The sequence below is a fragment of the Ambystoma mexicanum genome, chromosome 1q, assembly GCF_040938575.1.
Source record: "Ambystoma mexicanum isolate Mex_15411 chromosome 1q, UKY_AmexF1_1, whole genome shotgun sequence".
NCBI lineage: Eukaryota > Metazoa > Chordata > Amphibia > Caudata > Ambystomatidae > Ambystoma > Ambystoma mexicanum.
In genome coordinates, this window is record NC_090922.1 from 408,609,766 (window position 1) to 408,753,944 (window position 144,179).

Genomic DNA, 144,179 nt, shown 5'->3' on the forward strand with positions numbered 1-144,179 from the left:
TTATCATCATCCATTTTAAATAACTCCATGAACAGTAATTTATTGTATTGAAACCTGCTAAGTACGATTGTACCACTATTGTCTCTTTTGTCATTGAAATTCCATACTCAGAAGTAAAAAAAAAAGAATCCTTATAGCCGTGGCTATAATAAAGGGGAGTGATTGATGTGATTTCATTGTATGTGTCTATGTATATGTATTGGACGTCATTTCATTGTATTTGTATATTCATATGTTATAAGTAGTCTTTAAATGGACTGTTTTGGAGTGCCCAGAGTGTAGTATTTCACCACATTTGACGTGCTCTCTTTATTATCATGTATCTTACATAAGCATTTTTAACTACCATTGTATCACTACTGTTTCTTTTGTCATTTATATTCCATATATATATATATATGTATATATATATATTTATCTATCCGTGGGTACGCAGCACTCACCCCTAGTGTGGCGTTGCTACCCACGATACCCTGTGCAGCCACGGCTATATCCAGGCAAATGGCACGTCGAATGTTCATGGAAGTGTCTTAGCCGGAGGCAATAACAGCCGAACGGGTGAGGTTTCTCTATAACCGTGGCTTTTTAACAAGCAAGTGCGTGGGCGCATCAATGCTTTTTCGCCTGTTCGTTGGTTGTTCTGATAGACGTGGCTGCTGTTACAGCTGCGTCTATTAGACCATACATTTTTTGTGCAATAATCATATTTTTATGTAGATAATACAGGTCAGAATATTTTCTATGTGTGCTATTTTGTGTGCTTAGGTGTTCCCTTGTCTTATTTGAAGTTTTGAAGGTTGGCTTAGTTTGCTTTTCAGTTTGTAGAGAATGTACGTGTAGCCGCGACTACAAGAAAGATTTGCAGCTGGGTTGAATAGCCGCAGCTACTAGAGAAGCTTGGGAGGGTTTTGTATGTGTTTCAGGGTTTCTAGTTGGCAGGTGGGCATGTTGTAAATGTGTACATTCTTGTGATAGGTTGCAGTGTATATGTGTCAGCCATTTTATTAGTTTTCTTACAATATAGTCTTTTTTCTGCTTTTGATTTTAGAAACTATGAATCCCACCATTTTGTCTACTTTTCTCATTTTGACTGCAGAATTAAAACTGTGCAGTTCATGTTACCTGTGGAAAAATATGATTATCATTAATCAGTCTTTTGTCATTGGTTTCTTGAAAGTTTTATTTAATATGTTGATAAAAGGGCTTTGCAATATTTTTTACATCTTACTGTATTTGTTAACAATGCACTGGTCCTGCTGTATATGTAGAAAATGGATGGGAAGAATTGTTGGAAGTTGTTTATTAGGAAAGGAAATGTATTTCAGTGAGGTTCATGATATAAGTATAGTTCCTGCACAAAAAATAAAAGGATGATCACAGGCTGTAGAAATCTGATTTTATTTACAATGTTTTTATAATCAGTTATTGTGTGCATTAAAGTGCTTTTTGGGGTGATCTGAAAATGTATGTGCTTTAAAAAGACGCATTTTGCTGGAGTGGGGTGATCTGAAAATGTGTGTGTTTAAAAAACGATTTGTTTTGCTAGAGTGTGTTACTGTGTGGTTATCTATAAGAGAAAATGCATTGTCTTCATGTGTTTGTTGTTTTGTGAAACATAGTGTTTAATTTCATGAAAAATATGATACCTGTGCGCACATTATAGGCCATGGGTGTGTACATTTCTGATGGAACATAGCCTTCCCATAGGGTTTCTCCACATTTTTGTAATGGAAACGGATGAGGTGTTTAATCAAATTAGAGTTTGTAAAAGTTTGGGATGGTTCATTGGAAGTTTTCATCTGCAACAGTTTAAAATAAGAAAGGCACTGAATTTCTTTAATTTTATTGTTAGTCTACTGCTACTTGATACAGAAATACTGGCAGCTGTCAATGACAGTTTTCTGGGCACACTGGTTCTTCCATGAAGTTAATGCGAATATTTAGCATACCCATGCACAACTTCATAACTTTTTCACACTGCAGTCGTTCAAATTGAGTATAGGCAGGATAGGAGGAGGTTGGATGGAGGTGGCTGGAGTAAGCGATAGAAGTGGACAAGAGGTATGCAGACATGCTTTTCTATAACAGATACTTGTGTGCAGATTATAGGTCATGGTTTTGTACATTTTGATGTAAATTATACTTTGGATAGGGTACCTCTATCATGTCCTAATGGGACTGGATGAGTTGCTTTACTAAATTAGAGGCACAAAGGTTTGGGATGGTTTATTGGAAGCTTCCATCTGCAATAGTTTACAATAGGAAACACACTGAACTTTTTCAATGTCCTTCTTACTCAGGTGCTACTTCACACAGAAATTCTGCCAGCTGTCAGTGACAGTTTTCTGGGCACACTGATTCTTCCATGTAGTTAGGGCGAATATTTAGCATGTCATGCACATCTTCATAACTTTTTTTCAGTGCGTTTTTCTCTGTGTGGTGTAAGGTTTGAGCAAGTGATTTGCAAATTCCCCAGGAAAGTGACAATGTGCAATGCAACTTAGACCTATACCATTTTTCTTTTATTTATATGTTGAAATATGTCAGCATGATATGTAGTTGAAGATTTTTAAGATAGTGACTTATATAAAAATCTAACAAAACATAACAAGTAACAAATGTTTATTTTTCACCAAACTGGTGATTCTTAAATAGGGGATGGATAAAGTTTGAAAGAATGAATAAAAATGTACATTTTTTTGTTAGGTTTTTCTTTCGTTTTTTATTTTATTGTTCATATATAACACGCTTAATACCAGCCAGTGGTTTCTAAGCAAGGGATCGGTATTCACACCTGTGTTGCGACGCATTGGATTGCTTCCAAGACAAATGTGTTGCCCCTGAGCTACCCTAACTATGAACGATGAACAATTTGCCAAATAATGTGTCCTTGGCTGCTGCTTCCTTCAATGTTGGTAGCTGGCTCAAAATAGGATCAATTTATACTATGAATGCCCTTTTCCTTTTTGTTGCAATTGTACTTTTGGTATTATGCAGGAAGCATATGACTTATGGGGCCCATTTTGTGAGAACCGTAGGGTCTGTGCTCCTCCCTTTTCTCTTTTATTTTATCAGCCAGGTGGAGTATCATCTTTAAAATTGGTCCCAACATCTCTAGTAATTTTTCTTGGTATGATTTCGAAGATGCATCAAGCTGTTTTTTGATGTGTTTAGTATACTTGTCCATGCAAGTGGGCATTATTTTGTTTATTCTGTTTTTTGTAGGTATTTTAGCCATTCATTTTGGCAGATGTGGTCTGCGACACTCATTCAGTAGTTTGTTTCTGGCTTTTTTGGCCAGTGGTGTTCTCAACCTTATCAGGTACGCCACTATTTTTGTTGGTGGTTTCCATTCTGATGTCCAGGGATGAGAGTGTCTGTGTCAAAGTTGTCTCCATTCTCCTGCTTATTTTACTTGGTTTTTCTATTCTTTAGAGCTGTTTTGTCTTTAGCTTAACGGGAAGATGACAGTGTTTCCAGCTTCTCTTCACAGGACAGCTCCTGGCAGCTGTCGTTTTCCTCAAATGAGCTGGGTGTGGATATTTTCTACTGTATGCTTTCTTTAGCCCCGGTCTCAGTGCTTCTCTTTTGCCACTTCTCCCTTTCTATGTTGTACTCGGAGGTGTGTGGCCATCATGTGCACTCTGGGATTTCTTTCTTCCCCCTTTTTCTCTTCCATGGTCGCGTGTACTTCTGATCTTGTCCATGCCTTGGGAGAAATGTATCTGCATGAGGTATAGATGCTGTGAACTATGTCTCAATCTAGCACCTAACACCTTCTGGATGGTCTGGCCCATACTAGCTGCAGCCTTTTTTGGCTTACATGTGGTCTTACCTGGTCATTGTAGCTGTGAACAGTGGTAGCGCAGAATCAACCTCCACCCATTAAAGGTGCTGCCAGCAACAGCCAGAGTCTTGTAACACCTGTAGCACTGGAGCACTACATTTGAAGAGTCATTAGAAATGCTAAAAAGGTTCAGAGAGGAGGGTTCTTTTTAGAGTTGTTATTTTTGTTATTTTACATATATCTTACTGGTTGGACATTTTAACTCTAATCATGAGATCAGTGGCAGGAGCAATGATGATACCATCTGGATACCCAATCCATCACCACCGAGGAAAAAAAAAGGCACAGGAATAAACACCCCTGTAGACAGTTGGAGATATTTCAAGGTGAAAGAACAGTGCTCTTAAAGGGAGGTTCAGTGCACATTGTTCAAGACAACACTAAGACGTGGCCCTTCTAATGTTCCGTCACAAAGCCTGGGAACATTGATCATGATAAATCATCTGGTTCAAGTCTACTCACATGGGTTGAAGATAGAGCAGGCTTCAGAAACAAGGGCACAAGAAAAGCTGGAGAAAACCAACTATGTGGACAAATCTTTGATGTACCAGGAATGAAGGATGGGAAAGTAGTGATAATGGACCACTACTGGGCTTGTGGATCCAGAGCGTACATGAAGCTGCCCAGGGACTGGGGAGGACTGTGTTCGATAGTGATTATTCATGTTTCAGCACTAGGGATTTCGAAAAGTGACTTGAACATTGTGGAGTTTCCAAAGGCTGACACTCATCTGAGGAAAGGAAGATCACTTAAAATTCTTGATCAAACAAAGAGGGAGAACTATTTCTAAGCTAAATCAATAGAATCTTTTGATGCCATTCCATATGAGCATTGATTGTTCAGTCAGGCTTTAGCAATATTCACAACAATCTTCATGCCAAGGATCCTGGTGATGACGAATGCCAAACGGTTGCAGATAACCAGATGGGAGCTTCTGCACACAATCAACACTACCATAAAGGGATTTAATGCTATCAAAAAAGAGCTGAGAGCCATAAGACTGATGACACTCCAGAATAGATATTTCCTGGACATGATTACAGCCATGGATGGAGGTGTTTGTGCCAGAATCGGAGAATCATGTTGCACATTCATACATGGCCACAACAAAGAGAATGGGACCTTGACAGAGGCCATAACATTGTTGACAACCTTGCATACCAAGATGGGAGATGACGTAGAAGACATTGCAGATGACATCTGATTTGCATCAATCTTCTATTGGGTACCACAATGGATGGCAAATATATTCAAGATCCTTGGAGCATTACTTCTGATGATAATGTTTGGATTCTCTGTGATCAAGATAATAATCACACAATGAAAGAAATAAGCAAAGAAAGCAGTAGGAATGAAGATTATAATTGGTGTTGAATCTGGATTTAAACCCAAGGAGCTGACCTATGAAGAGATCAGATAAAATATAAAGGCCAGCATCCATGCACCAGAGGGAACCAAGTTCCTGTATCCAAGAGACCACAGATGTGGGAAGATGGATCTACTGCAGCCTGAGTGGATAGTGCAGACACATGAACTGGAGTGCTGACGAACATGTAAAATTAGCAGGATCTTTGAAAGGAGTGATGAAGATATGGACTCCAAAGAAGACCTTCTTCAAGATAGGATGTCTAGATATGGAGTCTAGTGAGAGAGTGGTCGATGAATCAACCCGAGGAGGGAGTGTAGAAGAGGAGCCAAAAGCCTCCACCAGAAGTCTCCCCCTAACTTGCCTATCTGTTGGGAACCAGAAATAGTGACAAAGGCGACACCTGTAATGATGCCTATAACAAAAGCAGCCTTTGAAGCAAAGTACCCATTAAGGAAACCATTCTTTATATATCCACGAAAAGCTGACAGTCTCTTGGGAAGGACCCCTGAATAGCACATGAAGGTGGATGAAAGAAGATTATGGCGACATCACATGAAGAAAGTGGCACACCTCAGAAGAGATGACAAGGGAGAAGGTGGATAGACCATATAAAATCTGATGACGAAGTTAAGAATAGAGTAAACTTTCATATGCCGAATGAATATTGCATGTATAAAGCACAGAAGAAAATAAAAACCATTTTATAATTGTACAGATGCAGTAACGCAAGTAGATGAAGTAACCATAAGGATGGCTATGTGCAGTGAATAGTACAGGCGGTGCCACCAAGGTACATATATGCATAGGAAATCTAGAAGTTCCACATCATACTTTAGCAAACTGAAAACCTTGCGAATAGAAGGATTTGAAGTGTGGCTAAGCAGAATAAGCATGGCTGGAGATGGAAGGTGAATTGAGAAGGTCTGCCTGGCCCAGTGGCAGGGATTGAGGCAGCCAAGAAACTGGTTATCTATCATGGAAAGATACAATGAACGAGAAGGCGAGAGCTGAGCACCTTTTATGGACAATCAGTGCCAGGTTTTATTGGAATATTCCAGAAGGGTACAAGCATGCCAACCAATTATAAAGGGCCACGTACCAAAGAGCCCTATAGTTTAGAGATCCAATAAGATGTTATGTATTTGATGACACTCACAATGACTTTCACTAGAGGTGGGTAGAGTTGTCTACCTGACAGTAGAGACCCTGCCACAGCACCAACCCCCATAGAAAGTATACCTAGATGTTCCCCGTTACCCAATCACAGACCCACATATGTTTTCTTAGCTTGCCACGTAGTGTAATGTCAATGATGAGGGGTTTGTAGTATATAAGTGTGTTTTTTCTGAAATATTCGGAGATCTTACTGCATGACATCCGATGATCTCCGTTGCACTCCCTGTTTTAGATAATTGTTATTAAAACAAAGTATTTGCCAACTTCCTGAGTCTGTTTTATTGCAGCTGTTTGAGTAATTTCTCCATCCCCATCCACCCTGTAGAGAGTTACCTCATCTTAAAGGCCCTACGGGTTCATGTTACTCAACCTTTCCAATGCACAAATCATTTTGTATCTCTATTGTTCAGTGGTGACATTCAAATTGGGAAATACAGTTCTTTATTTCTATACCCTTTGTCATCTCTTTCACCATAGGGCGATCCTTTCACAAGTTCCTAGAAAACATTAACTTCCATTCTAAAATAAAAAAATTAATATTACTGCCTAGTATTTCACTGAGTCTTTTATGGAATTAAACTAAAGGAGGAATTTAATCCACTTGGGTGTGTTGTATATATTTGAATGAAGTTCAATGCTTCAAAAAATGGCAGTACTTATTTAGCATGATATTAGTCTGATTGACTCTATATGTATAACTAATGCAACACCCACATAATGCAATAGAGAAACAATTAGCAGAAGATAGAGCTGTGTATTGTCATGATTAGGCTCTGGAGGAGTAAATGGGCTTTTTCTGGCGATCTACATTCGGAAGCTAGCAGTATTCGCTGTGCTGATGCCCATAATGCCAGTGTGAAAGAATCTGTGTTAGGCTCAGCTACCCGGACAGGGCATGGAAGCGCAACCCCACCTCACAACTGGGAAGAAGAAGAGGACCCGTCCTGCCCTCCAAGGCATTGTGTTTTCGGGACTCCATCTCAGAATGTCCTCTTTAGTCTCACAAGGTTTGGGTGGGTGGGCATGCCGCTTGCCTCACTATCTTGTGGGGACACAGTGCAAGGCAAGTACCGTGTGAGGATAAAATGCATTTGCCTCGGCATACTTTTACAGCAGGAGTCTGCAACCTTTGGCTCTCTTGTCGCTTTGGATTTATATAGTGCTTTAATCTACATATTTACATGCATTACTATTATTACCCAAATGCAATTGGTACTTATTAATTGATCTCGGAAGCATGAAAGGCTGAGTTGGCCTTGCCCGTATTTGAACCTACAGATCAAACACGGATCACAGCAATGAGTGTTTAACCCGCTGAGCATAGTATATCGCTGAGTGTAGTATATCCGATCATCCCTAGTCAGTATAGTTAATAGTGATGGATCATGGGATTTGTACTTCAAAACATCTGAATAGCCGTCAGTTTCAGGCCGCCATTTTAGAGTATTCTGTGCATGCCCTTTACCTCCCAGTTTTCCTTCCGCTGTGCTCCTTCAAAATTTGCTCTTTTCCTCTGCACTCATTTCTCATGTGCATCTAACACAAAAGGCATTTCACTATGCAACATCAAAACTATTTGTTTCGTCACTGCTAGTCTTGGGAAGCTTCTTGCCATTCTGTTGTGCCATATAGAGCCTTCTCCTGCGCACACAACCATGCATATTGTCAAACAACTCTTTTACAATCACCCAATGAGCAGTGATCAATGCAGCCTTTTAGTTGGAGTAGTGCAGAGGAAGCTAGTAACTCTACTAGCCTACTGAGTAGTGTACAGGAAGCTAGTAACTCTACTAGTCTACTGATCAGTGCACACTGTTATATGTTCAAACAGTGACTTGTGATGCTATTTGTCTTATTGCAAGTGAGGCCTTACACATTAACTCCCGCCTGATAGAAAAATAAGAGACAAGGGTCATGCATTTATCAAAGTCCCCAAGGTCTCGGGAGGATATCTCAGCGGCAACATGCTCGCCTTGGAAGAAGGACGGCACGCAGCAGGTTCGATCCTCTGGTCCGCGCTTAGAAACCTCTGGGTATTAAGCGTGTTATAAATAACCTATCATATCATATCATGTAGTATAGGCCATGGTTAGCAGCTTACATGATCATTTGGTGGAGTGGCAACATCTGTGAAACGTGTACTCATGAAACACTAAGAGAGAGAATGGAGTTGATTGTCTCTTCCTCCACAATCCGCAGGCCTCTCTCCTCACACTGTACAATTGCATTTCAATCAGTGCTAAGGCGACATGAAAGGCACCAGGGATGCACATAAAATGAGAGAATTACTCATGTTGAATATTCGATTTGTGCAATTTGACTGTTTTACTTGCATTGACAATATTCATCTTTGTTTTTAGTCACTGTACATTTGAGCTTGCCAGAAAAAAAATATGACCACACTAATTATAAACTCTGAAATCAAATGTACAGTCAGCCTGAATTGGTAGATGCAAACCCTGAGAAATGCCCTCATATTTTCTGGAACAGTCAACGATGTGCGATTTTTCGATTGCTCTTGAAATGAACATTACATTTAAATCTGCAGTTCTTGTTTATGTCCAAAAGCATCCATCTGATAATGTACCAATATGTACAATACACGTCAGGACAACTGTCTGAACACACACTGACTAGTTCCTTAGAGCCCAATTTCAGTGACCTGTCCAGAAAAAAAAAACTTAGCTTGATCCCAATTAGAGGAAGTGACTGGGTCAGCCTGTCACATCACATGCCCTTTGTGTGTGACTCCAGTATCCATGCGCTTATTAAAACCTCAGGCTTTTTACATAAACTGTGCCTTGAAACCAGTGGCCAGAGGCGTCCCCGCGCGGTGCCTGAGTACAGGTTTCTTGCTTTCAGATCTCACGTCATATAAATCTTTCTCATTCAGCCTGTCAGCTGAGCTGGTTTGAAAGGAGATGACTGCGCGTGGAAAGATGAAGGGCGCATACAAACAAACACTCTCAATGACGGTGTTCTTCATGCGTTTACCTTATATCTAGTGCGCAACTGGGTTTACAATCTCTTCGAGACAATCTTTTTTTTTTCTTCAAGCAGTCACAATCACACACAGTGTTTTTAAATGAGATTTTTCCTCGTATTAGTTTGGAACTGAGGTTTGCAGTGAAAACGTTTGTCTTCTGATCTGTTGTCATGTGATGTGCCGATTAAAACCATACAAAATACCAGGAGATATAATCAGGGCCGGATTCATGGAAAGAAAGCGATTCCTCAAAGCCCGAGCGCCGAGAACAACTCAGTGCGAGCCTGCACGCAGAGGTTATTCTGCGGGCTCTGCGTTTTCATGGAATTGTTTGCAAAAAGTAACTGTATACGCAAGTCTTGGCCGGAATGCCCCTGACATGCCTTCATGCAAAGCAAAAATAGCCAGAAACAGCTACCTTTGCGTGCTCCAAGGTTTGTAAACATGTACCCTTGAAAAAGTTTGTTGTGTACCCCACAAGCAGGCCTGCATTTCGGGGACCTTGTGTCGGGTCCCTCGTAACTATTACCGGCACCCCGACAACATGCGTACGATTCATTGTAACATGGGTAAAACTTGAACAGTCTGCGTGCAAACCCCTGTAAACCTTTCCTGCACACCACTACACTGCATAGGCACACCACTAAGTACTTTGGAACTCCAGCTGCATACATGCACCCCTAAATCTGACACCCGATCTTACCTCTGCGCGTTGATTCCTATGAGCGAGTGTCTGTACACCTGTCTTTGGGTGGCAGATCAAATGAGGGCTTTGCGTGGCCATGTCCCTGGCAAGAGGTAGCGCAATCAGATCCATGAATACGTATCATTCTGTACAGTAGTGGGCGTGCGATGGACTGCCTGTGGGCCGCCCCATGTAACGCCCACATTTTCCCATGTTCTTCCTCATTTTACGAGTTCAATCCCCTTCCCTGACCCCTGCACAAGAGACGCTCCAAGCCTGCACAAAGTCCCTGCAAAGTACGAAAAAGTGCTGCGCACTCGATTCCACAAATCGACAAACGTGATTTTGCATGCAGTTTGGCACGCAAAGTCCCCATTTACCATGCAAATAATTCCATGAATCGGGCCCTCTGTGTTTAATATTGTGAGATGCACTAACCAAGAAAAGGACATATCTTCAGTTATCACACTACTTTCTTTTTGTACTATATGAGGGCAAACTGTGCTGACAGAACGCCAACATAATACTTCTGCGGCTCTGTAGTCCTTTTCCAGGGCAGAACACTTCTGGGGCCAGATTAAGTACATTTTGCACTGGTGCACGTTCAAATGTGCATGGAGAAAGCACTAGGGCAACGTTTCTGAAGGCTATAGATAGGAGGCATAAAGGGGCCATTGGATGGGCGTGATTTACAAAATCATTTATTGTACCCTGGGATTAGGCGGAGACAAGAGGCATAGAAAGTACTATATGGCCCTCATTCCGGGGTTGGTGATAGTCATGGCGCTATCAGCGCCATGACTACCACCAATACCAGTACCGCCTCCGACTTGGTGATATGGGGACGTACCGGTCTATTCAGACCTTTGCGGGACCAGTAAATCCCCATTTGAAAAGCCATTCCCCATTCGCATTTGAGCCCCAATAGGGCTCAATGGGAAGGGGAAAGACATCAATAACGGTACCGCAAATTGTGGTACTGTTATTGACCCCAGTATCCCTTTGCAGGTCCCATACATAACGTCTGGTAAAACCAGGCGTTAAGGGAGGGACCCGCAAAGAGACCTCGGACTAGAGCGCAAAGGGATTACCGGCACCGGTGTCATTACCGGTGCCCGGTATCCCTTTGCGCCCGGGTGGTAATGACCCCCTATGTTATTTTTCTGGCATGATTGTCACTGAGTAAAGACTCGTGACCCTCGTTACCGAGTTGTATACCTATGTGACGGAAGACAGACCAACAGATGGGAATATGCAAACAATGATACTTTAGAAACATCTGTCTCTGTACGTTGAAAAAATTAGAATTGTTAATGCTTTCCTGCAAATCTCGACATTGTAAATAATGATGGACTTTAATAATGTTTCTTTGCACATATATTTACCTCTAAGAACTTTACTATAATGAGTTGTATTATATAATTTAAAGGGATGTTGAATACGGATATGGTGTGGATGATTTTTACATTTAAGTCTTTCTGATCAATTTAACAAACCACATGTTGATTTAGATGTTTTTGTCCTAAACTTCTATGAGGTTTGTTGGTGGGCCTATTGTGTTTATTGTTTAATGATTATAGATGCCTGTTCAGTATGCGTGTACTCTGGGATTGTACCGTTAATATGTATACAAATTCAACAGTGCATTGATGCTCAGGTAGACTGCTTGGTCCATTTCTCTTTTATTTGTACTCTCCCTAGCTGCCCATCATCCCAGGTGATTCAATGTTGTCCTGCCACAACCTTTAATTCTGAAAACTATCACTCTTCAAGTTCCTCATTTTAAATTATCTCTTCTGGGTGCACTGCCAACTCCTTGTATACACCGGACCATGCCCTCTGCAACTCTCTTTCCCTCTTACCTGTTTGTGCTAATCCCAAATTTACTCAACACTGTCATGCCTTCAATACTTGGCTTTTCTCACTCTTTATTCGGTTTTCCTGCTGATCCCTACTCTCAAGGAGCAAGACATCCAGGTGTGCGTTCACCTATAAATAGCTTCAACGTAAAATAACAAAGCACCTGGAGGTCACTTGGCTCTGAACACTAAGATGAGAAGGGGCTATTGAGGAAACATGATAGAAAAGAGTCATATTCTTCCAATTGGCCAGTTCCTTCCCCTCATCAAGAGTGAGGGACAATGAGTTCCACAGTTTAGGGGTTGAGACTTTAAACACACATGAACCCTCGTCTTATCCTTTAACAGTCCAATCATTAAGCAGATTGAAAACACTTGACTGGAGAGTTCTTAAAGGAGGGTGCTTTGCCCCTAATTATGTACTAAGCTTGCTTCTAGATGTTGGAAGACCTAATGCATAGCATACAGATGTACATTTCAACCTTTGGAGAGTTGAGGGCCTGCCAAGCTCACTAAGAACCAGGGTGATATAATTCGCTTTGTATGTCAGCATTTGGGCCACCACATTTTGCAAATAATTGATCAATCTAAATATATAAGGTGCATTGCACAGATAAAGGGAATTACGATAAGCTATCCTAGTGGCCATCAAAGCATCCTGGCATGATAAAACAAAGGCCGTATCTTACAGAAATGTTTCACCGCGATAAAATAACTTTTGAAAACAGTGACATAGCAAGAGGGCCAAAGACAGAAAATTATGCTTTTTCCATTGAAGGAATGTGATGATATATTGGGAGACCCCGCTCAACATAGGGAGTTCCTGCCCACCAATGAAGAGAGAGCCCACGATAAACCATGAATTTCTTTGCATTCAATAAGCGCTATCTATGACTCATATAGAGCCACGTAGATACCTCCTCCAGTGCTAATAATGAGTCAAGAATGAGGCAGGGGTAAAGATTGGATATAAATGTAATTAATGTTCATGTTCCATGAGTCTTTAATGGGGGAAAACCACACCTTCTCTGTGGCATAAAACAAAGTTTCAACTCAAAATTAACTTTTCTTTTCATAATAAACAGGCCAAATATGACTTGACAACATTAAGGGCCAGATTCACAGAAGTGTTTTATAATGGTGCAATCCCATTGGAAAAAGGTCTGTGAATCATACCCTTAGACTGCAAACAAAGCACAGTTTTGATTTCAAAACAAGTTACACCTTAGTGTGCAATGCTTGATACATGGGGTTTCTCCGTACACTTGAAAATGCTTGCAGGTTTGAAACACAGATTTGTAAGAATACATGTGGCAAATAGCACCCTGTTTTCACACAAACTCAATGTAAAATCGTTCTGCTATCAGGGTCACTCCCTCACTCTCAGGTGCGAGTGTACATTATTCAATGGAAATTATACTTGTTTCACTTTTCAAAGCACCAAAAACACAGGCGTCAGTGATATGCTTCACCCCTCTGTTTAAAAGTCAGGCCTGGGGAGTGGGGACAGTTGGAAATGTTGTTTGGGTCCAACGGCACCCTTTGTTGAAATACTATGGTTAAGGAGTGGTGACAATTGGGAATGTTGTTTGGAGGCAACAACGCCTTTCTGTTTTAAAGGAAAAGGTTTGGGAATGTTGACAATGAACAATTTTGTTTTTTGTGGCCAGGGCACTGCAATTAATATATGTGACTATAATTGTACTTCTTCTAGGAAAGAGGTTAGGGGCTTCAAACTCCTCCAAACTCCCCACTGTGACAATCTATTTGAGAGTTAATTGAATTAATATTCAGTCAAATATTCTCATGGTCTACACAATTTCCACCCCACCCACTATGATGGGAAGATATTAAGGCAGGCAGATTCCCCACAAACTTGTATTGGAAACACCCCTCAAAAATTGATTCTGTGCCACACAAAGGGCAGTATACTTAAGATAAATGCTTTTTTAATGTTCACAAAACAGGAACATAGGTATTAATCATGTTTTAGCCCATAGGTGACACGTGTTTCGGCAAGTACCTCATTGCCTCTTTCGAACCAGGGCTTACTCTATCACGTATTAGCAGCAAATTAGTACTGTGTCAAGTGGCCAAAGTATTCTGGCATAATGGAGGTTGAACGTAATACCCAGGCTCAATCCCGCTATGGATACATGTCTGGACAGCTCGTCAGCTGCGGACCATCTCGGCCGATAATATGTGATAGAGTAAGCCCTGGTTTGAAAAAGGCAATGATGTACTTGCCGAAACACGTGTTACCTATGGGCTAACACATGATTAATACCTATGTTCCTGTTTTGTGAACATTAAAAAGCATTTATCTTAAGTATACTTCCCTTTGTGTGGCGCAGAATCAATTTTTGAGGGGCGTTTCCAATACCTATTGAGAGAGGTGGGGTTCTGACCTCTGTCCCTCCTGAATCTGTGACTCTCTGATTTTGTCACCGCCAATAATTATTTTTGGGCGCAGAGTGATATTAAGTTGGTACTATTTTTCCCCACTTTTCTACTGTCCCCACAAACTTTGTTTCAAATGGATACATTCTAATTACATGGGACTTCTGTTTTGAGGTGCTCGTGTAAGACAGCCAGGCTTTTCAGTGGAATCAGCTCAGGTCTGGTCACAGGCTACTGTTAAAGGTAGGCCCAGCATCCATCCCTCATTTGGCTCTTCTTAAAAATCAGGGCCCAGTCAGCTGTGGACTTCCCCAGTTCTTTCCACCCAGGCATCGGTCTTTAATGTCTGTCCTTTCTGCATAGAAAAGTATTACAGCCTCAAAGTTATTCAATAACATGACATCTGTAATGCAAGTCAACGCCCACATAGTTTTACATATATTTGCAGTTTTGATTGCAATTCTTGGTCTCATTTCCATGAAAACATCTTTTTCAGAGCATCTGCAATCTCTGGGCTGATGCTGGTTTAGCCTGCAATAAAAGATATCCATCACTCTGTTGGATCCATAAAGCTGAGCTAATAGACCCTCCAGAGATGGTATCTCTGTCATCAGATGGTCTCTGACATCATGAGGCTGTGCTGGCATTTGACATCTTGTCTTTGTAATCTTGAGTTGACCACAATTCCAATCTAATAGTGTATTAAAAAAAGAAAAACATTTTCACCAACCCAGGCCGCCCATGTGTGAAGCTGGCCCATCATAAATACCTAGCATGCAAGAGCCTCTACGAGATCTCTCTTCCGGATTAGAAGCCCATCAGATCTGCCATGGGGGAAGACACTTGTGAATTCTGTCCAGTAACTAGAAGCATTTTTCTGTCTTGGGGCTCATAAGAGATTTACATGTGCATTTGCAAGAAAATAGCCTTTTCTCTTGGTTACATGTATTTTTCAGTGAAGCAGTAACTTTTATCTCGACATCATTGTTCACTTTATCATCCTGATCTGTCCATTCTTAACAACATTTTTCCTCTTTGCGAAATGCACATTTCTCTAGGCATTACGGTTTCAGTGTTAAATAACCCTGCAACATCAATTTCTTTATTTTTTTCTATGCATTCTAAGTACATGCAAGGCCCTTTTGAAGATTTTGTACACAGTAGTGTATTAATGGGCAACAGAAATTAAACCATGCCGTTCCTTTTGCCATTTACCATGTGCATTTTCATTTCTGTGTTGGAAAGGTGGCCTTGTGCTCTTTATTTCTCATCATGCACAGAATTTTGAGGTGTGGCAGTTTCAATGTAAAATACTGTTTTTGTCTCTCAGCCAATACTGTGATGTGCCTCTCCATTCTGCAATCTGATTTTACTTTTCAGCAGACTCTGTGTTTCAACTGCAAAAATACCAGTATTTGGATTTTCTATGCACATTTTAGCAGTGCTGAGGTTTTAAGGCAGGCTTTTCATACACCGGGGTGCCTTGCCATACAAACAATGTATTTCAACTTAGGGCCTAACCTGGCCTTTCCTTTCGTGGGCTGGGGCTATCAGTACACCCCACATGAACCCATTTTCCATTTGACCAAAGAACAGAGACCCATATAACAAAAGCATCTCCAACAATCATTATCTCTCTCTAATCACTTGTAAATGTAGGTATGTCTTACATCATCCATTGATCTGCTGGCCCTAAAGATGCCCTCAACTATGAATCAGCCAGCCAGAGTCCTATTTCTATCCACACAGAGCAAGAGCAACGAATGAGGGAAGGATGATTGACAATCTTGATTGTTAGAAAGATGTGGTGCATGCACTGCTGATCTCCTTGTTGGTTTGCAACACTCTCACACATGTACGCATGGAGCTCAGGAAATATTGTGGATTTTTGGAGATATATTTTTGGCTTGGTGTTTGATGTAAGGAACGAAGAGACTGGACACAGTAGCTAAATCCTTCTCCTTCTACAAAAAACATGGAGGAAGGTCCAGTGCAAGAATTCGGGCTAAACCTCCTTTGTACCACATTGTTTTATGACATACATACATGTTCTCCTTACTAAATAGCTCCTTGTTTACTTCCTTAGTGATACCACAACTGATATACAAGTAGGGGGTGACAACCTTATTGCACCTTCAGTTAACAGAAGAAGTTGAGTGGTCAGATGTGGAGACAGCTCATACAAAAAGACAAGGATATTGTCTGCATCATCATAATCCTCCTTTCCTACCCGACTTCATGCACTTATTGAAGAATCTGCAGCCTGCACCATTTCCTAATCAGCCTTCTGTTCATGCCATTTTTCTCCATGGGTATCCAGCATGTTATTCCTTTGCTCCCCCTATCATTTGCTCATTTGCTCCCCCCTGTCATTTGCCAAATCTCGACCTAGCTTGCAACACTTTACATGTGCAAAGATTGTAAAGCTAGGCCCTTTCTGTTATTGGTCAAAGAAAGCCAAAACAGGGTTGTAGCCTTCAAAACAGTCACAAACACTGTTCCTGGGCATGGTGCATCATTTCTGGCACCTCCATGATGAGATGCAGTGCCTATTGGACTTTCGGTGGGACAGCTGCTGCAGTTGGCTTAGGAAAGTGATGGTGACTGTCTCATACTTTTATCAAAGAAAGGAATCTTGAGATCAGCACTGCTACTCTGCTACTAATGCTTTCTCCCTAACGGTTTCACAATCTTCATCTCCAGACACAGTGGGCCTCATTCCGAGTAGGGCGTTAAACCCTTAGCGCCCTACTACGAGTTCCCTTTGTGGGGCCTTCCTTAACGCCTGCTTTTAGCAGGCGTTAAGGTCGGGACCCGCAAAGGGACTCCGGGGTCAATAACGGTACCGTAATTTACGGTACCGTTATTGCTGCCTTCCCCCTTCCCTTTGAGCCCTATGGGGGCTCAAATGGGAATGGAGAATGGCCATGGTGAATGGGGAATTACCGGTCCCTCCAACCTCGGAATGGAACGGTAATTATTCCATTCACCAGGCCGGAGTTTGGGCGAGTTCGGAGGCAGCCATGCCGCAAATAGCGGCGTGATTACCTCTAAACTCGGAATGAGGCCCAGTGACCGTAAGTGTAGCCAGTACCTCTTCCTAACTTTCACGTTCATATAAATTACCTGTTTCTGTGGCATGTCAGGACCCACTTCTTGTGCCCTTTTCTCCTGGCCTGAAGAGTTCAAGACATATTTAAACACAGGGAAAGGGTGAAAATGAATAGCTTCTGCTGATATTTTCCACAAGTGAAACTCGCCATAAAAGTGAGCCACTTCCTAAACAATGTTTAGTGAAATGTGGAAATTTGTATTACGTTTCATATACAAAGAGGGTGAAAGCTGCTGGGATCAGGTGAAGGCTCACATGTCAAACTCAATGCACCCCACCCCAATTTATGTTGACCAAGGTGTGTTCATATATCTATGCATTTACAGTGTATTCTCAATTATAATCTCTAGTCGTGGATTGCCACCTCATGCAATGTTAAGCACTTCCTTCCAGTCAATAACTGAAAATCTGGTAATGTTCATGACCTGATGAAAAATGTTACTAATATTAATCTGCATTCTTTATGCAATTTATGTGTGCTATCATTCATATTTTACTTTTAACTTTTCTTGATGTTTTCAAAATTACTAAAGTGAATGGCCCTCATTAGGACCGTGGCGTTAAGGGGTTAACGGCGCCGTAAAAGGTGTCGGCGCCGTTAAACCCTTAACGCCTTACTACGAGGTCCCTTCGCGGGAACCGACCTTAACGGCTGGTCTAGACCAGCTGTTAAAGTAGGGGCCCGCAAAGGGACTCTCGAGGTAAGTACGGTACTGCAATTTGCGGTACCGTACTTACCGTCTTCCCCATTCCCATTATGCCCTATGGGGCAAAAATGGGAATGGGGAAGGGCCATGGTGGCATGGGGAATTACCGCCCCGCCAACCTTGGAATGGGGTGGTAATTCCCCATTCCGCCATTGCGGACTCCGGCATCGACCACGGTGCTAAGAGCACCATGGTTTTCTGCCGGAGTCCTAATGAGGGCCAATGTGTACTATTTCTAACCGAGCTGAATAGTCCTGATCAGGCTGAGAGTCTACACAACACAATTCAGATTAAATCACTGTTAGCACACAAAAGTCTGCAAAATCTCAAGTACACTTGGTACAGAACGATCATGTCATGGCTAGCTATGTTAATGTTTGTGATTTGCACCAAAAACAAGTAGCAAGCTCTTGAAGAGTGATACAAATCTAAGGAGCGTTCATCTGCCATCCAGACTGGCTAATAGATTTCAACAATTACTAATTGCTGTCCCCTTAAAACTCCTCAACTAGATCCAGCACTTTAAAAAAAAAAGAAAAGAAGGGACAAAGCATCTGCTCTGAAATTGCAACACAGTAGTTCTGTGGTGTTCATATAAAACACATATGTGCCCGGGATTGCTGTTACATATGCACAACTGAAGATATTGTAGAGCGACCGCTGGCAGTGTAATGGAAGCCAGACATGGGTGTCAGCTGTCTATTCCTAGTAAACAAGAACTGAAATAAAATATACTCCAGCATTTTAATAACACTCGGTTATTTGTATCATTGAAATGCATTTGATTTTCTTTCTTCCTTTCAAAGAGAATTGGATCCTCGGTCAAACATCTGGTCCTGCCAATGACGACTGATGGAATGTTAATGTCCCGTCTTCCTTTACAGATGTGCTACACTTTTATTTTTACAATCTGGAATAATCATTGCCTTGGCATGGAAAGAAACAACTTCTCCAATCATGCTCCTCACCCAAACTTACCCTAGCATCTGAGACAAGCACGTGGAACATTAAATATAGGCACAGCGGCAGGATTATAAAACCCATACTTAGAAGAATGTTTTAAATTACAATTTATAACAGGCAGAATTTGCTCTGATCTTGCTTTTCTTTAATAAGTTTTCAATTCTTAAGTGCAGCGGGGAGCCTAATAAATAGGCAACAGAAAATGGGCTTGTTTTGCTTAAGGTAACTCAAAGATCAAGTTCAGGTCGACCCTCATTTTAATCCTAAACAGAAAGCTTGGCGTGGCTGTATTAACATGTGAAAGCTATGCCTTCATGTCGCGTGACATCTGCAGGGCGTTTACTCTTAGCACCGATTCTTATCTTGAGTACCTCTGAGTGAAGAAGTAGGCTCTGCCTCTTAAAACTACAAAGTCTTAATGTGACGTATTTATGGTTAAATTACGCAATGCATTGTGTGATGCTGTTTCGATTATTCAAAAAGTCATCAACTATCTTTGGTCCTGACTGATAGCTCAGCAAGTGAGATGCTCGGAGATCTATGTACAGCAAGCTGAGCCGCCTGTGAAGCTATTCAGGGGAGGCTCAGACTGTGTTCAATAAGTTGTCATAATAACAACTCTGACTATAATGCTTAGAAGTTCTATGGAAAATAGGATGGCATTATTATTATTTCAGTTGACTTTCACTACCAAGCCGCAATATTTGTCTCTGCCAATGAGATATGCTCTGCCGAGGACTCAAGTTGATGAAAAACCATGACGCATTCCATGAAATCATTATGGGGCTGATTTACAAAGCGTTTTTCAATGGGATTTCGCCATTGTAAAACTCTTTTGTAAATCAGGCCGTATATCTTTTTCGGACCCCAAAGTAAAGCACCATTTAACATGGCGCTTTCCTTTGCAGGATAGCAGAAGTCATGCATGTTAGCATCTTTCTTAACATGAGGAAGAGCTTACATTACATGCAACTCTGTTCACAATTTGTATTTCTCAAATACAGAACACCAACACACACCGTAACATTATAATCCCAAATAACATGAATATCAAAGATTTATACATGGGGTAGTAAATTGAATTCTCAATTATGATATTCAGCCATACCCCGGATATTTAGTATTTTCCAATTAACAAAATGTCAAAGACAATGTGGCTTATGAACACAGCCTGGGCGCACAGACACACTATTGGACACATTGAGCTATGTTTTTCTTTACAGTTAGGAATAAAACATCCCATGCCATCTGTCTGCTGCACATGAGAATTAAAATATGCTTTTTCTTTCTCTGTGTGCTTAGGTGATAAACTGTTAGCAAGTATTATGCAAAGCGATCAATGTTATGTTATGCCATGTCATGTTATGTAATCTTGTGTTATGTTAATACGGTTGTGTACACTAATCAACTACCAACAAATACACTAAATAAATAAATAAAATACATAAATCACTCCCAAATTGGTCTTAAACTGCTGGAGCTTGTCCGTAAAGTGGCATATTATGGCCCCCAGGGTAGTCAGAGCATGGTCTGTGGACTCAAATGTAACGGCACAAGCTGAGTGGATGGGAAAAGCAGGAGCAGTACAGAAAGACAACGACTGACAGTTGGACCGATACGTTAGGATTCGTGGAGAGGGTATGCGATTGGGGTAGTGGGAGAGCATCTGCATCAGATGGGGTGCTGAGCATAAAAGAGAGGGAACATGGAGCATCTTGTTATTTCACAGATTCTCTTTCTTGGAGGGTGGTGCTAGAACTATCCAGAGCATGGTTATGTGATGGGCCTGAGACGTGCTCAGGCATGCAATAGAAGTGGGGTGGCTTGACAGCAAGGTCATGTGTTTAAACCCCTCCTGCCAATCCTCGGGGTACTAACCTGAGGCTCGAAAGCCAACTATCAGATTTGGCATAACAAAGCATTAGCAGTGTGAAGGTGAAAGCAGGAAGCACAAAGGCAAATTACAAAGAGACAAGGGGAGGGGAACAAGACCCTTTAAGAGCCATACATACAAGTGCACCAAAGGATGGTCAAGTACATTCATGATTACTGTGGGTAAAGTGAATGGAAGTACATGAAGGGAGAGGTATGATATTGATGTCTGAAGCACCCATCTATCTAATTAAAGAAGTATTTGTTTTTTAAAATTGTATTTTATTGTTTAAAGCACAGCCTTAACTCGAGGGCATCAGAGTACTGCAAAGGGACTGAGTGACCAGCATTTGGGGCTGGCATCTTTTAACAGTAGCAGAGCACTATGAGTTGCAGTCTGTGGACGAATGGGATTACTCCTTGGTCAATGGTGTTGAAAAATCCAAGAGAACTCGGAGCATTGGGGGAGCATTCCGAGCCAATAATGGCCTTGATTTCCAGAGGGTGGGGGCATGAAAAGTGACGACCTGTTTGTGGGTCCTCTCATTGCGGATGAGTTGTGATTTAAGTGAGTTGGTCGATTTGCTGCATGAGGAGCATGTGCCATAGAGTATGGGGAGCTTAGCCTCGAGGTATGCCAGCGTGCTACTCATGGCTGCATTGTAGATGATACATCCAGTATTTAACAGTATCCTGGCCTGCAGAGGTAGCCTAGGATAGGGTGATTCGGTCAAATCTCTACATATCCATGATAAGATGTGCTGCAGCGAGGTGGGCTGCTTTTAGGGAAGCCAAGTGAGCAGCGGGGAGTTATTTCCCCCATATATGTACAAGACAATAAGGGCCTGCCCTAGGGTCCGGAAGACCTGCGGTGGAATGAAGGGTTTGATTTTGTGAAGAGTGCATTTTTAGAGCCATGTTGGTTTGACCTTCTTGGCTATGTGTTTCTGGAAGGACATGCTGCTGTCAATGGTGAAGTCTAAGTATTTTGCTGAATCCTTACAAGCTCATATCATTGAGCCATTGTTGAATGAGTTGTTGTTTAGTAGCAGGACTGATAAGGATACATTTGGTCTAGGATGGGTTAACACAGAGGTAGCCATCAATTTCCAGGAATGGATGATGGTTAGGTAATCACAGAGATGACCGATGTCCTCTGGGAATTTAACTCTCATGTACAACAGGGTATCGTACACATATTGGTGGATGGCTATATCAGGAAATTTGAGGAGGGTTGCCCAGAGGCTCCATGAAAAAGGTTAAAAAGGGTTGGTGAGAAGATGGACCTTGGGCGAGTCAGTCATATTGCAAAACCGTGTAATATGACTGGGTCCAGTGGTGTAGGAGAGTCTTGAACCATCAAATTCACAGTGTAGCGTGCATATGCTATGTAATAGGCCCGGGATGCATTCAACACACAGAGATCATTATCTAAACCTTTCATGTGTAGAACGATAACACAGGGGCCACGTCTAACCAGAAAAGACATTTGAGGTATGGATCTTCTTGCAGGATGCATAAAATGAACCCTGGAACAGCTAGGGAGCAATCATGCAAGCTAGTTAGTCAAAAAGAGAAAGCCCTACAGAAAAAAAGAAAAACATTTGTCATCAAAATCCATGGCCACACAAGCATGCAATCAGTGCTTATGATCTACCCAAAAACTACCCAAAAAGAAATCAGTCTAGGAAAAGCAGTGGGCAGAACGCAAAGTGGGTTGCAATAATGCAAGACATTTGAAAGAAGCCACACAATTAGCAATAAGCACATGATGCGGAAGTATTAGCGCATGAAAGGGAAAGAAAATGTAGCTTGGGTGAGCGCTATGATCCTAGTAATGAAAACATAGTGATGCATATTGGCTTCCTCTCCAGCACCAGTAGAGTAAATCATACACTAAAGCTCATACACATCAGGTCACATCATAGGAGGACCACCCACGGTGCCAATGTTGCACACACAAGAACAACAGGAATGCTTTAAAAAAAAAAAAACATACAGGAAGACTGTTTAAATACAGATGTGTGGAAATAGAAGTCTTAACTGCGACCTTCATGGGAAACTATCTGGGTTCAAAGTCAAAAAGGGGGCTAGAAATTTAGTAGCGAAGGCAGCAAGGAATCAAGTCAAAGTGGGGTCCAAAGTACGAGAACTTGGTGCCATTGTTTCCCCATTCGTGGGTTACAATAAGGTGCAATTTTATGTGAATGTTTGAATTTCATTTGTTAAAATAATACACTGTTATGTAGTATTGACAAATCGCATAATAATACACCATGACAATATTTCTTATGGTGTATTGAGTCACAGAAACATATTTCACAAACGCAGAATTATTCTCACTTTATTTTCCCCATTATAAAACAAGTGTACAAGTACCAGTATACGTATTGATGTGAGCCTAAAAAATCTCATGTGCGTTTTACTTCTGTATTTTCAAGCTTTGAAAACAATGAACATCAAGACGTGTGGGTTGGTATTCATGATGTGCAGAAGAACTTTTGAAAGGAAAGCAAACAGTTTTTTGTGCCAAATAAGCAGACTTCTAAATAAGCTACCCAGAGCCTGTTATCATTTGGTTGGCTCTCTACAACCCTGATCCCATCCCCACTCACATGACCTAAACGAAAATAAGGAGCAGGCAATGGGCTAAAAAATGCCATCAAAATTCGAGAATGGAAGCCTTTTTATTGAAGATAGCAGAGTGCTAGACAGTGAGATGAGATGATTTGTCCAAGATCACTGTATCATCCAATGGCAAAGCAGGGATATGAGTCTCACTACTTTAGTGAAGATCAAGGAGGGAGGGTGGGGAGGGTGGGCCCTGCTGTTCCCTGCTGTTATTTAATTAATGTTGATCTCTGTAGAAATGTGTAATTAAATCTGCTTCAAAAAGATCTTTGATGGGAGCACACCCTGTAGCCTTGGCACAAGGTTGTCACAAATATCTGAGAAATAGGAACCGATCACCGTCTGCTCCTGAGTGTGCTCACTCGTTACTCTCCCTCCAGAGTTGCTTATAGTTCAAATCTTATGCATTATATTACATCAATATATGTCCCCTTCATTCAAATTATGGAAAGGTTAAGCCGTTGTTTTGTTTGAAATAGCATTTGATATTTTTTTTTTACATGAATTTTTATTGACCAAAAACAGAAACAAACAGAGGACCCCGAACCCAACTCCCCCCCTATCCCCCCGCACCTCCCTTCAACCCAAACCACACCCAGAGGAACTAAAGAGAGAAAAATATCACCCTATAACGGGACCAAAACTACAGTCAAAACTGGCACAGAGGGCTCAAATCATACAAACAAAGGACGGTCCAAGTCAGCTTATGCGGGAACACAAATATTCAAGGCGTGTGAAAAGTCTCATAGGTCAAAGTCTCATTGATTCACAATCTTCATGAAGCAACACCACCATCCAGTCTTGCAAAAAGGAGTTCATGTTGTCGTGAGTGATCGCCGACAGTTTTTCATACGTGAAGATAACCCAGAGTTTTGCTAACCAATCTTCCTTAGATGGCATCCCAGCACGTTTCCACCCCTGAGCTACGGCAAGCCTCCCCGCCCTCAACATGGCTTGGACCACATGCGACAGGGGCCTATCCTCCTCTCCCTCGACCCACACACCAAGGAGAAATACAAGAGGCTGAAGGGTAGGTCCTCTCCCGTAATCTCCTTGATCCAACTCAGGAGTTCAGACCAGAAAAACTGGGCCGAAGGGCAGTCCCACCAGAGGTGAAACCAGGACCCTCGTTGACCACACCCCCTCGGGCAAAACGGGGATGACCCCACATACATTTTGGAAAGCCTCTCAGGAGAAAGGTGCCACAAGTGCAACATTTTGAAGTTATGCTCCGTAGCCACTGTATACAGGGAACCCGAAAAAAGGGCCTTAAAAATGACCGACCATGTAGCTTCCCCTATTTCTCCACCACCCAACCCTCCCAAAGTTTCCTGAAAGGCTGCCTGAGCTCAACATCTGCCGTAATCAGTGCTTTATACATTTTAGACAGGGAGCCTTTCCTACTATTGGAGTCGATAAACACTCTCTCCAACGGAGTGGGGGGGGCGAGTCAGATCTGCCACCCAGCGAGGGTCGGTCATAATGCCCTTCACCCTGACATAGTCAAAGATGGAGATCTGAGGCACGCCTAGAGAATCCACCAGACTATCATACTTTATAAATACCCCCTGCCTAAACAGCTGGGCTGCACGCTCCAGACCCCCATCCGACCACTGTTGAGTTCCCCGAAAAACTCTGTTACCGAAATCAAAAGGGGGAGCCCACACCGAGGACAGGGGGGAAGGCTAAGAGGACAGGGACACATTCCCCTTGTCATTCTTCCACAGCAACCACAACACGGACAGGGTGGTGTGTACTTTTACAGCTCTGGGAAGGTGGGTTCCCACAGCCCACAAGAGGTCTCTCCCTTTTCTGGGGTGGGCATGAACATCATCAATATATGACCAATACGATCTCATCTCATCCCTTAAGTGCTCCAATAACACCCTCAACTGATCCGCCTTATTGTATCGCCGGAAATCAAGCTGCCCAAATCCCCCGAAAGAACGCAGAAGAGTCAAAGTATCATACCTAACCCTTGGTTTCCTCCCCCTCCAAATTAAGCGACTCACCGCCGACTGGAGAACCCTAAAGAAAGTCTCCGGGATGGAGACCGGGAGGGAGGTAAACAAGTAGAGCAGACGGGGGAGCACGTTCATCTTGATCATCACCATACGACCAAACCATGATAACGTCAAAGGGGACCACCGCCGGAGATCGGTAAGAATCTTCACCAAAGCCGGAGGGAAATTAACCTCATACAGATTCGTTATATCCGTCAGGATCAATACCCCCAAATAGCACGTCGCCTCCCGCTCGACTCTGATTCCTTCCCAAGTGGCCCCCTCCCCAACCTCCAAGCCAGAATTAGCCATAGGCATCAAACACGATTTCGTACGGTTAATTTTCAACCCGTAGAAGGAGCCAAAGGTGCTAATTATATTAAAGAGGCTAGGCAACGACTGCCCTAGATTAGTCACATACATCAGAAGGTCATCCGCAAATAAAGATAGTTTAAACTCCAGCTCGCCACACCTCACCCCTGCTATGCCCCGATGTTCTCTAACAGCTATCGCCAGGGGTTCAATCGCCAGGGCATAAAGCAGAGGCGAAATCGGACAACCCTGGCGGGTCCCCCGTGAGTCAAAAGAGGGAGACAAGGTCACACCGTTGACTGCCACTCTGGCCGAGGGGCCGTTATACAGAGCAGCTATCCATTTACAGAATCTGTCCCCCAGACCCATTTTCATTAAGACCTTGCTCAGATAGGCCCACTCGACCCGGTCAAAGGCCTTTTCTGAGTCTAAGGATAACAGATAAGCCTCCACCCCCAAAAGAGCCACTTCATGCATCAACCCAAGTGACTTCCTAATATTGTGGCTACCCTGCCTCCCCGGGACGAAGCCCACTTGGTCGCCATGCACTAGGGTAGGGAGGTGAGTCGCCAACCTATTGGCAAAAGCTTAGCAAAAATCTTCACATCGGTGTTTAGTAATGAGATTGGGCGATATGACTGACAATTCCTCTGGTCCTTCCCTTCCTTAGGGATTACTACAATACGGGCTGAAAGCATTGAAGTGGGAAGATGCCCCGAGTCCAGAACACTGTTAAACAACTTAGCTAGGGAGTCAGGGTACCCTGAAATGTTTTATAGAAATACACAGTAAACCCATCATCCCCCGGGGCCTTACCCGATTTCATAGCACCTATAGTATCTATCACCTCCTGGGGTGAAATAGGGCTCTCCAAGAAGGTGGCGCTCTCGGAGGATAGAGATGGAATTGAAAAAGCCTCCAGAAAATTATCTATGTCCGCCCCATCTCCCTCGTATTCGGATTTGTACAGATTCTCATAAAATTTCCGGAATTCGTCCGCAATCGCGGAGTCCTCCCTACAGAGCTTCCCATCTGGCAGGGCAAGAGCCTCCACACGCCCTCTCTCTCTTCCTCACCGCCCCCAATCCAATAAGGACACCCCTAATCGTGGCCTTAAAGGCCTCCCAGATCCCCTCTATGCCCACCTGCACATTGTCATTAAACTCATAAAATTCTTCAATGGAGGTCAGGACAGAACGAGCCATCACCTTATCTTTCAACAGGAGGTCATTACATGTCCACTGCCTCGGCCCTGGAATCACAGCGGGAATCCCTAATTGTACCCTCACCATGTTGTGGTCTGACCACGGAGTTACCTCCACGCATACTTCAGAGATTCTGTTATAAAGCCCCCTATCAACCAGAACATAGTCAATTCTAGAGAATGACGAGTGGGTCTTCGAGAAGAAGGTGAAAAGGGCATCAGAACGCGCCAAGTGTGAGTCCCAAAGCCCTAATTGATCGTTGGTGCACTGGAAGGAAGACGCGCAACTCCGTTGCGACTGCGAGTCCACCACCAGGCGACTGGGAATCCTATCCACCGTGCAATCGAGAACCATGTTAAAATCGCCCCCACGACTGGCGCGCCTTCCGTAAAGGTTACAATTTTGAGCTTCAATTCTGACCAATAACTCTCAGGAGCCTCGTTTGGCGCGTAAATGGAGACCAACGTGACCCTGGGTCCCCTACAGTCACCCTTGACCATTACATAACAGCCCTCTGGATCACAAACCTGGGCACAAAGAGAGAATTGGGCCTTCTGGGAAATCACCATTGCCACCCCCCTCTTTTTGACCTTGGAGGAAGCATGTAAGACTTTGTGAATGGACCTTGCCTTCAAAACGGGTTCACCTCCCTTCACCCAGTGAGTCTCTTGAAGAAATAAAACATTGAGTTTCAACCTATTGAACTCCTTGACCACCAAAGACCTTTTATATGGGGAATTATGACCCCGCACGTTTAACGAGCCCAGCACCAGAGGAAAATCATATTCACCCATTTGAATGAGAGAACGTAGGCATTGGTCCCTGAACGATCAAACTCACAAGAAAAAACCCTGTCGGGTGACTCTCCAAAAATTCCCCCAAGCAAAAACCACAACGGTAATCAAACCATCCCCAAACCATTTGAAACCCCCCCAACCCCCACCCCAAAACCCCCCACCGCCCACATTACCGAGCGCCGGGCCCGACAGCACCATCCAACCGCTGTCACAACAGGCCACCACTGGTCACCTCCACCCGGGCTGCCCATGACTCAAAAATGTTGCACAATTCTGAACCCCCCCACATGCCGCACACATACCCCCCACAAGACGCACACAAACACACTCCCCCCCAAACTCCATGCACCTTCTAATTAGCCACAATTGCCCCTCTTATTTCTTTATGCCAGCCTCCTCAGGACATGATGAGCACCAGAGAGCCCCAGGGACCCCCCCGGACTCCCCACCAACAAAACAAAACAGTGAACACCAGAGACACCCCTGTACACCGCATGATAACCATCCTTCTTTAACAAGTTAAGAGGCAGGCTGACTCGGGGAGGGTGGTGTCACGCTTCTAAACTTCCTATGACCTCGAACTCTGTGCCTCTCCACAAACCGGGGGGGCTTCCTCTGTTCAGACTTTTTCCCAGAGCCATCTGATGCGCCTACTCCTTCGTATGAATCTCCCAAGAGTTCACAGTCACCCTCTGTATGTCAGCTTCCGTAACAAGGGAGTACTTGTAGCCTTCAACTTCAAATGGGAGAGAGAAGGGATGACCCCACCTGTATCGCACTCCCTTAGACTGCAACCATTTAGTCAAGGGGCCACAGAGTTTCCTGCGCGCTAGTGTAAACGCAGACAAGTCCTGATAAATCGTTATTTTGGAACTCTCCCAGGCTATGTGCCCCTTCTTCCTGGCCAAGCCCAAGATCTTCTCTTTATCAGAAAAATAGTGAAACTTTACCAAGACTGATCTCGGGGTGCCCGCACGTCCCCCCGCTCTATGAGCTCTGTCAATTGTCGGCTCATTAGTGTTCCCGCCATCAAAAAGTGTACTTATTATTGCCCTGACTGCTCTCAGAATGTCAGATTGTGTCTCCCCCTCCTGCTCCGGAATACAGAAGAATCGCAGATTGGATCATTGAGTGCTCCTCCTTAGATACCGAGTGGGAGGCAGGACCAGAACCACCCTTGTCCATGCTGAAATCGGGGGAGCGGCAACACCTCTGCAGTGATCGAGACCAGTCCATTAGCTGTGGGGGAACAGAACTGAAAGGCTGCAGCTCCTAGAGGCGGGTGGTAGGCAAGGCACCAGAGGCCTCACTGCAAGGCAAATCCCCAAGCAAGGCACCAGAGGCCTCACTGCAAGGCAAATCCCCAAGCAAGCACTACAGTTTGCCCCTCACCCGGACCTCAGGCCAGCGCTCCTGGGACCACCTCTCCAGCACCCGGGCCAGAACCCAACTCAGCTGCGGAAGGGGGACAATGGAACCAGCAAAGCCCTCTGGATGAGATCCCTGCCTCATCACCATAAGCATAGGAGACCAGGAATCTCAGGGAAACTCTCCCCCCTCCACGAGGGAGAGCCATCCTCAAGCTCCCGCAGGAGACCCAGCCCGGGCAACGGAGCCCACCAGCAGAGCACACCTTTTCGTCGGGGCCCCTCCAGAGCTATGCCAATGGGTGCCACCTCCCCGGACAGCACTTCACGCACCGGGCCCGCTCCCTCAAGGTCCCGAAGCGACAGCCTGCCCACAAGGTCCTCACCTCCGTGGAAGCTGGCATTGCTTCTACGTGCCCAAAAGAAACTCAACAGTCCAGCAAGCGAGCCCCACCCCGGGGGCAGGACCTCCCTCCAGGAGCTCACACCAGACCTCCTCCGTCGCTGTAGGGGACTCCCAGGCGCCCGTCCCCTATGCCCTACACCTCCATGCAGCACTGCCACGGGTCGGGGCCTCAGCTCACCCCGACACCCTTCTCGTCACCACCTCAGTGGAAGCCGACAGCGGCCAGCAGGAGGGGCAGGAGACCCCCCCGGCTCCCAATTCACCAGCAAGCAGGACACCCGGACACTTCCACTCCCGCCCCAACTAGGCAGACTGCACTGGACCTCAATGGTGGAGCGCCAAAATCCCCTGCACTAACACACCTGCCGGCAGCTCCTTGATGAAGGCAGGCTCTGCCAGTCCCTTCTGCCGTCCTCCTTTCTCCGTTCCGGGACAGCTCTATATATGGGCCTGGGCGCCCCCGCAGCAGCGTCTGCACGCCGACCGCCCCTCCCCCTCTGACCTCTGGGGAGCGTGACGCGGAGCTCCTCGGCGGGGACAGCAACGTCCCAGGCTCCGCTCTCCAACTCTGCAGGCCCGTTCTCAGCGACGGCGGCAGCTCCGAGTGCTGGAAAAACACTCAACTGGTGCTCACTTGCAATGTCAGATCCCGGGGGGGTCAGGAGATCAGTTGCGGCATGTTAGTGGGGCCCAGATCCCCAATTTAGGTGCCCGAAGTCAAAGACTGGCTGTGGAGCGTCAACACATCCCGGCGCCCCCTGGTGGCTCCAGCATTTGATATTTTATTGATTGCCTGATCAGTGCCCAATTTTATTTTTGCCAATGCATTTCGGACTTACGTCCATCGTCAGGGCTCTCAAGCACTGTGTGACAAACATCTATCAACAACATTCAATTCCTCACAGGTATGATATAAACCATTTCCATAACATTGATAAAACATTATTATAGTAGTAGCCCAAGCAAATGTTTCCACCTAAAAGTGTTCCATCAATAGACCTATTCCACAGACAAGTCCCTAATGATCTCAAAAAGGTTTAATTCACACACCCCAAATACCGTAATTTGAAACCTAATGAATTTGGCTTACTTAAAGGATTATTCGGAGATGAGAGTATTACCATACAACCATACTGATACGCTGGTGGAGCAGGTGAATGTAGTTTTCAGTGCAGACCTGCACCGTCCAGCACAGCTACAGAAGAAAAGAATATGGGAGGAGACTGCCAGAAAGGTGAGTGCGGTTGGAACCACCGCACGCACAGTAAAGGACTGCAGGAAGTGGTGGGGCGACCTGCGCCTGCAAGTCTGTAACGTCCTATTGGCCAACCGCAGCCAGGGGCTGGAAACAGGCAGCGGTCCAAACTCCCCCATAAAGCTGTCGAGGTGGGAAGAGACCTGTAGTTCCACCATCGACATGGAGGCCATTGAAGGAGTTGGTGGAGCAGAGTATGGAGGCCCATCATCGGCTGATGAAGGTGAGTGACCCTTTGCGCACCACATAAGTCCCCACAAACACCTAACATCTAAAGTAATACGTAGGCCAAAAAATGTGATCCTGATGAGAGAAAATACATGGCCTATCATACACCATTACACACATCCCTGTCGAGAAGCTGGACCCACCACTGTCACATCAAAATGCATGCTGCATGCGGCTCCTATACCCAATACACACCCAATACACAAACAAAAATCACATTTCACACAGCACGCAATCCACAACACACCTGTTGGCCTCACAGCAGACACCATGGAAAACATGACTACACCTGAGGGATGCCAATACTATCCCCCCCCATCTTACAAGCACCCTGTCCACCACACCAAAAAGCATGCAACAAACCACAAGGCCCAAACAGCACAAACACCAATGCAATGCAAGTACTCCCATCACTGATGCCCTGCCTCTCTGTCCCCCACAGGCACTGATGCAGACAGTGATGAGGATCATGCAGCACCACAGCCCAGGACACCTGCCAAGAGGTCCAGGGGTCAGGACGATGGCACAAGGCCATCCATGTCCATGGTCACAAGGATGAACCAAGGGGCTCACAAGGCACACACCAGCACCCAACCACCTGCACAGCCCCCAACACCGGTCCAACAAACACCTGCCCCTGCCCCCCTGGAGACACACATTTCACAGGATGAACCCAAATCTGTGGCAAGCGACCATGATGGCACGCAGTCGGTAGCCACAAGTTCAGTTGGGGAGGTTGCTGCATCCGCACAACATAGTGCCAATGAGGGCGAGGGGCATGAGGAGGTCACCTATGAAGGAGGCAGCATGTTGGGGGATGGTGGACAAATGCCCAGCCCACAGGACACACCACAGGGCACCCCTCAGCATGAGCCTGAAGACCAGGGCAGCAATCAGGAGTGGTGTCCACCAGAGGACAGCTGCATCCTGCGCACGTCCACACCAGCCATGGAAATATTCACTTCCCCGTGAATACGGGACATCGAGGGACGTTTGTCTAGGATGGAGGGCCGTCAAGAGTCCATGCATTCTCTTGTAAAGCAATATGTTGCTGATGGGGAGGCAACATGCTGGGCAATGAGAGAGAACACTGAGACCATCATCAAGGCTGTAAATGAAAATTCTGAGCGGGTCCATGAGGGCTTTGCAACTGTGGCCAAGATACTGGAGAGAATGGCCCACACCATGTAGCAGCGACATCCTGTTGCAACCGCGCCACATCCATCCACTTCCTCCACTACCAAGCCTGCCATCTCAACTCAGACAAGCCCTGTTTGCAGGTCCCTGCATAGCATGCGGCGCACAGACATGCAACCCCCTCCATCGGGATGTGGGCAGCAGTAGCAGGGGTACCCTGCACGTGTTGACTGTCAGTGCATCGGGACACATGTTGTGCTCTTGTAGTGTGCGGGTGTTGAGGGGTTGGGGTAGGGGGGAGGGGTTGTGTGGGTGTGTTCGGGGCTGGGCAGAGGAGGTTTGTGGGGGGTTGGGGTGGGGAAGGTGAGAGGGGATGTGTTGGGGTGTTGGGGGGTGGGGGGAGGTGGGAGGGGCTGTGTAGGGGTGTTGGATGGTGGGGGAGGTGGGAGGTGCTGTGTGGGGGTGTGTGGGGGGGGTGGAGGGTTCATTCATGTTGAAAATAACATCTGTTCAATACACCCGTTGTGAAAAAAATTCACATGACTGGACATTGCTTCTTCAGCGTCTGTCAATTTATTGCATGACAGTGTACAGTGTTAAATCTTCCCCAAACCCAGTGCCCATATTCCCCCTATCACAGTTCCCAGGGTCCCACATCCATAGCACCCTCTGCATCCCAGTGCATCAGAAACTATGGTCTATCACTGATTGGCGCACAGCACATCCCTCATGTGCATCGCGGCTTGGCCGATGTGCAACATCTTCTCCTTCCTGTCACATCTCTGCGGCATTGGTCGCTTTGGCAGCGCCGCCGATTGTGCAGAGCCCTTTGCGTCCGCCTGTCCAAGATGGCCGTGGACGGCTTTCCCGTAGCGGCTCACAACGGTATAGACTTTGCACGCTCTTCTACGACGCAGGCGAGCGGTCACATGATCCCATATAGGAAAGGAAACACGGATACCTGCCGCGTCGCTACTCCTGAATGGGACGCTTCGTAAGTTTCGCCACTAGATAGACGTTCACTACTACGTGATTCCTTGTCACTCTTCTTCCCTGCAATTCACTCTCCTTCCCTTCCTTCCTCCTTGTTACTTTTCCTCTCCAGGCTTAACAGAACCTTGTTTTCCCTCGGAAACTCTCGTGCTTCCGGCACCCTCTCTGACTGGCCGCTCCCTCAACCTTCCCCTTCAGAGTAAGTTAGCATTCTTTCTTTTCCCTGGTCCTCTATCCTTTCATAATAGTTCTCTTACAGAAAGCATATCTTTTCTCTTCAAGGGAAACTGATATAACGTTTCCGGCTTTAGGGACCAGAAATCGTGATTTCCGATAACTTCGAATCTCTCGGCTGAGAGTTCAACATTCTTCCAGTAAGTGTAGATCTCTGCCTTTTCTGCACATCTCCTGAAGTTCCGTGCTAAATATTCGTACCTGTTATTTTACCTGTATTGTATACTCCCAGATGACATCATCGAGATGACCTTGGCTTACCTCAAGACACGCCCGGAGCACCTGTGAACACCATCGTCCAGGGTTTTCTTCCCCTGAGGGTTTCCCTGGGAGGACTTGCTCACACCCACTCTGGTGTATTTTACCCCCGGAGAGGGTGGAGCAAGATCGATCAGGGGGATTCTTATTTCTACATTTGCTGCATACCAGGGACTTGCTGTCAGATCAGGTTAGTGCCATTTTAGCTTTTGAAGGGTTTTTTCTAAGCTCCTCGGCCATTTTTGCTTACCATTCCGAATCGAATTCACATTTCTCCCAGGAAGTCAAAATCTTCGAGCAGACGCCCTTTCCCAAAAGGACTTACCTTCTCACCATTTTCGTTCAGAAACACTGTTCCCAAATGCCAAATTTGTTGCAGTGCTGACCGCATTCCTACAAAGGCTCCACCAAGACACTACTCAGCATTTGCAAGTATGTGAATATCTTGTATCATCGCACCATCTCACAAAAGATCGAGGTTATTACTTCCATGGGAAACAAGTTCTTATCCCCACTCCCTCCTTGCAAGTGGAGGTTCTGAAGATGTGTCACGATTCCCGGGCTGCGGGACATCGGGGTTATCAAACCACTCTTGATTTGATTAAGCGACATTTCTGGTGGCCCAGCTTGTACTCTGACGTACGAGATTATATAGCAGCATGCACTGTATGTATACAATCTAAGTCTTTGCGATCCCCACCATTTGGTTTATTGGCTCGCATGCCCATCCCGGATAAACCTTGGCAAGTGATTTCCACAGACTTTATCGTGGATCTTCCTCCTTCCTTCTAGAACACTAGCGTTATGGTCACTATCGACTATTTTACCAAGATGGCACATTTTATCCCATTGATAAGGATCCCTGGAGCATTCCACATGGCCAAGCTATTTATCAAAGAGATATTTTCCCGACATGGATTACCAGACACCATAATATCTGATAGCGGGCCTCAATACACTTCTCGCTTCTGGAAAGAAGTTTGTCATACATTGGGAATCAAGAGAGCTCTGAGTTCCGGATACCACCCCCAGACCAATGGACAAACCGAACGCCTCAATCAAACCTTAGAATGTTATCTACAGTGTTTTATTTCTGCAGCACAGGACAACTGGGTCGATCTACTTCCCTTAGCAGAATTCGCTTACAACAATTCCACCCACTCTTCATTAAAGACCAGTCCCTTCCACTGTTCCTATGGTTTTCACCCTTCTTTTGTGCCTACAGTATCATCACCCTCCACCAGTTGCCCAGGGATCGAAGATTTGATAGCAAACATACGGAGTGGACAACAAATGGCCCGACTGTCTCGCCAAACAGCACAAGATCGGACCAAACGGTTTGCTGATCGTCATCGCCGTGAATTGCCGGAAGTAAAGGTGGGGGATTTGGTTTGGTTGTCCTCAAGATTTCTTCTGAGACATCTGGTTCCATCTAAACTATCTCCTAAATTCTTTGGCCCTTTTAAAATAATGGAACTAGTAGGGACTGTCGCTGTTCGCCTGGCCTTACCCCAATCGTGGTGCCGCATACATCCAGTATTCCATGTTTCTCAGATCAAGATACCAGTAAAGTACCGTTTCCAAAGTCTTACCAATGCACAACCCCCTCCGGTTATGACAAACACCGGTCCAGAATATGAGGTGGCCGGTATTTGTGATTCCCGGTATTATAGTGGCCGACTGCAGTTCCTGGTGGATTGGAAAGGCTACTCTCCTGCTGAAAGAACCTGGGAACCTGCCACAGGAGTACATGCCCCTAGACTCATATGGCAGTTCTTTAGTTTCCACCCCGGTAAGCCAGGTTCGCCCCCCCTAAGGAGGGGGCATACTGTCACATCTCTGCGGCATTGGTCGCTTTGGCAGCGCCGCCGATTGTGTAGAGCCCTTTGCGTCCGCCTGTCCAAGATGGCTGTGGACGGCTTTCCCGTAGCGGCTCACAACGGTATAGACTTTGCACGCTCTTCTACGACGCAGGCGAGCGGTCACATGATCCCATATAGGAAAGGAAACACGGATACCTGCCGCGTCGCTACTCCTGAATGGGACGCTTCGTAAGTTTCGCCACTAGATAGACGTTCACTACTACGTGATTCCTTGGCACTATTCTTCCCTGCAATTCACTCTCCTTCCCTTCCTTCCTCCTTGTTACTTTTCCTCTCCAGGCTTAACAGAACCTTGTTTTCCCTCTGCAACTCTCATGCTTCCGGCACCCTCTCTGACTGGCGCTCCCTCAACCTTCCCCTTCAGAGTAAGTTAGCATTCTTTCTTTTCCCTGGTCCTCTATCCTTTCATAATAGTTCTCTTACAGAAAGCATATCTTTTCTCTTCAAGGGAAACTGATATAACGTTTCCGGCTTTAGGGACCAGAAATCGTGATTTCCGATAACTTCAAATCTCTCGGCTGAGAGTTCAACATTCTTCCAGTAAGTGTAGATCTCTGCCTTTTCTGCACATCTCCTGAAGTTCCGTGCTAAATATTCTTACCTGTTATCTTACCTGTATTGTATACTCCCAGATGACATCATCGAGATGACCTTGGCTTACCTCAAGACACGCCCGGAGCACCTGTGAACACCATCGTCCAGGGTTTTCTTCCCCTGAGGGTTTCCCTGGGAGGACTTAATCACACCCGCTCTGGTGTATTTTACCCCCGGAGAGGGTGGAGCAAGATCGATCAGGGGGATTCTTATTTCTACATTTGCTGCATACCAGGGACTTGCTGTCAGATCAGGTTAGTGCCATTTTAGCCTTTGAAGGGTTTTTTCTAAGCTCCTTGGATTCTACCGATAGTGATTTGACAGTTAAGTGATTGACACTTCCTCATCTTCTTCTTCATCTGGTGATGGCTGGTCCATTTCAGGTGGCAGAGGAACGTTCCACCGGATGCACTGGATGCACTGCCTCGCCAGTGACTTTTCCCCAAGCGAGATTATAACTTTCAACCCGCCCCCCCGCCACCAGTGCAGGCCTGTAATTTAACGGCCCGGCAGCCCGAGGTTTGGTAGGACCGAGCAAAGTGTTGGCCCTAGCTTAGGCTGTGGGCGATTAAACACCATGGCTGCCCCCGCAACAGGGTGTGAAAGTTATTTACACCCGGCGATTTACCGGGGTCTGAATAATTGTTCTTTTTTTTTGTCTGCTTGAGCCTTTCTCCCACCGGAGATAAAAATGACAAAAAAATGCCTGCCGCCATTAAAATGGACGAAGGACTAGGTCCCTTTTCGCATGACAGCAGCCATTGAAAACATATTAAAAAATGGGCGTCGGGATCCATAAAGGAACCGAGTTCCTTATTTTGTTTTTTTTTCACTGTCACGGGCTGGTGAAGGCAGAATCGAGCCTGGGAAAGGTGGATTCTGATTGGTCAGACCGCATTTCCCGGGTCTGAATATCACACAGACCTGACTTGAATATAGCTGTTAGCAACAAAAGTCAGCAAACACAGATGCTCAGCTGCAGACTATCCAAAATCAAGACATATTGCTTATGTTTTGCAAAAGAAAATGTGTAGTAACTTCTTTGTATCAGACACCAGGTTGGAGACCTCTCCCAGTGTGGGGTTCCCAGGGAACATGCCCCTTTTTCCCTCTATTAAGGGACCAGAAAGTGAGCTGGCCATTTTTCGCAGCCCCAAACTTCCTTTAGGAGTTTCATGGCTCTATTAAACCTGACATTCAAACTTATATTCAAACCGAAATTTGATTCCACCTTGGAACAACCATCTTCAAAAATCCTGGAATACACTGACCAACCATTTTGATACCCCAGAAAAAGATTTGAGGGTCCCATGAATACCATTTTAGGAAGCCCATCCTGATTTAGCAATCAGTGCAAATATTTTCATCACATTTATCTGGAAAATAACTGATGTTGAAGAAGGTTTTCCACCAGTGAGGGCACTATTTCGAAGGCAGATGTGTTTTCTCAGTCACTATTGTATTCTAAGAGGCTGGTAATTTGAGATGCTTGTCAATCTAAGCACTTTGAGCAATTTGCATGATAGGCACTGTATCGACAGGGGCACATATTAATAGGTACAGATCTTAGTTGGAAGAAGTTATTGACTGCTGGTGAATTTGTTTGGATGAAACAATGGCAACTGGACAGAACGTGACTGGTGTTCTAGGTTCTGCTCTTAACTTCAACATGACTTGTTTTCCAGAGGACAAATCGGTTTTGTGTGCATTGGTAAATCCCAAACTCTTGGCTCTTTTGTGAAAGTGCCTCTAAAAATAACCAGCATTCCCCCAGGAAATCAAATGCTAGGCCTTGTTATGAAACAACGTAATCTAGGATCTCCTCCAGTCTCTTCCTTAGCAACAACTGGATGATGACTAGACAAAACAAACTTTGATAGCTAGCATTAGACAAGCATATGCGAATGATATGAACAGTCTGTTGGCTGCTCATCCGTGCTTCCTACTTTGAGCAAAGTCCGTTGGCAGCCACTTCCCCCTCCTGTGTCACTCCCACCCGCACAAGGATTAGTTTCAGCTCCTCTGCACCGCTCCTCTCTGCTTCTGGACATGGCTGCTATGGAATTAGCATCCCTCCCCTTGGAGCATGCAGCCACCATTTACATGGAGACCATATACGCTATCATGTTTCACATTATTTTTGGAGACAAAACAATCACAGGGTCGGCATGGCTTATCTTTCTATCCTCAAAATAGCACCGCATGGCCCCTTGTTTATTGTGCTGGATTGCTCCAGGCTATACTTCGGTGTTTGGCAGGCTGGTCCAGTAGGTAACTGCCTTCAACCCATGTTAATGGCCCTGCTACAATCTGACTTATTTATTTAGGTGACATTCAACTCAGCGGGTTAATTGCTCTGCCAGAAATGGTGTCGCCACAGTTAAGGGGCTAAGTAATGTAGGGGTCCCTTAAGGCTGGCAGAGGTGGCATTGCCTGCAGGGTTGGCCTGCAACCAATTTGAATATGGCCATTACCAATTGCAAACACACCTGGGTGCTAAGGGATATTTTGAATAAATAACAAAAACAAATCTTGCGCAGTGATGCCTTAAGCCATGCTGCACGCCCAAAGACCACATTTCTTGTTAATGACCATGATATCATCACGAAGGAAAAGGGGCTTTAGATGAATTACACGTTTGAGGGATTACTGTGCAAGAGTCCTTTGTACCCGCTGTTCATCTTTGTGGGTGCTAAGGTGATTAGTGGCAGCAGGCAAGGAGAAGAGGAGGGGCAGGAGTGTCAATCCAAGCTGCAGTCAGACTACTCGGAACTCGGGGTTGTATCTGTGAATTCAGCCCACATTACGATACTTCTGATTGGCTGGTGGATCCTTTACACACCATGCTTCAAAGAAGTGTAAATGTCTCCTTATGGGATCCATTTGTAACAGATTTCCGGTGCTAAAACAAACTGGCCCAATTCATGGGGATATGTCACATGCACATTTTCTGCATGTCATTCAGAGGGTCAGGCAGTGTGGGGGTTGAGGTTGTTTGTCAGTGTGTGTGTGTTGTGTGTTTGAATTGCATGCAGTGTGCCGGTGTTGCTGCATGTGTGCTGGGACACATGTTGATGGTTGTCTTGTGAGTTGTTGTTTACATGTGTTGTATGTCACTGAGGGGGGCACGTGGGTCTGTGCTTTTTGGGTGCATGGATGTATTGGCTGCACTCAGTTTGTATTTTTTCATTGTCTGCAGATCCATCCGTCAGGGAATGATGGATATTTCATGGGATTAATTTTGTCTGTCAACTGCATGCCCAGGGGACAGGAAAGATGTGCATTTATCTTGATCCTTATGGAATGGCTACATTACTTACTGCATGTTTGGATGTGGCCATTCTGGTGTGTCGCCCACTTTGTCACAACTGTCAATTACCTCTTGTTGAGTGGTTCATTTGGAATGGGGTTTATTGTGGTCATGTTGCCAGAATCTGTCACTTGTGGATCCTTACTGCACTGCTTTTCAACATCCCACAATACACAAAGTTTTCACACATCATGCACATTCTCGGACATATGTCCAGCAATATGCCATTGCGTTTCTTGTATCTTGTGGACATGTTACTTTTGGAGGGCATGTATGGCTTGCAGCTCAGACATGATGCTTGATGAGTTTCAGGATTTATTGCTGCTTACACATTTGATGGGTATGTTAGTCATATGGGAGATTTTTTGTGCCTAACGGGTGATTTCATTCAATGGTTGCCATGGTGGCAGTGGTGTACTCTGTAGTAATGACGTATCGTAGTCAGGTAAGATTATAACGTAGGTCTTTATTGTCTCTTAGGTATCATGGAAGAAACACTGGCAGCACACCACTCGGCAGGCATCTACTCCAACCGACAACTCTCGAGCACCACACATGTCATCCCTCACACCAACATTCCGATCCTAGGAACGCGGGTGCACTCCCACCAGATAAACAACACACTAGTTACAACACTTCTGCCCCGATAATTTCTTTGAGATACCCTCGTCCACGATGACACCCTGCTGAGCATTCTTCTGTCCACTCATGTCTCTTTGATGCCCCATGTCGCTGCGTCTGGGGCACTCATCCAACAACAACGCAGGAGACGAATGTTCCATGCCGCACTGGGAAATCTCGGAAGGGGTCGGAGCACCGATGTCACCATGCTCCCTCAATGAACACGCACCGTCCTCCAATTCCATAGTCGGCTTCGCTGTGAAGACAGACCCTGGGACCTTTAACACAAAGCACCCGGAAACTAAGTTCTCCACTACGAATCAGGAAGCGCACAGCAACATCCGATGGAAATGCCCAGCAACATCCGCTGGAAATGCCCAACTCCTCCTAATGGTCGCGCACCACAGCGACAGCGCCACCCACTGGACTCTCAAGGCGACCATCTCTGTGGCAAAAGGCTCCACTGCCAGCCGCCTCCGCTGATGGCACAGGGCACAACCTGGTACACCAGTCCCGTTTGCTTGCTTTACAAACTCCTGCAAGCCCCGCAGCGGGCCTCTGCAACCCAACAGGAGGCCGCTTCTATCCCCTGTCACCGAACACTACATAGGAGTTGGGACTCACCAGGCTGCCGCTGCACCAGAACCCCGTCGCCACCTAGGCCTCTGGGCTCACCGCCTGCATCCACCAACCCTTGACTCTCCTGCTCCGGGCCCACGGGCATTGGATACAGTCCCCCGCTGCGGACCACCGAAGTTCTCCATTTGGCTTCTTTGACGCACACTGTTCACTCCAGTCCTGCAGTTCGACGCCGGGACTAACAGTGGGAACAGCCCACGGACTGGGCTTATGCCGGAGCCAAAAACGTCATCCCTGGAGACAACACAGACCAACAGAGTCCCTCTCAATGGCCCAGCGCCCCGCTGGGTGGGATGTCAACATCGGAGGGCAGTGTCACCTTCTTCTCCGCTGCTCCCTCTGCATCAGCCCGAAACCTCATTGCCAGTGTAGTAATGACGTATCGTAGTCTGGTAAGTTTATAGCATAGGTTTTTATTGTCTCTTAAGTATCATTTTAGGTATCCTGGAAGAGACACTGGCAGCACCCCACCCGGCAGGCATCTACTCCAACTGACAACTCTCGAGCACCACCGCGTCATCCCTCACACCAACATTCCGATCCTAGGAACGCGTGTGCACTCCCACCAGTTAAACACCACACTAGTTACAACATACTCCCTCTTCAATGTGTTTCTTTTGGAAACACAAAATGTAATGTCTGTTTAATTCTAATGGATGCACACAAATTTGCACTTCCAAGGGCACTTTCTCAGGGTGGTTTTGTGGGCACAGTGGATTGGCCCATTATCATCATTGAATGGCACCTGGGATTTGGCAGGATCGTGTGCACTCCACAGGGGATGCATTTTAGGTGAAAAAAGATTGCACAAGCTGGGTACATGCAGCCTCTCTGTGTGCCCTTTGCCCAGCCATACGTAAGCGGTGTGCCTGTGGTTGTGGATGGTGTGCCAACCATGCTCACCGGGACACCACGCTGTGGTGCAAAATTGTGCGGGACACATGCTGCCACAATAATCCTGCAGACTACTGGTAGTGCAGATAGGAACACACCACCAGAGTGGTCAAGGGAGTGGAAACGTGACTTGAGCACTCTGAATGTGCGCTCCACTGTGCCCTGAGTCGCAATACGGGCAGTGTTGTACCTTACATCGGCAGGTGTGTCTGGGTTGCGTATGAACGTCATCATGTATGTGCTCAGAGAGTAGGCACTGTCCCCTGCAGATGTGAGAATGGTTGTCATTGATATTTGTTGACAGTGTCTATTGGTCTGTGTGCAACATGCATGCATGTGCATGGCCATTCCTCCTTACCAATGAGTCATGTGCTGCCATGCTTCCCAGCTTCCAGGGCCTGGTGTAGCGAGGACATCCTGAAGATGTAATTATCATGTGTGCTACCAGGATAGTTGGCATACACTTTAGTATTGATGCACTTTGCATCACACACAACCTGAAAATTGAAGAAGTGCCAATGTTTCCGGTTGTGGTAGATGTACTCTGTTGCTCTAGGTGGACATAGAGCAACATGGGTGCAATCAATGGCATCTAGCATTTTTGGAAAGTGTGCTACCACATAACAATCCTGGACCACTTCTTTCCTTTGTGCCGGTGTTCTGGGCATATAGATATGCCGGCAGACAGAAGATTGTGCAGTTATGATTGTCAACACCTGGTGTAGGCATCAAGACTGCGTGGTCTGGGTAATGCCATCTACTATGGCAGTGGTCTGCTGGAATGACCCAGTGGCCAAAGAATGCAGAGCAGTGAGCACATTCTGCAAGGGACTCAGTGCTTGGGAGTACAGAGTGGGTGATGTGAGATCATCTTCCGACTCCCTGACCAGGTCTAGGATGATATGTGGGTAAGCCTATACCTGCTATAGACCTGGTGATCAGGCATTCCAAAAAGGCTGCTCCATGGGTGGAAGATCCGGGCCCTGGCCATCCTCCTCCTCCTGCGGTGTCCCTGGATGATTGCTGCAACAAATGGTGCATTCATCGTGGTTGTATCCATGCGTTTGTTGTGCTTGCATGCTTTATATGCATTTGTTAAGGTGCGTGTTGACGTTTACGCCTGCTATCGCGTGGGGTGGGTGTTCCGGGATTTGCGCATGTTTTTTTGCGACCTGGCATTCCCTGTTCAATTCTATTAATGCGTTTATTTTGCACGCATTTGGGCAATGCGCTTGTTTGATAGTGGAACGTCCCTCGTAACGCCCACATTTTTGCTTGTTCGTCCTCATTGCACGTGTTCCGCCCCTTTTTAGGTGGCTGTGCAGGCCTGGCCCACCCTCTTCTTGGAGCCTTGCGAAAGCCGTTCGTCGAGTCACAGTGACATGGCAGACCACCGTGGATTCATTGCAAGTCCCAGGTAAACCCTGCACATTTCTTTCCATTAATCGATGAACTGGGATTTGCGCACGATTTTCCACGCAGAATATTGCATGAATCGGGCCCACTGATACCATAGTACCCCATTGGTCGCACAACATTACGAAAATGTCATGTTGCCGTAAAATCAAGTGTTTTTGCTGGTGGATTAATAAGGCACAAATGAAACGATCATCCCATTCCATGTTTCTAGACCACCTGCAACAACAAAAACGGCAGCATACAAAGCAGTAAAGACAAGTGACACACATTTACCGCTATCTCTAGCAGCATTCTTTAACACACAGGGGGCCTCGAAAATGAGCTTCATGATGTTTCGGGCATTATCCCCAAAACAGTCACTTTTTACATGGGTTGCTAGCTGAACTTTAATTTGGTTGTCTGCAATATGCACTACAGGGTCAGTAACTGTAAACACAAAGCATTTGAAGAACTTACCAAAATAACCTAAACCACCATAAACCAACCTACGATTTAAAACGTGATACTGCAGTAGCGTGGAAGGCTGCAGTCAATTGAATGCAGTGCTCGCGAGATATATTGATGGCCTGACATATTTGACGAGGTGTACTGCAATAATGGAGTTTGATGATTCCCCAGATGTAGGATTTCATATGTTTGGCAAGGTTTCATTGCCATCATTATCCTTTCATTGATCAGTCTTACTGTTGTACGAAAGATGTATGCATGGAACATTTCTCTAAAACGCTGGTACAAATGCTACTTAACAATGAAAAGTGTCCCTACTTTAAAGTATTTAACATTCATGGAGAGAAATTGTGAACCAGGCGAGAGACCGGCTTTAAAACAAGTACTGTTGATTTTTTTTAAACAATTGCAGTCTGGTTCTTGAAGTTTCACTGATATCACCCCTCGACCCCTGACTGCAAAGATGTCAGTAAAGGCACGTGTTCTGGTGCAAGGTTCCATGACATATATTTTACCATCTGAAATGTTAGCTGGTCCTCCATTTCAAATTTGAATTATGTAATCATTGTTTTGAATAGAAAAAAAACATCCATGAAAAATATCTGTAAGGAAGATATCAGGGTATGCAAAAGATTGGTGGTCATTTTCTATTAAGTGCTTATTGTCATTTTCTTGTAAGTACGCTTTCATGCTGTTGGGTCCGTTGCATGCTATAAAACCGTGCACATTCCCATTTACTCTACAGTTTCCATCTCCCTACTGAGAAAAAATAAATACCACCTGCAAATTACTCTTTGCAGGTGACATGTACTAATGGAATAATATGGAAGCTCCTTGCTCTTCAGTAGGTGCTAAATCGAGGGCTGCAACTAAAGACACACATTTGCTTTATGCCTGCATGCAAACTTCCTGCATGCGGAAAATGAAGTGCACCGAAAAAAGAGAACGGGTCATCATGCCCGTGCTCGTATCTCCATTCTGTAACCCAGCTCTGCCTTGTCACTACTGGAAAATGGGGCAGAACAGGACTTGGAGGCGTTAAAACATCACATCTCGCTTGTACGCTTCCATGTCCTACTCCCCCTCCCCCCTATTTAAATCGAGGACTACTGTAAATGTGATCAATGCTGAAAAGAAATCATGGACAGATTACGGACACGTTGCACCAGTGCAAGTGCACATTTGCATGGCATTAGCACTAGGGCAAAGTTTGACTTGGGGAAAAAAAAATTGGGGACAAAATAGAAAAATGTTGCACAATGACAAGCACAATGTTGCATGACGTAAACACTAAGGTAAACATTGCACTTATGCCAAACAAATACACTTTCAATATAATTTTGCACCAGGGTCAAGTTTGCCCTAGTGCTAATACAGAATGGTATTATCACTAGGGCAAACGTTACCCCTGTGCACAAATGCAATCCAAGCAAGCAAAAACAAATTACTCTAATTCATTGTGTTTTTAAAAATGAAAGCATGACAAACAGAATGGGCCTGATTTACAAACCGCTTTTGTAAATCAGGCCAATGCTTTTGTACAAGTTTCAAGTATCTCTCTGCAATCAGTAAATCGCTCCATATTAATTGCCAGAATATTTTAAACATTGTGCCATTACTGTAATCTCTCTAGAGCAGCCCTACAGATAAGGGGTGTTTCGGACACTTTTACTCCCTAAAAATTGGCAAATACTCCCAAAAGATAAAAATATGGAATCAAATACTACCAACAATAAATAGAAAAAAGACACAGAGAATCTTTTGCCCCTGTTTTCACTCTCGCAGATTCATAGATATGTATTGACCAGAAGAACATGAAGTACCACAGGAAGAAACTACTATTTTAACTGGCTAATTGTAAGACGAAAACATACATCTTTTAATGTGCATGAAGAACTAGATGCAAAGAAATACATATTACAAAAAGATTTGTGTTTTTCAGTTAAAACATATTTTACTTGCTTATTAAATACTCTCATTGAGAGGTACACTACATGTGTACTCCCATACATATTACTGTACTCCCAATGAAAATAGGGAGTAAACAACTTCCACTTCCAAATCTTTTCCGGAGCACTGCTCTTAATTAATAATACCAATGCTGTGGGCTGTATCAGTGCTGCGTCACCATTACCATCCAGTAAATCCTGCAGGATTCTGTATTATTGCAATTAATACTTGCCTATTTATAATTCTCCCAAAAAATTACGTGATTGCGAGTGTGAGTCCATAAATTAAAAGTAAAAACTAATTCAAGATGGCCAGCCAGGGAAATAGAAATGGAGCTCCAAAGAAATATCCCCTTTTCTATTTTAATGGCGGGCATAACGTGGAATGGTGAAAAGGTTACTTTTAAAACATGTTTCTTTGTCTTTGCCGCAGTAAAGTAGTAACTTTTTGTACGATTTTTTTTTTAAGTTGGTGAAACATATGTCTCATTAAGGGAGGATTTTAAGTGTAGAGCAGCAGTGTTCACAGCACTCCACACAGTCAGCAAGATGAAGACTGAATGGCAGCCTCCACCTCAAATGTATGTTCAGTTTTGGTGGGCTGGTTCTTCAGGCAGTCCAAACAATGGGGAACAGACATCAGAAAATGTATGGTAATCCCCCCTTGCAAGCAGTGTATGGTAGAGTGGAGAACAGGAACACAAACACAGTCAGCACCATCACTGCATTCATCAAGAGGCATGCTTGCAATCAACACACAGAATGATTTAAGGCCCGATGGATGGAATGGGGTGCAGAAATGGTGCAAGGTCTGCATGCCAAGGAGGACCCTGCACGAGACGTGGTGCATAAAAAAAATTGTGCGCCTTGTGTATTGATGGATTTAAAGATGCATTACTAGCCATCGCGCAAGTAAAAACAAGCTGCGTGAGGAACGCCGCACAACATGCCCCAAGCACATCAAAAAGCAAGCAAAAGGGCAAACACGGCGCAAGCCTCCATGCCATCCCTAGCCCACCATCCAGTACCCCTGTGAGAAGGCTCGACTCACCTCGCAAGCCCAGGCTGCACACCTCCTAAATCGCGTGCCTCACCTCGCAAGCCCAGCCTGCACCCCAGCAAAATGACACTACCCACCATCCCCCCTCACCTGTGACACCCCCCAGGCAACCTCCTCCACACTGGACACAACCCACCAGCCCCCCTCACCTGTCACACCCCCTGCAGGCATCCCCCTGCAGGCTGGATACCACCCACCAGCCCTCCCTCACCTGTGACACCCTTAGGCAGCCCTTTCCAGACTGAACAACACCCACCTGCTCCCTCACCTATGACACCCACCCAGGCATCCCTCTCCAGACTGGACATCCTCCAGGCAGCCCACTCCAGACTGGACACCCCCCAGGCAGCCCACTCCAGACTGGACACCACACACCAGCCCCCACCACCCACCAGCCCACTTCACCTGTGCACCCACAGACAGCCCCCTACAGACTGGACAACACCCACCAACCCCCCTGACCTGTGACACACCCCCAGGTGGCCCCCTCCAGACTGGACAACACCCACCAGCCCCCCCTCACCTGTGACACCCCCCGGCATCACCCTGTAGACAGGACCCCCCCAAGCAGCCCACTCCAGACTGGACCCCCCAGGCATCCCCATTCAGACTGGACATCAACCACCATCACCCTCACCTGTGACACTCCCGCAGGCAGCCCCCTCCAGACTGGACAACACCCATCAGCCACCTGTGACACCACCCAGGCATCCCCCTCCAGACTGGACATAACCCACCAGCCCCACATCAACTGTGACACCCCCACAGACAGCCCCCTGACAGTCTCCAAAAATACCAGTGCAATGCATGTCTGCAGCTCACCTAAACGTTGTGGTCTGACAGCACCATGAAGTGTAACACCAACATGTACACCGCAAATGTGACCAACTGGAAGCACCGGAGGTCCATCCATGAGTAGAGCATCTGCTCACACACCCTTCTAAGCCTTAATGAGCCCCCCCTTACACATGTGACAAGTGAATGCAAATCCATGTGCATGTTGTCCATGGCACATTGCCAAGGCATCAAAGCACAGTAACAAATGTGTGCCCACGACCGAAGCAAACCTACCAAAATATGTTGCAAGATCCACAAAAAATGGCCAGGTGTGTCACAGCCTGAGCATCAGTGACCTGGGTGGAATGTGTGGCAAAATACCTGTCAGGGAACAATCAGATGACAGGGTCATGCATGTGTGATGGTAGAGAAGTCAGAGAGAGCATGAGTCGCAGAGACTGGAGAATTGTGCTGCCACTGTGGAAGAGCAAACATGGCCCACTACTGCATTCCAGTAGTAGAGGTTGAGAGAAGGCAGTGTGTGACTGCATGTACTGGTGGGCGTGTCTACACAACATGGGTTTTACACAGCAATGACAAACAAATTAGCTATTCATTTGACCATGAAACTCCTCCAGAGTGAGCCCATTTCCCTCCACCCCAACCACACTGATGCCAAACAAACAGTGATGCTGCACAGGTAAATGCAAATGAAAACATACAGTGCAGACCCCATAGTCTGATGAACCCACCCCCAGATGTCAGGCACATGTGCATCCTTCCATCCACAACCATCCCAGCAACAACAACTCACAAACATGCATGCCACAAGACACATGACTTGCAATGGAGAGATGAACTGGCTGAAAATAGAACTATCAAAGAGGCTGACACACAAGTGAACTGCATGAAGCATGGAATGTAACAAACAGAGCTATGTATTGGATATAAATATGGACACAAATAAATGGGGAATGAAGGTCAAAGCAGTCCAGGGGAAAGTCTGCAAAGTCTGGAGAAAATAATGAATAACAAAAAGGAAACACCTAAATAACTATGTACAAAGGCAGCGGGCTAGTCCTCCACTCCAATCTCACTGAGCCTTTCCACCAGGGCTGAGTCCACACCACTTCCTCTCCCCTAAGGCGGGCCTCTGTTGTTGCCTGGAGGGCTTGCAGGTTCTCCAGCATCTGTGTCTGTATAACTCGAGTGTCCCTACAAGTGGCTTCAAGTATGGCAGCCCGCCTCCTTGCCTGATGCAGAACAATCTCAGTCTTGGCCATCACTACCCTTGCTTCCCGAGGCCGCTGATTCTCTGCCCCGATATCCTCTTCTTATCCTCAGAACACAGAAGTCGTCCTATTCCTCAGATCCACGTGTGCCTCCTGCCTCACACTTTACACCTGCCTCTTTCCAGTTGTCTGCCCTGCAACAAAGAGCTTCCTCCTCATTTCCACCTGCTGCCACAGTGCCTGCTATGTGGGTACGCCCTCTGAGCTGATGATGATACCCATGGGCATACGGCACCTGCACTGCTCATGGGAGCCTGCTGTCCCTCCATTGCTGGTGACCCTGTCTGGCCTGGGTAGGCACAGTGACCACCTCAGCTTCTTTGCCTGGGACTCCCAACTTTGGGCAGGGATGTGATCTCCACCAGACAGGCATTGTGGGTGGGACAGGTGCACAAGGGGCCCTTCTGGTATCTCGGCTGGAAGGCACCCTGGAGGATGACCGGCGCACAGAGGAGGAAGACGATGAGGTGGTCACAGCAGTGAACATCCCATTGAGGACACCATGGAACAGGCATGCTGCAAGCCAGCCGATGAGGCGGTATAGTTGGCTGAGATGATGGGCAAGCATACTACGAGTAGCCTGCCCATCAAAACGAATGATACCTGTCCGCCTCGTCAACCCAGCCAACAGGGGTAGAACATGATCCCGGATGGCCACACCAGATCGTAAGGGGATGTCGGTCTGGGTGGACACATCACCCGACACCAGAGGCATCCTGGCAGGCGCACACTGCTGCATCCGGTGGCCCAGTGAATAGATTTTTTACAGGCACCTCCACGGTGGCCTGCACAGCCTCATGCCCCTGGGTCAGGACTACAGTAGGCACGCTCACCTCAACACTCCCACCTGACCCCATAGGCCGGTCTGCAATGGACACCTTCTCCAGCCACCGCCCATCACCCTGAATGACTATGGGGCATCCTGCGCCATGGATGGGCCCCGTGTGGCGTCACCTGTCCCCACCACTACTGAGATGTCCCCTCCCACCTTCACCTTTTTGGACAAACCCCTAGCAGCCATGCCCAATGTCACTGGCGCTGTTACAGCCACATCGCTCTCTGTAGATGAGCTGTCACAGAGGCATGGCTAGGGCCTGCACCTCTGCCTGGTGGAGGCATCCCTTGTTGCACAGCACTGCTTTCGCCCTCTTCATCAGATCCAACTGTGGAAAAGGAGACAGAACAGAAACATGAGTGAACGTCACCAAATCCGGCATGGCATCACCAACATTCACATGAACATGACTTGTCAAGGGAACAACCATCAGCCTCCACACCCACACACATGGACATGCAATCCACATCCATGCAGACACCTGCCTGGCCATCACTCCACACAATCACATAAACTTACTTGCCACTGTCACAACCAATCAATTGAGTATGCTATACACACATGCATCATTTGCACATGCGAGCATGCCATAGCAACAAGCACATACACATGTCATGCACACACATCAACTGAGAGGCCCCAAGCAGTGCGATAACCAGTCACATCAGAGTCCCCTCAACTGCAATGCCTCTACGTGACTAAACCAGACATCCAAATGCACGTGTAGCATCCAGGCGTGAGTGAAACCCAGTCACATATTCCCATTTTTGACACATACACATGAGCATCATACATGCACATGATGTGGGCAACGCTACCTCAACTGGCACACTTGTCACGCTGGCCCGTCCCAGACACAAGTAACATTGCATGTGCATGGTCTGCAAGCCAGCACTACAACACACAATGCAAGTGATAGCACATTTAAAATACATATAGGTCTGAATGCACACATGGAGAGCAATGTCTGGGGCATGCATGCAGACATCCGTCTCAGAAACATACTTGCTGCAAGTCTAAGGGGGTCACTGCCAACATGCTGGTACATGCACCATATAGCATTGCACCACATGGCTACTCACCAGTCGACTCCAAATGTTGATGTAACTCGCAGACCTGGGAGTGTAGTGCCGGGTCGAACTTCTCCAGGACCCACATATTCTTATCCGGCACCTGCGCGCACAATGTACCTCCGCAGTGGCATCGCATCAACGTAGTGCACGGCAATGCTGTGGGTTCTGGATTTCATGTCCTCCCAGAGCTTGTGCATGGTCTTGAAGTTGCTCCGCATTGATGGCATCCGTGATCCCACCCAGATTTGCTGACGTACAACCTTGCCTCGTTGCATGACAGTGAGGAAGAGGGTCACATAATGCTATTGCATATGCCACTCTGATTAGAGGATTGAAGTGCTGACACAGCAACCTCCGAGGCAGGTGTGGCTGGGCAAGGTGGTCCTGGAGCTGGGCTGCGGAGCGGTGGTGGTGGATTGGCACAGTGGGAGTTCATTGAAGCAGCTGAGGTGGTCACAGGGCCAAAGACAGGAGCATAGACAATGGCTGGACAGCAGGCACTCCAAATGCAGTAGCAGATGGCAAAGTTGGAAGCAGCACAGGGCAGTAGGAGGCAGGTAAAATGGCACAGGGGGAGGAGCGTGGTTCTTCCGTGGCTCGCAATGAAGGCAGCCGGAAACAGAGGGAAGGGACTTTGCGAGTAAAAAATGAGAAAAGCGTGGAAATGTGAAATCCGAGGAAAGGCCCTCAGAGCGTAACTTACATGTCACACACTGCACGCAGGCTTTCAGCATGCCATATTCGGGGATACTTTAGTGCGTGTAGAAGCAACTCCGAACATGCGTGCGAAGGGGAGGAGATGGAGGAGTGGAGTACTGCCCATTTTGGGGTGCCACACAATCCGTTTACTTCAGGGACATACAAACCTCTTATTTTGGTGAGGGATTTGCATCTGTGCAGTCATGCATCTAATTTAGATTTTTGCTAGGCTAACGGTGAGTCGTGTATACATTTCTTTCAACTCTGGATGCCCCTGTGTATCGCCTACCACTATTCTTACCTTTCTTGTAGCTTTCTGGGGTTCGCGTATGCATTTATTTTGTAGCTGGGTGTCACTGCGTATCGCGTACCACTTTTTTATTTTTTTCGAAGCTATCCTGATATCGCGTCTGCATTTATTATTATTTCGGGGTTGCTGTGCATTACGAATACCATATTTTTCACACTGGGGTACAATTGAGCCTTGCTGGACCACAGAACTGCATCTTCCATCACGTAGACTGCGCCCTCACTCAAATTGCCCAGGACAATTTCTTGGTGTGCATTCCATATTTCTGTTGCACCTGGAACATGAATGGAAAGTCCCCAAAAGGGAAAGGGGGCAGATGGGCCGGGGTCAAGGACATGCTGTGGAAGCAGCTGTCCCAGCCCCAGGGGTTCTGGGACATGCTGTAGAAGCAGCTGTCCCAGCCACAGGGGTTCCGGGACGTGCTGTGGAAGCAGCTGTCCCAGTCCCAGGGGTTCCAGGACGTGCTGTGGGAGCAGCTATCCGAGCCCGAAAAGTTAGTGTTGTGCTGTGGAAGCAGCTGTCCCAGCCTGAAAGGCTAAGGGACAAGCTGTGGAAGCAACTGTCCCAGCCCAGGTCGTAATGCCATTCCTCAGCCCATTTGTGGTCCTTTATCTGGACCCCAGAGTGGTCCCAGCCACACAGGGGTGGCACCAACACCTTGTGGCAAGAAGGCAAATCCTCCACAGCAGGAACAGGCTCTACCCCATGACACGGCACAGGACACTGGCACGTTGAGGCAGAAGAACTTCCATTATGAAGAACTCAAGATCCTCATGGACTACGTGACCATTAACCACGTCACATGTGCCAGCATCAGGGGAGCACACATACACCAGCTCAGTGTATGGTGCATTGGCAGCATGTCACGGATGAGATCAATGCCTTAGGGTTTGAGAAGTGCACTGCTGCACAGGTAGTGAAGGGCTGGAATTATCTCACCCGTCGCACCAAGTCCAAGATGGTTGCCAACCTTTCCTCTGCTCTGGCAACTGAAGGGGGGGTCACCAGAGGAGGTGGAGCTGACAGAGCATGAAGAGGTTATTAGCCAATTAATTCTACTGGAGCAGGTGCAAGGCATGGGAAATTACAAGGACAGGTCCGGTGAGTGCCCAACATTGCACATCCTGAGTACGTGAAGTAAAGCATCACCAAGATGTAATTGTAGTGCACATATGGCTGCATTGGTAGGACTGCCCCAGGTGAACCATGCCATGTGGTGTACTAACTCCTGTCCAGTGTACACGAGTGTGTATACCAACCATGTGTTGTACATCAGTTAAACATGTCCGTTTGACAGTACTCCTCCCCTACTTGCATACCCCCCAACATCTGTAACATGATACCACAACGTGCACAGTTGTTTTCTGCATCCTTGATGTCAGTGCCTCTGCTCTGCTAGACATGTACATGTGTCTGAAATAGGAGTAACACTTCATGCCCTGCAGGGTACAGAATCTCTTTACACACACGTACGTATGTGATTCCATGATATATAGAACATCTACGATGACAACCAACACGCCTTATGGTGTGCCCTGAGTGAGTGTGACTATGTCTAAACTGTGCACATCCATGCTGCCCAAATGGCAATGACTCCTGAGGCAAATCATTGTGAGGCCTTCTCCCTGTTACCCTTCTCCCTGTTACCCTCCCACACTCAGCCCACACTCTATGGGCCCATGCCCCTCTCCCTCTTGTGGGTCACTGTACATTGTTCCTATCTAAATCTCCATTGACTTTCACTCTCGACTTCACAGACCTTGCCTAGCTGGTACACTTACAGCCATACATCAACTGGAACAGTTTCCTTTTTCCCATACTTACGGCATATTCCCATTGTGTACAGTCCCTGTAACAAGACAACATTGGTGTGGCATGTGATGGATGCAGATATGTGTGCCTGCCTGTTGCCATATGATGTAATTACATGTCACAGAACCACATGTCCATGTACATTTCACTGGTATTAGTCAACAGTTTGCGGTGCAATGGGCCATGATGTGCTTCTTAATGATCCTGTTGGTTGGCAATGTGTCCACTGGCAGCATGGCCCTGAGCAGGGAATTGTGTTGCCAGTCTGCATATACCATGCTCAGATAGCTTGTTGTCCATAGTGTGTGGATGCTGTATTTTTTATGGCAACATACCCTGCATTGAGTTGCATGGCAGCAATGTGATGCACATGTTTACTGTAGACATGTTGTGCATGACTCCATATGTCTTTTTCTGTCCATGTTCAGGCGAGGAGGCTCCAGATGCAGAGGAGGAGGAAGAAAATGAAGAAGAGTCTGTGGTGCTTCAGACCACCAGTGGAGGATGTGGCGTAGCAGGCCGTGAAAACCCACTGGTGCAACAGACCATCTTGAGGCATGCTGCAGACACTTCTGACTCTTTGGACTCAACTGGCTCTGATGCTGACCCGGGTGTGCAGTCCTCAATTCTGGTTGAGGTGAATGAACCAATGGCTGGAGCAGTTGGGTCCATGGGTCTGCAGGGGATCAGGTGCCTTCACAAGGCCAGTCAGTGGTAGTACGCCCATCTATGGTGTTTACGGCTGCAAGGCCACGCTCCCATGTATTGGTTTCTGGTCCTGGGTCAGATTTCCAAGGGAGTGTTTTGGTTCTGCAGCCAGGGACAGGGGCATTATAAAAAGGGCCAGGCTCCCTTGGATCAGGCAGTCCCGGGCCACGCACACATATGGGGGTGTCCATGCTGGCCAGACAGAGTGGGAGCAGCAGGTGTTGCTTTCCGCACACCGACAGGGTGCTGCCTGTGAGAGTTTGGTTGAGTGCATGTGATAGGTGGCCACTTCGACGATCCCCCCAGCAACACAGGTGGAGCAACAGCTGCAGGTCATGCAGTCCACATGCCACTCCCACAGGCTGCGTATGGAGGCCAACATCAGGGGCCGATGGGCAGATCTGCAGTGTCTGCAGCCATCCCTGCTTGCAGAGGGTCAGGCACACAGGGAAGCCCTGAGTAGTGAGTTATTGGCACACAGAGCTGCAATCCGTGAGGAAGAGGCAGCCAGAAGAAGAAGGTTCTGCCAAAATATGTTATCATTGAGGCAGACAATCTCAGAGGAACTCTATGCAACCCATGACGTTGTACAAAGTGACCTTCAAGCCCTCAGTCTGCTGCATTCATCAATGTCAAGCATGGTGGTTGCCACGGAGGATGAGGCCAGGGCACTACGTGGTGAGCCTCCAGCACCACTTCCACCTTCAGATTCAATACAGGATGGGATGCCAGCACAGAGATGCCTCCCGGGCCACCATAGCTGAGGGATTATTTGTGTTCTTTTTTCTTTTTTTGAACGTCAACCCATGTGGACGTTGACATGCACCCTGTCCCTCCCCCCTCTTGGGTGCACCTCCACCTTTCCCGGTCTATGATTGACATGTTTGGTTTATTTTTGGGAATGTTTTGATACTTTTGTAGACCCCATGCCCGGAGGTTGGCATGTTATTTTTAGGTTGCCCTTTCCAGGTTTTATTTAAATGTTGTTGTTATTTTTACCTTGAGTAGTGCAGTTGCCCTCTCAAGGCCATGACGTTTGCAGTGGAACATTCAGGCATGCATAGTGAGGTCAACTTGCATGTTTGCATGGTGGTGCACAGGATGGCATGTGTAGGTAACTATGGTTTCAGTGAATCCTCACACATGTGTGCTGTGTGAATGTTACTTCACTATGCCTGTTGTAATGTCTTCTCCCATGTTGTTTCAGTAATTTGTAATGTGGCGGTGACTGCTGTACCGGGGAGACACCCTGCACCCTGCTCCACATGCCCTCCACCAGGCACTGGCCCTCCTGTCACTTATTCAGAGACACAGTTGCTGGTGAAGGTGATGAAGGATTCACACCATGCCGGCTCAGTAAGCTGGTAAGCATGTGCACTGTCTTGCATGTTGAGCATGCGTCATTGTTCCCCATGTTTGCTGCATGTGTGACTTTACATATATGTGCTTTGCATGCTCCCATGCCAGGATGGTTTTTTAAGTGGTACGCATGTCACTGTGTTACCTCCCTTGGTCAACTCATCTATGCCTGCAACAACTGTGGTGTAGTGCATGTCATTGGCCAACTACAATCCAGGCAGTGTAATCCTTGATGTGTGTTTAACTTGGCCTTCCCTCTCTCTGTCACTCTCTCTCCCTCTCTCTGTTGTGCTACGCTGCACTCATGGGCCGATCACAATATATGTCCTGTCACCCTCTTGCATGCAGTGGTGCTTCTGCAGTGGGTGCACTCTGCACATTTTCAGGATCCATTTATGGGTTGTCATGGATGTGCATGTTCTTTCTGTTGTTACTATGCATGTCATTGCATTTAGGGGATGCATCGCCCGATTGGTTGCATCGTATGCAAGGCAGGTATGTACCCTGTGCAGGTAAGTGAAGGGCATTTGCAGATGCTTGTGTGCTGTTTGGTTGGGAGTCTTGCACTGTGTTTGATCACTTTGGATTGACTTGTCTTGTAGGGCAACAGTACTACTTCATGGGTGCATGTTTCACAGGGTGTGGTTCTGTTGATAGGTCTGGGCATGGTGCTGTTTCTATGGATTAGTGGGGCCACTGGGTTCATATTCAGAATTGTGGTAGTTCCAACTGTGTGGGTCTCTCTTGGGTGGTTGGGAGTGGGTGGCAGGGCTGGCTGTGGCCTGTGACAGGTGTTGATGGTTGTGCTGGTGTGTGTCTCATTGCACTTTGACCATGTGTAATGAGTGACACTACACATCCCTTGCAATGTTTGTGGGGTAATGGTTATATGGCACATTTGGCCTCTCTTGCTTAGGGTTACCCAATGATGGTGTGCAGCTCCAGTTACGAGCCACAACCATCAAACCATTGATGCACATTTTTGGGATGCTATGTTGTAAACTAGCACATTACGTTGTGCGGTGTTGGTGTTTTCACATGCATGTCCAATGAATGCTGCACCATGGTGTTTGCAGCTCAAAGATGACAGAAGCTGGGTGCATGGTACTGCTGCATTCAATTGAATGCACAATTAGACCAAATGTATGCTGTCAAAATGAAGTCTGCATTGGCCTTACACTTTTACTTTGCTTCCTATGTTTGGCATGCATTTATCCTTGCTTGTATTATCACATAGCTTTGTCTTGTCTGTGTATGTCTTCCATGGCAATTGCCTTCCAGTCTGACATCGGCTTCTGTGAATTGGTGCGTCAAGCATGATCCTGCATGGAGTGCAAGAGGTAAGTATTTGTGTACTTGCATTCTTGTGCTTTGCATCATAGGCTCCTATGACTGTGTTCAGTGCACTGTCCCAATACTACACAGGTGATGGCATGCCTTGTCATATCATTGGTAGTCTTCCAGGGTTGTCCCTTCTTTTCTGGGGGCTCAATTATCTGCACATGTGATGTTTTCTAATTTTCATGCAGCATGTTGACTGATTTGTGCGCTGCGTATGTGCCATTGTCTTGTGAATGGGGATATGTGACATGCACATTTGCTGCATGTCATTCAGGGGACCAGAAGTGTGGGGGTTGTTGTTTTTGTCAGTGTGCGTTTTTTGTGTGTTTGATTTGCATGCAGTGTGCAGGTGTTGTTGCATGTGTGTTGGGACACATGTTGATGGTTGTCTTGTGAGTTGTTGTTTACATGTGCTGTATGTCACTGAGGGGGGCCTGTGGGTCTTGAGGTTTTGGGTGCATAGATGTGTTAGCTGCACTCTGTTTAATTGTGTTCATTGTCTGCAGATCTTTCCGTCAGGGAATGATGGCTATTTCATGGGTTGGAATTTGACTGTAGGCTGCATGCCAAGGGGACAGGTAAGATGTGCATTGATCTTGATTGTTATAAAATGGCTACATTAGTTGATGCATGTCGGGATTTGGCCATTCCGGTGTGTCACCCTCTTTGTCACAATTGTCAATTACCTCTTGTTCATTTTTGGTTTTGGGTTGGGGTTCATTGTGGTCAGGTTGCCAGATTGTGTCACATGTGGATCGATACTGCACTGCTTTTCTACACCCCACAATAGGGACATGTTTGTGCGCATCATGCACATTCTAGGGCACATGTGCATCAATATGCCATTGTGCTTGTTGTATTTTGTGTCCATGTTAAATTTTTTGAGGCCATGTATGACTTGCAGCTCAGAAATGTTTCAGGATTTATTGCTGCTTACATATTTGATAGATATGTTAGTTAGTCATATGGGATGTTGTTGGTGCCAATGGGGTGATTTCTTTTAATGGTTGGCATGATGGTAGTGGTGCCATCCTCTTCAATGTGTTCCTGTGTGAAACACAAAATGAAATGTATTTTAGTTCTAAAGGATGCACACAAATGTGCACTTCCAAGGGCACTTTCTTAGGGTGGTTTTGTGGCCACAGTGGATTGGCCCATTGTCATCATTGAATGGCACCTGGTATTTGGTGTGATCGTGTGCACTCCACAGGGGAAGGATTTTAGGTAAAAAAAAGATTGCAGTAGCTGGGTATGTGCAGCCTCTCCACATGCTCTTTACCCAGGCATATGCAAGCAGTGTGCCTGTGGCTGTGTATGGGGTGCCACCACCATTTCCACTGGGACGACATGCCGTGTTGCAACATTGTGCAGGGCACATGCTGCCACAATGATCCTGTATACTACGGGTGGTGCATATAGCAACACACCACCAGAGTGGTCAAGGGAGCGGAAACGTCATTTGAGCACTCCGAATGTTCACTCCACTATGCCCAGGGTTGCAATATGGACAGTGTTGTACCTTACCTCGGCAGGTGTGTTTGAGTAGCGTATGGGCATCATCATGTATGTGCTCGGAGTGTAGGCACTGTCCCCTGTAGAGGTGAGAATTTTTGTCATTGTCATTTGTTGACAGTGTCTATTGGTCTGTGTGCAACATGCATGTATGTGCATGGCCATTCGTACTCACCAATGAGCAATGTGTTGCCATGCTTCCTAGCTTCTAGGGCCCAGTGTAGCAGGGACATCCTGAAGATGTAACCATCATGTGTGTTACCAGGATAGTTGGCATGCACTACACTAATGATGCCCTTGGTATCACACACAACCTGAACATAGATGGAGTGCCAATGTTTCCGGTTGCGGTAGATGTGCTCTGTTGTTCTAGCTGGACGTAGAACTACATGGGTGCAATCAATGGCATCTAGCACTTTTGGGAAGTGTGCCACCCCATAAAAATCCTGACCTCTGCTTGCCTTTCTGCTGGTGTTCTGGGCATATGGATATGCCGGCGGACAGAAGGAAGTGCAGTTATGATTGCCAACACCTGCTGTAAGCAGCAAGTCTGCGTGGCCTGGAAGATGCCACTTACTATGGTGGTGGTCTGCTGACATGAGCCAGTGCCAAGAATTCCGAGCAGTGAGCACCTTTTGCAAAGGGCTCAGTGCTTGGAAGCAAATGGTGGATGATGTGAGGTCTTCTTCCCACTCGGTGACCAGGTCTAGGGTGTTATGGGGGGGGACCTATACCCGCCATAGACCTAGTTATCGGCCATCCCAAAATGGTTGGTCCTTGGGTGGAAGATCCGGCATCCTCCTCCTGTGGTGTCCCTGGATGATTGCTGCAACAAATGGTTCATTCATCGTGGCTGTTTCTGTGTGTTTGTTGAGCGTGCATGCTTTTTATTCATTTATTAGTGTGAGTGTTGACGTTTACGCCTGCTATCATGTGGCGTAACTGCTTATGGATTGGCACATGCTTTTTCGCGACCCAGCGTTCCGTGTTAATTTCAATGAATATGTTTGTTTTGCACACTTATGGGCGGTGCGATAGTTTGACAGTGGAACATCCCTCGTAGCGCCCACATTTTTGCTTGTTCTTTCTCATTCCACATGTTCTGCCCCCTTTTTAGGTGGCTGTGCAAGCCCGGCCGGCCCTTCTCTTGGAGTCTCGCACAAGGTGTTCATTGAGTCACAGTGACGTGGTGGACCGGCGCAGATTCCTCGCAAGTCCCGGGTAAGCCCTGCGCATTGTGTTCCATGAATCGACGAACGGGGACTTGCGTGCGATTTCAAGTACCCTATTTTCATCGCAGATTATTCCATGAATCGGGCCCTTATAATATGCTTACATCAATTTGCAGATAACTCTTCTTTCTGAAGTACATGATGTCCCAATGCCCTTTCCTATTACTGCTTATGCCATGCTCCAGCTCCTTTGCATCACAACTTGTCCAGCGTTAGGAAAGAGCCTGGAAGTCAGGCTCTTCAGTGGGTTGGAGGGTGGTGGTGGGCACATAACTGTTGCTGTAGTTTGTTAGCCTTCTCCTAGTGGCCCTCACTGGGACACAAAAGACCATGGGACAATGCAGATCCAACTCAAAATCTGAGCCTAAGTCTTGAAACTTAAAAGCAGTGTCAGCTATGACATGGCCGTGATGAAAGTGCACCAGCGCACACAAGACATCCCAAGCGGACACATGCAGAATTGTCCGAAAACCTCTCTTCAGCAGCAACGTCTCCAAAGGCAGGCCTCATCCACTCAGTCTTCAGCTCACATGCAATACACCCAGAAGGGCAAACATAGGTCTTTGGGTGGAGCAAGTCTGCTTAATTGTTTTTTAGGTGTTGGGTAATTTGTGGGCAATTTCACCACTAATAACAGTCCTGGCAATGCACACAGTACAATTATGTAAGCAGTTTAAACAGATTCAATTTACTATATTTATTAACTGCAAAATGAAACACAAAAATTATCTTTAGCTCAGTTTGTTTTGTAACCATTTGGAAATATCAATAGGCAAACTAGGAGCGATTTGTCATGCGTTACGTATTTTTTCATATAGTTCTAACTGTAAAAAAAACAGGAAGTACAGCATTTAAACAAACCTTTGAATATCTGTCTACCTGTGAGAGCGCAGAGAAAATATATACATACATTTTGAAAAAAATGAGTTACATCAGAAATGGAGGTGGCATTTGGTTCAATCTTTAAGAATTTGTGGATCAAGCATTCATTGGGGATTTTACAATCTCATTACAAATGTTGATTTCCCGCTAAATTTGAAACAAGCTTGTTTAAAGCAGAGTACAATATGATTTTTATCAGAAGACATATAATTATTAATTTAGCGATCTTCTCACTGTGACCCTTACCCAAACAGGTAACAGTGACGAAAGAAAATATGATTTTGAAGTACAATAGTTTAACCAATTCATCACAATATAAACAATGTCTAACTGCTACTGTAACAGCATTTAAAATTATTAATAATGTATTAACCCAATCCAAAATCATAATATGAGCTCCAAGAAAAGTTATTGTCAATGAACATCTCTCAACCAATGACCATTTCCTAGTAAATAATATAAAGGTTTTCAATTCCTTCCTGAAAGATAACTTGGATGGACTAAGGTGAAAGACTACTGGGAGCGAGTTCCACAGAAAAGGAGCATATAGTATGAAAAAACATGCACATGTGGTTCATTCACTATTGATATATTTGGAAGACCTCAAACCAGATCATGAAAGGCCCTAATCAATGCTGATTTATCTTTGTCACCAGAAATGCATTATGGAAATTAGCAAGATAAGAATGCATGATTAAATCAGGTGAAATTGTTGAGTCCATTGGCTTCATTCAGGGTGAACTTCTACTTGTGGTAAACCACCACATCATTGCCATTACCACTCTGACAGGCGGTTGCAGCAGCACTATCCTTATTGCCTATTACCATCTGTGGTATGAAAACTACCAGCGATAGATAAAGTCATTGATAAAAATGAAGCCAACATAACACATATTTGTGTGCACTTCATTAGTCTCCTGAAAAGCCCAATTATTTAAAATGTTTCCCTGTGAATAAATCAGTGGTAAAGTACGACCACTTATTTCTTACTTGTGTTATTTGGTTGCTAGTTAGTAAGGAGTGTGGGGGCTCTTCCCATATGCATATGCAAGGTAACAGGGAAACGATGCTACTGGGGGAAGCAATATTGTCATTGCGGTATTCAGGGGCACACGAATTTCTGTCACAATATGGTGACAAGACTACTACTAGAGCGTCTGATGCCATTTGTATAACATATTTGCATTGGTGGCAATTTTGCATGAAGAGTTAATTGTCTGGAGGGGCACTGGCGTTAGCACTTTGGGCCTGATTCACAGACGTGTTTTATAATGGTGCAATCCAATAGGACAACGCTCTATGAGTGATGTTGTGTCCCCATCATGCAATTTTACAAATATCATTCCGGAGTACAAATGGAAATTGCAAAACAGGCACTCTTGCCCTAACCTCCGTTTGTATAAGAGTGTGTGTTATGCCTGCCATTTATGCATGGCCAAGAGCATTTACAATGGAACATAGTGGAATACACATGACATTAACTGGTGGTAAAAACATGTGGTCTAATTCCATAGAATTCTATTGTTTTTAGGCCAACACAATACCCTTCTACTGACGTAAATCAATGAGTTTTTTTATGGTAGAGGAGCAAAGTATGGAGGAAAGGTTGCATTTGGTGTGTGCCCCTATTCTGAATACAAATGCCATGACAATCCCCTGGAGTGTAAAATTAAGGTGTAAACAACATACGCCTTGCTCTTACGCCTTACATTTCTACTCCAAAATGTAGAAAACAACCCACATATCTTAAACTGAACTCTGTCCTGGTGTTGGTATATGTGAGTGTAACCCATGACAGGGATTAAGGACCTAACCACTCTGACTGAATGTGAAACTCCGAACTTCCGGCAGCACTGAGGTCTCCACTGCAGGGGAACTCATTAATTGAAGAATTGCAATGGTTAAGTAGGTTTCAGGCACCAAAAAGTCAAACAATTGAGGTAAATTGTGATATTTGCACTTAAAAAGGGCCCTTTGGTAAAATATACCACATAACCGTTCTAGAATGATCTTGTCATGTATCCTATGAAAGTTAAGAGTACCAACCAATCAGATGTCTTATGCTCGTTTTGATCTGCTAGCTCTAAGCAAAAAAGGGAGATCACATAAATGCAGCTGACCTAGATGGCACCAAAGATGTGAGGGCAAATTCCCTCACACCTCTGCATTTAAGCAAGGCCGACCTTTCTCCTTTCTGCTTTTGAAGTCAATAAATTAGGTACTGTTGCAAAAAAATAACATCGGACATGAAATCACTGAGAGTTACAGAACACATGTTATTGTTATTAGGTATTTGTGCTTTTTGCACCAGTTTGTTAAATGTATGCCCTCTACCATTCAATAGGCCTGGTATAGTAAGGATTAGGGGCAAGATTACCAAAATATTGCACTGGAGTAAGTGCAATGTTGCACGGTATTAGCACTAGGGCAAAGTTTGAACAAGGGCAAAGAAAATTGGGGCCATATTAGAAAAAGGGTCGGATTGACCCCTCAGCCTTTCGGCCCTCGGGAGTGGGGGCCGGGTTCTGGCCATGCCTGTGCCGGTTTGGAAAAATAAAATTGAACAAAATATATATATATATATATTTTTTTTTTTTTAATTTTCCAAAAGGCCTTTCATCCTTCTTAGGTCGATAATTGAGTATCAGCACAGGTTGGGTGATATTGTATGCATATTTGTTCTATAAAAAAGAGCTAAAGCGTAAGTGCTATACAATAACATATTGTCATTTGGCATTGGGCGTCTGCTTGGATTCACAATAATTTTGTGTACTTAGGAATATGCTATTTGATGCCACTTTCTGTTTTGTCAAGGGGTGAAAGGTCCTGTTTCATCGCTTCCCGGGATGTCACTTTGGGGTGGGGTCAAATGACATCACTTCCGGTGATGTCCTCAGAGGTCAAGGGTTGTTAGGCGAGGGGTGGGTCCATTTTTTGAGGCGAGGGGTGGCCACTTTTATTTGGGTGTCCGGGCCTATTTCTTGTCCCAGTCCGAACCTGATTAGAAAACCTTTGCACCATGGAAAGTGCAACTTGGCATTGGATTAACACTAAAACAATATTTGCCGTAGTGCACAAAATGCACTGTCAAAGCATTTTTGAACCAGGGAAAACTTTTCAACAGTTCTAAAAGCATTCCGTAGTAGCATCAGGGCAAACTTTACACTGATTCAAAAATACATTTAATATGTATAGGAGCTCGATTCATGGAATTTTTTGCACGTTTCAAAGTGACTTTGCACTGCTGAAAAGTGACTACACTGCTCACACAAACCCTGATTCATGCAACTGTGCAAAGTGTATTTTTGTAGTGCAAAGTTAATTTTGTACTGCAAAATAACTGCACTGACTCTGCACTGCAAAAATATACGTTGCACAGTTCCATGAATCAGGTTGTGTGTTGACAGTGCAGTCACTTTTCAGCAGTGCAAAGTCACTTTGAACCGTGCAAAAAAATTCCAAGAATCGGAACAGTGCTTATACCATGCCAAATTGCACTTGCCATGGTGCAAAGGTTTTCTAGCATAGCCCCAATGCTTTGCTGTGCAACATTGCCCAAAGTTTCAGTAATCTGGCCCCAGCGAAGCAGAACAGTGAAGACCTGGTGCAGGAGTCAGGACATACATTGCGTTTCATCCGAACCAGATGAACCTTCCGGATGATGAAAGTCTGCAATGAAAGGCATCGCTGTTGTTTTTAGAACTGTAAACAGTGCGCAGCATGGACACGCACCAACGTGGAGTCTATTCCAGTAGAGCTAACATTAGTTGCGCGTCGTAATTTTGGAGCCGACGTTTGCTTCCTTTCCGTGGCTAAAATGAAATACATCCCACGCAAACAGTTTGTCAGCCTTTCATTAGCGGTTGTGTTAGTGTATAGTAAGGATAATGAGAGGGCAATACGCATCCAAAATTAGCTGAGGGGCTTTAACCTTTTTAAAATGCCAACCTATTTCCAGACTGTGTTTACGTTTAATGACTTCTAACCGCAGAGGCTAAAAGCTGCAAGAAACCAACATTCGTGTTGTGGCGGCATTCCTTAATGCCCATCATTTAAAGACGCTGGGCTACGCGCCAAAAGCTGAAGCCAATAAGTGGTGACAGGTGAAAGAAAAATGCCCTAACGGTGACTCCTTGAGCCGCTTCAAAGCCCGAGGAGTTGCAGCGCAATTTACACCTAATGAAACCTGATGTCAAAGAAAAAAAAAAACATATTTAGGCGAATGTTATTTATTCAGACAAGTGGACTGCGCCTTATTATTTAAAGGCAGGGCATGCTGCTTGTCATCTTTCTGGCACAGCTTACAGGGAAGAAGGGAAAGCAAATGCTTCATAAACAGCAACAAATTAAGATGCATAGCGGCTTTGCAAGCATCCCACAGAGGGCATGACACTTCAGGTCATGCAGTTGTTTTTCACGCATTCTGAGAATGTTACGAACAAGTAGTCTTTGCACTTACCAATGCGCTAGCAGAGCAACATTTCTCAATAGTACATAGGGAACTAACTTGTCAGCACCAAGGCAAGTCATCACAGCTAATTCTAAAATGGTGGACTTATTAAGAAAGACCCTCCAATAATCAACAGAAAAGCAGAATCAGCCGGAAATTATCCAAGCTCAGTCAATTTAAATATTACAAGAGATGTGAAGAGTCACCCCCGGCCCACGTGGGTTTTGACGTACAAGACGTCAACGGCTTCGGCAAATCATTGTCAATAGCATGCCCCTCATTCAAACGCCTAGAAATGTGTTGCGTTTGCATACGGCACAGGAAGTTATAGCTCCAATCTACTTCCGAGCACACGTTGATCCTTGTGGGATTTGGGAGGGCAATACTGCTGGCAGGATGCTAGTGGTCTGAATTGTGGGTGCAAGGAGGCAGAGATCAGCCTTCTCCTATCACAGTCACATCGGCGTTGTAAATGAGTGGGGACCTGTGGGCCATAACTGAGGAATATGTATTGAGTCCTTCTGTTGTTTTGGAGGTGGTGCTTGAAGGGGGGTAGTCTTAACTTTATAGCTTAGTCATATGTCTTGTTCACATTGGGGAGATTTCAGATTTAAACTGTAAACGCTAATTTCAAATAACTGGTTTCATGGATCCTCGTTTTTACCAAAGTGTATATCGGTACTACTTAGGCAGAAAACATTTGTTTGCCTTCATGTGAACATTAGGGTTTCCTACATTCTTAAAAATAATTACTTTGTGGCGGGCGCTGTTGCGTGATCTGAGAGATGGCAGCATCTTGAGAGCGCTTCGTCTGCCGACTGGTAAATCCTATCAAAAAACATCCTGCCCCGTCAGTGAACGTAGAAGATCAGCAGCCTGATCCTGTCCTCGAGGGAACTCCTGCAACACAGCAAATATCAAGTGGGCGTGCCGTGTAGCCATGAAGTGGTGCTTTGATGAGGGGCCTGCCCTGGCAGAGAACTGTGACTGCACAGGAGTGGAGTCACCTCAGGAGTGCTTTTGGACTGCTCTGAAGAGCACAGGTGCTGGGGCGGACGTCTGAGGGACCTGGCAACTCGTGCAGGATGCTGTGTAAACTGTCTGAGGCATCCAAGAGGGTGGATTGGGGTGCCTGGTCAGTCTTCCCTTAGGGACGCTGTACATCGGAAGGTCTCTGTGTGCATTGTCGGAGCGCCAGATCCCACGGAAGGTAGGAGTTGAGGAGGAGAGCCCGGGAATCTCCTGCGATCGGAGAGCTGGTATCTGCCAGACCTAGCGGCCCGGGGCACTGACATGCTCCAGTGGAGAGGAGCCATGGAAGCCACATAGGTGAGCGGAGGCAGATGGTGGAGAGACACCATTTTCTGATCTAACTGAGGCCCGGCAGCAGGAGGAAGACAGGGATAGCCTGTGGTGGCCAGGCCCGGCTCTAGGAATTTTTTTCAAACGTCTTTTCATTTCAAGAACAGGACATACCATGTCCAATAATACAGGTAGCCTTGTTCATCTTAACAATATTTTAAGCACTACAACATATCCCAAGGCATAAAATAAGCGGTATCGCTTCGCAGTTTGCGATACAATACTGCATATTTGCTTTTTATTTGAAGAATCATGTCGCACTAACTGCGACATGTTTTTAGAAGAGGATTCATTTTAGTTAACCGGGCCTGCCTGTGCTTGGGCTGCACAGCTTGCAGGCGAGGCAGAGGTAGAGCATCCCGGGCTGGGCTCAAACATTGTATCTTGGCTCGAGGTAGCTGTGCCGAGTGGTGACGCCGCTCTGCTCCTCGGCTCTCTGGTGGGAGTGGCCACACCCTGGGCGTCACCAGTTCCAAGCAGCGCTTGCAGAACAGGGAGGGCTTTTCAAACCGGGCCGCCCCCGAGAGCGCAGAGAGGCTCCGTAGGCTGTGCGCGAGAGGGATCCAGGGAACCGGCCTTTGACTGAAGGATATGCGCTGCTGCTGGAACGGCGCCATGATCCACAGGGTGCGCTGCGCTTGTGCTCCTGGCAAGGGATTAAGAAGAGCTGCGCACCGTACGGCCCTCAGCAGGCTCTCGAGGGCTGTGCGGTGACCAGGAGTGAGGAGCCACTGCTGGACATGAGTGCTGCCTGGGGAGGAGGTACCTGGAGTCTGCCCGGAGCAAAGTGAGACGTAGGGCAATGCGCTGAGCGCCCTTGTGCAGGGAGAAGCAGGAGATCATGATCCTCACACGTAAGAGACCCCCGGGAGTGGGTCCAAGGGGTGACATGTACACCTAGGAGGGAACTCAGCTGTCTGGAAGCCCGGGGTGGGGCTGGCCCATCAAGGCACTCTACTGCCGTCCATGTGGGGCCAACAACGAGTCTCTTAACGCAAGGATACAAGAGGGCTCTCTGCAGCCATGTACCCTGAGCATTTAGACGGGTCAGTGTTTCACAGAAAGTGTGGGCGGTTTCCTCCAGTGTGCACTTCCATGCCAGAGGGGGAGGATAGTGGGTGGAGGTCTTAACTTGATTGGGAGGGGGGTGCAGCTGCCGGGCTGCTGTGGGTCTGTGGGATGTCAGCCCAGGAATCCTGGCTGTGGCACGTACAGCAGAGAGCATGTCTTGCTCTGTGGGCCTATGGGATTTGAGCCACCAGTCGTGACAAGGGAGGGCACCTTTTACCCTGCAACGCTGCATTAGTGCACTTACTAGCTCCTCGGGTAGCTGCCACCCTGGACAGCAGAGAGCAATATCTTGCACCTCACTCCTTGAAGTTGCCATGTGTTGGGCACATCTCGCTCCTCGAAGCGCACATGTTGGGTACATTCCCTCCTAGAGTTCTACAAGCGTTAGCCATATCGCCCCTTACTCATGGAACCCTGCAGTTTTTTTAGTGCATCTCGCCCAACAAACTTTGCGAGATCCTTCTATCTCACGCCACCGTGTGCGGGCAGAGCTGATAAGTGTGTGGTGCAAGCCTCCCGTGCAAGGGGCGGGGGAGTTGTGTGAGGGCAAAACCACTTCTGGCAGCATCTTACACTGGCAAATGCAAATTAGACGTTTCATGGACTAACTTCGCCATTGCACTGTGTGCTTGGGTGGGGGGGGATCAGACCGGTTTCAGCTCACTCCTACATTAATCCACCATTTAAAGCGTATTGTTAATGAACGACCGCTGGTAACAAACAATTGTTGTGTTGTTAACATCGTGCTTGACAAAATGGAAAAGCTGGGCATAGTGTAGGGGATGGCTGAAATAATGGCCTTTGCAAGTTGAGAGCGCGCTTCTGAAAACAGCTGCCCAATGCTATCGAGCCCTGGTGTCTGATATTGCCTCACTGTGTTTGATGGTGCTCATTGCGTATGCTTTTGTTTTATGATAGATGTTTACATGACATAGAAATGCCAGTTATGCATCAATGTATGTGAAAGCTGACCCACTCACCGTTCACTAGTTGGGCCTGATTCGTGGAGTCTTTTGCACGTTGCAAAGGGTGCAAAGTGACTTTTCACTGGTGCAAGGTGACTTTCCACTGCCAACAAGTTTCATCCTGATTCATGAACAGTGCAAGGTGTATTTTTGCAGTGAGGGGTCACTTTGGACCATACAAGAAAAGCCCATGAATCAGGCCTTTGAAACGCGCTATCCAGTTGTCTTAGGTGTGTGGGGGGAGGGGAACTGTGCCTCCTGTTCACCTCCTTGTACCCTTGAGCACTATGTTGCTCACATGTCTGAATCCTAGTAAGGGAATGGCATGGGCTGCAGGCATCCTTGTTTTTTTCTATGGCGCTTTGGTGTAATTATGATGTTATACGTGTGCACTTTTGTGTGTTGGCTTGTGTGCTTTATCCCAATTGCTCACTCATGGTGGTTAACAGAACTTTTAATAAGAATGTTGTGTTTAATGTCTCAAAATTCCTTAAATGTGAGGACTGAGTGGATTAGATTGGGTAATAATTTGAGGAGGAGCTGTTTGGGTAGGGGGATGAATAAATAACCGAGCATTTTCATCTGCAGGAGTTTGTCCTGATACATTCTGGTTTCACCATCTCCGTCTTGTGGCCAATGCTGGATTTGACTTTTATGGACTTCATTGATTCACAGTGCGTCACCCTTTCTCAACTCTCATGCTGGACTTCCTTTGCATCTTGTACTCATGGTGAACCCTGAATCATGCTGTTCCCATCTTCATTTTGTATCCTGGCTTGCAACATTATGGGCCTCATTACGACCCTGGCGCGACGGAATGAAGGGGGCCGGTACGGGACCGGCCCCCTTCAATCCGTCAGGGCTGATTATGAGGTTCCCTTTGCGGGACCCGGATCAGATATCTGGTAAAACCAGACGTCTGATTCGTGTCCCGCGAGGGGAATAGGGAGGTAATAATCGGTCACTTGTGATGTGCCCGTTATTACCTACCTCTCCATTCCCATTGAGCCCTATGGGGGCTCAAATGGGAATGGGGAATGGTTCCTACAAGGACGAATTACCGGGTCCTCCTATGTCGGAATGACCCGGTAAGTCTCCATTGCAGGAACCCGGTAAAGGAGCCCGGTTTGGAGGCAGCCATGGTGCTAATAGCACCATGGCTACCTCCAAACTCGTAATGAGGCCCTATGTGTTACTACTGACTTCTGCAATTCCCATTGAAAATAGTACTATAAAAATTGCTAATCATTTATGTTGGATTGCTAATCAATGTATTTTTATTTAGCAATTTCAGCTAATCAATTTTGCAAAACTAATGTATGCCTTGTATCCTCCAATAACATACATGTGTATACACGCCTCCCTTCACCCATCCATTCTACAACTTCCTCCCTCCTCCTTTCCAACTGAACCGCTACAGTAGTTCCGTTCATCAATGGTTCATGTCCAAAATTACATTTTAAACACATTTGTTGTTGCCTTTTTGCAGCACATTTTAATTGAGTTGAGAGTGCTCGGGCTGTAAGGGCAAGGGCTGCATCAGGAGGCAGACTGTGTTGGTTGAGGGGTTTGCAGCCTCCTGGTACCGCTCCTTGTGGGTACATCATTGTCTGGTACATACTGTTCACAATATGCAACTGTCCATGATGACTCTGTTTGTGTTTACTTTGATTTGCTATTGAATGACACAATTTCGTCCAAAAAATGTGGCCTGGATATTTTCAAAGTTAGATGTGTGTGTGTATCCTAATGCCTGGGCTGCCCATCTCTTAGACAATGAGTGAGGCTTTTTGGAATAGCTTATAATACGAACTGAATCACTTCTAGGGGCACCTAATTTTAATTGGTAAGGCATAGTGAAATAAAAAAAATATGCCAAGGATCACACACGTTGGTTAAGAGGTAAAGCCATCATTTTAGCCTAGCCTGAAATTTAAATACTTCACCACACATTTTCTGAGCTCAAGTTGGTAAAAATATGTGTTGAATGGCTTTGAATACCTACAGTGATACTAAATGTTATACAGATTAAACCAACCTGGCAATGTATTCATCATTGTAGAAAAGATTAAGGGGGACATTTTGTTTTGAATCCTAAATTGCATAGTGCGGAATTCTTCTGTTTGCACTTTTTTGAAAAAGGGGACATTAATTAATTTGAATTGTTTCCACCAAATTCTGGAAAGGTAAAGAGTAAAACACAGGTGAAAATCGCCTTTGCTCTTTACTTTACCACTACGTGTCTGGAAAAGTGTAAATCACGTCCACAATTAGCGATTGTGGGAGCCATCCACAATGGATTCCTTTGGACTACCAGGTGTAAAAGTCAGGCAGATCCCATAGGAATCCATTTGAATGCGCTGGTGGAATACCAATCGGATTTGGCAGGGGGACCTTTTTAAGTCCGATCTGCTCTCCCACTTCTCCTGTCAACTCATACAAAATCCTGCAGCTCATAAAAAGTGGAGCTATATGCATTTAGAGCCACTTCTTCCACTCTGCTTGACCTGGAAAATTATCCCCTATGACTGTAGCTTTATTTTCCCCCATCCTGAATGGAAGCCTACAAGCTCCAGCATAGCAATTAATGAAAACTTACAAAAAGTCTCATACAGACACAAAGTGAAATGAAGTGCATTACAAGGCTATTGTTTAACACAGCTTGTTCTGTATCCCCATAATTACTAATCACCCAACAATCACACTTAAATAGCTTCTTAAAACCATATATAATATTTTTTTTAAGTGCCACAGCAATGGTCACTGCCTTTTTACATTTTCTCATCTCTAATCACTTTCTGTTGTAAATAATCTGCCTCTGAGACATGTTAAAAAGATAAGCTCTCACTGGTAGGGCATTTTCAGCCCTGGCTGTTTGTATTTCAGGGGAGAGAATAGCGCAGGGGGGAATTTACATTTGTCCCTTGTCCAAATGTTAAATCCACCTCTGATTGCACTCTTTAGAAAATATTTGAAAACTGCTTTTTAATTATAAAAAATGTACACCTTTTATTCTTTGCCCCTAACATTATAGAAAACACTCTTTTTTGTTATTTTATGGGTGTTCATTTTTCATTTTCGGCACTGCCTAAACACCCTGCACCCAGAATTTACATCATACTTTCCAAACAAATCCCACAACACACATGACATGTTCTGTTTGCATGCAAACTCTGTAAAGTTACTCAAACAGAATGAGGTTATCAAGTCCGTACCTATCAGTTTGAATCATGAAACATTCTGGAGGAGAAGACTAGGCTTCCGAACAAAGATACATTATATAGAGTCCTGAGCCCCACTGGTAAGTACACATCAGAAGATCTGAAACTGATCAATACTTGGCAACCTAGCCTTATCATTTTCAGGTAGGGACTTGTTGGACCAGCCCAGTGAGGTGTAGCGTGATTCCCTAGGCATAGCAAACACCCACATCTGGGCATATACACGTTCATTTCAGCAGACAAACTCAAGGCAACATGCAGCTTGGGCTTGTGATTAGGCATGGATGGGCATTTTCCAGGCACTGCCATAAGGGTACCACCTGGCCATAAGATTGAAAAATGGAGTCAGTAACTGGGCATGAGATGTCATGGCAAATGTCTGCTAATACCTATATGCATGCAAAAACTGCTGGCTTTGTCACTGCTTGTTTAAGACAGGACTTCAGTGCAAGTCACAGAGACATTAATAAATATATTGCTTATATAATCCACTGTCTGAAGAAACACATTAAGAGAATTTTACTACACCAGGAGCTCATTTACAGAAGCAATTAAGTAATTAGACACTCAAAAGAATGCTCAGATATAACACTGGAAGGCACTATACAGCAACACATGTGGTGTTACTTTGTGATAGAGCTTTCTCAAAGAGTTCTGGAAAGGTTAGGTTTTGGTGGTGAGACATTAACATAGCCGTTGCTAGTCATTAGGTGTTTAAATGACTAGACACACCCATATGATGTGTGTTTCTCCTCACATTGTATTGCCATCTCTTGTGCACCTCCTGGAAAAGCTGGCCATCTCCCAGCTTAATCTTCACACTGAATCTGTTGGTTGTCTCCATGACCATCAGTCTGGCTTCAGAGCAGCCAGAAGCAAAGAAACTTGAACTCGTGTGTCATACACAAGCCCTTTTAGACGAGATAATAATACTTTGAGATAGATGGGGATGCAGAATATACTCAAACATCAATAATCAAACTGACTCAGGAAGTAGAAAAAATATGTCTGTTTTAATATCAATTATCTAAAACAGGGAGTTACGACGAACATCAACAAACTCCCTAGATCTTCTCACTCAACGCATGTCATAAAAAATGTAGCTTATATGCTAAAAACTTGTCATCATTGACGTCAACCTACGTGGTAAACTACAAAACCTACTTGGGAAAGTGCTTTGCTTACAGGGAACATCTAGGTATATGGTAAATACTTGTCAGGGAAGGTAATTGGGGCTCTACTGTCAGGTGGTGCAACTAAGCCATCCTCTAGTACAGGTTTCTACGAATGTCATCAAATACACGACGTCCCAGTGGTTATACAAATTATAGGGCTCTTCCACAACGTGGCCCTCTATAACTGGTTGGCACCCTCGTACCCCTCTGTAATATTCCACACACACAGGTAGCATGCAGGCTGGCATTCAGGTGCTGGTGGGCTGGTCATAACCATGGCTTCCCACCAATTAGCCTGTCATCTATCTACCATCACTCTTGCTTTCTGCCAGTCATTTAAGGCTTTGAACACGAGCTTGGAAATGTTCTCTGCACCTGAAAATATGAGGGAGTATAGGCATACTCTGTCTCTTGGCTTTGATAGAGCTCATCCCAATATCTATGTTCATCCATCCACATGACTGCAGACCATGTTTTAGAGTCTGTCTGCATTTAAAATACTATTAAATGATGAACCTCTGATGTCTTCAATGTTCTCGCTCCTCACCTAAGGCAGGAGTTATATTCTTTTCACATGTTCTCTATTCACTGCATGAATATTCAGACTTCCTGGTACTGGGCCAGCCAAGCCTCTCTAGAATTCACCTCCATGATTAAGTTTTGATTTCTAACTGCAACATACTAAAAAGCCTTTACGATCAATGGGTCCAGCACTGCTAAGGTGCGTTGTGGAATCATACATAGTCCCTACATTCCTATGCATATACGTTGGCGCATTGCCGCAATCTATTCACTACATAGCCAGCTTTTAAGAACACTTTGACTACTTGCGTTAGTGCATCTGTACAATTGTAAAATGACTTGATATCTTCAGTATTTCTGTAGCATGAGCATCTTCATCTCGAGCCCGAAATGTTGTTCATCTTTGACACCTCCTCTTAAGAGCCTATAGAATGTCTATGGTCTTCAGCTTCTTGTCTCTTTTCTAGGTGTGTCAGCTCTGCTTTTCATGACGTCACCAATCTTCTCTTTTGCTCAGTTTTCACAATTCATCTGGGATTTCATTCAAATGGCCATCATATTGTCGTGAATGCATGTATGGTTTCCTCAATGGGAACCTTACTTCCAAGATTCTTTTCGGTATAGGTATTTTCACTAGTGCTGCAGTTGTCTCACACTCTGGCTCCAAACATATAGGCAGCATGGGGTAGGAGCTTTGGGTGGGGTTATTTCGCTTCACCTCTACAAACTGCTCTCCTGAACATCTGTGAATACTTGCTCTCCAACCTCCATTGTAATACCCCCTGTGTCCTCATCTTACTTGATCTCTCTTCTGCTTGTGACACGGTCAACCATGCCATCCTGCCCAATCGTCTCCATGATAACCTGGGTATCACAGATCAGGCCCTGGCTTGGCTGACCTCTTTCCATCTCCGATCGATCCTCCCAGGTACAACTAGGGCCCTCTCTCTCTCTACCCGTGGTGTTCCCCAGGGGTCTAACCTCTCTCCCTGGATGTTCAAACAATACCTAGAACTTCTTGCCCACCGCTTTACCGTTTTCTGCCCCAACTTTCAATGCTATGCGGATGATACATAGCTCATTTTCAGGCTCCCTTCTGCCACCTCTTCTCATAATCTCATTTCTGACTGACTCTCTGCTATCCAGGAGTGGTGTGCTGCCAACGATCTCTGTTTTTATGCCAGTAAGTCTGAGATTCTCCTCATCGGCACACCTGCTCCCTCCTTTCCTGTCACTCTCTGGCCAGCTTCTCTTGGTCCTCTTCCTGCTGCCACCAGTGAGGCTAAAAACCTTGAGGTCATCTTCGACTCCACACTCTCCTTCTCTCCTCACATCTCTGACATCTCTAAGAAGACACACTACCAACTGCACCCTCGTCAGAGGTAGTATTCCTTTCCTCTCCTTCCCCCAGAAGCTGACTGCATCCTGAGCTCTGGTTCACCGAAGGCTTGACAACTGCAACAACCTCTTTCTAAATCTACCTGCTTCTACTCTCCACCCTCTGTAACTCATCCAAAACAGGGCTGCAACACTTGTCGTTGGCCTCAAGCCCAGGGATCATATCTCTCCAGGACTGAAATCTCTGCACTGTCTCCCAGTGGCTGCGAGGATTAAGTTCAAAACCCTCTACATAGTCCACAAGGCCTTCTGGGGCCTGGGGCCTCAATACCTTCAACTCTCTCCTCATGAATATCTTCCTTCTCGAGTTCTTCGCTCCTCCGCCTCCAACTCACTCAGGGTCAGTCGCCTCTCCAATCAACAAGTTGGTGGTAGATCTCTTTCTTTGGCTGGGGCCTCCCTCTGGACCAGCCTCCCTGCCTCTCTGAAACTTGAGGAGAACCATCTCCGGTTCTGGAAGCACCTCAAGACCTTCCTCTTTGCTTCTGCTTTCTCTCTTCCTCTCCCCTGCTGAACTCCTCGCTGAAACTGAAACTGCACTGGTCAGCTGGCAACCCTCTGATCTCGGGCCCAGGTCCCCTTCCCGCTAGTTGCACACCTGCACTGCCCCCCTGGCAACCATTGCACTCGGGGTCTGTTTCTTTATCCCTACAGTCCCCCTACCAGCACTTGGTCACCTAATGTCTGCACTTACCCTTGCACTTGCCACCAGCTGGCCGCACGTACTATTGCTTACTGTATGATCCCATGTACTGCACTGCCCCCTCCCTTTTACCCTTGCACGTTCCCCCTCCCCTCTCCCCTGCACTTGTGCAATCTCAATGTCGCCTGGCCTAGTAAGATCGTTGTCTCTGTGTTCCCTTTTGTTCCCCCTGCCTTGCCTCATCGTGCCTTGAAACACTTGTGTATAGGCACATTATAAATGCCATATCATATCATAACATCCTATCTGTGTTCCACAGCATGCGTTCTGGTTGTACCTAATACGTACAAAGACTCTGAATCAATTAGAACCGCTGTCATTGCCCTGGCTAGCCTTCTATACCATTGTTTACATATCAGAGCAACGATAGTGGTAATGTTTAATTCAAAGCATTGCATCTATCACTTTTTGATTTTACAACACTCTCCCATCCAGAATTAAATTGTTGTTGCTACCAACCTTATCTTTTCACTTATACTCAAGTAGTTAATGCAGCCGAATATATACTTTGGATGTAATTTGTATGGGCCCCCCGTCAGATGACGCACCTTCTGCAGAAATCTGTTTTAAAGCAACTTTAGCTGTCATTTATTGTTTGATATAGTTAACCATTTTATTACGCATGATGTGAAAAACCACTATATTCCCACAAAAAACAAACATACTTTAAATTACAGAAACCAAAATTGTGATTTTAGGTTTGAGAAAATAGTTGTGGCATCCTGCTTGAATAAGTGTGCTACATCACCTGGAGATGTGAATGACCCTCCACCTCCCTGGTCATTTGTACATTCATGGCTCTGGGAATTAATCATTGTCTAGGAAACAAATCCTGGCCAGGTCTACTGCAATTCAGCCTCTCAGAATGATGGCTCTGAGATTGCTGCTGAATGTTTAGAGGGACATCCACCCCCCACTCCCTCGGTTACCAGTCGTATATAACACCACTGACATGGCCTCCTTTTAGGGGGGCCATAGGCTGGCTCTGGGGGCCTACCCCCCGTTACCCCTCTGCTGGAGCCAGGCCTGCTAGAGTCCAATATGGGCCAGTTTAGTCACCAACCGCGGGACAATGTCATTGCTATGTGCCATGCACTACTGGCCGTTTTGACCAATGTCACTCACCCACATCTCTGTAAACGCAACATTCATCACTAATTGTACACAAATGTACCACAAGTCAATATTTGAGCAGTTTATTTGAAAAGAACCCTAATTAACTAGTTCCATGTGTCCTGCACTTTTGTGTGGGTGCCCGCGACAACCCCTGACACAAGAATATATTTCAATTTCAAAAAGGCTCCTATAAATCGTGAATATTTTTTAAAATGGAACATCAAGCGGAATACCAATTTCTGAAGTGAAATATAAAGTAGCAAAGCCTTCCTCTTAGTTGTGTGCTGCTTCCCTTTGAAATGAAGCACATTTGTGGATTTTAGAAGGCGAGCAGTTATAATGCCACCGCCATAGTCCCTTTGAGGAATTATGACAGGGCTACACATCCAATAACTATATTTGGAGAAAAAAAGGCATGTCTTTGTCTGATATGGTGACCCACTCGAATTATTGTTGAGTATAAGCATAATTAGCTTCATCAATATTCTCTTCCAGTCGAAAAATGACATCCTCTCCATCTTGGTTCCAGGGTTTAATAATAAAGGTCGAATATAAGCTGGTCGGGTTCATAAGCTTTTTATTACCAAACATAGTGATTTTAAAACCCTGGCTGGGTGCAATATCTGCGGCTCATTCTTATGGAAATGTGTAATCAGAAGTTTATTACTGTAGACTTTGACACCATTGACAGACGAAGGGACAGGCGGTGTGGTCGTTATGGAGATGGGGGTGACAATGGCAAGAGAAACAAGACAGAGGGATAGACTCGAATGGTATGGGTACAAGTGGCAAGACCTACAGAACCGGAAAGTGGCAAGATCGAATCTGAACAGGGCCTGATTTAACCTACTATCTTCAGAGGTAAACAGAGTCACCTTTGAGAAAAACAATAATGTCCCTCCTGTCGTTGACAATTCATGTGCTTGCTCATAGCAATGACCAGGGCATGACAATGTCCCAACAACACGCCCTTTACCTGCCCCTACAATGGATTCATTATAACATGGCTAGCAATGTGCCCACATTTAGCCATTTGCATTTTGCAATTATCAGAATGAGTTAATCCACATGCCTTACAGGCTTTAGACATGGCCCCTTTTCCATTAGATAACCCCCTCACTCTCACACTTTGTTGCTCTGTCCTTTAAACAAAAACGAAAAAAATGGATGACTGTCACACTCTGTTTATCCAGGGTCTTGAGGTCAAATTGCTCAATGTCAGTATTTTACTGTGGGGCCACAGAGCCCCTTCTGCAATACCTGAGTGTGCTTTGGGGTTCTTCAATGGTTGCATTCGAATAAATGAGCTTGTTAATTTACATAGAGGAATGCCAACACGACTAAGGGAATACCCAGTTGGCCGGTGAATGTTTCATAGGAAGAACATGTTCGGGGCCAACATCTGACCTCGATAGGAGCAGCATGTAGAACATTCACGAGAATGTTTACAGTTTACATGATTTGGGGCAACCTGCGGCTCTCCAGCAGTGGCGCAGGGGAATTCAGTAACTGGACGGGCATACATATGTCGTACTAATAAGCGAGCAACGAGCATAGCGAGGGAACCCAAAATATGAAGATTCTTAAAAAAAGGATTCAAATGTCCTTTTTTCTTAATAGTTGGGTAAAAAGACATAACATGTATACTCGTTGTTGTAGGGGAAAAGGAAAAAAGACAAACACATTTTTTTTAAATACAACGCTTTAATCTACAGTGCTTTACATAGGAAATGTTTACATACATTACTATTATTACCTAATCTAAATATGTACTCTTTTTTCGAAAATGGAAGGATGAAGGCTGAGTTGGCCTTGCCGGGATTTTAACAGTTGACCTGGCAGATCAAACACAGATCACAGCAATGAGTGTTTAACCCGCCTTGCCATGTTACCGGCCAAGTTAGAACGCAAGTTACTAACAACAGTATGCAGGAGCAATACACAAAACATATTCTTGATGTCTAGCGCCACAATATATACCAGTTGTGCTACTGTAAGTACACATTAATAATTGCTATTTCCAATAATTGCAATATTGTCATGCTAGCTGTGCCACAATATGCCAATGTTCCCACTTTAAGAACACACTCAAATTAGCTACGCCCAAAAACGTCAATATTGCCCCGCTACAAAGGCTTTGTCATGCAGCATGTGCAGATAGATGCAGTACTACAAGTGTAAGAATACAGTCATTGTGGCTGCACTCAATAAAGCCAATATTGCCACTGTAAGAACACACCTGTGTTGACTGTGTCTAATAATGCAAATATTGCCACTGTAAGGAGACATTGCTATGGTGGAGTTGGACGTGGAGGTCATCATTAAAAACACATGCCTGTTGGCTGTGAATAACAATAATGCCAAAATGGCAACTGTAAGAACATGGTGCATTGTTGGCTGTGCCAATATATGCAAGCAATGAACAGAGGGGCTCATTACGAGTGAGGTATTGCAGGAAGAAAGTTTGTTTGTTTGTTTGTTTGTTTATTTTATTTGTATAGCACTCCAAACCCGGGGGTAGAAGGGTGCTTAAGAATACGGTTACAGCGTTGAGAAGTATCTTTGTGTTGCATACTTCATGCCTACTTATAATACATACATATATATACATTTATCAATATACAGTTACAATATACATACAGTACATGAGCCAGTTACCGCGCAAGGGGTGAGAGGTCTGGTGTTAGTGGGGCTACTCTTTGTTTAGGAGCCAGCTGATGACCTGCTTCCTGAAGATCTGAAAGGACTTGATAGTTTTGATGTTGAGAGGTAGGGTGTTCCAGAGTTTAGGGGCAAGTACTGTGAAGCTTGCACCTCCAGCTCTTATTAGGTGGAATCTGGGCACTGTCAAACATAGAGTGTTGGAGGATCTGGTGGATCTGGTAGCAGGTTTCATGGTGAATTTGTTAGCTAGGTATGGTGGTGCTAGGTGATTGAGGGACTTGTACGTGAGGCAGATGATTTTTAAATCAATTTTTTGGCGTATGGAGACCCATTTGCAGGCTTTCCTAGTAGCAGAGATATGCTCTCGTCTAGAATGTTGAGGGCTGCGCGCAGAGCGTTATTTTGTAGTACCTGCAGCTTGTTGAGTACGGATTGGTTAGCACCTATGTACAGGCTGACAGGCTGTTACAGTAATCCAATTTGGATTGTATGAGGGCTCTGGCAAGGGTGAGGCAGCTGTTGGGTGATAGGAATGGTCTACTGGCCCTAATGAGCTTGCCGGTGTAAGCAGTGGCTGAGGCGGTCATATTGGTGTGTTTGGAGAGGTTGGTGTTGGCATCCAGATAGAAGCCAAGGGTTTTCACGCTTTTGGCAATGGGGATGGTGTGACCATCGATCGTGATGTTATTGTAGCTAGGATTGAGTTTAGTTAGGGTGTTGGGGGAGCCGACGATGAGGAGCTCTGTCTTCTCATCATTCAGACAGAGGCCATGCGAGGCCATCCATGTCTGAATGATGGAGAATATTTTGTTGATCCGGGCGACGTCTGCTTGGTAATGGCCTGTGATGGTGAAGAGTATCTGAGTGTCATCAGCGTAATTTGTGTAGGTGACACCCAGACGGTCCAGTTGGTCAAATAGAGGCTTTGTAAATATATTGTACAAAGTGGGGGATAGACAGGATCCCTGTGGGACCCCGCATGTGATGGGGATGGGGTCTGCTGCAGCTGTTGTTGAGAAAACCTGCATGGTTCTGTTTGCCAGGAAGGATTGTATCCATGTGATGGCAGAGGAGGAGAAGTGGGCTGCGGTGGCTAAGTGGCTACAAAGGATTTCATGGCTGACCAGGTCAAAGGCCGCTGAGAGGTCTAGGAGGAGTAGGATTGCGGCATTGCCTTTGTCTTTAATTTCATCAATCTGGCTTTTGAGATCAACAAGGGCGGTTTCCGTTCTGTGTTGAGGTCTGAAGCCAGATTGACATATTCCTAGCAGTTGGTTGGATTCCAAGTATTCCTGAATTTGGATGTAGGCAACTCTCTCTAGGATTTTTATTAAGAAGGGGACTGTGGTGATGGGCCTGTAGTTGGTGGGTATGGCTGGTCCGAGGGATTGTTATTTCAGGAGTGGGAGAACCCATGATTGTTTTAGGTTGCTAGGGATCGAGTTATTGGTGAAGGATAGGTTGATAAGTTTGGTGATGAAGGGGGAGAGCTCTCTAGCTGCATCTTTTATGATCTGGGCGGGGCAGCTGCCTCCTTTGCAGTTTGATGGTTTCAAGGAGATGATGATTTTTTGGACTTCCGTAATGGTGACTTTCTTAAATGAGAAGCCCAAACTAGTATTGTTGGGAGTGGGTAGACTAGGGTTGGTGACCTTGTTATTGGAGAGTTGTTGGCGTTTGTCCTCAATTTTGGTTTGGAGTCCTGAGATTTTATTGTTGAGGGTGTTTTGGATGCTGGTGCTCCAGGATTTGTTTTTCAGACAGGTGTCTGGAGGTGAAATAGGGTTTTCTAGTTCCTTCAGAATTTATTGGTGGAGGAGCCTGCCTGAACAACTGGCGTTATATACATCTTTTTTGGTGCGAATTATCTCGCTTTTGTAAAGTGAGGATAAGTTTTTGAGGTTGGATTTGTTTTCTGCGGAGGGGTTAGTTTTCCAAGTGTGTTGTGCCTTGGCTTTCTCTTTTCTGAGTAATTTGAGCTCAGGGCTGTACCACAAGTTCAGATGAGCTTTAGGTTTGCATTTCCGTATTTTCAGGGGTGCAACGGTATCCATTGCCTTAGCCATGGAGTCATTGAAGGTGTCAATCAGCAGGTTTAAGTCAGCGTTGGCTGGGAGAGCATTGAGGGTGGGTAGGACCAATGGTAGTAGGGCTTCAGCAGTGATGTTGCGTTTATTCCTGGTGGGACATGCTGGTGCCGGGGGGTATTTATTGGGCAGTACCTGATTGGTGTTGACCTCAAGAGGGATCATGTGATGATCAGTCCATGCCAGAGGTTGGGGGTCTTTGCAGGTTGTATTGCAGTTGTACGTTGCTACCCAGTCAAGGGTTCTGCCTTTTTGGTGGGTGGGGAGTACAATGAGTTGAGTGAAGTTATGTTCAGTTAGGACATTGGCTAGGGATGCAGCATGTGCATTGTTTGGGTCCTGGTAACCGAGGTTGAAGTCCCTAAGGATCATGATTTGTGCTGATGGTTTGGAATTTTCGGTGATGAGGGATGTGATGTCTTCTTCAAAGACCCCAGGGGGGTCTGGGGGTCTATATATGAGGTGCAGGGTGATCGTGGTTGTGGGGGAGGTTTGCAGTTTGGCTGTTAGTGTCTCGCAGGATGTGAGTGACACTGTGGAGGCTGATCTGAGGTCTAGGGAGGATTTGGAGATGATCTCAACACCTCCACCTCTAGCATTAGGTCTATCAGCTCTGAGGATAGAGTATTTGTCTGGGATGGCTAGCGATAAGTGAGGTCCAGACGCCTCATGAAGCCAGGTTTCTGTTAGGGCTAGGAAGTCGAGGTCATTGGTAAGGATGATGTCTGCAATTTCTGTGGGGTGGGCAGCCAAGGATCTGACATTGAGTAGGGCACCTTTTAGTGGGGGAGGTATGGGCTTATTTGGCGCATTATGCTTTGTAATGGTTTTGATGTTAGGTTTGGAATTGGGCCTAGTAGTTGTAGTGGGGAGCCTGGAGCCTAATCTGTCGTTTCGGGCTGTGAGGTTGGGAGTAAAGGAGGGGGGGGGGTTAGGCCGGGAGGCTTGTTGCGGGCGGGCAGTTTAGTATTCAGTTTAGTTTGGTTGGACTTAGCGATAGGACTGGGGTGGCTGTGTGTAGTGTTGGTGGGGGGCATGGGTTGACCTGGGAGGTGTGAGGGTGGTGGTGAGTGGGTGGGAAGAGGGATACGGAGGGTAGGAACGGTGTGGGGCAGGGGAGGGAGTGGTGTCTGGAGCACCCTAGTTTAGCCAGGCCGTCCTGGTAGGCTATGTAACTATTATTGCTACAGGGTACGTTGTCCAGCGTTATGCAGAAAGGGAACATGATTAGGGCAAGCCAGAAGATCATGGTCTGGTAATAGTGGTGCATGATCCTGGAGGCTAGTGGCACTAGTGGGGGAGCAGGCCAAACTATGATTGTTAGTAGCTAGTTTGAGCTGGGTAGATGGTCTAGAGGGGCAGTGGCTGGTTTAAGAGTAATGCCCTCGAGCTGAGTTGCAGTAGTTTTGAGTTGAGGTCAGGGAGTGATAGTGTAAACTAGAGAGTGGGGGGGCATCCTCTAGCTTCAAGATGACATATTTGGCTAGAAACGCAGCCAGATTCAGCACAGTTGGTCAAAGTACGCCTTGGGGCACTATAGTTACTACAGTTGAAAACACATCTAGATTCGAAATTGTACATAGGTTAGAATACACCTACAGGAAATGCAGTGCAAAATACGGTGCAGCTAGATTTAAATGTCAGGCACATCAGGGAATGCAATGCAAAATACGGTGCAGCTAGATTCGAATGTCAGGCACATCAGGGAATGCAGTGCAAAATACAGCGTAGCTAGATTCGAGTGTCCGGCATATCGAGTAGGACAGCGCAGCATGCACCAGGTAGTAGTCAGGTTGTTAGAGCGGGAAGGCTAGGCAGTGCAGCGCACAGCCATGTGGATGCCAAGGAAGGTGGAAGACGCAGCTGCCTCAAGGGCCAGTGTACTTACAGTTATCAATGATTGAGGGGCAACCCTTCAGATGAGCGGACCAGACCACTTTTGAGGGCTCACGACGGCGAACAGGGGCAAACAGGAAGCCTTAATCCTCGGCCTTGCTCCGCAGGTCGGCTTCTGCCTGTCGGTGGCCAGGATAAGCTGATGAGGCACCCGGTTGCTCAGCAACTGGGAGCAGCCTTGTTTCCAGGCCGCATCGCGCCGGCCATTTTGGAGTCAGGCTCAGGACCTCAAACAAAGGATATCAGCTGGGCTGGTGTCGGGGGGCCTCGGCGGGTAACGGATCTCGCTGCGGGCATCTGTGGGGGCCGGGGCCCTACACAGCCTTAGGATTGCCTGGATGTCGTCTTGGGGTCGGTGGGTGCATCGAGGGAGTCAGGCAGCATCAGGTGCAGCTGGGGAGAACAGGCTCCTGCCCACTCGGCAACGGAATTACTGCCACTTTTCCCGCTCCGCCATACAACAAGTTTGGCCCTGGAGTGGATGATTTACCTCCAGCATCATGTTGGAGTTGCTATAAATCACAGTACAAGTATATTTTACAAGCCCACTGATTGCACATAATGTAGATTGCACATACATGAAAAAGGCCCCAGTGCAGCAGCAGCTCCTCGGGCCATTTGAGATTATAAGGCCACAGTGACATAGATTCTTTCCTGCTGTAAAATACACCTTATTTATGTTCAGTTTAGAAAGCGCATGGGCAAGGCCAGAGCCCCCGGAGGCAGGGTGAAGAGTCACGCAGGGATTGGTTAGGAAAGAGGGGCACAGCGAATTCTCAGGCCTCGAGTGAGAAACATCAATACAAGTAAATGTTGCAACTCAGAGCCGAAGTTTAAACAAGAAAAGGACACAGATCGGTTTGAACACAGTGATGCAGAGTAAGGGCAACCAAGAGTATACCAGGTTGTGAACACACTGCACTTTGGGATAAAATGGTCACTTAGGATGGAGTCACACTCAGGCAGTTGGGAATGTGATTGATAAACAAACAGTGGAACTAGGAAACATGACAGCAAAGGGAAATAAGTATATGAGTGAGCAAGGGTATTAAATAATGGGCCATGAAAAGGTAGGGAGAGAAACACTACTGCCCCCTCCAATTAATGCTGTCTAGAATATCCAAGTACATTAAAGCACACACACACTAAAGAACGTATTCCCCAAATAAGCAGTGTCAATCAGTTTTCACAAGGAGATCATTGATTCCCATGGGAAAAATGAGATGGTGCAACATGTGTCCTATTCAAATTCACAAATTAAACTGTTAGGTGTACAGTTACAAGGCTAAGAACCATCAGAGGATGTCAACATTCTGGCTTCATGAGAAAAGGATTAGGTATTCATTTCTTAAATGTCACACTGTTTGCACCTCACAGAGATTGGTCAAGAAAGAGGGGTGGAGCACAACGTGATACAACCCAACCAATGGAGAAGGGGATCGCAAATCATAAAACATATATTACCCAAGTTAGCCAATGAGAATAGAGAGCATTGTCTAATGTCATAATTAGAGGGTTGGTACTAGTCTGGGCATGAGTGAAAGGTTTGAGCCAATAGAGCACATTAATGTATAGGCTCTTGGGGGTCCTAAAATTGTCACCAATCAATATGGAAGGATTTACATGTGGAGGAAACAATGTCAAAATCATTTCATGTCTTTTTTCCTATATAGACCACCATTTAATGATGATGCATTGAATGAAGCTTGCCTTTTTTTCCCCGGCCAAAATTGCATGTAATAAACTATTGTTATTCTTGCAAATGTGTGAACTTTTTGCCTATGATACACTCCTAATCATACAGTTTTTGCTTTCTATTCATAGCCCAACTATCATGGCATGGGATGGGTCCTGTACCTGCCCTCTATGCCACTATACTGCTGATACTCATAGCTTGTCCAGAACAGAATTGTTTATTTAATAATCACATGCTCGCTACTGGCTTTTGCTGAGTGCCTGCCTGCAGGATTGTCTCAGGCTGTCTGCACTTTACAGCGTGAGCTCTGTCGCAAAGCGGGGTGTCACCCCACCGTTAAGCAACCAGCTGCTGCTGCTCTCCAGAAGTTTTGGCTTACAACTCCCATCAGCCCTAACCATTATAGTCAGTGGTGAGGGATCTTGGGTGTCATAGGCCAAAACACCTGGAGGGCTGCAGGTTCCACACCCCTGATATTCATTGACCCTAGGTGTGCTTTTTCCATTGACCCTGTAGGCACCACAGTAAGATGCAGCCACAGACCATGGAATACCTGCACCAAGCAGTTTTCAAAGGCTTGGTACATCTACTGTGTTTCCTGCATGCTATGGTTTTCCCCAACATTTGTTAATATGTCTCATAATATTGACAATTTCGACACAATCTTTTGCACCAATTTTGCTTCTTCTATCTTTCTTTCATCTACCTTCTTTCTGTCTTTCTCTTATTTTAGTGTACAATGATGAACAATGAACAATTGTATCTCGGCCCATGGTTTTGTCTCAATCCTGACCATTTTCTTTAACTGCCTTTGTAATTCTTTGGGGAGTCCTTGAAATAAAGTGTGATAAATAATTGTTATATTTTTGTCCAAATTTTCCCTTGTCTTTAAACACCATTTTACCTGAATTTCCTGTATGTAAGCAGCAAGGTCTTCGTCTGGCCCTGCTTTACGTGTCATGATTGCACTCATGTCTGATGTGTCTGGGAATTGTATTCCGAATGCTATCCAAATGTCTGCTCAGCAATTGTTAAAAAGGTGCTCCGTCATGGTTGGTGTTTTGTGCTGTCACCCCCAGATACCCTGCACGTTTCCAAATGTCATCTTATTGCTCACCTGATATAGCAGCAAACAAGCTTTTCATGTCTCCTACTGCTAAAGCCATGCCAGGAGTTTGTCTTTCTAACTCATTAATCCACTTCCCTACCTCTGCTGTGAGTGATGGCAATTTACATATAAAATTGTTTGTATCTATCTGTGGCCAAGGTATATATTGTGCTAATTCTCTACCTTTCTGTAACAATCGGAATATTGTCAGTCCAGTTCTGTGTGTGGGTGTACTCACACCCTTTGTCTTTTTAGGTGCGTCAGTCATACAAACTTTCTTGAGTCCTGGTAAATCTCTTAGCCTATTGATATATGGTGTTTTTCATTCTGAGCTTCTCGTACTCATGCCCAGGAGCCATGGATATTTAATGAGCTCTGGCTTTATCGCTAGCTCTTCCAAATCTGACCTAGCTACCTCTCTCCCTACATGTGCCCATAGATGGGCCCTGTGCAGCTTCCTCTTCCCCACTCTCTTCATCATCCTCCTCTTCCGACAGTGTTTCTTCTTCTCCTTCGACCTCTCTGTCCTCAAAGTCTTATCTTCTAATGGGATCTCTCCCATAAGTCCCACTCATTACCTCTTCCAATACATCCCTGTCTTCCTCTTGTGGATACCTTTCCCAACTCTCTCAGGTATATATTTGTGCCATCCCATTTTATTCGGTATAAGCTGTCAGTATACCTTCATAACAGCGTGTGTCTACTAATTATGTCATCAACGTCCTTGCATCATCTCTCTAAAATTCTCTCCTTTTCCCTCTCTTCAACTCTTTTTTTCTCTTTCCTTTTCTTCTTTTTTCTTTGCTCTTTGCTCTTTCTTTCTCTTCCGTCACGTTTCTGTTTCCCTGTCTTCCACTCATTTGCTCTCTCTTTCCTTTTCTTCTCTTCGTCTTTCCATTTCTCTTGCTTCCTCCAACCTCTTCTCCTTTTTTGTCTCTTGTCTGTCTCTACATTCCCCTGCCTTTTCTTTACATTCATCAATGCCCTTTCCATCAAGTTTCCAGATTATTTGCCTCCTATCCATTTATCTGACACATTGCTGTAATGTCTTTTTTGCCCTTACTGATTTTCAATAACACCGTGTCAACCCTCGCACACCTCTTTTCACTCCTTTTTAAAACCACTCGCCACAATTGTCACCCCAATATTACCACACCCAAGTCTCTCTCTCTGAGATTAATTCCCCTATTACCCACAATCCTTCTCTTGAGCAGCACCAGAAATGCAGCTCACATACTGGAGCCCTTCTCTTGGTCCACAACACCAATTCACTTCTTCTACATTACCCCACAAAGCAAGGCTGGTGCCAGCAAACATTAACACAAATCAAAATACATCTGTCTTCCTGTATATTCATTGGATTCGTCTCTATATTTATGCCCCTTAAAGAGGCTTAGCACGTGGTCTTCCTCAACACTTGTCGAATATATTCAATCTCTTATCATGTCTATTTCACTTACACCAATAACACACAAATCCCTACATCACCAGTTTTGGCATGCACTCTTCATACTCACATTCATGGATCCTCTGAGTGTTTTCGGTGTTGCATCCCCTTTATCTTCTGCTCCCCTCCACGCCCAGTGGGGTGGCCTGCAGGGACCAGGCAGGGCTTTCCATCAACGTGGGTACTTTCTGACCTCTACTCTCAAGTGCGCATTAACTCTGCTATTCACAGACCACCCTTGCTGTCCAAGGGGCCATGGCAAAGGGCCCTCGATAGTCCAAAAACATCTAGAGAACCAACCTCTGCTATCACGTGTAAAGGTGCACTAAGGATCACAAAATTAGTCAGACAAATTCTCAATGATGGAGGACTCAGGTGCACATCAAAACTCAGCTTTATTCAACAATAGATCCTAGCTGTTGACAGCATACAAGAATCTCAGTCTCATAGCTCTCAACATTTTCAATGATTGCAAACAAGTTTTGTACCAAACTTACATCAGCAATAATGTCACATTATATTATCAACCTACAATACCTATGGGGGATTGAGGTTGGTTAATGGCTCAAATTGCATATAGGATGCATAGCGGTTAGTTACTCTATTGGTCTATACCTATCTGATGGCTCTGCCTGGAACTATCCCATGATGGATACTATTGCTAATACATCATTATAGGGACAACTAATTGGCTGACATTATCCATTATAGGTGGTGTGTGAAGGAGACTTCCTATTGGTTTACATCTAGTTTACCAATCATGCACACTCTGAGGAGGCACCAAAATATGAGCGGGGCATAAGTGGGGGTAGGGAATTCCGAGCCATAGTTCCAATTAAAGAATACTTCTGGTCATCCCAAAGTGATATGGCCTTCCCTTTCCTTTGTGCTTATCCTTGGGTGCCGTCTGATGTCAATGTGTGTACTTAGGCATTACTGCAGGTGTATGATGAATAGCCAGTGTTCTTCATGTCTGGATCATGTGTTAGAGTACCGTTTTTGAGAATGGATGTCCTTCTGTTTATTAAGGTTTTAGCTAATTCGGATGTGCATGTTGTGTTCTTTTTGGCAATTTGGGGCGCTATTCAATTACCTGTACATCAATAGTTGTTTTGTGCTCTTATTAAATTAATTAGTTGGGGTGTCTACTGCTTCTTGTCCTTGGAACCATTATCTGTGCCTGCGTTCCTATTAATCTATTACTCCCTTCCTTATTTCTGACCTTGGGTCAGGCGTGAGCTAATGTCAGGGCTCTGCAAGAGTTTCTAGAATACATGTGTCCTTGTAAATTCAGTCCCTAAGGCCTTGCTAATTCTGAGACATGCTGCAGCCTCTGTGTTGGGAAAATGGCTGCACTTTTCTTCCTTTTCCCATGTTGGCAACCTATAGCTGTGTCTATTCATCTTGTTTGTATGCCATATGCTGATGTCCATGCCTGTGTATTCAGCACCTTATCTACCTATAATCCAACTGCCCTATCAGTTTTGTGAGTCTCTTTGTTGGTACACAAGAACCCCCTGTCCTTTTATAGTGTGTTGCACTATTTTAACAACACATCATTTGTGCATTCTACAAACTACTTTAAGTCCTTACTTGTGTCCCACAACCTAACCAATCCTTTATGGCAGATTGCATGCACATTCACTTTAGTATTGCATATTTTTCCATAGAGCTCAGTTTAGCTCATATTGTCAAACACCTAGGTTCAAGAGGTGGTAAGGCTGTCTCATTTTGTAACATTGCTCACTCTTGCATTAATGGGGTGGGCCGGGGCAGAAGTTGGTAATGACCTATTCATCTGCATCATCACACATCTTTAATTCACTGACTCTTGTCTTATAGCTGGCAGGCTAACTCTTTCATCAATTGTTCTGACAGCATCAGCAAGATCTTTCATTAACAGTATTGTGTTTTTTGTGTGTTTGTGGGGAAACAAATAGGTATGTGAAACTTTTCTTTGGCTTTTTACCTTTTATAAGGAACACATTAGGGGGGGTAGAAAAGGAAAGGAGAAACATATATATGGAGAATCGAACACCAAACACTATCACACAATTAAGAAACTCATTAACAAAGGGAAAAAAGTGGTTTTAAGAACACAATAATCCTCACCAACCTGCACAATGGGCCAATAACAAACAGATAACACTCCTATTTCCACAAAAGATTACTCAAATCTTTCCAAAGGCACCAACTACCATCTGAGAGTGAGTAAGCATTTTTATGTTAAAGGTATTTTAATGTATTTGTACTGTGCACAGTCGCCAATGGAATTGGTCCCCAGGAACTCAGGTGGATCTGCAAACAAGAAGTTGGGGGAGAGGGGTTAATCGCATGCAGAGCAAGTAGGAAAGTGAGAATAGTGATGTCCTGTTGGCAGTTTCAGTTCGGTTTCCACCGTACGCTGAGCTTGGGTGTGAACATTGGATCGATGTGAGTGCTTGTGTGCTGTTGGTGCGAGTTATGTGATGTTTGTATGTTATTGCAGTGTGGTGAAGTGCGTGTGGTTTGACATGCGAGAGGGTGGTTGTGTGGATTTTTGTGTGAGTTTAGTATGCAGAAATGTGAGCTTTTGGGTTAGTGGGTTATATGTATCTTAGTCCTTATAATTCTTGTTCTATGTATCCAGTTGTCCTATGGAGTAGGCATATTCTTACTCTTTTTCTTTCCTGTCCGTCTAATTGTTAGGAGTGATGGCATGGCAAGTTCCCAGTGGCGTTATTTCTAACCATTGTGTACCAGGATGAGGCGTGTATTGTCCGCCACTCTGGTATTGGTGCTGTATTTTTACAATCACCTCCTCCCTTCCTATCTATTTCCTGGTGGTGATCCATTGCTGCCTGTGTTTACTTTGTAGTTCAAGGTGTTATTAACATATCACTCTTGCCCTTCTATCCAAATCTCTGCGTGAACTTTCTTTGGTATGATTCTAGCTTTTTTATCTTGTCGAATGTCAAACCTTTTATAAAACCTAGTAAGACCAACAAAGGCATCAGTGTTGGGCTGCTTACAATATGGGATCACACTTCCCTGAGCAGATTTGTGGCCTCTGATTGGCTGCACACATCGGACAAACTCAGCAAATCACCCAAGAAGGCCTGATTGACTAGAGAAACCCAACTAGTAAACCTGTTATTTTGGATGGGTTGGATTAGAGAATGAAATTACTGCACAATACCCAGAATTCCAATGCAAGCTTGTAGGGAATTCTTCAATGCCTAAAATCTAGTCCCACTCCTGTTGTAGGGTTTGCACTTCTCTAAAAGAATTGTCTGCAACCAGGTGTGCGATTTTAAGGAGACCTAGTTGTTTGCACGTAAAATTGCTTTGATGGTATGTGCAGGTATGGCCGATTTACACATCAAACAATATGAAAGGAGACACACCCTATGCAATTTCCACTTAAACTAAGAAGCACTATTACTATTTCTGAACATTGACAAAATGTGATTGGTGTACCAAAAATGTGCTTACGCTGGATAGCTCCTTTCCTAAAGTTAATACATAAACACACATTAAGACGTCACCTTCATTTGAAATTATATTTCTTTTATTTTTTTAATGTATTCATTGTGTGTTGTGAGCTTGGTTAAAATAAAAGCTTTGACAGAGCAAAATGCTAAACATACACAAAGATACATAACAAGCAGGCATTGGCAAAGCAAATAGTTTTGGCGTTTACTGGTGTTCTTTGAATTATCATTTATGGGCATCAGGGTGTAAAGAGGAGAGTGCAAAGCTTCAAAGCAGGGTGCGATAAGGGGCGCAGGTGTGCAAGAGACTGAGAAGGAAGGAGAATAGAGCTAGGGAGGAAACGATTGAGAGAGTGTGCCATCGATAATAAGTAAGAGGAAATATGACCAAGAAAGATTGAGAGTGACAGGATAAGAAATAAAGCGAGAGTGTGAAAGGAAGGATGTTAGGGGTAGAGAGTGAGGGTGGGGTGGGTGAGTTGGAGAGATATTTGGATGGGTGGGGTAGACAGAGTGGGGTAGGGTAGATGGGTGGGGGTAGAGAGAGTGGGGTTAGGATGGATGCAGATAGAGAGACTAGGGCAGTTGGGTGGGGTAGAAAGAGTGTGGGTAGGGTGGGTTGCTAGAGCTAGAGAGAGTGGGTTATGGTGGGTGGGGGTAGATAATGGAGTTAGGATGAGAGACGGTAGAGAGAGAGTGGGGGAAGGGTCGGTGGGGTAGAGCTAGTGAATGTAGGGAGGATTATTGAGGTAGAGAAAGTCGGCAAAGGCTGCGTGGGGTGGAGAGGATGGGGTTTGATGAGTGGGTTGGGTAGAGAGAGAAGGGGTTGGGTCGGTGGGATATAGAGAGTGGGGGTAGGGTAGGTGGTGGTAGGTTGGGAGTTTGTGGAAAGAGACTGGGGGTAAGGTGGGTGGCTGTATAGAGTAGGGGTACGGTGGATGGGTGGGGCTAGAGAGTGGAGGTAGGGTGTATGGGTGGGGTAGAGAGAGTGGAGGTAGGGTGGTTGCGTGGGTTTTTTGTAGAGAGAGTGGATGTTTGTAGATAGAATGAGGGTAGGGTGGGTAGGGTAGAGAGATTGGCAGTGGGTTAGTGGGAGTAGTGTGGTGGTATGGTGTGTGGGGGTAGAGATGGTGGTGGTATGGTGGGTGGGGGTAGAGACTTTGGGGTGGGGTTAGAGAGGGTTGTGGTAGTGTGGGTGAGGGTAGAGAGGGAGGGGGTAGGGTGGGTGAGGTTTGAGAGGGTAGTAGGTTGGTTGGTTGGTGGGGTTCAGATAGTGGGATAGGGTGGGTGGGAGTAAAGAGATCAGTGGTAGGTACGATGGGTTTGGGGTAGAGAGAGCAGGGGCATGGAGGGTCAGTGGGGGTAGAGAGTTCAGGGGTAGGTTTGGTGGGGTAGAGAGAGCGGGGGTAAGGTCGGTGTGTGTCAAGAGAGCAGGGGTAGGGTTGGTGGTTGAGTGGAAGTAGAGACAGCGGGGGTAAGGAGGGTGGGTGAGTCAGGATAGAGAGGGCGTGGTAGGGTGAGTAGGGATAGAATGAGTGGGGGTAGAATTGGGCTAGAGAGAGTGGGGGTTGGATGGGTGGCGGTAGAGAGGGTGGTAGTAGGGTGGGTGGGTGCCGGTAGAGAGGGAGTGTCAGGGTCGAGAGGGTAGAAATAGAGAGGGGTAGAGAGGGTGGGTATTGGGTGGGTGGGGCAGAGAGGGTGGGTATTGGGTGGGAGGGGGTAGAGAGGGTTGTGGTAATATGGGTAGGGGTAGAAAGAGTGGAGGTAGGATGAGTTGGAGTACAGCGAGTGTGGGTAGGGAGAGTGGGTGGGGTGGAGAGAATGGGGCTAGGGTGGGTGGTCGTAGACAGAATAGGGTGGGTGGGTGTAGAGAGTGGGATTGGCTGGGTGATGTTGGAGAGAGTCAGGATTGGGTCAGTGGGGATAGAGAGGGAGAGGCTAGGGTAAAATGGTGGGGGTAGGGTCGTTAGGGGTGGGTGGGTTAGTGAGTGGGCATAGAGAGAGTGTTTAATTGTGGTTTTTTAGGGCAAAAACATAAAGAACAAAGCAGCCTTGGGTGAACTTGTAAAAACTAGCACAAAATATCCCAAAAAACCTGCAACCAGTACAAACAATGGAAGTGGGTGGGTGGCTAGTGCTAGAGAGAGTGAAAGTGGGGTGGGTGGGGGTAGAGAAAGTTGTATTAGGGGTATAAAGAGTGCACATGAGGTGGGTAGGTGTAGAAATGCAGCATCAGGAGGACAAAGACACAGATGTTACTGTCAAGCGTAGCCAAAATAGCACAGCTGACTGCACAAAGTATACCAAAAAAGGCCAATATGAAATCACAGCGCAGCTAGGAAATGGAAAGCCCAGCACCAGACCTGCTTCTTACAAAGTTGTTAATTTTAGCAAATGTTGTTAGGGAACTTCTCATTGGGTAGAACGGCGGAGGAGTTTGGAAAATGAGATTTGAGTGATTTTGCAGTTTCATTCCATGGCATTGCCTGTTGCTATGCCAATCAGATATTCTAATTTCAGAATCCCCACACACACCCTGTTCCCTCTATTCTGTGGTTTTGGCGAAATTCACAAAACCTAAAAGCATATAAAGTACACCAATTAAATAACAGTCTGTATAAATATTCCTAAAATTCCCCAATGAAATTCTCCTTTCATCAAAATAAGCAATACTATATTTACAATTTTTACAGTCTTTACAAGTATTTTGAATGTTTTTTCAATTAACATGTCAATTCATTACAACAAGCCGTTGACATATTTTGTCCACCCTGTCGTGATCTATTATAGAATTCCTTCCTAGATGATACAATTAATGTTATGAAGAAACTGTTGGAAGCAGAAAATAGGCCTTTTTAAAGTTCCAGTAGACTCAATGATGAGGATCAAAGTTTATATTCTATTATGGTCCCCACAGAACAAGAGCCAACAACCACATATCTATTGATTAGATTTAATCTATTTGTGTTGTCCCAAAACGACACACGCTATATATTTTGAATATGTTAGTTTTTCTTTGATCCTGCTCTCAATACAGCAACATTTTAAAATCACTGTTGTGGCATGACACGTCAGACATTAAGGGTGAAAGCAAATATTATAAGCATTGAAAACTACAGAACAGTACGCAAAGCACAATGGTGAACATTGTTCTTTCTAGACTGTTTAAATTACATTGTCAATTTATGTGGTATGTTTCGTTGGAGACCATCCGCATATTTTGAGCATTTAGTCATGTGTTTGTTTTTCACACCATGTATATGCTCATCACCCTCATGGCCAACGAGAGTGCTCAGACGGCAGTCTATAGTCTCTGGTGTAGACCTAATTCCAAAACATTATGACCTCAGCAGCAGCCTGACAAGCAGCACAGAAAAATAAATGTTGAGCTGTGAGGAGAGGTGTGAGCAGTCTACAGCAGGCTGCAGTCTTTCTTTGCTTTCCTTTGTGGGAGGACCCACTTATACCTGGTGCACAACACGGAGCTGTGAGGAGAGGTGTGAGCAGTCTTCAGCAGGCTGCAGTGTTTCTTCGCTTTCCTTTGTGGGAGGACCCACTTATACCTGTTGCACACCGCAGAGCGGTGAGCGGAGCTGTGAGGAGAAGTGTGAGCAGTCTACAGCAGTCTCCGGCAGGACCCGGATGGAGCCTGCTGAAAACGTGAACTCACACCCCTCTAAAGCCTCTAAAGCCTCTTAAAATCTGGCCCGAGATGCATGGAGATTAAGGAGTTACAGCAAAATACCCGATTTGAAATCACTGAAATTACCATCTAGAAGAGTTAAAGAGGTAAGATCCAACACCACCATTTCCACCATCATTTCCACAAACAAAAACATACTGTTTGTGCCTGCAACTCCCTTTGGTACTAACCAATGTCCAGCTGTTACTTTCACAATGAAACTGATTAATGATATCACAAACGACAAAGGTCAAACAGACGTTACAGACAATATCGTTTCTGACCCAATAAACTTTTCCATCAACCAGGGCTTTACAGCCCCCAAAAACGGGGCTAATACAACCCAGCTCGCCCTGTTCGATTTACCAACGAACCTGTGGCTGCCGTCGCAAAATCCAGGCCTGGACGCACTCCCCACGCTTCCCACACTAATTCCACCAGGGGCGGCCTCGGATTCAAGGATTCTTCCCTCCTTGCCACAAGCCCCGCCGTCCGCCCAGCCACCAGACTACCGCAGCAGTGAGGGGTGTCCTGGCTTTGGCTGTCGGGGGACAGCTGGGCTCGGCCCCTGCACTGGCGGCGGGCAGTGAGGCTTGGAAGGACCGCAAGGTCTTGATGGATGGCAGACCGGATGACGCTGGAGAATCAGGGAGGAATCCCACACAACAGCGACAATTAAGCCCGCCCCCTGAAACTTCGATCTCTCCATGCTCCATGCCTGAGCCCGAGCAGCTCAATCAGTCTCCGAGGAATGAAGATTCGGTCAGGGGTGACAAAAAGGGGGTACTGCGACTGATCTGAAATCAGTGACAAAACAGGTCTCAGCTCAAATTCATGCCGTGATGGACATTGTAACTGAGAATAACATTGCTTCCATTCTGTACACTTCTGAAAAAAATGGGGATATTTCTGAAAATCGCCCCGTTTCTGATCTTGTATCAGCAATAGACGTTACAAGTCGCGAGAACCCTAAAGAGCCCCTATCTACTACTAAAAGCAACACAGACAAAACTCGTCTGAAACAGACGAATTTCGGATTCGAGTTGCCTGAACATTTGGACACAGAGACTGAAATCTTAAAGATCTCAGAACGACTGAATGAATCGTTCAGTAAAAGTGAAAAAACAATCAAAGCAAAAAGGCAAATATATCCCGAAAAAGAACAGAAAAAAGGTTCATAAAAATCACCAAAGGAACCAAGAAATCCTCTGTGTAAAAACCAACTGAGACAGCACAGAAAAAAAGGAAACAGGCAAGAAAAACCTTCCTCATCCGCTTGTCTCCAGTGCTCTTAAGGACTTTTTCAAGAAGCAATGCAAACGGAAGCTGGATCAAGACCAGGAACTCTCAGATGCCGAAATCCTGGAGGCTATTCAAGACTCGCCTCCAGCTAGTAAAGCAAGAAATATGACCGCAACAACTTCCAAACCGGTCGTTTCCCCTTTAGCAATTGACAACTCCAACAAAAAAAACATAAAAGCAGTTTGTCTCCCAGTCAAATGCGAGAAAGATGCAATCTCTGCAGGTGCGGTGTGCGCAATCAATGCCACTTCTTCCTCTCTTCAGACAACGAACTAAGAAAGGCACTCAAAATTCCAGGTGAGTGTGTCTTGAAGTGAGAAAGTGCACAGAGGACACCAACACAAATCTGAAACCTAACAAGCAAAAGGATAGTGAGACCCTCCCATCATCAAACAATTTGAACAAGCTAGGAGAAAAGCCATCTATTTGTGTAAGCAGTGTTTTAAGCTGCCCCCAGACAGCCCTGTATTCAAAATCAAAAACCAGAAATGTAAGTGTCTTTATCACAATCCAAAAGCCCTGATGGGCCCATTCAAATGGAGGAGATTCCTTTCTCTACAATACCATCTTACCCAGCTACGCCAAGAGGCCTATCTCCTCTGAAAAAACAGGAGATGAAGTGAAATTGCTTCAATAAGCATTAAAGAATCGCCGGCAAAAAAAATTGACCTTACAACCATTATGTCTGCCATAACAATCACCCTAGCACCCTTTGGAAAGCTGTACGAAGCTATCAATGACTCCTTGAAAGACAGCGTTATGGTGACCGAGATGATGCACACCAAGCTGATAATTGTGGAAGGCTATATGACAGCACTAGACCAAAGAAACAAAGAGCATAGAGACTTTTGGGAATCAAAGCCACCACTCTAACACAGTGACTGCCTTAGACCCACTGTTTGCTCCAAAAAAACCACCCAAAAAAATAACGGGAGAAAAGCAATGCCCTACACAAGACAAACAGTGTAGTAATAAGGCAGTGGTAGATGTTACCAATTCACCCAAGACAGCTGAGGAATTTATGGTCAGAAGCTCCCTGATCGATCTAACTCAACATTGGGATTTAGCAGAAGGAACAGAACCACAAATTGAAATCACCCACAGGGCCGAGGCACAAGAACCGAACCCGCCAATCGCCCCCCCCCCAGGGGGGAAACTAAAACAGCAACTTCAACACCTAAGGCAGACCATAAAGATACCACTGCAACAGCTGATCCACTGGAGCGTGTTCAACATACACAAAAAAGGATTTAACACTCATCGAATATCTTGAGTGGTGCCAAACAAGCAAAACAATTGAGAATTTCGCCAACACATTCAATAGAGGATCCACAAAGCATAAAGGACACAACAACAAGATCGACTTGCCTCTTTAAAATAGAGCAGAAATCAGGGAAAGGAGGGTACATGATCCTAAATAGAAAAAACGTGCTTAAAATACTAAACCAAGTGGACATGTTACAGACTTTAAAATCAGACGACTTTACCCTGATTGAGCCGTACCACAGAAACAAACAAGCAAAAGCCTACCTTCATATCAAAAACTCAGCATTACGTGAGATTCCACAAGATTTCTATTCTGAACTAGCTCACTTGGGCTACATTCTTCATGAGATCCCAACTCTGGCCATGAGCTATGAAAAAACAGACAACTACAGAGAGCCATTAAACAAAAACTACAGATACAAATCAAGAACGGAGCACCTATACAGAACCAACAAAAGGATAAGAAGGCCAACATCCCCAAGAAAACCTGACTATAAATATAGTACATCGAATTTGGAATAGACAAACTCTACCAATCAATCTAATACTGCTCCAACTGAAAACAGAAGAGATCAACCGCACAGAGATGCTAGAAACTACATAGATTCAAGGATACATCAGGCTTATTTAAACTTGCCTTGCTCCCTACACCAAGAACACACAAGAACCCCGCAATCAGTAAAAGACAGAAAAAAAACATCAGAGTCCTCTCAAACCTATACAGATGAAATCCTAAAGAAGGGTAGATCATCATGGATTCGAGACACCTTGACCTCTAGTTCCAAAAAATACCAACCACCAGGGGGTGTTGTTCCAGTCTTGCAGTCAACCCAACTAAACCATGACAATCGTCTTGAGCATAGCCTCATGGAACACTAGAGGCCACGTCCATTTAACCAAACCTGACAGTCACGATTTGGGAGCATACGATGTTCTGTGCCTACAGGAAACTTGGCTGCTGGAAAAACCGGCCCTCGACCGCTTCACTATCGAAATCCCGCCGGCATCCAAAGGGCTGCTAGGTCGCCCATCGTCAGGCCTTCTGATAGCCACCGTTTCAGGATCGGGTATAACCATTATAAAGAAAATAGCAGAATGCTACAAGCTTTTGGCTGTTCTTACCACGTGGACCGATGTAACTTCGGCGGAAAACATGTCCCTTCTTGACTCCTTGGCTATTATCAACGTTTATTGGAATCCCCAAAGAACGTTGATAGTGAATTTCTGTGACACAGTGGGAAACACTATTGATGAAATTTAAATTAAATATGAGACCTCAAACATCCTTATCTGTGGAGACCTTAATGCCAAATGTATTGAGTCCTACTCGCCTGCGACTAAATCACTCCCCGCCAGTCTGACGGAAGTCAGGGGTTTGGCATGGATGGATCTAATGAAATCCAGGAACCTCTTTAATGTAGCAACCATAAACAATGACCAACCCTTGATACCTACGTGGGAGCATGATAGATTATCGGCTACGCTTGACTATATCTTTTCATCCCAAACTGTGCTTCTACGCATTACTGTGTCCATTCTGGACCCTATAATTGCCCTACACTCCAACACCAATGTAAGAGTTTGTCTAAACCACCAAGGCTTACTCTCTGAAGCTGTATCTTCGGAACATGGAGTGAAGCAGGGCTGCCCCTTGGCACCTGCTCTTTTTATATCTTTCCTCAGTGACTTTAAAAAATCCCAAGCTAAGATCAGATCTTTTGCACCAAAAATAGGGAAAGAGACTGTCCCGAGACTGCTATATGTAGACGACCTGATCCTATTGGACCATACTCAGATTGGACTCCAGCGCCAACTTGACAATCTTACACAATACATCAAAGATAAATAACCTGGAGATCAATAAAACAAAAAACAAAATACTGATCTTTCAAAAACCGTGTGAAAAAAAAGAAAGAGAATCTGCAGTGGTATCTACACAAGATCAAAATCGAAACCGTCCCAGCGTTTAAGTATTTGGGAGTCCAAATCAACAGTACTAAGAAAGCATTGAAAATGCAGCAGACACTATAGGAAAAGACATTTTGGAGATCAGTACTAGGGTTCCCTAAATCAACATCTACTGCTGCAATAAGAAAAGAACTAGGTTTACTCTGACTAAATGCAGTTGTTGAACAAAGCACTATGCAACGGTTCAGAATAATCCAGCACCCAGAGAGTTTGCCAATCTACCAAATGATTGCTGAAGAAATCGCCAGAGGAAACAACCACTTCCTAAATGATTGGGCTAAGGCCCAAAAGAATAAACTGTGTGAGATTGCTTGCACAGAAGAGGATTTGTTACAAAATCCACTCAGAATTAAGACAAAAATGGAATGTCAAGACTGTATTGACACAAATGCTAAAGCAGTGTCAAACAAACTGCTAAGTCACCTACCAATGACTTTTAATAAACTAAAAGAACTTATGGCTTACTGTGCAAAATATCCGTGCAAACCCTTAAGACATTTATTTATGAAAGCTCCTCTTAACCTGCTCCCCACTCAGGAAATTCTAGCAATAAGGGCAGCAAGTGAGAAAAAGACCAGCAGACTTTGCAAAGATTCACAAAAAACAGAAACAATTCTACATCTCTTGATGAGATGTCCCGCAATGAACCGGGAAATTAAAGCTTTTTTCAACCCTCTGCTTCTAAACTCTTTTGTGAATGACGAAGAAATATGGTGGAACCGTCTCATTACAGGAGCACAAACCAGATGGACAATAGCGACGGCTAAACTCTTGAGCATCGCTATGGACAAGATAAAATCATGTGTGAACCCTTTGCAACTTCCACCTGAAAACACAGTCGAATACAAGACTCTTTCCTTTCCATCATTGAACATTAGACGCCATCTTATACGACGACTCTCCTTTTCTTACTGAAAGTGACCCTGTAAAAATGTAATATGATTATATGCAAGTAATAAAAATAAATAAAAATAAAAAATGTCTTCAGCTGTGCAGAGGCAGAGCAGAGCCTGCACAGTTTGATTGCTCAAACTAACAAACAACAATGAAAGACAAACTGTAAAGTTTATTTACATGTTCAATCAATTAACACTGCAATAAAACACCTTCTTTTTCAGCCACACAAAACAATGTGCTAATAACCTTATTGACCTCAGGAGGGTCAACATTATTTTGGGTTCTGACCCTTCACCAATGTAAAGTTCTCAGCTTCGCTTCGAGCAATGACTTGTGGTGGTTCATTTTAACATGACAATGATCCCTCCCTTAGTCTTTAAGATGTAATCTGCACATGAATTCCATTATAGACCTCTTATCAGCCAATAAGAATGTTCAGAATGCAGCCTGTAATCTTAGTTATAGACCACATTGCAAACATTCTGACTTGAGCATCAACCTCACAAGTTGCACAGAAAAGGATTGGTTTTAGATGTGTGACGGCAGAGCTGAGAATGTGCAATTCAAGTGCTCAAACTAACAAACATCAATGAAACTCAAAATGTTTGAAGTTTATTGTTTCGAGATCCATGATCAATTAATCGGCATTACAAATTTCATGAGTGTGTTCATTTACTTTTCATTTTTCCCCATTATTAAATTGCTTTCCTTTTTAGCTGCAAAACTCTTTGTGGTAATATCCTTTCAGCTGGCAGGAGGAACTCAACATGTCTTAGATAGTGTCCTGTCCTTCAAATGTCAGCTTGTTCCGGGTCATCACTTTGGGGAGAAGGACATTCAGTCTCATTATAAGTTGTGTGGCAATTTAGTGGTAAATCTGATGAATTACCACCAAACTTGATTATCACTACTACAATTTGGCACCCCAAATTTACCACAGGAATACAGTTGGCAGTAGGTCGGTGATTATCCCCATTTTTAGAGTCCATTTGACTACATGAGGAATTCAGTTGAAATACTGCTGGCAGTAATTATGCTGATTTTGAGAATTTTTGGCGGTAATCCTGTCAAGGAAGAAACGAGGTCAGCACTTTGTCAAAGTGACTGTGACCCATCATTACCAGACATGACCACAAATGAGAAGGGAAAGCCAACTGACACTGTACAAACTTAACAAAAATTGATGCCACAGTGTTAACCCATCTGATAGGTCATAACCTCCAGTCTTTCTTGGATTAAACCTATTATTCAAAATGCTGTCCCTAATATGTATCTGCAAAATATGCTATGTCTTATTTACTAGACTATAACTGTATACTTGTACTGAAGTGCTTGTTCTAGTTTCCAAGACTGATGTTTTGAACCATATTCTGAATAATCAATGGACGATACAAAGTAACAAGAGCATCCATTTAAAATCAGTACCAGGTGAGGGGAGGTGGCAGGCTCCCAACCAATGAGGAGGTTCAGAATGGGGTCTTTACCACACCGGAAAAGACCCAGCTCCGAGCCTCCTTCGTTCATTCAGTTGTGCAATTATTTTTCGAAAGGCCTGTTTAATTGTTCCGTTTCACCACATGATTGTTGATGGAAAACAGAAGAAGAGTGTGTCATTAAACTGTATACAAATTGTAGGCATTAAAAGCGGCCAGGATAACTCCTAAATACATATGTGGCAGAATGATGGTACTTCAGGTATGGCATATTGCATCCCCCTGCCAACAAATGTGACTTTGGTCCATGATTTTGTACACCTGAATATTATCTTTTGCACCATTAAAAGAAAACGTTTGTGTAAAGTAACGCATGCATACACAGTGCTGATGTCTGTGTGTTTGGTTTTGCATATGTGGAGCAATCTGCTTGTTCATTATTCTTTTACTGATATCATGGTCACTTTGTGCCGATGCTTTGTGATGCACAGCCCACAAACATACTGTAAATCCACATAGTGTTTCACTGAGAAGATATATCTCCAACATAAGTGTTCTAATATTATGCCCTTTAGAAATAGACACCTGCATGCTTCCCATGGCTCTTGATGAAAACACTTTAATCAAAATAAATAGTTGTATTGAATTAAATAAAGTACATTGTTCCTGCTGCTGGTAAAGTGCCTCATCTGAGAATATGCTTTTGGGGCAAATTCATTTGTCTTTTGACTGGGTGTATTCCTGACTGTGTTTTTAAAGTTCTTGTGAAGGAATTCAATGCCTAGCTAGTGTCCGAAACCCTGTTTCACTTGCTGCTTGCAAGATCGAAAGTTTGGGAGATTCATTTTAGAGCAAATGTATTCCTGTTTTGACAGGCTTTAATGCAACCCTGCCTGATGTTTTTAAAATACAAGTATATTAGTGAAATGGAAACGAACGAAGGATTGGTATGACAAAGGGACTTTATTTTATATATGTTCAAATGAATACAGGGTAAGTGGGGAAATGAACGTTGTCACCTCTCTCCTTCTCCTTCAGCTGCCTCCAACCGACTCGCTCGCTGTCCCCTCTCTATTTGATCGTGGAATCTCCCCCAACATGCTCTGTACTCCATAATACACAATACTACACACACCCTTTCCTTCACACCACATCTCCTCAAGGTTCCTCTTGACTCCGGTCTCTTACTACTCAGCATAGTCACTCATATTTCTTGGTTTTCGGTAGCTTCTTACAAACCTTGATGCTGTCAGTGACATATCGGTATTTAGGAAAATCTACTCCCAAACAAAGGAGTATCACATCTACCTCCACTCTTACCTTTCCCACCATTCCACCCCTGCTTTCATCCACATCCCCTGTCAGTATCAATGCTCTCTCCTTGTTCCACACTGTACCATCCTTTGTTCTCACAGCATGTCTGAACACCTCCACAACCTCAATAGGTGTTGACCATTGACATCCTTCCTCCCTTAACACAACCGGTAACTTACTCCTCACCCAACACAAAGCACTTTTGCTCTCTTGAAATGCCTATTGTCTTGCTGCAATTTGTTGGTTAATTGTCTCTACCTAATGTTATCCTTCACCTCATCCAATATCACATCCATACCTGCCACAACACACATCCAACCTGGAAACAATTTAGCGTTCGATCACCTTCCCCTGCTCAGTTGGAAAGGAAAAACACCCGTAGTGCTATGCAGAGTGAACCTATGGGCCACCATTGTTCTTCTCACAACCTCATTCCAATTTCCCATTTGACCATGCCCAACTAATGGCTTCCTTAATCACTCTATTGTTCCTCGCTTCAATGCCATTAGTTTGGGGGTGATATATGGTACTGGTTTTGTGGACAATGGATCTTTCCTCAAGGAAATGTTCCATTTCTCTAGACCTGAATTGTGAACCATTATCAGTCAATACCTCTTCTGGATACCCCTCGCGTTCACATAACTCTTCTAAAAAATCAATCACCCTTCTAGGCATCACATATGGGGTAATTGTCAGCTCTGCCCATCTGGCCAACACATCAATAACCACAATTCAATATCTCTGGCATCCCCCACTCAATACAGGCCCTAGAAAATTAAATTAATGGCTATCTACTTCCAGGGTTTCTCTGGTATATCTGTAAGCACCATCGGATACTTTTCCCTCACATACCCTTTATCACAATTTATACAAAGAATAAAGTTCTTGACTCTGCTTTCAATCTGCGTGTCACACACTGGCCACCAATAAGTACTCCTTATGCTGCGCTTGATCTTTACAATTCCTTGGTGGCCTTCATGCCCAAGATGTATACCCATCTCCCTGATTCCTTCGGTTGGCACCAACTTATCTCCTCTCATAAAACAGCCATCTTGAACGCATAGTTCATCCTTCACATTCTAGAAGTCTTCTACTCCTGCCTTTTGCATCTTCTCGTTGTTCAATCCTCCTTCTTCCAGACCCTTGATCACGAACAACATCTTTGTATCCTTCAACATCTCTTCATATCACCCTTGTTTCGATATTGCTGCATCGTATATTTCACAAATCATTTCCTGATCGTCATCTTCATTCTCAGTGTCCATATTGTTTGTCATGCCTTATAAACAATCTGCTGCATAGTTTCTTACACCAGGGATTTATGTCACAGAAAAATCAAATTCTTGTAGTCTGAATACCAATCTCCTTATCCTGCCTGATACTTTGTCCAGACCCTTTGTTGAGGAAACTTCCACCGGCGGTTTGTGATCAGTATGTAATTCAAATTTAACTCCCCAGACAAAGCTCCTAAATTTGTCTGCAGCCCATCTGATGGCCAGTGCTTCCTTCTCAATTGTTGCATAAACTTTTTCTGCTCCTTTAAGCAAACGAGATGCAAACGCAATGATGTACTCCTTTCCCTCATTGAACTGTGTCAAAACTGCTCCTAGTCCCACATTACTGGCATCCGTAGTGATCACTGAGCGTCTCCCTCTTTCATAATTCTGTAAAGATGGTGCTGTAGCCAAAGCCTCCTTTATGTATTGGGATTCATTTTCACATTCTTCATCCGAAATGAACTTCTTGTTCATCTTCATCATGTTCCTTAGAGACATAAACCCTCATTCCGAGGTTGGTGCTAGACATAGCGCTATTAGCGCCATGACTAGCACCAATAACGGTACCGTCACCGACGTGGTGGTATGGGGACTTTCCGGTCCATTCCACCCTTTGCGGGACCGGTAAGTCCCCATTTGAAATGCTGTTCCCCATTCCCATTTGAGCCCCCATAGGGCTCAATGTGAAGGAGGAAGGCGGCAATAACGGTACCGCAAATTGCAGTACCGTTATTGACCCGTTATCCCTTTGCGGGTCCCGTCCTTAACGCCTGCTAAAACCAGGCATTAAGGAAGGACCCGCAAAGGGACCTCGGAATTGGACGCAAAGGGATTACCGGCACCAGTGTCATAACCGGTGCCAGTATCCCTTTGCGCCCGGGTCGTAATGACCCCCATAGTGTTCAGCAAATCCTTGAATAAAATTAGCATAATATTCAGCCATACCTAAAAAAGTTCAGAGTTGTTTCTTGCAGTTCGGTGTGACGACATGTTTTATTGCATCTGCCAGATCATTCTTTGATGCAATTCCTTCTTCAGAGATTACATGTCCTAAATATTCAATCTCTCTCCTATTGATTTTTGACTTTTCTTTTCTGAGAGGCATCCCTACATCATGCAACTTCTTGAGTACTTTCTCTAGCCTTCTGTAATGTTTTTCTTCATTCTCAGCGTACACCAGAATATAATTCTGAAAGAAGATGACTCCGGGCTCTCCATCCAGAATACGGTACATAATCTTCTGAAAAACTGAAGCTGCTGATATTAGTCCAAACAGCATACTGCAATATTGAAAAAGCTTGTCTGGAGTAATGAAAGCCGTTAACTGCCTTGACTCTTTGTGTAACTTTACTTGATGATAAGCAGCTTTAAGATCAAGTGTTGAGAACACTTTTGCCGACCCCCCTTGTCGAAATCAACTCTTGTGTATTTTGTAGTGGAAGTCTTTCAGGAATTATGCACTTATTTAGTACTCTTAAATCAATGTACGCTCTGACCTTCCCGGAACTCTTCCTTAGCACAGCCAGGGGAAAGACCCACTCAGATGCATTGATGCTTTCAATAATCCCTTGTTCTTTCAACTTCTTAAGTTCCATGTTTACTTCATCTCTCATTGCTAATGGAACATTACGCAATTTTCGCGCCACTGGTCTGGTACCATGTTTAAGTAATATGCAATGCGTGAATTCTTTCCCACAGCCTATGTCATCCTATAATTTTTCAGTTTGTATTTTCTCTTTGTTCATCTCAGGACATTCTATTAAAAAAATGGTTTCTGCTGCATTGGGATCCAGTCGGACCTTTAACAATCTTTGATGATGTGAGTCTAGAAATTACCCTTCCATAGCATAGGCGATATATTTAGTATACCGAAAACCAACCACATCATATGTTCAGCACTTGTTAGGACAGACTCATAACCATGACCAGAGAGCGTCCATTTTGTAGGAATAGAATCTGCCATTTTGACTAATTCTTTCTTTTTGCTTTCTGTTTAAGCAGACACTTATTTGCTTTCACGCTAGGAGAGCGGTCATTCACATTCACGCGCATTCCACAAGGATATACAGAAAGCCCAAGTATTTACAGCAGGGCATTGAAAGAACAGTTAGATATGTTGGAACTACCGCCAGGTTGTGTATTGTTACAATACATAGATGATTTGTTGATTGCTGCTGATACAGAGGAGATTTGCAAAAAGAGTACTGTTTTGTTATTGTCACACTTAGCAGCGCATGGCCATAAAGCGAGTTTGAAAAAATTCCAATATTGTCGAAAAGAGGCGGCCTATTTGGGCTACCCATTTTCGAGAGAGGGGAGAAGACTGACACCAGAAAGGATAGAAAGTATCTCTGGTATGCCTATTCCAAAAACACAGAAAGGAGTCAGAGCCATAATAAGCATGGCTTCCTATTGCCGACAGTGGATAGCACATTTTTCAATGAGTGTGAAACCAATGGTGCATTGGCAAAAAAGGATGCTGTGATGCCTCTACAATGGAATGAAGAATGCCAGAGAGCATTTGATCTGCTCAAAACTGCATTGTGCTCTGCCCCAGATTGGGGCACACCAAATGATTAAAAAAATGTCAGATTATTTGTGCATGAGAATGAAGGCTACGCGGTTGGCTGTTTTGACACAGGAACAAGGTGGAAGAAACAGACCATGCTGTTATTTTTCTCCCGCGCTGGACCCTGTCGCATGCACGTTACCACGTTGTTTGCGAGCTGTCAGTGAAACAAACTGAAGGAATGATGTTGGGGCACACCTTAATTTTAATGGTGCCACATGCCATAGACATTCTATTAAATAGAACGCAGATGCAAAACCTCATGTCCGCTAGATTGACTAGATATGAAATTGTCCTGTTTGCACCCCACATTCAAATTATGATGTGTAGCGGTTTGAATCCGGCGGAATTAATCCCACTGCCCAATGAAAAAGTAAGTGAGAATGAATCACCTCCCCATGATTGTTTAATGGTTACAGAGGAAGAAACAAAAGGAAGAATTGATTAAACAGACACCCCATTGAAAGAGCCAGATGGAGAACTGTTTTGTGATGGCTCCTGCATCAAATTACCTGATGGCACATCAACTGCTGCGTATGCTATTACAACACAAAAAAGTATTGTAGAAAGCAAAATAATATTCCCTACAACTCCGCACAAGCCACAGAAATAATAGCGTTAACCAGGGCATGTGTAAAATTTCTGAAAATCTGAGTGTGAACATATATACTGACAGCCAATATGCCTTTGGGGTGGTACATAACTTTGGCTGACTCTGGGCTGAGAGGGGTTTCTTGACATCACATGGAACCAGAATTCAACATGGCCCTTTGTTTGTACGATTGCTGTCTGCACTAACGTGTCCGAAGCACCTAGCAATAGTAAAATGCGAGGTGCATAAAAAAGTAACATGTAAAGTGGGAGAAGGGAACGCATTTGCAGACAGAATTGCAAAGCAAACTGCTACTGATTTAAGTACCAAAATGTTAGCAGTACAATCAGAAGAAGTGCCATGCATGATAGAGAATGGGGTTGCTACTGTCAAAGAGATGCAGGCAGAAGCAACTGCTGATGAAATACAAGAATGGGCTGAGGGCTCTGCAGAATTAGATCTAGAAGGTTGCTGAGTGGACAAGAAAAGAAGAAATTGGATGCTGCCCAACTCCTATGTAACTGCAATGGTCATTATGGCCCACAGTCCCACGCACATTTGTGCAAAAAAAAGAATTCAGCATTAAGCTACAGTATGGCAGAACACACACATAAAAAAAGAATGCAGAAAGTCTGGTACAGAGTTGCATAACATGTTTGCAACACAATGTTGGAAAAGGATCAGCTACTCCAACAGGTAGCTCTGGTCCCCCCTCCATGCCATTTGAGGTGATCCATTTTGATTTTATAGAGATGAAAAGGTGTCAGAACTTGAAGTACGTGCTGGTGGTCGTGTGTGCGTTCAGTAAATGGGTAGAAGCATATCCACTTAAGGATTGCACCCCCATGAGCACTGCCAAAATAATGTTGAAGGAGTACTTCTCACGGTTCGGCTTGCCCCGTGTGATATGATCAGATAACGGCCCGCACTTTGTTGGCGCAGTAATATTACAGATTTGTGCAGGTCTTCAGATTGATAAACGATTCCATTGCGCCAGACATCCGATGAGTGCCGGGCTTGTTGAGCACCAGAACGGCATATTGAAAGCCAAGATTAGTAAAATTTGTGCTGGAAACAAGTTACGTTGGACGGATGCATTGCCCGTAGCCTTGTTGTGCATGCGCACATCTGTGCAAGCAAGAACTGGGCTCTCCCCCTATGAAATTGTAATGGGGAGGCCTGCGAATGTTTGGTGTGCGCCGCAGCCGAAGCAGATTAATGAGGTAGAATACCCTGTGCTCAGTACATATTGTAACCTGTTAATACAGAAATTTCGTTTGATTCATCAGCAGGTGCAGGAGGCTCTTCCCATCAGAAGTCATCACTTGCACCCAGATGGCATGGACCCTACCAAGTACTTTTGGCAACACAGACAGCAGTCCATGTGGACGGTAGGAAGGCGTCATACGAAGAAAGTTCCATCGCCATTGAAAAAACTGCCTGATCAGGATGACAAGGAAGAGACGGCCGCTTCTGAAACAAAGGAAATTGTTACCAGTTCTCTACTACAGAATCCGTCTGATCCTGACACGAAGCCTGGAAAGATTACTATAGAGGAGAAAGGGCTAAGAGTGCCCCAACGTTTCCCAGCAGAACCTGCATCGTTGCTGGCTGACACGAAGCCAGTATCATCACTTTGGCGCCCACCACCTTTCGTTGTGCCGCAGACTGACACTGAGCCTGAATCTGGAAGTGCACCCGCACTATTCATAGACCACACAGTACCTGGAGCAAGGTGGTATAATTTACGGCCTCGAAACAAGGAGTGATCAGATCTTCGTTCTATTTTTCTTTGTTGCCTCTGTTTCCCATCACGGATGAAGTGGGAACCAGAGTTCTAGGGGAGAGAGGCGTGGGAGTTGTACAAATCCGACAGCTCAGGTGGTATCTTTGAAAATCCATGTGTAGATGACCCCTCATGGACAAGAGGGGCTCATATGGTACAAAGGCACTTGATAACTGCTCTGGAGTTCTTTGAGCAATGTGCAGAAGCACGATAATCTTGCCCAACGTATAGCAATCCAGGCTGCTGAGAACTGGCAAAACACTTTGTTGACATTTCTGAACTTACTAATATTCGAACAAGTGCAACGATAAGAGGTATTCATGACGAACATTGTTGGAGAAGAAGAACCGAGAGGAAAAATGCCTGCACCAGCTTCTTCCCCCTCCTGCACCAATGCTGATAATGAAGTAAATATAGAGACTGTAAGGTTGCAGAAAGAAACATTGCCGAAAGAATTGTATGCTGATCTTAACAATAGTCATGTTTGTTAGGAGCATACTAGCACCGATAATGACAGTATTGATATTATGGTATCTAGAAGAGATACATCCATTAAAAGTGTTCTTGCCTATTCATGCTCGGTTCATGTAATTTCCTATAATTTGCCCCCAATGGAAGAGAGGCACAGGGAAGGATATGGGAATGACACACTCAGTTCTGAAAAGAAAGAAACAATTGTTGGGTGTGTGCCCACAGCATGGTGGTAAGGGAATAGGTTGGTATGTGCAGCCATTGCCATTGAGTTCTGCATGCTACGTGTCCTTAAGTGCATTATATTATGGGAAATGGAATAAGAGTGAAACGGGTCAATTAGATAGAACAAACATGAATGAATTTGAAGAGGTAGTAATGAAACCTGTAGGCTGCTCAATATTCCACAAAGCAAGGCTAATAACACCAGTAATAATACCACAAGATAGGCTAAATGTGCCATATAAATCATCTATAATCACGTTTCACGTGAACCCAGAAGGGAATAAGGATACAGTGCCCACCTCCTATACTGTGAATTACGGTCCACACTCTGTCTCATTTTGCTTAAAAAAGAAAAGCTCCTATTCAGTAGGGACATACACCAAGTGTATGAAGATTGCAATTCTTGAAAGGGAGGAACAACCAGTATACGTAGGTAACCCTGTTTATTTCATATGTGGAGAAAAAGCTTATCCCTGGTTGCCTAGAAATTGGGGAGGTACTTGTTACTTGGGGATTCTGTTTCCAGGGGTGTTTCTTTCAAAAACAGCAGATATAGCCAAACTATCTAGATCAAGACCACAATGGGATGAGGAAGGAGGATTAATTGCAGAGGACATAGCAAAATCATTTATACCATTTTGGGGACAGGCAATGAACACTATACTATAATATAAGACAACTATCCAGAATATTTGAGAAAATGATAAATGGGACAACAGATATATTATACAACATGATGTTGGAGGAAAAAGGGATAAGATTGATGACACTCCAAAATAGGATGGCTCTTGACATAGTTTTGGCTGATTGCGGGGGAGTTTGCTAAATCGTGGGATCATCGTGTTGCGTATTCGTAAGTGACTCCTCCCCTACGATGTTTTGAGCTCTGACCTCCACCCCCCAGAAGGTAGTTGGGAATTAAACATAAGTTCCTGGTTCTGGGAAATATTACGCTCATGGGGATGGAAATTAGTTGCAATCTTAGTAGCGGTACTGGGAATATTTATGACATGTTGTTGTTGTATACACTGTTTGCCAATAATTTACACTGAAGTGAGTGAGGAATGCGTACACATAGTAACACAAAAGAAAACTCCCAGAGTGGATGGAAAAATGAATCATGAGATGAAGATAGTAAAAGAATTTATGTCAATTAATATAGATGACAATGATGACGATTATAGTAGTAGGCAAAGTTCGGAATCAGATACCTGGTCAGCAGAAGATGCAATGTTTGGATGATGTGCTTAGCTTACGGCCAAGAGGAGGGTTTGTGAGTCTAGAAATTACCCTTCCATAGCATAGGCGATATATTTAGTTGACCGAAAACCAACCACATCATATGTTCAGCACTTGTCCGGACAGACTCATAACCAAGACCAGAGAGCGTCCATTTTGTAGGAATAGAATCCGCCATTTGGACAAATTTTTGCTTTTTGCTTTCTGTTTAAACTGCTTTGCTGTAAGTGAATTCTATTCCGTTATTGCTCATGCATACAGCAAGGCCACAAGCTACATGTTGAAACACAGCCCAGGCAACCCAGACAGCAATGCCCGGCCTCCTCCCTCACAAGTCCTTGGAAGTAAGCAACAAGGCATTTAATCACTACGCAGGTGCCAGCTAGTCTTGCTGGTGCGGAGGAAATGGTAGAAACAAACATTTGATGGCTTGAATTATGCTCTCTTTTACGGCCCCCCCTTCCCCGATCCCTGTAGATCGAGTTGACCTCTAGCACATGAAAAGAAACTAGAAGATAGTGAGGCCTGGAATGTGCCTCTTCCCTGCACGCAGCTTACTTATGAGAACAAGAGCAGTATGTTCCCTAAAACAAAAATCGTGCCTGCAAGTCCACAAATTGCAAACTGTTACTAAATGAATGTCTGAAGGTGTCATATTCGTCACAATTGTCAATCATCAAAACCCTTTTCAAAGGAAATGCATTATGGGCGGTATTGAATATGTCACTAATGATAAAATGATGATCGTTTTGTACATATGTAACTGTTGGAAGATGCTCGGTCTCTCGCGTCCTTCGGGGTCTGGAGACACACGTTGCAGGACGTGAGACCCAGTTGGCCAACTGAGACTATTTGCTTTGCAATAAACCCTAGATTTTGGGAATTGAACCTCGTGTCTAGCGTATCAGTTCGTGTGTGGTGATTGTGCCTTGTTTCCATATGCGAGGGTCCCCTAGGGGCCCCATCAATGAGTCCAGCTGAGAAGGGAAGATGCCCCACTCTTTGAGACATAAATGCTTCCTTCAGACTGTATATCTTTGAAAACTAGGGTTGCCATGAACCATTCAATCAGTTTAATGTTCACACCGCCAAAAGCTCTTGGTTTACTATCAACCTCATGTAAATATTTTGGTCCAGATATCTTCCATATTACCCTCGGAATTAGATTATTTTTGGCTCCCGAATCTACCATCATAACTATCGGGTGACCATTGGCATGACAGTGGTTTTCGGACTGCCAGGTATTCATCTCTTCCACTACTGCTGAGACACACTCTTCACCTTCGTCACTATCTTCGTTTCCAATTCAATTTGTGGCAGCATTCCTACTCCTGCAGCATCTAGGCAGGTCTCCTCTTCCACTGCAGTTCCTGCTAATGATCCTTATAGCAGGGCAATCCGGACTGTTAGCCCAATGAGAAGGACTATGACACCTGTAGCACGTTCTTGAGGTGGTCTGTTCTCTTCCTTGTTGTCCACCTCGACCACAGGGTTGATATCGGTGTTGAGTCTTCTGTCCTTGTTCATCCCTTCTCGAGTATCACTGTTCTCACTGTTGAACCTGCTTTCATTATTGAACTCACACTCGCAATGCCTTCTTCACCGGCTGGCTCCACAGTATTTACCGCCGTTGCCCTGACAGCAATTCCCTTCACTCTACTTTCCAATGTTATCACACACTTCTCTGTGTGTTCAACTGCCTTGGCCATCTTGAGCACCATATTTACGGGTGGATCATCTTCTGTCCACAGTTTTTCTCTTACTTTGCTGCTGCTACATTCTAACATAAATTGATCGCTCTTCTAGTTGTTGGTTAAATATGCACATTCCGGCCAATTTCCTAAGGGCTGTGATGTACTGTTCAACACTCTCTCCTTCTTCCTGTATTCTTTTACCAAACTTATATCATTCTAAAATGGTACTTATTTTCTTCTTGTAATGTATATTCATTTTCTGTATATACTTCTCATATTCGTTCATATCCTTTACTCATCGGCCACAAGGTCTGGTAGATCTTCAAATTTCTCTTGGCCAGCCTTGCCTAAACAGTGTAAAAATAAATACTTTTTTCTCTCCACGCTGTAATTTGTGTCACACACTATGTTGCCGTAGTGTTCAAATGTCTTACGCCATCTTTTCCATGGCAGTGTAGACTCCCCAACCTCGAGCAAAAACATTGGACTCACCGGAACACTATGAATCAACATGACTCCTGCACTCCTATGGGTAGCCGTTCTGATATGTCTACTGGGTGGGGGGCACACCTGAAATAGTCCAATTTACTGTTGTGTTATTCGTGTAATTTATTCATGGAGGTTAAGAGTTGAATTACTTTCTTTTATTTTATTTTTTAAATCTCCTGAATGTTTGAACTTCCATAGCGTTTGCTGTGCATTTGTGATTGTTATATTTCTAATATCTTGTTATTTTTGCACCAATGAGTGAATCCTGTGCTGATGCATGACCTCTTAAAATGGCCACACACAACGTGATATTGCTCACGTAGTAGGGTTCTTTTCTCTAACGTCCTGCTAGACGTGGCCGTGGCCTCCATATTACTTGGCAGGCAAATATATACATATGCAGCGTGAACCTGATCCCCTTTCTAAGGTTTCACTGTCCCTCTTTTTTGGTGGTGACAATCGCAGTTGCAGTTGCGCTCTCACCTTATGCTTCTGTGGTGAAGTAGTCGATTACGGAGATATCAGCCGATTGCCACACTACTGGTAAATACCTCATCGCCACTTGAAGTTGAAGCGAACGCTGGATTGATATGACAAAGGGACTTTATTTTATATATATGTTAAAATGAATACAGGCTAAGTAAGGATATGAAAGTCGTCGTCTCTCTCCTTCTCCTTCAGCTTCCTCCATCCAACTTGCTCACTCTCCCCTATCCATTCAATCCTGGAATCTCCCCTGACATTCTCTGTACTCCACCATACACAATACTATTAGCTTCCCACATCACCATTTCCCTAGCTTGTGCGTCCATGTTGGAGGAATTTAAGTTCTGTTTCAATACCATTCAAACTTTTTTGGGATGGAGACTGTCCTGCATCCCACCCATTTCCAACTTAGCTGGAAATCTTACCCCACAGAGAGAGTTCACTTCCTACTGAGTCAGCAAAATGTACCAAAACCATTCTCAGGAATTAGACTATTTTCCAACACTGGCCAAGTGAGTTTTGATTCCATCTGCGTCCGCTACCTCACTCAATGTTATTGTTCCAGTTCAGTGCTCTACTGGGTGCTCAATGAATAGAGCTGTTTTTCCCAAAGCTATGAGGATTAACTTGATGCTACATGTTAAACTAAATAGCCACAGAGGGGCAACAGAGGCATTAGTGAAGCCACAAACAATTATCAGCGAAATAATCAATTTCCAAGCCTGGGGCGCGAAAAGGCGGTGTTGGGGCCTCTAGGGGAGAGAAGCTGCAGAGGATTTCCCTGCTGTCCTTGCTTGTTGCCACACCCCCCACCACTCCTAAACATTCGCTCCATCCTGGAGCGGCGTAAGCCCAGTGCGCGAAAGGGCAGTGTTGTCGCTGCTTGGTGTTTGCACCGAGGCGCGGAGCGCTGAGCCTAAGATGCCATTTCGCACCCATCCGAGCTCTTGGGTGGAACTTAATTTTACACTGTGATCTTATTGCCAAAAAACAAAGAGTGCCTGATATATTTTCAACAATCTTGACAGCGTTTATAAGGCGCCTCCCCCAATCGCTTTCATCTGTGCAACCAGGATTAGAAGATTACCAGCTCACCCACGAGTGCTACGAGCTATATAAGTTGCATGGAAGGACTTATTACCCAGTCAGGAGGAGAGGACGCCGAGGCAGAAACTGAAGGTAATGGGCCAGGGAGGGCAAAGCCTTGGACTTTGTGTGCTCCTTAAGCCAATCAGGCATGCCTGCCTGGCTAAAGCGACAAGCACACATCCCACTGGTTCTTGACTGAGTGATCCCGCAGCACCACTACGGGGCTCGGTCCTGGGTGTGAAGTGTATTTTTCCAATGCGCAATTTCAACAATATGGTTTTGGACATGGACATTTTTTTACTGAACTATATCGCTGACTTTAATAGCCAAATCACTTAAATGGCCTTGAAGTATTCATTTAATTGATTTTTATAACCTAATATATCGATTAAATGTTTATGAAGTGTCTATGAAGTGTCTATGAAATAGTGTGGAGGTATTGTCTGGTTTTTAGAGGTTTTAGTCTGTGAAACATGTTAATTTTTTTAAGTTGCCATCTATTATCCCGAATACTCATTTTCTACAAAATGATTCTTGATTACTGGATTACCCCATTTTTTTACTTTTCTTAATTAGCAGTATGTCTAAAGCAAGGCATCCCTTCCTATCACTCATGGTGGGGGGATAAAAAGTGCACACAAATTGATGGAGCCCATTAAAGACGTTAATGTTTTAATTACAGAAATCGAGGGTCTCCTCCATGAGATAGAGGACCCAAATCCCAGGACAAAAAAGACACCCATTCATAGTAGCACCATGGCGGCCTACAATTGTATACTGGCCATAGATGATACTGAAATTTTATCTGAAAATATTGCCCCTGTCCTCAAACCCATAGCCTTAGGTTACAAGAAAGACAAAAGGACCACCTGGGTGCCAATGAAGTGGGACCATTTGATGGCTATGAGGGAGGGAGAAACTTTGCTTAATGGGCCAGAAAGGATCAGAAGTGATAGAACTGCATCCAATTACAAACAATCTTCCATCTGTACCTGGTTCAGATGGGCCTATTGAGATGGGTGTACCCTGGCCATACCCAGGAGTGTACTAGAACCTACCGAGAAGTGCAGACCACCTCCTATCCTTAAGGGGAAAGGAGCAATTGCCCCTCGGCCTCCCTGGAACATGAAAGAAGGGGAGTTAAAAATGATGGTCCCTATAACAAATCGCTATGGCATTTTGGGTGAAGTTTTTCATGGAATAAATACTATGGATATGCCCAAAGAGCTGGGTGCCCCTGTTAGAGCCCTGAAGGTAGCTAAACGATCTTAACAGACAACCCTTGGGCCCAAAAATTGCAAAATAGGGATTGAAAAGGGCACCCAAACAGAAAGCATCCCCAACAAAGATGACACACTCAGAGGCGTTAATGGGGGATTATCGGGACCTGGCACAGGTTCCCCTGGGGCCTATGGTTAATATGTATGAAAAGCTGGAAACATTCATGAGGAACATTTCGACTCACTTGCTGCGGATATACACTTGTTAAAGAACAGAATGTTCGATAACCTATCCATGGTGCCACACACATCATTTACCCCTCCATGTGGCGTTAAAACAATTAGCCACCCGCCCAGGCCTCCCCAGGTGGTGTTGGGCCGCCCAGGCCACCACAGTATAAAAGGGTGACCCAGGTGAGCAGTGAGGGAGATGTGATGCGGGGGGGGGGGCAGGGGAGGCACTTTTGGCTTGTGTGGTAGTGTCTCCCTCAGGCTCAGTGGTAACCAGTATGGCCTGAGAAAAGTGGCTGGGGCATACCGGGGAGCAACGATGGTTAATAATCAAAAGTTAATTTCACATCTACCTTACCATATGCCCCATCGGCCACCACATCCTTCCAACCACTTGCCCCATTGGCTCACAACCCCAAATGCTATACCAGTGGGGCTTAGGAGGGGGGAGAGAGTTGGACGTGACCGTGCAAATGAAACTGATAATAAGAACATAATAACAACTTCCGGTCAGTCACCCTGCACAATGTGGGGCGATTAGCCTCAGGGTCCTATGAATCGCAAGAGTCGCTTATAAATAAAGTAACGCATTACCTTAGATCTACAAGGGGATGCAAATCCATGTTTAAGAAGCAATATAGTGAGGCACACGAGGTATGCCTCGCACATTAATGGAGAGGACACAATAGCAGTGTTATTAAAACATGATTGGCTTATGAATGGGTTATTGGCCATTTCATCCCGATGTCCCGATCATCCCCCCTTAACCCCTGTGAGTGTGTCATCTGTGTTGGGGATGCTTTCTGTTTTCAATCCCTATTTAGCAATTTTTGGGCCCAAGGGTTGTCTGTTCAGATCTTTTAGCTACCTTCAGGGGTCTAACAGGGGCACCCAGCTCTTTGGGTATATCCTTAGTATGTATTCCATGGAAAACTTCACCCAAAATCCCATAGCGATTTGTTATAGGGACCATAATTTTTAACTCCCCTTCTTTCATGTTCTGGGGAGACCAAGGGGCAATTGCTCCTTTCCCCTTAAGGATAGGAGGTGGTCCACCCTTCTCGGTAGGTTCTAGTACACTCCTGGGTATGGACAGGGTATCACCCATCTCGATAGGCCCATCTGAACCAGGTACAGACGGAAGATTGTTGGTAACTGGATGCAGTTCTATCACTTCTGATCCCTTCTCGCCCATAGAAATAATTGGGAGAGCAAAGTTTCTCCCTCCCTCATAGCCATCAAATGGTCCCACTTCATTGGCACCCAGGTGGTCCTTTTGTCTTTATTGTAACCTAAGCTATGGGTTTGAGGACAGGGGCAATATTTTCAGATAACATTTCAGTATCAGCTATGGCCAGTATACAATTGTGGGCCGCCATGGTACTACTATGAGTGGTGGTCATTTTTGTCCTGGGATTAGGGTCCTCTATCTCATGGAGGAGACCCTCAATTTCTGTAATTAAAACATTAACGTCTTTGCAACCACTTAGAATCATCTGCACACTTTTCACAACACGCCACATTGTGGATTCAATCATTCTTGAATAAAAGAACGATGAGAGTCTTCTCCACTACAGAAGCACAGAAGCAGCTGATTGCATCCCCATTTCATGTGGTGTTTCCCAGGGTTCCTGCATCTCCCCACCTCTATATAATATATTCACCAAGCCCCTCTTTGACAATCTGGATTGTCTTGGTGTCACCTACACTAACTATGCAGATGACACTCACATTCTCTTCCCACTTACAGGGGATTACAACCGGGATTTGGGCTTGGTGAATAGGATATACCTCATCATCCAATCATGGATGGCACTACATGGCCTATGCCTGAATGATGATAAAACGGAGCTCATCATCCTGGGGACCACACCTAACATCAACAAACTTGGCCATAAATATAACTCTTTCAACATAGACGGCAACACGATTAAGGTAATGAAGGAGGTAGAAACAGTAGGTTTTTACCTTGGCTCTGGCCTTACCCTGACAAAACAAGTGAATGCCATGGCATCCACCACGGCTTACCCATGTAAACTGATTAGATCAGCTAAACCCTTCCTCTCAACGAGCAGTTGCACCACACTGGCAAGAGCACTTGTGCTATCCAAGTTGGACTACTGTAATGTTCTCTACATTGGAGCTAACAAATACATTACAATGAAAATTCAAATACTCTAGAATAATGCCTTGAGAGTGGCCCTAGGAATATCCAAAAAAGAGCACATCTCCACAGAGAGGAGAACCAATAACTGGCTATCTACTCTTGACAAAATCAAACTCAAAACTGCCTCCCTAACCTTCAAATCCTTCAATAATGCAGTACCTCTTTACCTCACGAAGAGGTTTAACAAAAGACCGACACTCCGACCTACCAGAACGATCTACACCAACTATCTGACAGTTCCCCCATTCAAACGAGCTACCATTGGTGTTAATAGCTTCCCTGTTAAAGCTGCCCAACTATGGAACTCCCTGCCCCCGTGCCTGAGGGAAAACCAAACATACCGACATTTTAGGTGTAACATTATCAACTGGTTCAAATCGAATGATCTCTAAAACTCAGACCTGAGTGAGAAGGCCGTCTAACTTCTCCCACCTATTATCAGCCCCTCCTTGATTTCTCTCCTCACCAACGATCCTCATGACCCTCACCTGTAGATATGACTGTATCCTATTCCCTCGTGAAAATTGCCAACATTTCCACTTTTACTAGCTATGTACCTTGTCACCAATGTTATGCTCTGTACTATAACCTGTATACTCTTTATGTAATCAGTATGTAATCTGTAAATGCTGTAAATTCCTTGTGACACATTATGTAACTTTGTAAGCTTAAAATATCCTTTTCTCAGCGCCCTGATACCTCTGTGTCTGGCGCGCGCTATAAATAAACAAACAAACAAACATATATCTTATCAACCCCTGGGTTCTAGAATATCTGTCAGGCCAGCAGCTGTATCTCGACCTAAATCCAATTGGTCTCCATTAATGCCACCCCCGATTGGAGAAAAACAGAAAGGATGGGGAGGTTGCATAATGGGACATTATGCAGTAGCGGGGGAATGGCATTGACCCTGAAACTGCGGATTTACATAAAGAGATACATGGCCAGATGTCACAACCTAGTGACACAGTAAGAGAGATTAGTTTGATCTCCTGTAATATAGCTGGCCTTAAGAAACACCTGGGCGATCCATCCAGACTGGTGCGACTGGATTGGTGGTACGACCTGATATGTTTCCAGGAAACCAGGGAAATGGACCCCATTCATTTTGAGGGTTATGAGGAATATTGGGAACCAGCCCTGAAGGTTCCAAAGGGGAGACCATTTGGGGGATGGCTACTTGGATCAGCACAGCCCTGGCTACCAAATTACCATGGTTGATTGTGATACCCCTGATGTCCAATACCCTGTCTTGAGTTCCCAGGGATCTAACCCTATATCCCTCTGTAATGTATACAATCGGGTGGGTAAGAAAAACCAAAAAAAACAAATAATGTGATTAAGGAGATTGGGTCTAGAATAGAAAACAGTTTGAGCCTTGATAAAGTAAATCAACATATTACATTGCTGGGTGAAATTACCCTTCAAATAGAACCCCTGATAGATCTACAGGGGGCCTAGGATGATTTTGACGAGGCATGGGACATTCCACCTGCAGTTACCCCCCATATTGGGTAGATACCACCCAGTGGCTCTTTGCTGTGCCTCTAGGTTGTTGTGGCTGGGCTAAGGACTTGTATTGGTCGTTTTGCTAATGACCATCCACCAAATCCTACATTTGTAGGTCCCAATTGAACAACCTACATTGATTATTCTTTTCAGTCATCTGACCTATGGGGGAAAGCCCTTGATTTTGAAGTCACAAACATCCAGGGCAGTGATAGGCCCCTGACATTGAAGCTAAACTGGTAGAGCAGACATGGGGAGGTTTCTCCAAATACCAGTAGCTTTCCCGTACACTTACAGGGTGTATCTAAGCAGCGGGTTAAATGGGCAATCTGTGACATTAGAGAATTGAAACCCCACATTTATAAAGCAATCTTCCCTGTACTCGAAGCCATAACCTCTGTGGAATTAGGGGTGAGATTTTTTCGTCCTTCAAAGAAGTCATCATGAACATCCAAACCTTTTTTTCAAAACCAGGCAAAAAGGTAAAAATAACATGCAATCAAATCCCAATCATGGTTTGATAAAGACTGTAGACTGGCAAAATCTGACATACTGAAGTGCCTAAAAAATCGCCATGGGCCAGACAAAATCGAGCTGAGAGCTCTTTGGGCCTCTTATAAAGCTATATTAAAATAAAACAAATAAGGGTTTGTTCATTGGCAATGGGAGAGGATGCAGGATGCAGTACAAGTAGGGGACTCTCATACATTTTGGAAATATTTGGGTGACTCAAATGTAGGGCAGGAATGGTTAAGACTGATATAAGTCCAAATACCTGGTTGACCCACTTTAGGGATCTGTATGGCAGGGAAAACAAAGTTATTGTGAAAGTAAGTTCTAGTGAGGACATAACCCTTATTTTTTTGGAGCTAGAGGGTTTAAGAAAGTCGATATCCTCACAGAAGTGGGGGGAAAGCTCCTGGTCCCGACTTTCTGCCCATTGATTTATTCAAAGATGAAATGGGAGTATGGGCACCACTATTAACGCTCCTCTTTAATACCTTCCTCTGTCTGAATAGGGTCCCCCCCTCTTGGTTAAACGCAATAATAATTCCGATATATAAGAAGGGAGAGGGAGAATCCAGCATACTTTAGACCTATCTCCCTTTTAGATGGGGTGGGAAAAATCTTTGAAAAAGATATTTAGTAGGCGCACTACCTAATATTTAAAGTATATAGTAAACTTTCTGATTAGTAAATGGTAATTTAGATACTATTTTTAGGTGCGGGGGAGGAAAAGTGACCCTGGCACAGGATCACTACAACATATATGTAGAGAGAGAAACGAGGATCCAAAGGTAGGAACCCTCCCGTCCCCTGCACTCTATTTCAAGTCCATCAAATGATGGTTCAACATGGTCAAGTATAATAGTTATTATTCATTCAACAATATATGATTGATATCAAGAAAACAGGCAATCATTCATTAGATTCATAAAAAGACCTCAAAGAGGTTTTAATAATTAGTCAAAATGGATTCACCATTAAAGATTTAAGCTGAAAAAATCAAGCGGATTGATAACACAGTGTGTTCATAAGAAATGATAATCCATGTATACAGTTCAACCGTGGCTGACGCGTTCCGGGATATCTATCCCTTCTTCTTGAGCCAAATGAAATCAACTGCAAAACATAAATGGATTAAAGCTATTTCAATCAACAGGACAGTAGTCCTATGAAATTCATATCAACATAATGCCTTTCCTCAAGTGTATCCAGAACAATTGTAGTTCACACAAAAATGTGTCAATGTAGCCCTGTTGGCACAATACTAAAGACATTCTAGCTTATTAGAAAGGAGCTATCCTGAGTTTCAAGGATCTCTGTTGTGGCCAGTAGGCGTCAGAATGATCAATGCATGCCAAATGCACGCTACAGTTATATTTTAAAAAAAATTATAAGCAGACAGTCATGCTCCATTGTGTTGTTTAGAGTGAACATACCTTTCATATATGGTGGGGGAGGTATGTGTCTTCCACTATGGATGGTTAACTGAGTGTGTTCAACCTCTTCACACACCAGTAAGAAATAACGCTCCTTTCCTGGGACTAGAGCACCTATAGTTAGAAATGTAGAATTTAGCCGTGACCCATATAATCTATGGTTTTAAGAAGTAGTACTAATTAGCAGATCTGGAGAGAGCGCACTTATTGTAAGTAACTGATGTTTACACGTATCAAGAATGGTACTCAGTGTTTTCAAACGCAAGGAATAAAGAGAGTCACAACAATATATGACTATTTTATATAGAGGAACCGACATCGCAAGTAAAGAGGCTTACCTCTCAAAACGAAAGGAAGAGTGTGAGTTGATGCGACGAGATTCGTCTAACTCGTGTTTCCTGGCGTGTCAGGCAGTGTCAATGCAGCTAACCCCGTCAAATACTGTGTGTGAGACAAAAATGTAGATAAAAAACTCCGGAGTGCAAATATACACTTATAGAGTCCTCATAGGACTACTGTTTACTCAAGTTCTGCTCTATGTTTCCTAACTATTGCTTACCGCTGCAATGTGGATCAGTAAATCCACGTGCGTGTGCAGAAATGTTCTGCTTAATCGAAATGATTCTCTCCGCGGCCGCGCTGGAGTCAAACAGCTGGAAGCGGTCCTCTTCCATGCTGCGGTGGGCTAAACCGTCTCCCTGACAACCCTCAGAGGCTATCCGCACACCATCACCGTGGTTCTATGTGGGCGTCCAACAAAATAGAGGATGGACTGCTACACATACCTGTGTAAATGGAGCTAGCTGGGTAATGTTTAAATGGGCGCCATCTTGGAATGTGAAACAGGTACAGTAAAAGACTACTGATGAATACTAAGCTACATGATTACAACAATTGTAGGACTGTAGCGTCGGACTGCTACACAGAGAGGATGTAAAATCATGTGTGCTCCTAAGCACAGAATTGTTCAAAGTAAGGAAAAAAAAAGAAAAAAAGAAAATGAAATAAACAGGTGAAGAAGCTCAGGGAGTAATGAACTGTGTGCATTCTGTACCTGGATGATCAACGCATTCTGGCCACAACCGAGAAGATACTAATGATCTGGCATCTTTGTTACATTATTTCACAAATCTCTACCTTGAATATCTCCAAATGCTCATAAGTATTTGATGGTAAACTGTGGGCCGGTAAAACATGTCCCGGACTACTAATGTCTTAACAATTGTTCCACTGTGGAAGGCAGTGTGTTACAAACATTTTGTCCTTTATTGCACATTTACTCAGGTTCCGACACATAGAAGAAAGCCTATATGTCCAAAGCGAGGACAAAAACAAATCACAAGTAAAAGTCTGTAAGTTTAAAAAAAAAAAAAAAAAAATGTTCAGATAAAGCACCTCAGGGAAAACTCTTCGTTGAGACCATGTGGATTTAATGTGTCTAGTAAATGTATCCAAAATGTCTCCCTCCGGGATAGGATGGAGTGGTAGTCTCCCCCTCTATAGGGTTTCTTAACTAGCTCTAGGATCTGGAATTTTATCTGGGCTACTGTATGATGGTGTTCTGAGGAATGTCTTGCCAATGGGGATTTCATGTTCTTACATCTAATGGATTTATGTTCAGTTATTCTTTCTTTAACTGATCTTGTAGTCTGGCCCACATATAATTTGCCACATGGGCATTTGATTGCATAGATCGCCCCAGTTGACATACATGTTGCATAATCTCTTAGTTTACATTTTTTGCCAGATTGTGGATGTATTACATTTTCGCCCTTAATCACATTGTTGCAGTGGGAGCATCCCAAGCATGGGAATGTGCCTTTCTTTTGAGTTTGTAAGAATGTCTGTTTTTCTTTAGGGGGTTTCTCGGCCCTCACTAGTTGATCTCTTAAGTTCTGGCCTCTTTTGAATGCCATCATAGGGGACTTAGGAAATAGTTTTTCAAGTAGCGGATCATTATGAAGAATTCCCCAATGTTTTTTGATCGCTCTCCCCACCTGAAAACTCTGGCGGGAATATTTTGAGATATACAGTAATGGTGATACTTTGTTCTTAATCTTTGGTGTCAATAGTTGTTCCTTGCTCACATTGGATGATCTCGCCTTTGCTTCTTCTAGGACCTCTTACGGGTAACCCCTCTCTGAAAATTTGTCCAACAATTTGGTGCATTCCACATCTAGTCCCGCTGGATCTGAAACAATCCTTTTTAATCTTAGGATTTGGCTGTAGGGTAAACTCCCCAACATTGACCTAGGATGGAAGCTGGAGAAATGTAATAAATTGTTGACGTCAGTAGGTTTATGGTACACATTAGTTGCAATTTGATGGTTTTTAATCTCAAGGCAAACGTTCAGAAAGTGCAGAGACGCTGTTCCTATCTCCATCATAAATTTAATGCTGTGATGTACTGAGTTCAAGTAGTAAATCAGTGAGTTCATCCTTAGTGCCGCACCAGATTCCAAATATATCATCGATATATCGTTTCCACATTAGTATTTTGTTTGACCAAACTGTATTTTCCAGTACATGTGTGTATTCAAATCTGTACATAAAGGTGTTCGTGTATACGGGCGCCATCGCTGAACCCATCGAAGTTCCGGTAACTTGGAGATAAAAGTCTCCTTGAAATCTGAAGTAATTGTTGTTCAATATTAAACTTAGGAGATTCACAATCAATTGTGGGTCACCTCTCGTTGCTTGTGAGTTCAGTAACAACCACTCCACCGCTTGAATGCCTTCACCGTGTGGGATGGAAGTGTATAAATTGCATACGTCCATGCTGAACAGTATGCAGTCTGAGCTTAATGCTCTGACTTCTTGAATACAATTTAGAAAATCTGTTGTGTCCTTCAGGTACGTTGGGATCTCTTGAATCAAGGGTTGAAGTAGCCGGTCGATGTAAATGGACAGTGGATCAAAAATACTGTCTGTACCCGCTACTATCGGTCTCAGTGGTGGATCTCTTCAATTTTTAGGGATCTTAGGCAATCCATAGAAAACTGGCGTAATTGGATGATGATTAATCAGAAACTCGCCTGTTTTGCTGCTTATCCATTCGTTGTCCAAAGCTTCATTCACTATATTGCCAATGAGCGATTTTATTCTTATGATCAGATCCCCGTTCCGTTTGGTGTATGTATTGACTTCGTTAAGTAACAACAGGCATTTTCTTACATAATCATCCGTGTCCATGACAACAATTGCACCCCCTTTGTCCGCAGGTTTTATGGTAAGGGCTTCATCTTTTGCTAACACTTCTACGTGATCAAGTTGGCATTTCTTTACATTAATGGGTGTCGATATTTGATGATTGATGCGTTTGAGATCTGTCATAACATTCTTCTCAAAGAGATTCAAGATTGAATTATGCACATGTGGATCAAAATTACTCTTTGGACGTATTTCTAACATTTCGCTGTCCACGTTTTCATCTGTCTCAAAGAATATTTTGAGTCTAAGTTTTCTTAATAGCCTATGGAGGAAAAATCTTTGCAAAAACGATCCACAGACATCTACAAGAGTCGGTCATCCAAAGTAAAGTCATAGACCACCCAGAGGCAGGGTTCTCACAAAAAATAAGCACAGTCGACCAAGCATTTCATCTACAGTTGATCATGTCGAAGTATGCAGTACTGAGAAAGATGAAAATGTATGCTGTCTTTGTCAATCTCAGGACCGCCTTCTACGCTGTTTCCAGGGCTAAGCTCTGGGAAATCCTGGTTAGAAGAGGAATTCCACAGGGGTTGTTGCAGATCATAATCCACCTGTACGCAAATAACACTGCCTCAGTCCGATAGGGGAAGGGGGAGAACTAACTGAATCTTTCAAAGTAAATAGAGGTGTTAGGCAGGGATGCACCCTGGCCACCCTGTTTGTTTTGTTATATATAGATGGCGTGGTGCCACATGTCAGGTTAAAGTGCTTACATGCCCCCAAGTTGGGTTGGGAGGCTTGCCTGATTTAACTTTTTGCAGACGATTCTGTGTTACTGTCCACCTCAACGAGGGGCCTCACAACAATCTTGGGGGACTTCATAGAGACATGCTCTGAGTTGTCCATGGAGATCAACATGGAAAAGACCAAATGGTTCATATTTCCCCCAAGATTTACCCCATACAAAAAACACAGATTGGACAATAACAACAGACCCCTGTAACAGGTAAAACAATATGATTACCTGGGGCTGAGGTTTAATGACAAATGGAAATGGCCCCTACAGATGGCCAAATCCTTTTTGACACTGGAAAAATATGGAGGGGGATTTTAAGGTTCTTTTATCCACATGGCCAAGGACCAATTACACCAGCGGTTACAATGTTCCAAGCCCAGGCTAGGGCTGCTTCAATATACAGGGCTGAAATTTGGGGACACACGGACATCAAGAACTTGAGTAGGCTAGACAGATCTGTTTTGAAAAAGCTGTTATGCCTGCCCAGATCATGCCCGAGTGTACCCGTTTACATAGAATTGGGCCTAGACCATTTGAGAGTGAGATTATCTTTAAACCGGTACAGTATTGGCTAAGAGTGTGATCTGTACCTAAATTATACATTTTAAGCTGATATTCACCTTATGGAGATGGAGGGAGGAAGATCCCTGCCCTGGCTCCAGCACGTAAAAAGACTTTTGATGAAGCGGGATATGGGAGATGTATGGATCAACCGGCACGGGGTAACTCACATGACATAGGCAAGAACAAAATGAGGGCAAATAACCTAACAGACTTTCAGTTGGTCAATGATTGTACAAAACTTGCGATGGGTCCTTTTTACTTGTCAAGTAAGCTAACTAAGGGTTATGGGAAATATCTGGATTATGTCGGACACCCGCTGGCCTGTACCCTGTATATTAAATTTAGGTTCAACCAACTGCATTTGGCATCCCCTTCGAATAAATGGGTTTCGAATGGGAATTAAATGTGCCCAGCCAGCGGGCTTGATAGAAAAGCCTTAAATCACTTCTTGTTCTTTTGTTAGTGTTACAGGGTGGCACGCTGCAGGTTTTTAAAAACCATCTGTAACACTCATGGAACACGGCATATAAGGCAAGCGCTCTAACTTTTTAAAACATGCAATGAACTCAAGGTGGTCTACTGTGTAGCAAACTTTTTAGATCTGGCCTGGCTCAAAAGACCCAGAATAATGAAAATGGGTCTAGTGCTCTAAGGTGTGCTAGCCAAATTGTATTGACTAATGCATGTGAGAAGTCCAACAAAGCAGTTAAAATGAAGTTACTTTTTTAAACTCTATTGAAATAATAACCATGATTTTTAATTGTTATATGTTTTTATTACAATAGAGGGTTTTTTCAAATGCCCCCCATTTGATCGTTGATTTATCTTTTTATGTTTTTATTTTTATACCTTTGATGAATATTAGCCCTGCCATGCTATTTCTGTCTTGCACTCTGCAGCATATGATGTATTTTTAACCCTTGTAGATCCCTTTTTGATTCTTATGTATATGTATTCTTATGGTGAATGACATAAAGTCATGTAAAAACTATTTGATTGATTGATTTCCAAGCCTTTGAAAGATAAATAACTGAATTCAATTAAACAACAGTTAAGCAACAATGGTACTTGTGGGTGCAGCCAAGCTGCAGGTTTGCTGACAATAGTGTGGTGTATTGCATGCATAGTAGAGGTTTTGGAGAAAGTTTGATGTGAAAAGAGAAGGATATGGAAGTGAAGCAAGGCGGATTCTCGAGAGGGGTGGCCAGGCCACTGTTTCAGTAAACGTATAGGGCCTGATTCACAGAAGTGTTTTATAATGGCACACTCCCATAGGAAAATGCTCTGTGAATCAGGCCTTAGGATAGTAAGCCATGAAATGAGATCAGCATTTCGCAAACTTTTTCAAAGCTCCACATCTGAAAGTCATATCTGTGACAGTGCGTGAGTGTTTGCATCCTATTTCTAAGATTGTTTGTCTTTCTCTCGAATTAAACATCTCCACAAAGTTATCAACTGAAGCCTTGGACCAGAAGTTGGTGAAGAGTATGGAGGTGGTGAGGAGAGGCATAAGAAGGGGATGATGCTGGACTGGGAGGTAAAGTAGAAGAGAATGGGGTAATTCATATAAAGGAGGTTGTGGGTGACATCAAGTGAGAGGAGGAGTGAATTCTGGAGAAGGTAGGTGGTGACATCAAGGGAAAGACGAAGTGTATGTCATAAGGGTGGAAGTGAAATCGAGAGAGAGGCGGGAAAGGGCATTCATAAGGCAGTTATAGGAGACAATAAGAGAGAGTACAAGGAATGTATTAATGAGGAGGCTGGAGGAGTCATCAAGACAGAGAATGCAGATTGTATTCAGGAGGAGTTTGCAGGTGATGCAAGGAAAGGGGCGGAGACAAGTAAATCAGAGGTTGGGAGCAACAAATGTAGTGGGTTAAGAGGTGCAGCAGAGGGCATTGGAGAAGATGCAAGAATAGAGGGGCATTAAGGAGGAGGTTAGATACAGTGAATGAGAAGGCACTAGAAAGAGGAAATAGCAGACAGAAGGCTAAAGGAGCTGAAGAGAAGAAAGAGGCATACTATGATATGATATGATATGGCATTTATAACGCGCCTATACACAAGTGTTTCAAGGTGCGACGAGGCAAGGGAAGGGGAACAGAGCGAAGACAGAAACAATAATCTTACTAGGCCAGGTGACATTGAGATTGAACAAGTGCAGGGGAGGGGGAAGAGAAAGTGCAGGGGGAGCGGTAGGGGCAATGCAGTACATAGGATCAACAGTAATAAATAAATGGAATAAATAAAAACAATAGGTAAAAGTGCGGCCAGTTTGTGGTAAGTGCAAGGATAAGTGCAGACATCAGGTGTCAAGCGCTGGTGAGGACTGTAAGGATAGAGAAAACAGCCCCCAAGTCCAGGGTTGCCCAGGAGACAGTGCAGTTGTGCAGCTGGTGGGGAAGGGGACCTGGACCCAAGATCAGATAGTAGCCAGGTGACCGGTGCAGTTTAAGTCGGAGTTCAGCAGGGCAGAGGAGGAGAGAAAGAAGAAGCAAAGTGAAAGGTCTTGAGGTGCTTCTGGATCCGGAGATGGTTATTTTCAAGTTTCAGGGAGGCTGTTCCAGAGGGAGGCCCCAGCCGAAGAAAGAGATCTACTACCAACTCGTTGCTTGGAGAAGCGACTGACTCTGAGGGAGTTGGAGGCAGATGAGCGAAGAGCTTGAGAAGGAAGATATTTACGAAGAAATAGTTGAATGTATTGAGGCCCCAGGCCCCAGAAGGCCTTGTGGACAATGCAGAGGGTTTTGAACTGTATCCTCGCAGCCACTGGGAGCAGGTGCAGAGATTTCAGTCCTAGAGAGATACGATCCCTGGGCTTGAGGCCAAGGACAAGTCTCGCAGTCCTGTTCTGGTTGAGTTGCAGAGAGTAGAAGCAGGCAGATTTAGAAAGAGGCTGTTGCAGTAGTCCAGCCTAGAGAGAACCAGAGCTCTGTACACTGTTTGCTTCTGAGGGAAGGAGAGGAAAGAACAAAAGAGAGGACTGGATGTCCTGAGTCTTAGAGATGAAATGAGAAGCCAAAGCCGGAGGGGAGAGGAGAGGTAGAGACTGCAGCAGGATTGGCCAGCTCCTTGCAGATTTTAAAGAGTTCAGCCGAGTTGTTGGATGCCGCAGAGACGCAGGCTTGGATGAGGACTCTCTTCTTGTTGCGGACAGAGTGCCGGTATTGACTTTAGAGCAGGCAGCAGGCCAGTTTGTCAGATGATGTACAGGAAGCATGCCATTTCCTCTCAGCAACTCTATCTATCTATCTATCTATCTATCTATCTATCTATCTATCTATCTATCTATCTATCTATCTATCTATCTATCTATCTATTTTCTTGTATTGCGCCTCTAACCCAAAGGCCTCAGGGCGCACATGAGAGATGGAAAAACAGAGCAAAAAAAAACAAAACATAGAATCCGAAGAGGACAAGAAAGGAGCAGAAATCATCCTGCACAGCCAACAGAGGAAAATCAGTAGGTGTTACGAAGTGCCGATGTAAGAGCAAGTGGCAAAAACAGATTTAAGACCTTGTCCTAACAGATTCACACTTGCGTTTAAGGGTGACAAAGTCTGAGTCGTACCAGGAGTTGCACTTGGCTTTGGGCTTCAAGTGGATCTCATGAAAGGGGCAAGAACTTCAAGAGTATCAGATATAGCAGAGTGGAGTATAGAAAGGGCTGTGTCAGGGTGTGAGTCAGCCGAATGGGAGGGGGGGTGAGAAAGTAGCCGCAAAAGCCTCAACTGACACACGCTTCATGGGTCGGATAACCGAGAATTTAGGTGGCAGTGCTGGGCTACTAGAATAATACTGTGATTATTAGACTGTGCCACTCTGGGATAACACCATGGTTATTGGCCTCATTTAAACTGCACTGTGAAACATAGCCAGGGAGGTTGGAGTCATGAACACATGTTGGAGCATTGGGGAGTTAAAGGATGATGTGATGAAGAAATGCAGAGGAGAGGAGATGACAGGTGGAGCAGGAGAAGTCCCCTTAGGTATAAGATCATTGTGATTCATTGAATGGGTTAACTACAAGAGGGAGTAGGGAAATATAGCCATAACATTTAGCCTAGGAGTTGGCTAAAATATCTCTGTCAAGCCTCTGAAAAGACTAATAGTGTGCATGTACACCTATGGCACCAAGACCTGTGTTAGGGACTCCACAGGAATCAGAGAATAGAAGCAGATTCTACCAAAGACGAGCAAGGTAGGAAGCATAGGAAACCTCAAACCTTCATGACTGGTAACTGGTGACACATCCCGAGAATAGATGCTCTGATTGAGGTTTTTGATCCACAGAGACTTGTTGTTAAAACCTAGGTAGAAGGCATCCAGGTTTTGGTTATGGAGCTAGTACACAAGAGATTGAATTATTTTGATTCCCATTGTTACTTACATAAGTAAAGCTCCTAGGGAATTGGTTGTGAAGCACTATGTTTATTTTGGCCAAACATTGTAACTACCACTAATAAACCTTTACCCAATCTATCTGTTTTATCAGTCTGTTTTGTTGGTCCTTCTCAGCTTCATGACACTCTGCAACTAAAGCTTTGGAATTAGGGAAGAAGTTGGACTATAGGCAAATACATTTTCCTGGAGTAAAGACTTGATAATTGAGCAGTGGCTCCTGCCAGGTTTCACCAATTAGGGTGAAAGACACTGACCCACTGTCCAAGACCATCAGCCATGGCCACCGACCACTGTGCAGCAATTGCGGTAAAAGACTGTGTTCCCTTCCCCATTGCATCAATTATGGTGCACTTGCCACTTATTAGAGTACAGCACTGTGGACCATTGGTCAAAATGTTTGTTTTGTTTTGTTTTGCATCTTTCATTCCCATGAGATTTTCACCGGCGAGAATAGTTCCCATGGAAGCTCGATGTCTTTGCATTACCACGGTAAGATAAAACACCTTACAATTCAAAAGTCTTGCACAACCCTTCTCTTGGCTTGCCTGCGCATCCTTCCTTCTTTTCTTGTTTTATCCAATCAACTCCTGCTGTTAAAGGTCCCGAGACCCTCTGCTAACATAATTTTTCACTCGTTTCTTTCTTTGATGCACTCAATTTCCATGATAATCGTTCTCTTTCAGCCCTCCCCAAAGAGGAAAACACACCTTTTGATCGTCTTTCTCCCTCCTCGCGTACTCTCTGGTGTCAAAGCTTCCCTTTTCCTCCTCCAAATATACAAATCTCAAGGCCTTAATGCAATGCCATCTCAGATATGTGTACTTCCAATGATCCATGGGTGAAAACAAAATAAGTGCATTCAGGGATATTAATCAATGATTTTAAGAAAACGTCTTCAGCTTGCTGTGCCTGTATTAGATTATTTAGACATTGATGAGTTTGTTTTTATTCATTTATTTATTAAATAATGTTTTATTTTAAGCTTTTAATGTTTTACGATGTATGTGTTTTATTGTAATGGTTATTAGGTTGTTCAATACAGAAAGGATGATGATGATGACGATGATGATTACTCGATTTGTCATCCTCAGGTGGGTGAAGCACTGAATTAAACCAGATTTGAAACTGGGGTTGGACTAACATCTAAGCTTTCCAACAAGCTCAGCTTTGCTTTATTGGTGGAATTTAAATCACACAAATTAGTAAAGCTCAACAAGAATTGTGAATAAAAAAATAAATATTGGTGTGCAATCTATTAAACCAGGCATAAGGGGGATCGTAATATAACCCCAATCTCGCCAAAGTGTGCATGTACTGAGATGCTAGATTTATCTTCAGAAAATCATGAACCACAAGCAGAGTGTGTTGAATCGATGATTGCTTGTAACAGCCCAATCTTAAATAGCAGCATTGCCAGTCCCAATACTGGCAATCTCTCCTTGCAGTTTCTTGAATGTCTGTGTTAGCTGTCTAAATATGTTCGCTGCTCAGCTGTCTATATTCCTCCTGGTTTATAAAGTGTGCTTTGTAACCTCCCAAACTGAGAAGTATAGCGAACTGAAGTATCATAGGATCAGAGTTCATTCCTGGAAATCATTAAAGTGCACAATCCTTTTAGGGCAACAGTGCTGGGTGCAAGGAAACAGCATGGCTCTGATACCTGCAGTACGGGTCACCTGAATGTCGGTCACCAGAAGGTGGCTTGCTATGAATAATGGAGCCGCCTGCCACAGGTGGTGACTGTGTCGCATGGGTAGACAGAGTGGAACCATGACTATCAGTTCGAAGGTCTGTTAGAAAGTTTATTGTTTTACATAATGCACCCCTTTGAGGCTCATAAATATAATGCTGGCAGTTCCTTTTCACCACCAGTGCAAAGCTGAAGCCAGGCTTGAAGAGTACATGGCCCACTATATTACAGGCAATACAGGAATGGCAATAAAAACTGTCAGTGGAGCTGTCTTCCAACACCACCTGTTGGAAACCACCGACTACACTGTATATGCTTGCCGGTGGAGTATCCATTAATCGAATTTGGTATGGATACTCACAAATGACTCCCAAGAAAGTCATTATTTACTGACTACTCACTAAAACTCATACATACACATATCAGAAATTATATCAAGAAACAGGTAAGGAATCTTGCAGCCCTTCACCAAATAATCCAATATCGAAACCAGGCAGAAAAGGTAAGAGGCAAGGTTTATTTCCATACAACTGTGCACAAATAGGTGGGGGAACGAGATTAATATTCACTTCCCACAAATGAGACCCATGACTACATACACCTCTGGGATCTATAGGGTTTATCATAGTACAGAGAATTAAGTATGATACGTTAGTCATTTGCACTAACAATGGACTTCATTGTGGCATATTATCCTGCCTTCACGGCACCACTGATGCCCTGCGTTTTGCCATTCAGCATGCTCATGCGATACAGACTTTACTGGATCTTTTAATCGTGTATAATACAACCTGATCTGGCACCTCGTTCCCACATGACTCCTGCTCCGGGACTCAGACAGAGAGAAACCTTTAATAATGATGTTGAAGTGGGACACTGGGGGTACCTGAGCCATGGACAGACCCTGACTTAACATCCACACAGCACTATCTGCTTCTGTGTCTGCCAACCAACCGGTTTTCTTTCCGCTCCACCTGCCCTAAAATGACCGCAGCTGCCTCGTTATCTGTTATTATGGCGTTACTGCTCTGTCCATGGCTATTTACGTCCACAGCCCATGCAGACATGAAGTGCTGTCTGCTTCATCACATGTAACTATATTTCTTCCAGGAAGCACATTAACATTAGATCAGTGTCGGGATCCATGAACTTGCAGTTGCCCAACAACAGCATCACCTGAGTTGCGTCTAGTAAATTACAGTTCAGAAAACCTCCTGCTGCAACCCCACCACTTAGAGCACCCCAAGATCTCAGCATTTATATGGATCTCACAGGAAACTCAATCCGGATATCTCAGACAGGAATGCTAACAGAAATGCACAGCTCATCCTTACAGAAGAATGACATTCTAGGCTCTGCTTGCATGGTGCACTTATCAGATATCACTATTTCTGCTCAGAGCATGTGTGCAACCGCACTTATCTTGCTTACCAGTTTCATATCAATCATTGTTACTGCTTCATGAAACATGACCCATGAACATGAACCATAGTCACATTGACCATTGCGAATCACCATTTGGAACAAAGGTATTTATAATCAGAGCCATGCGCTGATGCAAGCCATTATTAACATCATGCTCGGAAAGTCCATCACTGGTTAACCCTTTGTCTGACCACCATCCTAGAGGCGCAGATTGCAAACATTGCTTTGGCTGTGGATCCCTGGCGCATGGGACCACGCATATCTTTTATTTACCCACTCCAATTTACAAAATGTGCATGCATGCAGGCTAAGGGCAAAACCGGGCCACTTATAAACGTTAATATATACATTGTAAAGCCAGTCAACAGGTTACACAATCACTGACATCTTATTGCTGTTGGCATACAAATCCCAACTTCCACAAAAAGCAAGAGTGGAACCTCATAATATTCACAGCTACCAAACATTGTATTCCTTTCACTGGCCAGAATCTCCACATTTGTTAAACATCTGTTAAATTGTTAAACTGGAAGTTCATTAAGCAATAAGCCCGAAGCTGGAGGGTAATTACCACTTCAGGTAATGCCCTGGGGCCCATAGTTAGAGGCCCGAGTGAAGAGAGGGGCTTAACTGAGGCCCGGGGATATTACCTGAAGTGGTAATGCCCCCTCCAGCGTGTTTTTATTTTGTGGGACGCCACCATAGATTAGTGCCATTGCTTTCAGTACCCCGCTCTGTAAGACTGAGTACTAATAGTGCCTTCTTTAATTTCTCAGACGCCATCATTGATGGCCACCATGGAAAGGGGAGAAGGAACTACGTGAAGTCCCTTCTTAACGTTCCATGGTGTTATGACTTGATGGTCATGAAGATTATGGGGCCTCTGTCCACAAGTTCCACTCAGAAAGATATAAATAACTTCCTAAGCAATCCTTGAGGCCACAGGTTTTTTGAGTGGCGAGGAACGACAGGAACCAGGAACACCGGTGACCCCTCAACCGCTGTAAAGCAAGCAATGGGTCAGTACAATGGCAAACAATACACTGAATAACGAGGTAACGAATATCAAGGGGCTTACCAAGGGTCTGGGGACATGAAGAACAAAGATGAGAATGGAGGTGTTCCGTGTGGCTGCAGAGTGTAGCAAGCAGCAGTGGGTAGGCGTAGATTGTTTTAGAAATAGGCACTGCAAGACCTGTATGGAAAGGGTACTCCAGCAGGTAACAGAAGAGGAAATCCGAAAACAGTCCGTTAAGAGTTCCAAGGTCAAAAGCCAGCCAAGTTCGTCGTAACCAGGGGGTAATCCAAAGGAATCCAAAAATACAGTTCAAAGGCCCTGAAACAGCAGAGCAAAACAGTATCCAAGGGCTTGACAGAGGAATCCAAGAACAGTCCGTAGTCCAGGTTCAAGTTGTGGAGACAGGAAGACGCCGAACAGTGCCTGATTGGGTCAGCTGTGAAGCACTGAATGAGTGTTCCGTCTCCGGTTTTAAAGGGGCCTAGAAGTGTCACATGACCCATCACGTGGTGACCGATGATGTAGCACGTTTCCTTGTCACATGACCCAAGTTTTCCAAATGCTGCCGGGTCTTCCTGAGGGCGTGACAAAGCAAAGGAAAAAGCCGGCGTCTCCGTCGACTGTCTCCAAGATGCCAGGGCAGCTGCCAATGTTGCAATGGGTGAATATGACCATAGCGCGTTAGATGCTCTCGTGTGCGCCGCTGCCGTGCTACTTGAGGGAGTGAGGACATGAGGTCAGAAGGGGAAGGCAGATATGGACCTGAGATGGAGGGCTTAGTGACTGCACGGGTATTCGTGTGCGTAAGGTGACCAGTGGATGGTGTAACACATGGTGGCCATTAAAAAGGGTTTAAAAAAAAGTAAAGAAAGAAAATGTCCACCAGGCAACGGGGAGAATGGTCTACACATAGTCCCTTCTGCGAGGGCAAATCAGATCAATTGTTACAATCTCTTTGTCCCTCGCTGGGTACTAATAGTAGTGACTTAATATCACAAACTACATACACCCTTTCCTAATTTAGCAAATACGTTACTGTTTTTTTGGTTTATGATACACATTTTTAAATGCGTCCAATTACAATATTCTCGAATGTGCGGATCCTAACTGACTGTGTCATGACTCTCTCACTATTAGCCACCAGAGAGGATTGAAAGCAGCAAAAAAACATATTTGTAACATTTGGAAAATGTCTTTTAAAGGTGACCAAAATGTAGCGCTCCGATAGATCCGTGGAAGTTCAAAGCAAGGAACAATTATGTAAAGTGCACACCAGGATCTCTGAAACCAGACATAGGTGTATTTACTAAGAAAGTAACATGTCAGGGATCACACGTGTTAAGGATATACACAGCATCCTCAGAAGATGTATCCCAACTTTATGGACTAGAAAAGTTCAAAGACAATGGGGGTCATTACAACCCTGGCGGTAGGGTGTTAACGGGGCCGGTAGAGCTGCCGCCCCATTAACCCCTTACCACCTCATTACGAGTTCCACTCGCGGTACCCGCTAAGTATGCCTGGTTTTACCAGACGTCCTTATCGGGTCCTGCGAGTGGTCCAGCATGCTAACAACAGGCCCGTTATTAATGGGTCTGTTGTTAGCATGCTCCCCATTCCCATTGAGCCTTATGGGGGCTCGAATGGGAATAGGGATGGGTTCCTGGAATGGGGAAATACAGGGCCCTCCGAGGTCGGAATGGCCTGGTATTTCCCCATTCCAGGAACCCAGACCTGGTACCCGGAATGGGGGTTGCCATGCCGCAAATAACGGCATGGCTACCTTCAGGGTCGTAATGACCCCCAATGTACAGCCTTTGACATAATACAAGACCCTTTGTGTTGGTAGCCATGTTGACACATTGCTGATAGGTGTAAAGGTATTCACACTGCATATCTACAGGTTTTGGCACTAAAAGCAAACTGTACTACCCATTCACAAGGATTTAGCCACACCCAAATGGACCATAATTTACAGTCCTGCAGTGCACACATTCAATGATATCCACAAAATGTCACAGAGTGTTGTATACTGGCATACCATACTGAAATAAAGATATTGTATTTGTGTATGTGCTAAATCAGCAAAGTGTTAAAATTGTAGAAGTTTGGGCACCCAACTTGAAATTGGGAACCAGAACGAGTCTCCATTTTTTACTTTGAACTAAATTGTTCTAAAATTCCCCATGATGAAACAAAATAATAATATGATGACCAGTAGTAGAACATATAATCATCCATCCCAATCAAAGGAATGCTTAGCCACCTTCTTAATAATTACTATACTTTGGTCTAAAATGGACAACATTTTAAACACACTAGTCGATTAAAATGTGTGCTATTGTTCGTAGAGAAAATAAAAAGTATGTGAAATATATGTAGGCCTACAAGTCCCATGATGCATTTGGTAGATACATGAAACACTTAACTGCTGTAGTTCTTGTCTGCTGAGATTCGCTGTGACTAGCCACACCTTACCCCAGTTGCCATTGGCCAACAAAACGTGGAACATTCATAGCATAATTACATGGCAGGAAATATAAAAATACATTTTAGAAATGACTGTTCTACTCTGCTGTTCTTCAGGACTTGATGGCTACAAAGTGGTGATTCCTACTCCTGATGTTCAATATATGCTCCCCCCTTGCAATAGCTTACCCACAGTTGAAATAACCTCTGATATAAGGAAGAAGAGAGGGGAACTAGATGTGAATTGACTCATTCCCTGGAAGCCAGGGAATTGGAGAGCAAGTGGCAAGGCAAGCCAAAAATACAAGCAGGAGATTGTCCACGTCTCTGTAAGGAGCTAACCATGCCTGTCCCATATGAAATCATATGGGTTGCGAAACCATTAAATAAAGTCACCATCTACTGGATTTCTGTGTACACAAAATCTGTAAAAGGACACAGGAGAACTTTATTTAATAATGTTATTGGTTGATTGCTTCACCCAGTAAAAGAACATTGGTTGACCAAAGGTGGGCAAATTAAGGATAATCTTTGATATTAAACTCACAATGCTACCCTTCTGCAGTATGATTCCCATGGCAGCATTGTTTCTCTAATGGATAATGGACTGGGGACATATTTGCATTTTGGGCACTCGTGCAAATGCAAATAGCTGCCTTTTTCAGCTGTACCATCAGGCCACCCTATCTCCCTTTATCTTGGGTTTGTGTTACACCGTTCCAGTTCGGCTGCACCAGCATCTGTTCCCCATGTTATTGCCTTTGTTAAGAAATGTTCTGTTTGCTCCTCACTCCTCCCGTTATCTCTGACACACATCACTCGCTCTATGTTCCATACTCTTCCATCTCTCATACCTACAGCATTGTGTAAAACCTTCACACTTTTATTGGCTCGGAACACTTTAACGCCCCCCTTTCTAAAATCACCAGGTAGTCCTATGCATACCCACTCGTGAATTTCAGGGTATTTTTCACCATTCCACATCTCCCCATCACACACTCCTGATCTCAACTGTATTTCCCTTATCTTTCCATCCACCCTTTCGTTGTCTATCTCTATTCCCTCAGTTCTCTGCAACCACGCGGGTGTTTATTTAGTATTGGGTCTCTGTCCCCTGCTAAACCCAAATGGAGAAATCCCTGTTGTTGAATATGGTGCAAGCCTATGTGTTACCACCATCTCTCGCACTGCCCCTTCCATTCTTTCAAATTTGCTACCGCCCATCTTATGGTTTCCTTTATGACTCTATTAAATCTCTTCACCAACCCATTTTTTGGAGGGTGCTGTATTGCACTGTTGCAGTGTTCAATGGCATTACACTTTGCAGACTTGGCAGACTTGGTGGAGTCAACTGCAGAGTCGCTGCAGTTACTGGTGTACCGGTGTAGAGATGCAATACCTAAAGTTTTTTTTTTTGCTGTTTGTTTGTGAGGAGGAGTTACCAACATAAGACATCCTGACTGGCGCAGAATGCCACAGAGTCAGCTGCAGAGTTGATGCAGTTACTGGTGTACTGGTGTAGAGCTGCAATTCTTGCAGTCTTTTTTTGCTGTTTGTTGGTGAGTAGGAGTTACCAACATAAAACATACTGACCGGCGTGGAGCACCGCACAGTCAGCTGCAGAGTCGCTGCAGTTACTCATGTACTGTTGTGGAGCTGCAATTCTTACTGTTTTTTTCTGTTTGTTGGTAAGTTACTAACATAAAACATCCTGATTGGCGTGGAGCACCGTAGAGTCACCTGCAGAGTCGCTGCAGTTACTAGTGTACTGGTGTGGAGCTGTAATTCTTACCGTCTGTTTTTGCTGTTTGTTGGTGAGGAGGAGTTACAAACATAAAACATCCTGACTGGTGCAGAGCGCGACGCAGTCAGCTGCAGAGTTGATGCAGTTACTGGCAGAGAGTGGGGAGGTGTACCAATTCACTGTTCACCTTACTGCACTGGTGATTGGAACATACTTGGTGCAAGTGATCGCAAGGCATGGAGGTGGATCCTCCTGCTGCTCGCACTCGCACTCGTCAGCAATGAAAGAGTCTTGGAACTAAGGCGGCTCAGGCTTTCCTGCCCCTTGAAAAGGAGGAGTGCTCTGTCAACATCTCCTTTGCTCACAAAGTAAGCCCTCCACTGCCCATTGTTACACTTCCTCACAAACATCTATCACTAACACTGAATGCTGAGATAGTAGCCTCCGACAACGGTCTGGATGTTACCGATGTTGAGATGTTGGATGCAGGGGACGAATATTGGCCAAAATTAGGGGGGTGGGTCATCTAAAGAGAACACCATCTATTTGGAACAACAGGTGCCTTTAGTTGCTACGATCCTCCCCCTTTTTTAATGGAGAACAATTGGAAAATCCTTTGGACAAACAAGATGACAGAAGCCAAAGTGAAATACCCATGTCAAACTCTTTACTGGTTTCGAGATTGTCTCATGACATTGCTGTATCCAAGCTGCCTTGAACAGCAAAATTAAGTGGAAAGCAACAACTAAGGCTACACTAGACCGTAGCCTACGCCTAGAGGTGGAATCAAGTCTGACGAAACTGGAATTGTTAAATCCAATGACATCTACTCCAACTACTAATCCAGAGAAAAGAACAAGAAATCAACTGGGAATAATTGGAGAACAAGAGAAGAACATATCACAACTGGAGGTGGCTCATGTAATGAACACTGCTGCTGCGAAAATAACCCTCACCAACAATAGGGAGGGCATGTTTACTCCTCAAAGACAATCTTTTATAACAGTACCCTTTCCATCAAATGCCGCATTGTCTTCCTTGAGCCAGAATTACTCTGTTTTTTCTCCAAATATACCTCCCAACGATCAGACTTAGGGGCTGGCTCAGACACAAAGTATGATTATGTATTTATTATCAATTTCATTACCACCTTTTATAAAACTGTACAAATCCATTAATGAAGATTTCAAGGACCAGGCCACCCTCTTAGTGCACTGAAAATTCATATACCTGGAAGCTTTCACCTGACCAGTGCAAAATAGGCTCAATTATGAAGCCAAACAATCAAACATATGGCAAAATCGCCCATGTGATTTAGCTCGGTCAGAGCTAACGGAAAAAACATTACTTATAGAAGCCATCTTAAACTCACAAAAATTGATCAGAGGAATCCATAATGAGGGGCAAAAAATGAGATCTACTAGCCAAAGACTGGGTGATGAGCACATCGACAATGAAGGCACAGAAGGTGGAACTCGAGTACAGCAGAACAGCTAAACGACACAATCAAATCCAAGGGCTGCCAATGGATCAGAAGAAAGCTTGAGGCTAGTGGACAAAAATATGAGTGTAGACACTAAGGTGGACACACAGCACCTCCAACAAGAGCCGATACTGGAGAGTTTGGAGGTTGCCCCGATACAGCTGTGATTTTATAAGCCGTTCCTCAAAATCTGTATCAACCTTTACCCATGGTTGAAGCTAAACCCAAGAAGAACTGAAATTTTGATCTTTGGGAAATAGGTGAACGCCGCTCGAACTGATTCAACTCCGTAACAGAAAAAAATCTAAAAACATGCCTACAATAAAACAAAGTAAATCACATACAACTAGATACTTTTTGAGAAATCTAAAATCACCTCCTCCCCTCTTGAGATCGGAGAACCAATGAACCCATGGAAATCAGATGGCAATGGCTCGGCGATGTCCGGGCAAAAAAAGGACATTTTAGTCCAATACTAGCTCAGAAGAATCCTCAATGAGAGCAGAAATGCCATCTAACAATCTAACAATGTAGAAAAAAGTAACGTCCCCCCTTGGAATTCTCAGTATATTCTACTGAGTCGACAAATGAACATCTGGAAAAGAACCAAGGTCTCTGGGAGAGAGATCTTTGGGGAATTAAGGAGCAGAATATTCCATTGATGTGCCGATTAAAACCGCCAAGGTACACTCGTTGAAGGGAAAAGCATTCTTAACTTGGTGCAAAAAAGAGAAATTGCAGGAAACAAAATCTCACTGTTTCCTGCAAACAATCTCACTTCTGTGATTTCTAATACAAAGCCAGCATTCACGTGATTTGCCACTAGAGACCCTAAAACATCAAAGCATATGGGGAAAGAGCCAATAACTATATCACTGGAGCGACGCCACCAGACCAAAGACAGTCTGATATTGAATCGGAAAAATGCCCTGACCCTTTTCCATCACAACGTCAATCCTTTTATCAATAACTACAGAAGACAATCTAGTGGTGGAGTTTGTGAAAGAGTCAAGGATGGGTTTGTCCTATTACATTTTAACACCAATCTCATTAAAAACACTCTTTTGGAGGCAGCGGATAGGTTTCTACCTCTAGGATTTGAATTAACAAAAGAACTGATGGGTGAGAACTTTTTCAAAGCAATAGGACATAAATCAACCATGGGGGACCAAGCTTAATCTGCTTAATGAGACCTTGCTGCAATTGTGCCACCCTAAACAAACAGCCTCACTGCAGAACGAGGGGCAAGAAATTCCTTATGAAAAGACAGACCAACAGAAAGTTACCTTTTCCAGAAAGAAACAAGTCAATAGATGTGTGGAATTCATGAAAAAACAGATCCCTGAAAAGCACAAGGAGGAAGTTTGGTCTTGTATACAGAACGCCTTAAGCTCTTCCCAAAACGATGAGCATATTATTTTAGAAGATAAACCCTATTTTCAAATTGGATCATGGAATACAAGGATTTTTTCCCACCTTTTCAACAACAAGGACCATGAATGATATCCTATGCTTTCAGTAAACTTGGTTGAGATAAGTGCTCTCATATATTGACTTTCATCAGTATTTAAATCCAACTATCAAGGGTCAGATGGGAAGACCTTCTCTGGTTTGTTGACTTTTATCAAAATGGGCCAGGGTTTGAAAGTTTTACATCGCTTCTCACCGAACCACTGGATTCAAATATTGGTTGTGGGCATTGCTAGAAAAAATCTTGATGTTGATGCTATTCTAACTTTGCTAAATTTATATTGGAACCCTGCTAAGGTCAATGTGGAAGAATTTATTGCGGGGGTATTGAGATGGATAGATCAGGCAAGGAGCGATTTTTCTTACCCTTTCATGATACTCTGTGGGGACTTGAACATTAGATGCATTGAAGTCAAAGATTGTCCTGTCAAATCTGTAACTAAGGTTCCTTCTCCAATGGGGCTCCAAACATGTTGTTTGGTGCAGGAGATGGATGAGAGGGAACTTTATATGGTGAATAATAATATCAAGGGAGATATACTCCAAGGCAATGTTAGACTATTTCTTGTGTCTGAAAATGTCCAGTGTGATATGATTTCTCTAGAAACTACTGATATGAGTCAGTGACCATAGGCTCTTAAAGCTGAAGTGGTCGGATTCTATTAGAGGATTAAGTGAAAGAAAATGTTTGGATGTTCAGGTCTCCCAGGGTAGAAATGGAATAAGAACAGAGATGACAGATGTGTTGGATGTGGGGAGAAAGTTCAAATCTCTTGTTGAGCAAAGCTATATGCTCATAGACTATGTTCCTCTTTTAGCTTAATACCAGCAAATTACCAAAAATGGAAGTAGACCAGAATTCTATCAAAAGCATAGATTTACCCAAAAGTTGGTGGAAGAGCGGGCAAGACTCAGAGCTAATTTGAAAGCTCTTAACTCTATCCCCAGGATACCCAGGGCTTATAAAAAGAGGAAATAATTGGCTAAAAAATGTCAGAATGACTCATATCCTAGAAGAAGGAGAGGACATGCAAAAAGTCCTGTGCAGAAAAAAACTCCCGCCTTACTTGGGAATGGATCAATAAAGTCGGTAGCCTTCAAGAAGCTCTTCAATCAACTATGGTAAAAGAGCATCAATGGGTGGAACATTTTGGGTGCCTTTTTGCTTCTAAAATGTACTTAGCTGAGGAACAGAAGATAACTAATTATGTTCCATGGTGTTGGGAAGTGGACAAACAAGACATATGGGAAGTGATCTCTAAATTAAGCACAACGAGAGCTCCCAGCCTGGATGTGCTGATTAATTATATCCCAAAATAAGCACCTGCTGAATGGGATATTTTTTCTTACCTACTGGTTAGTCAGATAATGAATGAAGGTAGAGTCGCTCTATCCTGGAAAAAATCCCTCATTGTACCGATATTTAAAAAAGGGCTAAGAACAGAGCCCAAGAATTATCAACCAATAGCCCTATTGGATACATTGATGATAGTTTTTGCAACAATTATCCTCAAGCATGCAATGAAGTGGGCTAAAGAGTCTAATATCCAAGACCCTAGAGAAAGGGGCTTTGTCAAGGAAATAGGAACTTCCTTAAATCTCTTTCTCGTGAATCTTTTAAAACATCAAACGGCCAAAGAAAAGATCAAACTATTCATAGCATTCATAGACTTGGAACAAGCTTATGATAGTGGTAATAGGGAACTACTCTGGAGAAAGTTGTGAGAATGGAATTGTCCCACTCATCTGGTTGAAGCTGTGCAAGACCTATATACAGGGACATCAATTCAGATCAGGCTGAATGCACAAGGCACATTGTCTGAAAGTATGACTTATCTCCTCTCTTTCTACACTCCCTCCCACTTCCTTCGCTCTACTGACCACTTTCTTCTCACTGTTCCCCCTTCCCCTTGTGCCACATCCCGTTTCTGCTCCTTCCATCTCCTAGCCCCCTGCACTAGAACTCCTAAGCTCCCGCACTCCACTCTATATTTACCTTTTCCTCATTCTGCACTTTCCTGAAATCTCTCCTTCTCCATTCCCCACCATGAAACCCCTCCCCCTTCTTGCCCCTTCCCCCCTTGACTTATATCTTAATCATCTCCCTCCCCTTACCCCTCCACCCCCATTCTCACCCTTCACCCCATCCATTTCCCTACTCCTCCTCTTCCCCACCCCTCCCTCTCTCTCACTTCTACTGCACTACTCTCCTTCTCACCTCTACTTACTGTTTTGTTGGTCTGATTCTCAATTTTAAATTGCTTCCACTGTGACTGTTATAATGTTAATTGTTATATGTATCCTGTTGTT